The sequence below is a fragment of the Corylus avellana genome, chromosome ca8 (genome assembly GCF_901000735.1).
Source record: "Corylus avellana chromosome ca8, CavTom2PMs-1.0".
In the NCBI taxonomy this organism is placed as follows: Eukaryota; Viridiplantae; Streptophyta; class Magnoliopsida; order Fagales; family Betulaceae; genus Corylus; species Corylus avellana.
The window spans coordinates 22332592-22456572 of record NC_081548.1 but is presented as its reverse complement, the minus strand read 5'-3'; the positions used below and the strand labels follow the sequence as shown (position 1 = coordinate 22456572).

The 123981-nt window shown below is 35.5% G+C and overlaps 13 protein-coding genes across 16 annotated transcripts; 7 read left to right on the top strand and 6 right to left on the bottom strand.

Moving 5' to 3' along the window:
* Positions 1 to 2757: 2757 nt before the first annotated feature.
* Positions 2758 to 3877, bottom strand: LOC132190543 (uncharacterized protein At5g65660-like). The gene is made up of 2 exons (XM_059605567.1): positions 3610 to 3877; positions 2758 to 3464 (listed from the first exon to the last, which is right to left on the bottom strand). The coding sequence occupies exons 1-2, from the start codon at positions 3805 to 3807 to the stop codon at positions 3345 to 3347; spliced, it is 318 nt and encodes a 105-aa protein (XP_059461550.1). The 5' UTR covers positions 3808 to 3877; the 3' UTR covers positions 2758 to 3344.
* An 8918-nt stretch (positions 3878 to 12795) lies between these two features.
* LOC132190327 (transcription factor bHLH93-like) lies at positions 12796 to 14314 on the bottom strand. The gene is made up of 4 exons (XM_059605281.1): positions 13701 to 14314; positions 13420 to 13566; positions 13169 to 13336; positions 12796 to 13074 (listed from the first exon to the last, which is right to left on the bottom strand). The coding sequence occupies exons 1-4, from the start codon at positions 14268 to 14270 to the stop codon at positions 12988 to 12990; spliced, it is 972 nt and encodes a 323-aa protein (XP_059461264.1). The 5' UTR covers positions 14271 to 14314; the 3' UTR covers positions 12796 to 12987.
* Positions 14315 to 32547: 18233 nt separating this feature from the next.
* On the top strand, positions 32548 to 38233 carry LOC132189252 (phosphoglycerate mutase-like protein 1). Its single transcript, XM_059603903.1, has 10 exons — positions 32548 to 32719; positions 34089 to 34150; positions 34317 to 34424; positions 34774 to 34853; positions 35727 to 35889; positions 36107 to 36181; positions 36323 to 36411; positions 36938 to 37057; positions 37622 to 37666; positions 37750 to 38233. The coding sequence occupies exons 1-10, from the start codon at positions 32575 to 32577 to the stop codon at positions 37862 to 37864; spliced, it is 1002 nt and encodes a 333-aa protein (XP_059459886.1). The 5' UTR covers positions 32548 to 32574; the 3' UTR covers positions 37865 to 38233.
* A 1201-nt stretch (positions 38234 to 39434) lies between these two features.
* LOC132189250 (uncharacterized) lies at positions 39435 to 44324 on the bottom strand. 3 transcript variants are annotated; one of them, XM_059603901.1, is made up of 12 exons: positions 44129 to 44324; positions 43803 to 44018; positions 43606 to 43701; positions 43067 to 43164; positions 42796 to 42924; positions 41956 to 42076; positions 41742 to 41826; positions 41491 to 41600; positions 40706 to 40857; positions 40177 to 40273; positions 39675 to 39982; positions 39435 to 39544 (listed from the first exon to the last, which is right to left on the bottom strand). In XM_059603901.1, the coding sequence occupies exons 1-11, from the start codon at positions 44207 to 44209 to the stop codon at positions 39683 to 39685; spliced, it is 1485 nt and encodes a 494-aa protein (XP_059459884.1). In that variant the 5' UTR covers positions 44210 to 44324; the 3' UTR covers positions 39435 to 39544; positions 39675 to 39682. The 3 variants fall into 3 exon arrangements, with proteins under 3 accessions (XP_059459884.1, XP_059459883.1, XP_059459885.1); XM_059603900.1 differs by having other exon boundaries at positions 39435 to 39982; positions 44129 to 44321; XM_059603902.1 differs by having other exon boundaries at positions 39435 to 39982; positions 43067 to 43155; positions 44129 to 44318.
* A 1025-nt stretch (positions 44325 to 45349) lies between these two features.
* LOC132190713 (probable beta-D-xylosidase 6) lies at positions 45350 to 49277 on the bottom strand. Its single transcript, XM_059605763.1, has 6 exons — positions 48213 to 49277; positions 47888 to 48054; positions 47687 to 47784; positions 46760 to 47110; positions 46260 to 46673; positions 45350 to 46174 (listed from the first exon to the last, which is right to left on the bottom strand). The coding sequence occupies exons 1-6, from the start codon at positions 49092 to 49094 to the stop codon at positions 45576 to 45578; spliced, it is 2511 nt and encodes an 836-aa protein (XP_059461746.1). The 5' UTR covers positions 49095 to 49277; the 3' UTR covers positions 45350 to 45575.
* A 4527-nt stretch (positions 49278 to 53804) lies between these two features.
* On the top strand, positions 53805 to 55701 carry LOC132189375 (uncharacterized). Its single transcript, XM_059604099.1, has one exon. It carries the CDS (start codon positions 54080 to 54082, stop codon positions 55463 to 55465), a length of 1386 nt encoding a protein of 461 aa, XP_059460082.1. The 5' UTR covers positions 53805 to 54079; the 3' UTR covers positions 55466 to 55701.
* Positions 55702 to 56871: 1170 nt separating this feature from the next.
* Positions 56872 to 61192, bottom strand: LOC132191044 (glycine-rich domain-containing protein 1-like). Its single transcript, XM_059606066.1, has 9 exons — positions 61131 to 61192; positions 60720 to 60895; positions 59663 to 59780; positions 59320 to 59574; positions 58787 to 59227; positions 58148 to 58680; positions 57694 to 57892; positions 57401 to 57556; positions 56872 to 57312 (listed from the first exon to the last, which is right to left on the bottom strand). The coding sequence occupies exons 2-9, from the start codon at positions 60875 to 60877 to the stop codon at positions 56872 to 56874; spliced, it is 2301 nt and encodes a 766-aa protein (XP_059462049.1). The 5' UTR covers positions 60878 to 60895; positions 61131 to 61192.
* A 6253-nt stretch (positions 61193 to 67445) lies between these two features.
* Positions 67446 to 73739, top strand: LOC132189042 (CBL-interacting serine/threonine-protein kinase 8-like). The gene is made up of 14 exons (XM_059603518.1): positions 67446 to 67882; positions 68017 to 68079; positions 68180 to 68251; positions 68344 to 68451; positions 68525 to 68599; positions 68704 to 68757; positions 68860 to 68985; positions 69232 to 69321; positions 71005 to 71127; positions 71567 to 71686; positions 72394 to 72510; positions 72757 to 72813; positions 72939 to 73013; positions 73180 to 73739. The coding sequence occupies exons 1-14, from the start codon at positions 67724 to 67726 to the stop codon at positions 73279 to 73281; spliced, it is 1341 nt and encodes a 446-aa protein (XP_059459501.1). The 5' UTR covers positions 67446 to 67723; the 3' UTR covers positions 73282 to 73739.
* A 2314-nt stretch (positions 73740 to 76053) lies between these two features.
* LOC132189422 (serine hydroxymethyltransferase, mitochondrial-like) lies at positions 76054 to 83361 on the top strand. The gene is made up of 16 exons (XM_059604162.1): positions 76054 to 76192; positions 76313 to 76363; positions 76504 to 76590; positions 76770 to 76891; positions 77229 to 77305; positions 77889 to 78013; positions 79952 to 80044; positions 80544 to 80636; positions 80739 to 80936; positions 81205 to 81309; positions 81442 to 81507; positions 81628 to 81705; positions 82151 to 82262; positions 82349 to 82459; positions 82578 to 82748; positions 83157 to 83361. The coding sequence occupies exons 1-15, from the start codon at positions 76115 to 76117 to the stop codon at positions 82724 to 82726; spliced, it is 1545 nt and encodes a 514-aa protein (XP_059460145.1). The 5' UTR covers positions 76054 to 76114; the 3' UTR covers positions 82727 to 82748; positions 83157 to 83361.
* Positions 83362 to 85942: 2581 nt separating this feature from the next.
* On the top strand, positions 85943 to 89384 carry LOC132190591 (pentatricopeptide repeat-containing protein At4g21065-like). Of its 2 annotated transcripts, none has more exons than XM_059605627.1 (2): positions 85943 to 86122; positions 86614 to 89384. In XM_059605627.1, exons 1-2 carry the CDS (start codon positions 86030 to 86032, stop codon positions 88807 to 88809), a joined length of 2289 nt encoding a protein of 762 aa, XP_059461610.1. In that variant the 5' UTR covers positions 85943 to 86029; the 3' UTR covers positions 88810 to 89384. The 2 variants fall into 2 exon arrangements, with proteins under 2 accessions (XP_059461610.1, XP_059461609.1); XM_059605626.1 differs by having other exon boundaries at positions 86066 to 86122; positions 86343 to 89384.
* Positions 89385 to 91633: 2249 nt separating this feature from the next.
* LOC132189793 (oligopeptide transporter 4-like) lies at positions 91634 to 96152 on the top strand. The gene is made up of 6 exons (XM_059604585.1): positions 91634 to 92139; positions 92246 to 92343; positions 93451 to 94032; positions 94108 to 94363; positions 95062 to 95244; positions 95381 to 96152. The coding sequence occupies exons 1-6, from the start codon at positions 91639 to 91641 to the stop codon at positions 96002 to 96004; spliced, it is 2244 nt and encodes a 747-aa protein (XP_059460568.1). The 5' UTR covers positions 91634 to 91638; the 3' UTR covers positions 96005 to 96152.
* A 598-nt stretch (positions 96153 to 96750) lies between these two features.
* LOC132190224 (oligopeptide transporter 2-like) lies at positions 96751 to 101447 on the top strand. Its single transcript, XM_059605145.1, has 6 exons — positions 96751 to 97268; positions 97441 to 97538; positions 98796 to 99359; positions 99441 to 99693; positions 99814 to 99996; positions 100715 to 101447. Exons 1-6 carry the CDS (start codon positions 96768 to 96770, stop codon positions 101330 to 101332), a joined length of 2217 nt encoding a protein of 738 aa, XP_059461128.1. The 5' UTR covers positions 96751 to 96767; the 3' UTR covers positions 101333 to 101447.
* A 7188-nt stretch (positions 101448 to 108635) lies between these two features.
* LOC132190250 (pentatricopeptide repeat-containing protein At1g09900) lies at positions 108636 to 111000 on the bottom strand. The gene has a single exon (XM_059605183.1). It carries the CDS (start codon positions 110746 to 110748, stop codon positions 108895 to 108897), a length of 1854 nt encoding a protein of 617 aa, XP_059461166.1. The 5' UTR covers positions 110749 to 111000; the 3' UTR covers positions 108636 to 108894.
* Positions 111001 to 123981: the final 12981 nt, after the last annotated feature.

Here is a 123981-nt window from a genome sequence, read left to right as displayed (position 1 = left end):
ATACATGAATATGCGTATAAGTGTATGAAGTTTTGTGTTGGATATAGAATAGTAGTCACAATAATGAATTCCCTTTTGTCAAAATTTTGAATAATTGAGAAAACCTTGGAATAATATAGAAATTATAATTTTTATCCCACGAAGCTGACCGTCAATTTCAACAAATCCTTCGAATTTTTTTGTTTTTAAAATAAAAGTTGATCAAATGATTGTTTGCACAATATGAGGGTTGGATAAATGATTGTTTGCACAAATGATTGATCAAGTTGATCAATCCGTCTATTGTCACATCAACATTATGAAATAAAACTGCAGTTTTTAGTATTATTTTTAATTATATACAATGCAAGATGCAGGTTAAAAATTTCTTTGAATGCAAATAATTTTGTACAAGTACGAAATCTGCAATTTAGGGTTGGATACATAAGTGGCCATATCTTAAGGGTTCCCGTTATTAAAAAAAAAAAATGCAGGTTGAAAATGCATGCATCTTGGCCCTTGGGAATTATTTATATCCATTGTTGTTTGGAATTATTTATATATATAATGGATAAACACAAAGAAATTAAGCTGGGCTCCAATGGGTTTTAAAGCGCAGAGCGCAGATATTGCGGGATCTGCTACAGAGGTGGGTCCAATTTACGGGTAGCCCCCCGCTTGAGGCGCTAAGCTCAAGTAAGTGAAGTGTGGCCCTACAACCAACGCCAATGAAAAATTGTTTCACGATTGGGCCATCTCAAAAACCCATGTGGGCCTTCACCCATTGAAATTAAGGAATGACCTGGATCCAGCATACTTTTCCAGTGAATTCCTTTCCACCAATAACAGAAAGCCATGTCATATAAACCAAAAATATCCGACCATACAAAAGATGAAAAATCCCGCATGTCTGCCACGTGACATGCCTTCGGCTCATGGGTCACGGCCTTTGTCCTGGGCCCATCCTGGCAAGCCCACGTGTGAAATATGACTTGGGTGAAAGATACCTTCCACTGACTGCGAAAATAGATAAACACCATTAAATACCATTAAATAATAGAAGGTCACATTCTAAGGTACCAATGGCAATCGTGTAAAACATCGCTGTTTGATTTGAGAGTTTTCAGCTTATTTATTACCAAACTAAGCTTTTATCAATGTACTATCATATTCAATTATTCATGACTTTTTAGCCCATAGTTGGGTTTAATTAAGGGAAAAATCAAATTTAGTTTTCATGGTTTTTTTTTTTTTAATGCGATTTTCTAATTTCAACGATTAGGTCTTTAGGGTCTTATACGGTTTTAAATAAGTCGTTCCGTATAAATGACCATGTAAGTAGCATTAATTGTTTTTGTATGATGTAGCATATTGTTAATTGAATGAACCTATTTGAAGTCATAGAAAAATATAACGACCTAATTGCCGATACTAAAAATTCAAGGATTAAATTGAAACTACATGAAAATTAAAGGACTAAATTTGATTTTTTTCCCCCCCTTTAATTAAAATTAAAAGTATAAATTTGCAAATAGAAGAGTAGAATAAATAAGCGGATTGAAGTTGCTCTTTGTTGAATTTGAATGTTAAAACTTAGGGTAAAGTCTACTTAATCCCCTCGCTATCACCCCAATGACAATTTACCCTCCCAAAACTACCAATTACAATAATTTACCCCCCAAACTACCAAAACAATGACAACGTATCCCCAAATGCTAGCAAAATGATGAAATTACCCTTATAGAATTTTCAATAAGACAAAAATAACCTTAAAATTTTGAAAAAAAAATTAAAATTTAGTATTTTTATTTTTATTTTAGTAATGGTAATTTCGTCATTTTTTTTTAAATTTGGGGGTACATTGTCATTGTTTTGGTAGTTTGAGGGGTAAATTGTCGCAATTGATAGTTTGAAGGATAGATTGTCATTGAAGTAATAGTTTAAAGTTTAAGAAATTCGGGTTAAATAGAGTTTACCCTAAAACTTAAAAGTGAAGGATAGTGGAGAGTTGAGAGTCTTAAACCTTAAGGCTCATTGGGCCAAGAGAATATTCTACCAAATCTCTCTCTTTTTCCTTTATTCATTTATTTATTTAATTTTTTATTTTTATAAATATTTGGTGGATTAAGGATAGAAATCAATCCCAACTAAGATGTAGAATATGGTTCTAGATTCTTGGTGTATATCAGCTAACTTTCTTATGGGTCTTTGATTCTTGACCAAAATTCCTTCACTTTGTTCCAATTATGTATGGGCGGGTCTACTCTAAGCCCAAGTACTTCCTTTCGCAAAAAATTTTCTGACGTGGCCCAATCCGATTGAATTGGCTGCCCAGACCTTTCTTTCAGTAGTCCTCTACGAAAATGCACATGGGCCTTAGCCATGTAGAGCTTATAAAGCAAAATATTCAGGTTTTACTATATATATTTTTTATTTTATAAATAAATTTACGCAGTATTGACGGGACGAAACCATGCATAGATTCAAGGGGGGCATAAATGGTTTTCAAATTTTCTTTTAATTTTTTATTTATAAAATTACCTATTTTTAGGGTTAAAAACTAAATTCAGCCTCTATATTTATTTATACTTTGGCTCCCCTCTAGATGAGAAATTTTGGTTGTGTCCTTGATTGGAGATAACTCTAAAGCTATTCACATGATGAATCATCCTATATATAGATACAAGAGAAACCCGCAAACTTATCCTTCTATTATTTTCATTATACATGGTAGTTTACATAACATTTATTCAGTCACTTCGAAAATTAAAAGGACAAAATATGATAAATAAGTTTAATTAGTTAATAGCTTACCTAATTAATAAGTGTTAGGTGGACTAACAACACTTCTGACTATAAATACAAATCCCAACGGGTCGGAATTGGAGCTATTTTTCCCCCCCTTTTTTTTTCAATGCCGGGAATTGGGAATCTTTATGTGGAGTTTAGGACGAATAAAATAGAATAAACTCTAGAAAACCTATCCTTTTGAAGTTACATGATTCAAGCCAACAACAACAACAACAACTTTGCAATAAAAGAAGACAAGTGCAAGCACGCGTGTAGACGCACCAATCAACTTTCAAATGACTTTCACATCATCACTTGCCATCTTTTCTAATTTACATATACACGTAACATGTAATTAAATAGCCAATGGGTGTGAGATTGATGTCCTTTGCCTTCAAAGTATATGATTTGAATTCGGTGCACTACTTAAGGTGTTATATTGGGTGCCGTTGAATCACTTCTGAAGGTTATGATTTAAATGAACGGTCTAGATCGTTGCGCTCCATGCAATACCTATGATTTAGGTTGCGCCGGATCTATATATTGTACGTGATGAAAATTTCGGCTTGTGCACCTCAAATTTGAGCTTTTTCGTAAATCGGAGGCCGACATGGACAAGCCATTGCTATGAACTTTGGAACCTGATCCCCGGGCATCAATACTGAAAAGCTTTGGCTTTCTTCTTGCTTTGGCATCTATTTACAAAACCAATTCAAACAGATTTAGCAGATTAAACAAAATATTTGGTAAACTCTAAAAAAGAAGAAGAAAAAAACGTAATGAAATCGTCTGTCGTTTTCTATAATATTTTACATTGAAACAAACAAAGAAAAAAAGTACCTTGTGTGGCGGAAGAGGCTTGATATCTGCCTCTAAATCGGCGTCGAGGTGGCGGGAAGGATGGAGGAGGGATCGGAGCTTGTCCCAGTGGAGGCAACAAGAGAAGAAGGCGCTCATGAAGAACAACATCATCAAAAGAAGAGCTAAACCTAAAGGAAACCCTATGGAGGGCCGAGATGAGGATTCATCATCCGCCATGATTTCTTTTCTTCGATCAATCTCAAGCTAGCTCTTGTTGAGGTGGCCGGAGGGACTTTGAATATTAAAAGCAAAGGAATTGAAATGGGAGATTAGGTTTGTGGTGAGTGGGGGTGGCAATTTATTGAGATTGGAGTGAGTGGTTAATTAGGTTGGGTACAAGTGGACGTACACTTTAGGTTTTTGTACGGACGGCGGCTGTTCATGTTTAATTTTATTATTTAAAGGGTGTTTGGCACTAAACAAATATGTAAGTAAAATTTGTAATTAAAAAAAGTTTATGTTTTTAAATTGTAAGAATATGAGGTGGTGAATTTTGAAAAACTTACAATTTTAAAGATTATATTGTAATTTGAAAGGTTAAACTGTGTTTTTATCAAACATTTAACTGCGTTTTAAAATTATGTGCCACCAAGCACGTGAATATTTAGAATTTCAAGGATTTTAACATTTATTCGCACATGGGTTATTCCTAAGCATATTACATGCATCAAGTTTTGGCATCTATTTTTTTGTTTCATGTCTATTTTTCTTGGAAAACATTCTACACTTATTAGTATTCGTCAAAAATGAACATAGTGAAAAATAAGGAGATTGTTCAAGAGACAGAATCAAACTTTGTAAGTGATCACACAGTTGTTACAAAAACAAGAACAAAAAAAACCCAATTAAGAGGGAAGTGTAATTAATTTGTTTTCATGTCGTGCCAAAAAAAAAAACCCATTAAAACAAAAATCAATGCAATTCAAAATATCAAGCTATGATCATCACATTATTTCTTATCCAAAATGAGGATAAATCAAGAATCTTGAAGCAGATATGTTTGGAAATGAAGGGCAAGTGAATATGGACGAAGTGCTATGTGCGTGTACACAAAAACCAAAAATGTTTTGTCACCCAAGTTGCTGGGGGAAACAACTTTAAATTGTCCTAACTTTACTGTGCATTTCGATGCTTATTTGCCCCCACCACCCACCACCAACCCGCGAAACAAAAAATTCTTCCACCTTATGATGTTACAACACTCACAGTCGCCTTCTTCAAAGTGCTTTTTGACTTTCTGCCGTAATAATAATGATGTTAAGCACGGGTGCTTATAAAGGGTTTCAGCTTTCATGGTTCTAAACCTCTTTGTCTTTCAAACACTGAGAAAGACAGTGCACAAAGACATGGCAAATGTATTCGTTCCACAGAAGCATGCATATATACTTATCATGTACAAAAACTGTGAGCTTTAAGAGACCATTGCATAGTGTTCTAGATCCAGATCTGGTCATCTATAGATTTGGCTATTGTTTTCTAAGTACCATTAAAAAGAGAGGAGGAAAAGATATGAGGTGACGAGGTGAGCTCCCAAAGCTAGCCCACCTCAATAGGAGTATTCTGACTTGCAAACTGTCGTTTCGATAGTGTCTTATAAATGGCTTAAGTGCAATCTTAATTATGTGTATATTAATTTTTTTATACACTCTTTGCAATTTAGTTTTTAAGGGTAACTTCTATAAAAAATTTGTATCATTAAGTATCAGAGCCAAACATTAAGTTACGAGTTCGAATCATAGAAAGAGATCAGTTGGCTGTCGTAAACGTCATATTCAAAGAGTGTAGTGGTATGTTACGATCTTAAATGTCACACGTACATAACTAAAACAATTATTTATTTATTTATTTAAACAAGGTTTCCTAGTTTCACTTATAGTCGGACAATACCTCGGGCTAAACCCACCAAGGTGAGGTACCGAGTATAGAGGCCCAACCAGGATCTTCTAGACTAATCTCCGGCCAATGCCCTGCACCACTCAGAACATTGAATGTTGAGTCGCAGATCTGGGTGGCTGACCCTAAGAGCAAGTAGCACCTATCAGGTTTCGAACTTGAGACCACTGAAAAATAAACTCAGGATTCCATGATCAGGTCAACCCTCGGGGTTCAAAAACACAATCTTTATTGTGCATATAGAAATAGAAATAATGAGCGAGAGCGGTTTATTTCATAAAAAACCGCAGCTATATGTAGAGATTTGTAAGGTGGCATGTATCGGAAAACCATGGGAATGAATAGTCAATTTGGACGCAACGTTATCTTCCGTACAAGAGGGTCCTCACAAAAACATATATGATATGATCATGACATGGAAGTTTGTATATTAAGAGATAGAGATAGATGCGTAATGATGTGACATGCATGTTATCAAAGTGCATGATGATCATATATATATAAATATATCCTTGGATATTATGTCATTGCAAATATTAGGTCTTCGTCCTTTTCAATCTCTTGTAATTCCACTTACTTCACAAAGTGGACACCATCATAGTTTTGTAATTTACAACCTAATTAACACAGCCCACAATAAATAAATAAATAATCAAAAAAAATAAAAAATAAAACCACAGCCTTTAGGTGGAAATTGCCAATAGAATGTCCGGTTTGAACCTCTTTGAAGAGGTTGCTTTCTAGCTAACATAGTAATTAAAGGCAGCCCTACAATTTAGGCCACTCTCTTTTTCATTGTAATTTAACATAATATATGATTGGTGTTGACGTGATATTTCACGGTTTTTATAAAAAGAAATTGGATGGATCAACTTCAATTAATCTTCCATTAAATGGATACTTTTGGAGCGATCAAGTGGAAATTTGCTTATTAACCATAAGGATGGTGAGAGTGATATTATAATGGCTTCACGTTTAGAAATAAATAAATTAATAATAATAAGGGGTAACTTTACTTTAGACCTTTGAATTACGAAACAATTTGAAAAGCTCCCAAACTTCAAAACATCTCAATTTGGACTCCTAAACTTTCAATTGCAATCAATTTGAACCCTTCTATCAAATTTTAAACATTAAGAATGAGATAATAACGTTTATACCCCTGAGTTTTTTATAGAATTCCAAATTTACCCTTAATTCCAAATTAAAAAAATAAAGTAAAAAAAAAAATCTGGGATATTTTGGTTTTTTTAGAGGTAAATCATGGAAGTTAACGACTAGATCTGGCAGAAGGGTTCAAATTGACTGTAATTGAAAGTTCAGGGGTCCAAATTGAGAGGTTTTGAAGTTTGAAAGGAACTTCTCAAATCGCGTAATAATTTAGGGGATTAAAGTGAAGTTACCCATAATAATAATAAACCTCTCTTGCCCCGTACATGCATGTGCTTGCAACTTCTTGATTTGTATTATATTACAGACAATCTTAACTTCCAAACCTAATTTAACTTTTACAACTTCGTTTATATATATATAAACAAAAATATGGTAATGAAAGAAGAAAGTAATAAAGAAAGGGGCTTAATTAAGCTGATTATTCCATAAAAACAACACACTTCAAATTAATCCCATAATTTTTATTTTTTTATTTTTTTTGAATAAGTAGCAGTCGCTTTATATTTAATCCCATACAATTTTAGAGGTTTGGAGATGATCTTAAGCTGATTAATTATCTCATTATATATTAATTTCAAAAAACTTGTTAATAGTCTCGTTGATGCCACCTAAGTCGTGAACTTAGTCAAGATTCATAATGAGGCTACTGGCCATGGCTATGGCGTCCACTTACTTTATATTATATATATATATATATATATATATATATATATATATATATATATATATTTGGTTTGAAGATGAGAATGAATATAAGCAGTAAAAACACTTGTATTATACTTGTTGTTATAGTATTAATTAAGTAATTAAATTTATCATTTTTTATCAATTTAAGTTTTTGAGATAAATGATAATTAATCATTTAACATATATACCCTAAAATTCAAATCTTGAGTTGTCTGATTTAACGTGTAATGTTAAATTATTAATTAAATAATTAAATTTATCGTTTTATATATAAACTTAAACTATATATTGGAATAAGTGATTATTTAATCTTCAATCGTGAAAAACATATTAAACTTGGAATTAACGTGACTAATCATGGAGATATTTTTTTGTTCCTTGTCGGGGGTGCATGGGTGGGGTTTGATTGTTTTCTACACTAATTAGGTACCGACATTTCTCATTTGTGGGTAAAACGTTTAAACACAAATATCAATTAATTTTTAATTTTTTTTTTAAAAAAATATTTAATTAGGATTAAACTTGGATTTACATAATTTATAATTACATTCGAAGACAAGAACGAAATTTGGTCTGAGGTCACCTCGGAGAAACCCTAGATTAAATATAACACTGGGCTAAGCATATATAGGGCCGTACAATTTACCAGGCCATAGGCTTACTCTAGCAAGCCCACGTTCTTCTTAGCGATTTCTAATTCCAAACAAGGTTTTGGAGGCCGTTTGTTCACATGCGAGGCCCAGTACCAATGCATTTGAATAGCCTACTCTTTTATTATTATTATTATTATTATTATTATTATTATTATTATTATTTCCCTCTTGTCTTTCTTTCTTTCATTAATTTATTTTAAATTAGATTAGAGAATTTTTTTTTTCTAATTCAGCCTATAAAACTACTTTGGGTCTCTTAACATATGAGAATCACATAATTTTTGAATTAACATATGAAAAGCATATGATTTTTTTAATATAACTATTAAAAAAGAGAGCCCCTATAGTCCGGTCCGTTTGCAAACCCCCTCATTTTACAGCACCCAATCCCCATATGATACCTCAACAATTTAAGAAAATTGCAAAGAACCAAAGTGAGAAAAAAAAAAAAAAAAACAAATGAAAGTGAAAGACAATACCAAAAATACCCCTGGCCGCTAGACCCACGAGACCCACGGCGTGGTCTTGCGAGACCCACGTCGTGGGTCAGGCAAGACCCACGGCTTGGGTCTGGCGTGCCCCGCCTGACTAGCCTCAAAACCCAATTCTAATGCTTCAAAACTCAATTATAATGCCTCAAATTTCGTTTCTAATGCCTTGAAACTCGTTTTTGGATTCAAAACTAAAACCTAAAGGTAGAAAGTTAACCCTTTATGAATTTTATCACCATAAAGCCCAAAAAAATGTAGCTCCGGCACCGGAGAAGCTGACCCACGGGTTTGGCCGTGACCCTCCATCCAACAACAAAAATGAGTTCAAATATAGTGTGTAGGGGTGTATGATATTTTTGTAGATTTTTTTGTTTTTGTTTTTGCTTATGTGTTGCTTTGTGATTGGATGATGTAAAAGTTGCCTTTCAAGGCTCATCCGGACTAAAGTTAAACTCATTAAAAAAACATGTGTTTTTCATGTGCTCAAAGAACACATAACAGTTTTATAAACTAGGCTCACTTGCATTTTATACTTGCATTTTATAGTGAAACCGTGCTAGATGTCAGTAAAAACACTAGTATCAAAAACATGCATAATTGGATTCATAGTAGAAGCCCGAGCATTATTTGATTAAAGATCTTGGTTTCTCAGAAGTTACTAGAAGAAACCATAATCTAAACAACTCTTAATCAAAATTATCCTAATTACAGTTTCCTCTTTAAATTGTTCCCAATAGTTTGAACTTTGAAGGTATAATTTCGTGACAAATAATCAAAAGATATAAAGCAAACCCTACCTATAACCTTCTACAGTCTAGTGGTACTTTTTCTTTTATTCAAAGTAAACAATTTGGAAAACTAAAAAGCTAACGAGGTGAAAGAGACCATCAAATCAACCCGTACGAATATACAAAGTGGAGAAATAGCTTTTAGAATGAAACAATATGTTTCTTCTTTTTGTTAAAAGAGAATATTGGATAAAAAGGACTGAGAAAAAAAGTTTAGTGTATGAGGAGGTGGCACTCATCAGTGAGCCAATTTCAATGTAAAATCCTGTGTCATTTTCAAAAAGGATACTTTATGTGCTTTTATTTTTGCTCAATTACTCACCTTAACTTAGTTTTAATTCCAACTAAATTGGGATAATTGATTCTCTTCTATGGGTCTTTGCCAACTCTAGGCCACAAATTTCCTTTTCCTTTAGCATATAAAAACTAAAGCAATGGCTCCATTTGTATGCTATAAGCATATTAGGGTTAGGGTGTGTTTGGCCCCATAATTTCATAGGTGAAACCCACATTTTTAAACAAAATCACAAAAGGTGTTCCATTTGGGAATGTATTTGAAAAAAAAAAAAATTAGGGTTTGAAAACGTGAAAAAAAAAAACTCGCAACAGGTAAAAGAGTGCATTTTTAAAAAGACATGATTTTAAAGGCTGAAACATGGATTTACCAAACGCTTAATTATGTTTTTAAAATTAGGTTCAATTAACTATATTTTAAATGATGGGCCGAGGATAGGATTTGTTTGATAAAACTTTTTTCTTCTCCTTTTTGTTTTTTCTTTTCAAAACAAAACATATTAACCAACAGCCTAAAATACAAAAGGAGAAATGTTGTTTAAAATATTTTTTAAACAAAAACCAAATTAAAAACACATTCCAAAATACATTAACAAACATACCATATATATGAGAAATGTTTGGTTTTCATCTTTTACTCATCTCTTATCAATTTTCATATAAGAGATGAGTAAATTCACCGTTAAATTTGTGAGATCACATGTGAATTTCACGTATTTAATAATATATTTGCACAAAAAATACACAAAAGATGAATGAATAACACTTTTCCAAAAAATATGTCAATATCGTGGAGTATAGTAGAGCGTTATATGTTAAATGGAAACACCCTAGCATTTTCCTGGATCCTTTTTGGAAATGTCTCAGCTTCTTCCTTCTGTTGGGAGCTTTGTGTGGCAATGGATGTTCATAATTGGAGCTTTTTGAAAAAGTGAGGCCAAGTTTTGGTCATATCAAAAGATTCCGAATAAATAGGCAGCTATATATATAGGCAAAGTGCATTGAGGATAGTGTAATGCGAATGGCACCTCCCCTAAAGAACAAAAATGATAGTGATTTAACAACCTAATCTGAAGAAAAAGGCAAAAGCATATTATATCCTCATAATCCCAATATAGCTTTTGGTTTTTATGTATTCCACCACCATATATACAGAATTTGGTCTGCTGGTTGAACAATCCAGGAGAAAATGCTATCTCAACTATGCCAAGAGCAAATTGGTCTGCATGAATGTTGTATTTTCCCAAGAAATTGTGAAATTGGCAACACTTTTTAGAAAATGCTCTCTGCTTTTGGATGATACGATGTAAAGGTGAAAATAACATTGACTATTTGTGTGTTGAGTTTTTGTTAATGTGGTCACAAAAAGACATTGTCAAAGGTCATATTATTTATTTATTTTTTTCTTTTAGATTAATTGTTTGTTAATGTTTTTGTTTTGAAAATTAATTAAAAAGAAAATAGTTTAAGGTACAATGGGAAATTACCTAGTAAGGAAATATTAAAACACTTTCTTTCTTTTTATTTTTTAGAAGTTAATTAGCTTGTGATCAAAGGCTGCCAAAGCACTTAGTGACAAGCCCACAAGGGATGTAGAGGAACAAAGTGATAAATCACGGGTTATATCATAGCTTAAGTTCATAAAAAAAAAAACGTGTGAATTTGATAGGATAATTAATATTTTAACATTGATCTCAAACTTTTTTTCAACGAGTGAGACTCAATACATGCAATATTTGAGACTTAACAAGTAAAATATTTAATTAAAATGAGAGATAAATTATAAAGTCGGGGTTCAAATTAACTCAAAACCTCACTTGTTGATCATCACATGATAATCAACACTTATTTTAAAAAATTAAGCTTATAAAAAATGATAAATTTAATTATTTAATTAATATTTTAATAAAAACCGTAAAGAGGTACACTATTCTTTGCCATTACTACACGCTTGGCATATGATATTTAAAAATATAGAGAAAAGAACAACATTCAGTTCAAAACTAGAAGAAAATACTTGGAGGAAAAAAAAAATTATCAAAATATCAAAATACCCTTAAAACTTGAAAACAAAACAAAATACTTGGAGACAATATTTTTTATTTCTTTTTTGTGAAGAAAAAAAAAAAAAAAAAAAAAACCCTCAAGACTTAATTCCATGAGCTCATTAATTATCCATGAGCTCATTAATTAACACCTGTGTCGGCATAGCAAGACCCGTGTCAGCAAAGCTTGAAATCTATAGGAAAATGCCATCAGAAACTACTAGGGTTTTTATTGCAGGTGATATTGTGAAGCTGATGCCTGATGGAAGGTGATTCTTTGACCTTTTTCTTTTACCTTACTCATCTTACTGATACTGTTGCATGTTATCTGCAGAATTCAGCACTACCAAGCAAACCTTTATCTTTTACCCTACAAGTTAAACATGTACGTCTGAGTTTGTGGCTAGCTAAAAATCAGGCCACTTTATGGTCCAAATTAGTAGGCTGCCTTTTACACTGAATGCTCCTGAAGCTTCTCTTGATTGACAAACCTTGAAATTCTGTGCCATTCAATGAGCATGTGCTTTCCAGTTCAAATTGTGAAGTTGAAAGTGGTAACTATAATCATTTTTACTTTTAACTCTATGAAAGAGTCCTGTCTTAGCAGGAGGTTCACCCCAGCAGGGAGCTCGTTTGGATAAAAGAATCTTGCTTGGACGAGGAGCTCCTTAGAAAATTTTCTTGTCTTATTTTTGTCATTTTTCGGGGCAGAAGATTGTAGAGAGTCCTAATCTAAAGGTAACCATGATTGAGTCCCCAGCCGCCCCCATCAACACAAAACAAAAATCCATCCAACAACTTGCTGTGCACATTTCTGCTCCGGCCACCTGTTATTATTTTGATTGAAGACTTGGGCAATAATGATCTTTTCTCTTTTGACATTTTTTGTCACACTATAATTACTAGGAAATTCAACAACCACCATATGGAAGTGGAAGTTTGTTTGTGGTAAAGGTTAAACATTAGTCACTATTGGGATATGTTTTTTTTATAATTAAAGAGCTAAGTTGGGCATATGGGGACACTGTCCCAGAGAATTCAAAAAACATTCCCACGGCATTAGGGCAATTGAATGTAGCAGCAAACTTCCTTTTTCTTTGGGAAAAAAAAGAAGCAATTTTGCATTAATAGACATCTTCAATTGAAGCAAAAATTACATGGCTGATAGCTAGCTCTCAAGCTAGGAACAGAAATCACTTATTCAAAGGTGGAAAAAACAAAAAAAAACAAAAAAAAAAAACCTCAACCTCTCACTTGGCAAACCTCATTGAAAATACAGAGATTTGGAAACTCTAAAATCTTTTTCCTCTTTCTTTCTTTCTTTCTTTTATCCTCAAAGGCATCTTCCTCCATATCCTGCATTTCTGAACAATGCTTGCTTTACATCTTCAGAACTTAGTAGTATTCTCTGCTCCATCTCCTATTGCCATGACAAGAAGGAAAACAACCAGACATTACTTCACATGCTTTAAAAAAAAAAAAAAAACAGATGGGTTATATTAAGTATTAAGTACCTCTGAGCAAGAAGCTTGCATTGCAAAGTCATTGAAACAGCTGATGACACATTGTTCAATCTCTAGGCCTAATGCTTCTAAGGTATTCACAGTCGATAGCAGCAACCCTGGCTTCCCTGCACAGCAAATCTCAATCCTGGTATCCACATTCCTCCTCTCCACATCAAACTGCAAGAATTTACCCCATTCAGGATTAATTAAATCTGGTGATCATGATTCAAGTTATTGAGTAGTGCTTCTAGAGAAGTTACCTTCGGTGAATTTCTAACCAAGGCTTCATTGGGTTTCACCTTCTTGAAAATGTCTGAATTCACCTCAATGTCTTGCAAATTCTTGATTTTCTCTAGGAGTTCTTTCATGTAATCTATGGTGTCTCCAAGTATAGACGTCCTGTCCATCTGTTAATCAAATCCGCACCCCAAACAAAAAAAGAAAATTAATCTCCCATAAATATAAACATGAACCCCTGCAGGCTGCATGCTTAGAATGTGGTAAAATCCAAATAATTACAACATGGGTTTCACTGCTTTACCTTGCTTATCTTAGGAACAATGGATCTCAGCATTGAAAGCCGATCATTTAACCTTTTTCTTCGCCTTCTCTCAGCCATTAGATTCTTCGAAGGCTGGCCCTGCAGCTTTTTAGCTCGATTACTACTCTTTCCTTCAAGGCAAGCCCCCGTGTTGAAAGCTGGGGCCTCTGGCGACTGTATTGGCTCCACTTTGCAAGAAGCTTGCACCTCCAAATCGTGAATTTCATCCCCAAGAATACCCAGTTCCTCTTCCATCATGGCAAAGGGATAGTCTTCTTGAACAGGAAACGGCGGCGTATCAAATGTGTTGAGCGGTGAATCAGTAAGCTGTGGAGCTGAGAATTCATTGGCAAATGGGAAATAGAGCTCATTGAAATTAGTTTGTTCAAGGGGCGGGGAGAATCCTTCGCAGGAAGAGTATGGAAAGACAAGTGCTGGGTTTTGATGAAAGCAATCAAAAGTCCAGCCATTAGAGAAGAGCTCATTCATTTCTGTTGGGATATTTGTTTCCAAAGTGTCTCCTCTTAGAGCTAGCAATTCCTCTAAGAAAGCCTGTTCATTTAGCTCCATCTCTCTCTCTCTCTCTCTCTCAATCTCCCTCTCTCTTGGGAATGTTAATGCCTTGATAATATGAAGTTGCACCAAGTTGAAGCATATATATATATAAAGGAAACACAAAAGAAAAAGGACCATTATATTATGTGTTAAGTTGTAGCCATTATCACCTACCTAATGAAATGGAATCAGCTTTTGCCATCAATGATGTTAGCTTAGCCTATAATAGTAAATTTAGTCCAATATAATTTGGTGAATTTCATGTCATGGTTTGAGTCTATTAAACCATATACGCTGGAAATAATTAATTTAATCATTTAATTAAAAGAACGCTAAAAAATACAATTTTATCTCACAGTTAATGGATGAGGTTGACATATTAGCTTTAATCGATTCTCGGAATTATTTTTTTTAACTAGTATTAATTTAAGAGTTGTAGGATAAATAAATAAAAAGGTTTCTAACATTACTCTTTAATTAATATTTTAACACTTCTTTTCAATAAGTGAGATCAAGTACATATAATATTTAATTGAAGAGTACTAATTTTTATATATATATATATATATATATATATATATATATATATATATATTATATTTTTTATTTCACAACTATTCCAATATAGTGATATGGCAATCACAATCAACCTTTAAATTATTATTTTTTTAAAACAAAAATTGATCAAATAATTGATTGGGACTATTACGGTAGCAAATGAGAAAGACAAATAACGGAGATAATGTTCGAACAAACCTTTATTATGATATGACGTTAAATTATTACTTATGTTAAAAATTTAAGTTTATAAAAAATAATTATTGAATTGATGTTCTAAAAGGAAAACGAGAATCATGCATATATTACCTATACATTCTGATTACAATAATTAATCATGGTGAGGCTGGATTAATCAAGTTATAAGTTGACCCTGCCCATCATTTACGTCCGTAGGAGATTGAGTGTTATTATAATATGGTAATTTTTAGGCTAGGTTTTGGCTCCACCCTTCATGGGAATGCCTAGCGCCTAGGGTTATGCTTTCCTTTAAATAAAATTAAATAAATAAAAAGCTGCTCTTTTTATTTATTTTTTTTTTCTCTCTTTAGGGGCAGGGTGAGGGAGCTGGGAGGGGGGGTTGGGGGTGGGGGCGAGGTGGTGATTTCATGTCTTTTTCACCGAAATCGCAGCAATCGAAGAAACTAAATATAAAAATGTCATATTCAGAAAAATTTGACCCCAGAGTCTGTCTGAACCGAAAAGGATACACTTAGCATTATAGACCCTGTCAGGTTCTTTGTATGCTTCACCTCTCTAATATTTATTGGCCATCAACAGAGAAAAACAAAAAAAAAAACAAAAAAACAAATTACAAGATAAATAAAATAAAATAAAAACCCCTCCTCCTTCCCCTCTCTCTCTCTCTCTCTCTCTCTCTCCTTCTGTGTGTGTATGAGAGTGAGAAAGGTTGCTGAAGTTGGGTCCCATATCTTAAAGCCTCCAAATTTAGATTAGCTCACAAATTCAAATGAGTTGGTGGCCTTTTTTTTTTGGTTCCTTTCACGATTTACTCATTATTAACTCCTGCTCTTTTGTTTTTGGTGCTATACAAAAGATAAATTGGCACACATATATATACAAAGAGAGATACTAGCAATTTTTATTTATTAATTTTGTTTTGAACTCGAGTTTGAGCTTAATACCGAGCTAAATAATCTGTTTAAAATCGACCGGTTCATTATTTTTGGAACGAACTTGAGCTTGTTTAGTAGTTGCTCAATAAGAGTTTTTGTTTTTTTTTTCGTAAATTTATACGGATAATTAGTTAATTAGATAAATTAATTTGAATCTTAAACAATCAAATCTCGAGTCTATATATGCAGAGGCGGACCTACATAGGTCCTTGGGAAGACAAATGTCCCCCCAAAATTTTAAAATTACCCTTAAAATTTAAAATTTTACTCCTAAAATTTATGGGTTTTCATGAAATGTGCCCCCAAAAACTAAATTTTTACATTTTGTCCCCTCACTCATAATTGTCTAGTTTCACCCCTGTATATATGTATTTTATAGTGCGTGTATAAATTTATTATACAAATTCATATAATCTTGTACGAATTTGATTCGTTTAATAAACGAACTTCAATTGTTGTTCAAACTAGATTTATTTAATAAACGAGCCAAACCCAAATCAAATTTATAAAAATCAAGCTCGAATCATTTTCAAACAGCTTTATTCTTTTACGGCATACGGATAAAGGGAGAATCAAGGATGGCATGTTTTTCACTTTCCCCTCCCCTGTCATTTATAAGATCAAAAGCACAGGAAATATGTTTTTTTTTTTTTTTTTTTCTTGTGTGATAGGTATAAGCTCGAATCAAATAAAGGTATGATATGAATGTCGCGACATGGAGCCCCATCCAAAAATAGGTACAGCTTTGACTCCTCAGCCTTATAATGTATGTCTAATAATTGTGTCATCATACGTTTAGCCGTACCCATTAGTCTATGTCATGACCTGCAGAAATCACAGTACTATATATATATACTAATACCATATACATATATTCTTTTTTTAAAAAAAATAGGAGAGAGACAATAAAAATATCAAGTTGTTTTAGATACCTAATTCAAAAATTATAACACATTTAAGAGAGATAATGTTAATTAATACGAATTTTATTATTTAATTAATATTATAACACTTTGTTTTTTTCAATTAGAGTATGAACTCAATAAACCTCACAAATTATCTAAAAAACTTGAAACTGAAGAGTGATTTTAATTAATTAATTAATATACTTAAACAGATAAAAAAAAAAAAAAAAATTATAATATAAAAAATCTGAAATGGTACTTGTGCTTTGTGTCATTGAATTAACCACAACCCAGCCCTGTCATTGTCCACCGTTGATTATGATAAAAAGAGGTGACGTACAGATGCCACTGTCCAATGCCCCCCTCTTTTTGCCTCCTGAATCTTTCAATAAACTATATATTATTCACGCTGAATGGAAGGAATAACTTGAAAGCTATTTTAGCTGGTTTTTTATTTATTTATTTATTTATTTTAAGTTAAACAATGAACATTATTACGTTTCTTTCATTATATATATATATTGTTTTCTCTTTTTAATTAAGACAAAAATTAAAAAATTAAAAAAATAACAAATAGGAGCTGAAATCACCCCCCAAGCTCCAATTAGTCTTAATTTATATAAATTCTTTCAAAATTTAACTTTTTATCCCCTCAATTTTTATTATTATTATTTTTTTAATTCTTTCAATTGTATCCCTCCGCAAACCTAAAATTTTAGGGTAAAGTCCATTTAACCCTCTTAAACTATCATTTTAATGACAATCTACCCCCCAAATTATCAATTAGGACAATTTATCCCACAAAACTATCAAAACAATGACAATGTACTTCCACAATACTAGCAAAATGATGAAATTACCCCTATAAAATTTTTAATAAGACAAAAATACCCTTAAAATTTGAAAAAATAAATAAATTTTAGTATTTTTGTTTTTATTTTACTAAGGGTAATTTTGTCATTTTAAAAAATTGGGGGTATATTGTCATTGTTTTGATAGTTTAGAGGGTAAATTGTCATTGGAATGGTAGTTTGAGGGAGTTAAACGAAGTTTACCCAAAATTTTAGTTGTGCCTTGGTTAACAAACAACTCAAAAAATAAAATACTCATAATCAAAACTACATTTACTTTTATATCACATTAAAATACATTTAAAAAAAGAAAAAGAAAAAGGAACAAACTGAGCATCGATCGGAAGAACAAATTAATATGTATGTGTGAAAAGACCAGTCTACCAATGAAGGACAAATTCATGTATATAAATTGGGAAGCAAAAGCAAAATAGTATGTAGAGCATTATATATGGCTGTGTAGCCAAATGACGATCGAATCAGAGCCACATACTAGGAGTTAATAAGAAAAGGCAATTAATTAATATAGCAAAAGAAAATTCCTTACACGTGGGTTTGAATCTGCTTACCTAGTATATCAATGTCAAGGGCACACATCATGAAAGAATATCTATGGTGTTGTCTGAAGGAACCTTTATCCTTTAACAATATTGAGCAGCTAGCTAACTGGAGTTGCCTGCGTAACTAAGGTTAAATATGTTATAAGAATTAAAAGGTCTATTTTAAAATAAAATAAGAGAGATATTGAAAGGGGAATACACTTTTAGAAGACCACTTTATATATATATATATATATATATATATATATATATATATATATATATATATATAGCCAGAGTTTCTGTGATGGAGCTATAATTCTAATATTGGATCAGCACTTGTAAAAAAAAGAAGTAAAAATTAGATTTTTACTTTCTTTTATAGTTGAATCTCGAGGTGATTTTTCTTTTGAGTAAATTTTTAACATCGTCAACAAAAATAATATTGTCTATTATTTCCTTAACTTGTTTTTAAATTTTTGTTAATTGGATATTGTTTGGTTTGTATTTCCCTTAATTTTAATTGGCAACGTTTGTTTTGAAACACCTATTCACCCTACCTAGCTAGGAAGTCGACTTTTCAAAAAACCACTTTAAAAAACAGGAACATAACTAGGTCAACAGATGATCAGTTTTGAAAAACATTGCAATGCTTGAAGCAAATTATTACCATTCAAAAAGAAAGTGTGAAATGAAATGAAAGGGAGAGATGTTGGCATTGTGCAGGGACTAGTATGGTGCTTTGGTGTTTTTGAAGGATAAGGGGTGTGACTCCAATGGCTGTCCTCCATATTTTCTCAGCAGCCACGGGCGAAGTCTATGGACGCAATGATTTAGCGTGGGAGTTGATGATTATCTTTATATCATTTAAATATAAAAGCTACTTTTGTAATATATGTATATATATATATTAGTTAAACTGCATGTGACTTTAACATTTATCTTTTATTAATTAAATATTATATGCGTTAGTCTTGCTTATTAAGGGAAGGAAGAGCTGCTCACAAGTGAAAGAGAATGTTATAATATCAAATAAATAATTTTTTTATCAAACTTAAGCTTTTAAAATAAATTATGATTTAACATGAATCATCTTCTATGGTTATTGCAAGTTTTATAATTACTAGTGTGATAGATGAATCTACATGCTTATAGAAAATAATGCATTTAATCATCTAATAAATACTTTAACACTCTCGTAAACTGTGAAGTCAATGTTCGAATTTAAAATCTCAATTTCAATATATAACATGTTAAATCACAACTTATTCCAAAATTTAAGTTAATAAAAAATAATGACTTTAATTATTTAATAAATATATCTAACAAAATCCTAATTTGGTAGCTATTGGGTGTGTTTGCCAATGTTCCAGGGCCTCCCCCAATCCAAAAAAAAATATATATTTTCACTTCAAAATTAATCTCAATATCTCTACTTTTTATACCACATCAATCATTTTTATTATTATTATTTAAATAAAAAAATCATTACAAAACAAATTTTTTACATTTTTTCATATAAAATATATTTTTTCACTTTTCTCCACAAAACATTTTCACTAAAACAAATCAAACACTTATTCCTAAAAAAAGGCTACAGTACCGGCCCTTGAACAGTACCGTTCCAGGGCCATTGTTTTCTCAAAAAAAAAAAAAAAAAAAGATAAAAAATTTTGATAAGCCAATTAAGTTAATATGGATTTCTTCAAGCGCAGAAATACATGGAAGCTTTTAAGGACAATGATATATAAACAAATTAAACAATGCTTGGAACTTGGAAATATTTAACGGTTAACACACACACTATATTTCTTTTTTTTTTTTTCTTCTTCTCTATTTTGCTTTATTTACTACACCTAACAAAAAGGAATATAATAATATAATTTTAAAGATTAGAGTAAATTAAATAATTTTAAGGGGTAATTACCTTTTGCCCCATGAACTACAGCGCTTTTGCAGTTTCCCCCATAAACTACTAACTATGACACCTGACTCAATTCAATTACCATCTTATGACAATGACACTTATAAACCAATACATGAAAAAGTGATGGCAAAAGTGAAAGAAAAAAATTAAAAATGACACATGACTTGCACATGACCTTTGATTATTAGTTTTAACACCATTGACTGACGAAATTGGACTTTTTGTCATAAGATGGTAGTTTGATGGGGTCAGTGTCATAGTTGGTAGTTCATGAAAAAAAGTAACAAGGCGCTGTAGTTTATAAGAACAAAAAGTAATTACCCTTAATTTTAATAATTTCTTTCAACTTAATTTATAAAACTAAATGTGTTTTTTTGAGTATGTAAGGAGCACATACTTCTTATATATTAATTAAAAAATTGTGAATTTTTTAGATATTAAAAACACATGATAATTTTATAATCTAAAGAGGAAAATATGTCGTCCAAATCTGAATTTGAGAACAAACAACTTGGTTTGGATCTCTTTGGCGAAATGTAAGCGAGCTTAGGCAGCTGATCGATGCACGTGAATATCTGAAGCAACTTGAGACCAGAAGGCAAAATTCTCACTGTAGACGACGTGGCGTTGTGTGCAGCTTCCCTTTGTGTCAGTGCATACGGAATATCAGAATCTCCTCATAAGTCGGGACGGCCAATTGTTGCGCGACGCGTGTCAGTTGGTTCGTGGACATTGGACAAAGTCTCATAAGACTTCCGAAACCGACCCGAAAACCAACACAGTACCAGCCAACTATATTGTGTCTTCCATATTCCATAATCATTATTTTATATAGAGGAATGATAGAGACCCAACTTTTTTGCCCAACAAAAGTTCAACTTTTACCTTATTTATTTTTTAAAAATAAAATAAAATAAAAAATGAAAAAAATGTTTGAAGCAACCCTATCTATTTTTTGTCTTTCTTTTATTTGGTATTTTTAAAAAAATGAAAATTGGTATTTTTTTCATAATAATGTCATTTTTTTCAAGAAAATGTCATTATTATGAAGAAAAATACTATTTTTCATTTTAAAAAAAATACTAAATAAAAGAAAGGCAAAAAATAGATAAGAACTCTTTAGAAAAAAAATAAAGGGTAAAAGTTGGACTTTTGTTGGGCAAAAAAGTTGGGCCTTTAGCATTTCTCTTTTATATAATGTGCGCTTTCCATCCATTAGGTCGAAATAGTCCTTTCCTCTTCTTTTTTTGGATCATTAGAGTTCAATCTCGACTTTTCTACAATCTTATGTCTTGATTAACTATAATTGTAATTTTCTTTTCTTTTTTTGTTTTGTTAATATTATTAGTTGGCCAACTAGATTTCTTTTGCTTCATGAATCATGATTGTGATAAGTAGCGGTGGATTTTGGTTGATAGAGAATAAAATTAATAGAAGATCAAGTTTAAAAAAAAATTAAAGAATATAATTGATGAAACAAATAAAAAAATCAACATTATCGTATTTTATAATTTTTAAATAGTTTCATCTTTTATGTTCTTTTCCATTTATGTTTTGCAGATAGAACAATGTATGGCCATTTCAATTTTCTTGCATATTTAAAATTCAGTCTTACTCATCGATCTCATAAAATTTATAAATGGGCTATAATATTGGAATTCTCTTGTATAATTTTTCTATTTTCAAAACAAATTTGGAAAGTAAAATACAAATAAAAATATCTCTCTCTCTCTCTCTCTCTCTCTCTATATATATATATATATTTTGGGTAAAGTTCATTTAACCTCCTCAAATTACTACCCCAATGACAATCTACCCCACAAACTATCAATTGCGATACTTTACCCCCCTAAATTACCAAAACAATGAAAATGCACCCCCCCCAATTTTTTGAAAAATGACAAAATTACCCTCACTAAAATTAAATAAATAAATAAATAAAAATACTAAATTTAAATTTTTATTCAAATTTTTAAGGGTATTTAAAAATTTTATAAGAGTAATTTTATCATTTTGCTAGCATTAGGGAGTACATTATTATTGTTTTGGTAGTTTGGAGGGTAAATTATCATAATTGATAGTTTGTGAGGTAAATTGTCATTAGGGTGGTAGTTTAAGGGGGTTAAGTAGACTTTACATTTTTTTTTATTTTTTATTTTTTTATTTTTTTTTTAACTCACATTCATTGAACAATGTAATCAATAGGACAGTGAATATAACATGTGATCTTTTTCTAAATGGGCCATATGGGAACAGAACATACTTTTCAACATATTTATTGTCCTTGTGCATTATTTTAGAAATCCAAATCCATCCCTTTATAGAATCCCATTTATTTTTCAGTGCTTTTGAAAGTACGATTACATCTTAAATTAGGAGGGGTCACTTATTTATAGGATTCCAATTATTTACAAAATCTCATTTAGATTTCTAATGTTTTTAGGCGAGTCAAGGGATGGAGTCATTTGCCCCCCTTCACTTTCCATTAATATTGCATCTGCCTAGCTACGGTGGTAAGTTTAGGAATCAATTTTCATAAAAATAATGGAAAATGGGAATTATAAGAAAGGAAGAATTAGGAAATCACTTGCTTTATACTTGCGCGTATGTAGGAAATTAATTGGCATTCTCTTCCATCTCTTTTGTAGGGTAAATTTTAGATGAATGTGTTAGACCATTAATTATTTTCAAAGCTGCTTAATTAGTCGTTCATGTATTTTTAGCTAGAATTTAGATAATTCACTTCTTCTTTTTTACTGTTAATATTAATGTTAATGAAAAGAGATGTTTGACAAGTTCATAAAAAATAAATTAAAAAATTAAAAATTAAGGATGTACATGCTAGAGCACCATTTTAGTTAAACATCATTAGGTTAGACCGAATATGAATATTCAAAAGATTCTTTTTGATTGTTCTTCAATTATGGAATTCTAGAGTTGTAAGTACACTGATAAAACCAAAATCACCCAAATTATTAGTGTCCCACGACTTGAGAGTTTTGCATAATTAGGTTGTCTTTTCTTTGAATCAGACAACAAATGGTAGCTAGACGCGCGGTGGAAGAAAAGAAAACCCTAGCTAGTTGATCATACCACAAATATTTTAGCTACAGTCCAATTTCTTTTCATAATAAATAAATCCACAAGTTGAGCATCAAAATGTAGTAGTACTACTTCCCCCCCCATTAATCAAAAGCATTGTCAGCAACTTTTGTGGCAATTGCTTCGTTAATTCTAAATTATAATTATTGAATCATATATCACCTACATATAACCCTCATTTCATATATATATATATATACAGCACGCGCTAACGTGTGGATGAGATGGTCAAATTAATAAATACAGGCAAGCATTTCCCCTATGATGAATGATTAGCATCAAAAGAGAGAAACCCTCAAAGACAAACGACGTGACAGGCAGGGCCACGAGAATCACAGTCAAGGTGGTGTGAGAAAACCGCGGTGCCTTCTCCCTACCATCCCGACAAACAGCGGTTTCTCAAAGGCGGTTTCCTCCCCTTTCTCTCTCGAACACACATGATCATACAGCTTGGCAGTTGGCCGCCCACAATATCAGCTAGCTAGGGTTATAATCTCCAAAACCACCCATTTTTTTCTCTCTCTCTCTTGAAATTTTGTCTGCTAATGCCTTGTTTGCTAGCACCCACCCCCAACAGTACTGCAACAGTGCTCAAAAACAGCCTTTTTCCTTCTGTTGGATGCGTAGGTCGGTTGACATTTCTCCTTTATGAGACAGCGGCCGGGCGCTCATGTCGTGCGTACGTGGATATGTATTTTATCATTTTTTTTTTTTTTTGTTATAAAAATACATGTATGTCGTGTTACAAATATCGACCCACGTGAGAGATCGACGGCGACTGCTACCGTTTTCTTCTGCTTCTTCTTCGTAATCGTGCGTAAATTATATTAATGCAGGCGATGGTAGCTTCAAAAATAGGTCATATATCCACGTACGTGTCTTTTTGGATGGTTTTTTGGATGGAGGAAAGAAAAGGGGGGGCTGGCTGGGCTGGCTCCTCACGAGTCATTTTCCGAGATGGGTACCCCCACACTCTCATCAAAAGACGTGAAAAATATCCAACATACCAGCACTAATAATAGAAGGTTCGTAAATATAATAATGCAAAATAATAACATTGATGCTGCAAGTATCACTGGCTATATCTTCTTCTACCCAGCTAGCCCACAGTTTTTTTTTTTTTTTTTTTTTTTTAGCCTCGAGAAAAGGTTTAATTACCAATGAGGTTAATTCGCTCTGTAAGTATCAGACACCGGAGGCTAATGTCAATCAATTCGGATCCACTTATGCTGTAAAGGTTTTATTGGCCGGTTCGATTTTTTTTTTTTTTTTAAAAAAAAGTTAGTAAATAATTTTATTGTAAAATTTATAGTAATCTTTAACATTACTCAAATTATAATTAAAGATTTTGGCTTTGTTTGATTATGCTTTTTGAGAAAGTTTTTTACTTTTCAGCAAAAATACGACTAATTAAAAACACTAACAAATAACTACAAACACAACAAATTTTAAATTATTTTTACTTTTATGTTACAACCAAACTTTTTTTCAACCAAAAAAAAAAGATAAAAGCAAATAAAACCCTCTAAAAAGTTTTATAAGATGAAGCCTTAATGTACACGTCTTCCTTAACCTTGATATGCTCCCACTCTGATAAAAATAAAATAAAATAAAATAATAGATCAGCTCTTGTTAAAAGAGCTGATCAATTCAAAATGTCATGTATGTTAAAAAAGTAATGTTAGAAGCCATACTTTTTATTTTACTTAATATTTTACCTGTTAATATGTTTGTGCCAATCAACTCTTAAATAAGCTATTGTTAAAAAGAAAAACAAATTTAAAAGTTCGTTGAACCGTGCACGTCAACAAAGTGATAAAAAAATATGATTTATATCATTATTCATTATTCATATGTTAAAATGGGCTATTTTTACAAGTCCTTTCAAGTGAATTGTACTTGTTTGTCATGTAGGTTAAAAATTTGTATTTAACTTAATAATTCAGCGGGCAGCATAGATACATCCATGATGACGGAATGGACACAGTGGGCACATTAACGTTAAAAATTCTGCCAATTACATGGATGCTCGGTAAGACAAATTAATCAAATCCCACTTGTGATAGCAAGTGCAAACATGAACATATATATATATATGATGTGCAAATATATATATTGTCATTGGGCAAGAAGCCTTAATTTAAAGAACCATACATTTTTTTGTATTTTTTATATGTGCCTTGCTGTTTTTTATGTCTCACAGTCTCTCGCAGTGACTCTTTTATCGATTGTACATATATGTATCTCTCAATTTTTTCAACTCTTATTGTAGCTGGCCTGAAACTAATAAGATTTTTTCAGTGCCTCTTATTACACCGGCCCACAACTTTCACCATAAACCACTACGACAAGGCAATCAAAATTGTTAGACAACATTTTCGTTTGCATCTTTCATTTAAAGGACCCTCGCTGAAGTGCGCGTGGAATGAATTACTACAATGAATAGTATTATAGTACTTTTTAGGTCATTACATGAAGCTTTTCATTAATTTACTGCACATTGACACATCCTGCTATATTCACTCCATTAATATCTTTTCAAAGTTTCCATTTTTCTCATGATGAGATAATGAAATTTCGATCACATAAACAAGATTTAGTCAACTTTAATGAAAATTTTTTCTTTCCTCGTACAACTTAGGGAAGAAAATGAACCGACCTAAAAAGAGTGTTTGATGAAAACCATCAAACAATAAGCACGGGTGAGAGTTGATCTTAAGTTGGGTGGACGCTGGCTTCTAACACTGTTCGACTCCCATACCCTAATCTGAATCAATACATATCTTGTAAAGAAGAGTTAAACTTTTGGAGATATACAGTCAATGTCAGTTCTTGGACCATAATTAAAACCAAGTGACAATTAATTCTTTTAATTTTCTCTAATATCAGAGCCCTCGAGAATTGTGACCTACCCGCAGACCCATGTTAAAATGAATCCACCCTAGTCGACTTCAAGCCAATCTCTTTAGGGTCTAGTTCTTGCTCTTGAAAGGAGTCAAATTCATTTATCTTTATGTGTTAGAAAACTTAAAATACATATATTTAGTGTACAGTGCATGGTTTGGTGCAGCGGTTTAGTGAAACACGTATTAATTTTCACCAAAATAGTAAGTTAAATCTTGTTTTCAACTGTCGTTATTGATGTTAAAAATAGGGACCAAAATTGAGTGTAATTAATTGTTCGTATCACATGTAATAAAGTGGGAACCACATCTGCTCAAGTAGGTGATGGAACTTATCTTTCGTTTCACATTTGCTACTAATATTGCATATAAGATTTCAACTGTTATTAGTGTTAAAAATAGGGATCAGGATCGAGTACAATTAACTGCTCGTATTGCATGTAATAAAGTGGGCACCACACCTGTTCGAGTAGGTGACGGGACGTATCTTTCGTTTCACATTAGCTACTACTCATATTGCAAAGGATTTCAACTGTTATTGGTGTTAAAAAATAGGGACCAAGATCAAGTGCAATTATATTGTATGTAATAAAGTGGACACCGTATACTGTTCGAGTAAGTGACGGGACTTATATATCATTCGTTTCACATTAGCTACTAATATTGCATATAGGATTTCAACTGTTATTGGTGTTAAAAATAGGGACCGAGATCCATTGCAATTAATTGCTCGTATTGTATATAATAAAGTGGGTACTACACCCGTTCAAGTAGATGACAGAATTCATCTATCGTTTCACCTTAACTACTCATATTGCATGCATGTAGCGTCAACAGCTCATTGTACCGGATCAAAACCTTACAACCAGAATATATATTAAGCCATTTTTTTCTCAGCAAACTTTCACTATTACTTGATGACAAAAGTGTAAAACAACTCCAGATTATTTAAAGGGGTTAACACCGGATGGTTGGTTGCGATCATTCCCTCGTATTGCCAGCTATCTCCACCACATGTGTCGCATGATTATTGACCTCCAATCCATAATTAAAGAGCCCTAATATATATTGTTGAACTTAATCGATTCACTTTGCTTAATTAACTAGCATTACAGCGTTGCTCTGTGCCCTATTGTTCATTATTATAAGCTCCCGTATCTGGGGAGCATTTGTGTTATGATTCTTACGCAACAAACAAGGCCTCATAATCTTTCGGGCAACAATAAATACAAATTATGTTCCAATCATCTAGTACTAGTCCTCACAAAACATAATAGAAAAACAATATAAATTATGTTAATAATATTCATGTAGCCTAAGATTCTCCAAAAGATCGTTCATATGATCTTTCATAAGTTCATTTGCCATCTATATATCCATTATCTCTTCCATGAAAAAACTATTCCAATTGTAGCGGCTGTTTGTTGGGTAGTCAAACTACAACCAAATCTAACATTTGTCTTCTTATAGAGTGAGAATGCAGCTAACTTTGTCCTTTTATCAAATCAATTTCGAACTTTAGGGTTTCTAAAAAGCAGACATACAGTTCCCGTGCAATAAAGCAGTCTCGTGCGAGAGTCAGTTCGAATCCTAACTGAAGATGCTCTCACAGCCGTATTGAACGGGATTTAAATTCCTAAAAGACATGCCTCTGTACAGTGCTTCTTATAAAGGTAAGTGTCCATACCTAGTCAAATAGACTACCGACTTTCTTGGAGAAAAGATACAACTGTCCTAAAATCAGCCATTAAATGCCAAAGTTGGTAGTTATTTGCTAATTAACACTAGTTTGCAAAACCCAATTAGCATTTTGAAATCATATTTTTCTTAGGATCTATATCATTAGGAAATAACAAGTGGGGGATATGAGTTTGAATAGACTGACCCACCAACAAAATAAGTTTGGAAATCTGGCATATCCAGTGATTCATCTTTTTCTTATTCACATAATAATTATTTGTATTAGTTTCTCATAATCAAAGCATCTTCTATAATATCAAACTAATTAAGTTTCCAGTCAAATTGGGGTGGGGGCCTTTGAGAAAAACAAAACGCAAAAGATCGTTTTAGATTATGGGTTGATTAAAGATCCAAAATGCCTGCTAAGCAAGCAAGCAAGCATTAATAGATGCATGATAGACGTATGATAGTTGTTACCCAACTTGTTCAATTTTGTCAAACCAAACTTTTTGGACGAAAACTTGCTAAGATATCACCAGATTTTTTTTTTGTGGTTAAGATATACTGATTAGCTAGCTGTCTGGAAATTTCAGAAGATGTTAACTTATTAGTTGGGGTGCCTCCAATTATCCACAACTTGCTCACTCGATAAGTAATGGCGACATAAACAATACGTACCCGTCTAGTCGTCTACAGAAAATAACATATTTGTACAGCATTTCAAACTAAAAGATTTGATGAAAGAAAATATATATATACACATAATATTCCTTGATGACTTTATCAACAAAGGAGACCCAATTCTAGATATTCTTAATTAACTTCAATCCTTGGGAATATTTTTAATAAGGAATATTAACTAATAATACCACAGAGGAAATGGTCTAGTTTTAGTAGAATTTGAACATTTTTGGGTTTTTTTTTTTTTTTTTTTTTTGTAGTTTTTAGTTTTTCATATGATCAACAATATTTCCTTCTTTGCCAGGCCATTGGATTCTCCAGCTACTTTCTTTTTGTCCTTTTTCCATTGGGTGTTTTGTATAATCCCAGAGCAAGTGACGAACGTAAAGGGCCGTTAAGGTTTTGATGCTCAATTGGGCTAAGTGCAGGCTGGTCAACGACAATAGGACTAACGATATAGTGACGGTCCCGTTCGGCCTGTTAAGTTTTAGTATAGACTCAATATTTTGGGCTTCAGAATTTGGCATCGTGCCAGCTCAGCCCATTTGACAGTTCCATTCTTGATTCATGAAACCAGAGAGTGCTCTTTGATGGGCCTAACAAAAAAAAATCCAACAAATCAAAACAAAATTCTCCTTCAACTTTTACGTGTTATCATCTTGAAGTTTAAAAACTTTCAATTAAGAGTATCAAACTTTCAATTTCTTTCAATTATTTCCTCCCGTTAGAATTTTTAGTTAAATATTGTCAAAATTCTCAAAATACCATTTTTTTAATTATATATAAAAAAAAAATATATATTTTGTGGAATCCACGTGTGGGTCTCACGGATTTAACAGTAAATTTTTTTAAAAATGGACAAAAAAATTGTAAAAAAATAACACTAAACACACCACTTTGATCCAATAGTTATTGGAGCTCATGATCTCTCACCATGTAGTTTTTTGTGTTATGACTTTGTTAGAGCACCAGCAGCAACTTTTCAAACACTTTTCCTCAATTTAGGAAATAAAATTACTTTTTGATTCCCTATAAAAAAACACTTCACAATAGATTATCTTATTTTTCCTTATATTAATTAAATACTATTTCTTTTTATCATTACAACCAATGAGAGGAGAAAGGAGAGAGAATGAGATGCTTTATAATTTAATTTGGAGCTTCTGATGTGGGTATTTTTTTGAAATTTTTCCTAAACATAAGAAAGAAAATGTGCTATAGAGAGTCTATTGTTAGTACTCTTAAGCCAACCTTTAAATAATTACCTGATATGTGTAAACAATAAGACTGCTGCTCCAAAAATTAATAACATTAAATTCACCCAACGAGAAAAAATATACATATATTATTGGAGGATTGCCAGGCATTTATTAACATACCATGTGCATAGCATTCAGTGTTGTATTTTATATTTGATACACTATGAGAACCAATTTGAGCTAGTAAATTATGGGTTGCTCAGGAAAAAAAAAAAAGCTACTAAATTATAGGCACACGTAACATTCAAATAATTCTTTAATTGTAGTAAAAATGGGCATGCAATCGAATCAATTGCCACCACCCTTTATTTATTGATTCAATGATTCATGCAAACGTTCATGTTCATCTATATATATATATATATAAACTCGACCTTTTCATAGTTTATCTCACGACAATTACTACATACTAATTTAACTATTACCAAGAAGAACATTAGCCATTAGGTTAACTATGGAATCCGGGAAAACCCCCACGAATGCCCCTCCAGGTGAGTAGTCCCAAAATTATCTCATGATTTGTACAGTTTTTGCTTGATAATCTAATTTTTAGTCGCTTGATCTCCATCGTTATGGAATTTGTTTAACATAATTCCTATGACTTTCTTTAGGGTTTTTTTTTTTTTTTGGTTCAATTAAAAAAAAAAAGAGGTAATGTGTTTATCATATGACAATATATAAGCTCGTGGTAATATTGGCTTTTTTTGATTAATAGGGAAAGAGCTTCCGATTGATTACTCCGGCCTTTTAGTAGACAGCAGTGCACTACAAAAGCCATCACCAAAAGAAAAGAAACCAAGTTTGTTGGAGAAAATGTAAATTTCTTTCTCTACTTATTCTTGCATAGGTCGGATTTGGGAAATATGTTTAATAGTTTAAAGTCATTTTTTTTAAAAAAAAATTAATTAATTAATTATTTTTATTAGTGTTAAAAAGAAAAGTTAAATACTCAGCCGACCTTTGCACAATAATAATAATAATTAATAAGTCATTATTGTTTTGCAGGTGTGGTTCGTGTGGATTGTGCACAAAGTCCTCAACCTCCAAGCAGGAAAATAAGTAAATATAGCTCTTGGGTTGTGAATCCGCAAGATGTATTGGCTTTTATAGAAGAAAAAGTCATAAAACAATCAACTATGATATTTTATAAGAGACAAATATGAATAAAAAAGCCTTGCTTAGAAAAAAAAAAAAAAAAAAAAAAAAAAAACAGGAAACCCAATGTGGATTATAAGAAATGCTAGAGTAGAGTGGAGTAGAGTGTAGACCATCATGGGTCTGAGAGTGTGGGATTTTTTGGACTCTGGGTTGACTTGTGAGGCAAGACTAGGGGGACTTGGACTTTAGCTTGTTTGAGGGAGGGGGAGATGTGTTATTCTAGTGTTCTCTTAGTGTTAATTTTTAAGATAATCATGCTTAAGATTAAATATAGATTTAATAATATATATTATCACACCATTTATTATCAAATTTTTGACAATAAAAATCCCTGCCCTTAGACAAACACACACAACCATTGTGTAGTGATCTCCGAAATCTTAAGGATTCAAGTTTCTTAAATAATTACTTACAAAAAAAAAAAAAGTTGCTTAAATAATTCAGTTGACAAGTACAATAATGACGTACAGTAATTATGTAATAGAAAGTCCACGAGATCTTATGTAATTTTTTCAACGTTGGCGATTTAATTCTAAATTTTTCATGAAAAAAGAAAAATAATAAATTAAATTTAGACCGCTAGACAACTATTATTACAACATTTAAGCCAAACCCGTCTTTAACTAACTTAATGATGCTTGTCTAGCTATCATAAATACCACGTTTTCTTTTGGTAACCACAATTTGCACTAACAAATTAACAATACATATCTCTTGCACCTATATGGAATCACAATCGACAACCAAGATAACCAAACAAGTTTGTCTCCCCATTCATTTCTTTTAAAGGTAACAAAAATTTCAACTACAAAAATTGTGATTTGGAAAAAAATAGAGATTCGGCAGCATTCTTATCGGGTCTAAATTTTTTTTTTTTTTTTTAAATAATTCAATTTTTTGAGTGTAAATAATAGGAGGTATTAGGGAGCCAAACAAATCAACCTAATTTTTTTTCAAACTGATGTGACAGTCTGATAGACCGTGAATGATAGACAATGGAGAGAGAATTGCATTTTTTTTATTTTTAATTTAAAAACTCTTACCACATCAGTTTGAAAATTTTTCTGAATTCATTTATTTGGCTCCCTAACACTTTCTCATAAACAATTATTTGGATTCAGAGTTTACTTTCAAGAGTAAGTATACAAAATAGTCCCGCTTAGAAGATTATGTCATAAAAAAAAGAAAAAAGAAAAAGAAAAAAAGATATTTGATATAAATATCTAATGAGATTTTAATTTCAAATATCTTACGTTTCCAACTAAAAACTAGACAAACTAGGCAAGTTGAGTAAGACCAAGTTGTCCGAAGGCCAAAACGTTAAAGAAAAAAAAAAAAAAAAGACTAAAAAGGGTTTCAAGTTTGATTTGGCAGTTGGCCTATCTAAACATCCAACGGCCATCAAAATTGGAGACAAAAAAAGCCGGTGCCACGTGTTCACCCAAAAAAGTTTATCGAAGAAGTCGGTAAAAGAGTTTACGGAACCTTCACGCTTTGAAGGAAAGAACTCTTGGGGCTGCGCACTTGTCCATACGTGGGATTGTATTTATTTCCCTGACGGAGCAGACGAATCAGCGAAGAAGTCGACCAGAGGGTGCAATTATAATTTTATAAATAGCCATGCCCACCACCATTATTTATACTTATACTTATACCCCTACTCTTCTATTAAACTCCTCCTTTGTCCCCGCTCCTATTTCAAGCCTTAAACCACCTGCACAACCACAGCCTCCGCGACGTCGTTTACTTTCTCGAACTCGTTCAGGTACGGCCCGCCAATCTATATTCCATCCCCCACTCTCTCTCTCTGTGGATTAGCCAGGCTATTCTGAGATATTTTACGATTGATTGTTTTTTGGTTTTGGTGATTGGAATGTTTGGTTTTGTATGCGTGACGAATGACGATGCTTGTGCGAAGATCTGCGTATGTTTGGCAAATGTTTTCGTCTCATAATGCTTTGATTTGGTTCTGTTGTTTGGATTTGGATTTTGATTCGGTGATTTTGGATTTCATTTCGTCGTTTCGAGGTTCTAGGTGACCATAATTGATAATAATCTCTGTTTTACTCGATTCGATTGGTGTCTGCAAATGTTTTCTGCATTTTCTTGGTATAATTGTTGTTATTACGATCAATGATCATCATTATTGTTCTTCTTCTTTTACTTTATCGTTTCTAGTACCACGCGGTCAAAATGCGAACCTAGTTTTTGGAATTATAGCGGTATATGCTTTTATAATTTATATGATTGCAGTGTCGTTGGTTTAACGACTTGTAGCGTAACACTTGTATCACCGATTCACAGTATCACAGTGCGCCTCATTGGTGCCGTCTCCTGTGTTTGTTCTAAATGCCCAAATGGCATCATAGCGCACATGCCAGTGGCCAATTATGGATCACATTTGTTCCTTTTATCACGTACGGAAGCATTGAGTGTTTGTTAAACAACACCCCCACACCACGGCACTGTTAACTTGTAGAAATTAAAAAAAAAAAATAATAATGATTGATATGGGAAAATGAAAAAGTGGTATTAGAAAATTGAAAATTTTGTTTTGTAGTGATTTTTTTATTTGAATAGTAATAAAAAGTAAATAATAAGCTATAAAAGTGAATGATTAGATATAAAAGTACTAATGTTTTTTTTTTTTTTTAAAATGAAGTGAATAATGTGGTGAAATGTGGGAGAATGTGAGGGGGTTTAACAAACAAGGGGTAGTCTTTGTTACTTTTGCTATTGCTTTTGGGTCTTTATCTTTAGGTGAAATATTATGAACACAACTGAGCGCTTGCCCATAATGGGTCCCGACCTATTGCAATAGGTGTGAGCATGTGGCAGGCTCCAATTGCTCGGATAGGTGCCAGGGTAGCCCGGGCACAGGACCCACCTGCCCGGGCTACCCAAACACTTGCCCACGTAAATGGGGCCCGTCCCAACTCTCACGTGGGACTACCCCATTGTACTGATCCATGGCAATTTCGGGTTAGCTTTTGGACAAACATTATTTATATGTTCTCTAAAGCACAAATCTGGAGTTAGGATCATCACTTGATGCCCCACATTTTATTGATACTTTACGTGCATGGAATGGAATGATCTTCTTTAATGCTGGTTATCTTCTTTTATGACCACAGAAATGGATGCCACTGGAGGTCAAAGTCTCTACCCGTTGCACCGTTCTAAAACTCTTCACCTGGTTTGTGAAAATCTTGTCCTTCTTATATTATTGGTGCTACTATTATTGTAGAAAGTTTAGGATTTGTATAATTGACGCTGATACACATTCTTTTTGAAGATTATTTCTTGGGTTTTTTATTTGTACTTTAAAAAAGCATTTCAGTCTTACCAATCTATGGGTACAGGTAAGGCATGCCCAGGGGATTCACAACGTGGAAGGGGAAAAGGACCACAGTGCATACTTATCTTATGATCTTTTTGATGCACACCTTACCCCTCTTGGCTGGAAGCAGGTAATAGCTGGTTAATTATGTTCTAAATTCTAATTGTTAGTTCATCATAACTATGCTCTTGTTAAGTGTTATTTTATGAAAATATTTTTATACCATTGATTTCCTGGTAGAAAATCTTGTTGTTTGTGAGTTAACTTTTAATCCTTAGAAAAATTTGAATGGTCAAATAGAACTTTGTAACAATCACTCTAAACTGAGTAAGACTTGACAGAATCAAAATTTGGAAGAGACTTTTGGTTGTACATAGGTTTCTAGATTTTCTTGTCCATCCTGCTATTTGCTTCTATCAAATTTCATATTCTTTGATATAAAAGTAATGTCGTGGAATGATTTTGTGGTGCCATAACAGGTTGATAATCTTCGCACGCATGTTCAATCAAGTGGACTTTCCAAAAGAATTGATTTAGTCGTTGTGTCCCCTTTGTTAAGGTAAACTTAGTGCAATTTTGTTGCCTCTGTATATAGAAATTTTCAGTCATCTCCTTGTGCTTAATGCTGTGTAAGTGGTGCAGACCATCTTTTCAACGATTCTTTCCATAAGCTCATCACTGGATTCTGACCTAAATATAAGCATTGTTATTAAGCATATTTGTTGATGAGAGCTATTTCACCTGTCATTATTAGGTCTACTTCATTCTTTCTTCCGTAGGTCAGACTCTCAACACACATTTCCAAGCCTAAACCCATTCCCCCAGGATAAAATATAACATGACATTTCTGTGCATCTCTTTTGATATATTTCCAGCCCTATGGCTAACCGAATTTCTGTGCCACATATAGCAGCCACACAACACACACACACACACACACACACACACACATATATATATATAGAGAGAGAGAGAGGCCAATGTTCGATCAGTGGCTCAGTGGTGCACTGGCGGTGGAGATGTGGGCTGGGCTTCTGACTTGAGTTGCTGAGTTCTTTTTTCAATTTAAGCTTTCATCATATCCCTTCTTGTGTCTCAACTGCATCCAAACTGTATCGATTTGTATCCCTCCTTAACAAAATTCAAAGATATTTATTTTCTAGTTTTGGACACATATTCAGCCATGTCCAAGTTGTATCCTTGTCCAATATGTGTCGAACCTTTGATATTTCAAGGGTTTTGAAGTATTTGTGCTTCATAGCTTTTTAAATTAAGTAAATAAAAGAAAAAATAATTCTTTGAATCTATATTTCCATACGTCCTTTGTTTTAGAAGAATTTACATCCCACTCATTGAACAAATTGGAGTCTACATGTTTAAATTGTCAGAATTCTTGAGCTATAAGTAATGACCAGCAATGGCTGCATTACAGGACCATGCAAACAGCAGTTGGAGTCTTTGGTGGTGAAGCATATACAGATGGGGTAAACGTGCCTCCTCTAATGGTTGCAAATACGGGGAACAGTGACCATCCAGCAATTTCAAGTCTAAATTGCCCACCATTTTTAACAGTAGAGCTTTGCCGAGAACATTTGGTATGTCATGGTACATCTAATAGATATTGCAGGGCTTTTTTTCTGCATTTATGTATGAAAAGTTATTGCATTCACATCATATTTCTCAATACTTAAGTCAATTATTGATAAATAAATGAGTGAATTGTAGCAAATGAAGGGCCCTTCCTACTTCCTCCTTTTAATCAATTACTAGGTGTCATATGAATTTATGTTAGCGTTAATTTTCTTACTACAGGGCGTTCATCCATGTGATAAGAGACGGAGCATTAGGGAATATCGCCCTCTTTTTCCTGCAATTGATTTTTCACTGGCAAGTAATTTATCATAGTTGGTGCTTTATAATGTGAACAAGTGGCTTTGGCCGTCAATTTTCCTGTGACTATTGATTTGTTTTCCTAATCTTCATGTCAATTTAGGTTTGGAATTTATTCTTGTTTTAATTCTTTTTCAGATAGAAAGTGATGATGACATTTTGTGGAAGCCTGACATTAGAGAGAAGAATGAAGAAGTTGCTGCCAGGGGAATGAAGTTTTTGAATTGGTGATTGTCTATTTTAGCTTTTTTTCCCTTTCCCAGAAACTTAATATTCTGTAAGAAACATAACAATCAACAAAGGAATGAGATTTTGTATGGCCAACAGAAGAATTCAAGTCGTCAAATTTGGAATTGCTTATCTTTGAAAAACTAAGGGGCACTTGTTTCATCTTAGGCATCTGACAATTTACTTTATTGTAGAGTTTGCAATTGGTTAGCATGGGTTTTCAAACACCATTCCTTCATCTTAAAGAGTTGTTGGCATGCTTTATCTTTCGCCACTAAAGTTGTTTATAAACATTTTGATCTTTCAGTAGTACTAATATGTCAATTTTTAAATTAGGTTTTCATTCCATGTGAGTATTTGGTTGAGTCTTACATGCATCCGAGAAGACCTCCTTTTGGACAAAGGGAAAAAAATGAAAAAGAAATAGTGATATTGTTTGTTATTATAGAAAAGAAATATATTAGTGTTTTCATATGTATGGAGAAAATAATTTCTTTTCTGTTTCCCATTTCTCAATTGGTCCAGGCTGTGGACACGTGAAGAGAAGGAGATTGCAATCGTCACCCACAGTGGATTCTTGTTTCATACCCTAAGTGCTTTTGGAAATGAATGTCATCCGTCTGTGAAGAGTGAAATATGCGCAAAGTAAGTATTATATTCGTTTATATGCTTCACTTGTTAATAAACACATAATTGGGTTCTCAGATTTTAAACTAAAAGTTCTATGCGTATATATTCAATGATCTTTACCAAAATGCATTTTGAGTAGGTTTTGGATTTTTTTTTTTTTTTTTTAACTTTTTTTGCATTAGATATGCTTTCTTTTTTGAACTTTTTCTTGATAATATCTTATTAGTTAAAAAAAAAAAAATGTTTCTGAAACTGCTAGGTCATCTCTTGAGAATTAGAAACTTTCTACTTATGTTGTATACTTATTTTAATTACTTGTGCCAATTTTCAATTCTGATGAGGCATCCTCATGGCAGGCACCTATGTCTGCTTCAGTAGTATGGATTTCGTATCCTGAGACCATACAAAGTTATTTTCTAGAAATATAGGGTTTAAGTGGAGCAATCAAATTGTGTGTGTTGATTGTACTCGATGTATGAGTCTCTCACGGGGGTTTGCCGCAGATATATAGATATATTGTTTTTGCCTTAGATCTTCATCCAATGCGACTAAACACAAAAAAAATACATCTACATGCAGTTTTGCAAATTGTGAGCTTCGGTCAGTGGTCATCGTTGATAGGAGGTGAGCATTGCCATTTGCAAAACCTTAGATCCCATATTCTAGCTTAATGCAGAACATTCATTTTCTGGCTCTTCTTTCTGCAGCCTGAAGTCATCAGCTTCCTCAACAACCAACTATCCTGGAAAAATCCCTCATGGACTCGATCTTCCCAGTGATGTAGCAACTGAGAAGCATCCAGAGAAAGGAGTGCCAAACTAAGTGTAAGCCTATAACGAAGGTCAAGGTGGAATAACCTTAAGATACACATCAGACGAATCTTCACAAGCGTTCACTGTGGTAATTCCCAAGCTATTATATCTTACCATAGAAAATAAGGTGTCCATTTATGTAAGGTTGGTAGATCTGTAAGGCAATTTCAAGATTCCTTATTCATGGAGAGAGTAGGTAGATCTAAAGCCTATAACAGAGTTGTAGGTGCCAATTCTTTTTCAGATGGAAGTTTTGGACACGTTTGGTTAATTCAACTAAGTTTGGCTTTCTATGGTGGCCATGGAAGATGTTTTTGTTTTTTGTACGTTTGCTTAATTCAACATACAGTATTAGTAAGGTTTCTGTTTTAATCACTCACTCACTCTCTCTCTCTCTCTCTCTCTCTAATGATTTGCTCAAGATTTCGTTGGCGCTAAAGCCTAATTTTTTTGAGTTGCGGCCATAGGTAGTAGAAAACTTGCTAGTTAACAAACGCTCAAACCGCCTAGTACAGAACAAATTGCTGAAAACTGGAAAGCAATGTTACTGCTCCTATACCTTTGTTGAAGACACCATGCCAGCACATACAAGCTCCATGCGAGTTTCACTGAGGTCATAGATTATGATTTCCTCTATTGGTAGGGGTTAAGTTGCATAAAGCAAAAGCTATCGTTAATTAAAAGGGTTTGTTCATGAATTTATGATACATTTGAATCACTAAAAACTCCCCCCCAAAAAAAAAAAAAATAAATAGCATGCATATCAAAACTAAAAATTGAAAAATAAAAATAACACAGAGTTATGCTTCGATAATCAATTCTATTGCAATTTACAAGAGGAAGCAAAAGCGGTCGTGGATCCTATAATCCTTACGATGTTGTCGCTCAAGACTCAATTGGTTTGAACCCTTTAGATTTGCCGGGTGCCTTGACTGACCAGTGGACACTTAGAGCATGTTTGAAATTGCGTTTAAGAAATAAAATTTTTATGTCAAATAGAACTTTTGGCAAAAGCTTTATTTTTAAGCTTTTATCAAAAGTGTTTTTTTTTTTACCATTTTTAAACTTTTTAGATCCTTAAAAGCACTTTTAATTTTTTTACCAAACGAGTACTTTTTCTTCAAATGAATTTTTTGAGTGTCAAAAGCACTTTTAAGCCTATTAAATGCAATCCCAACAAGTCCTTAATAAGATTGGCTGCAATCCCTGTCCGGAATGTAACCTGTGCGATTGCAGGGGATCCTGTCCAAGTCCAAGCAAGTATTTGGGCAACTCAAAACTTGCTTGGAATATGAGTGAGCCAGCCCCATCGAGGGCTTTCTCAACTGCCTACCCGATTGCAAGGGGCTGGCAGCGGGATCCCATGTTAGGGAATTTGCCGGCTTTCCTTTCTTTTCTTTTTCTTTTTTGAGCAAAATGTCGGCTTTCCTACATGACTATGATTTTGGTCTTGGAATGACAAATTGATCTTCGGTCTTCAGAACAAATATGACCACATGCTTGTAAGAAATGTGTAATGATAGAGTACGTGCAAATATGGAACATATAACGTGTATATACATTGTCTGGAGATTGGCTCATAATGAATTTCTTCTTTTCCAATTTTTCTGATGTTCAGATATATTCAAATTTACCATGAAATAGCTTTCAAAGTAGGGACTGTTTTGGAGATGAAGCTTTGCCGTCTTGGCTAGAAGGCATAAACCAGAAATGAACGTTTTCAAAATAAAATTCAACTCAACACTTTTCCCACACAGTACAAAGAATGATTTGTATGCCTACAAAAATTAACCCACATGATATTGTAAGTGAGGGTTTACCTGATGAACTACGACCTTGATCCCCTAACAACATAGAGCACAAACCCCACTAAGATGGATAGGAGAAGGAAGAGAACAGCACTCATGACGTTGAAATTATCTGACTTTGTAGATTTTTTTCTAATTTCCTCTCTCGTGTCACTTCCACTTTTCTCTACGGAAGAGATAGATGCTGAATCGAAGGGGATTGACACATCCCAGAAGGACTTAGTGACCATAGATGGAGCTTCATTTTCTGGTTCCAAGATTGTTGAGGTATCACTTGGAGCTTCCATGGACATCAGCTCAACACAATGATCTTTTAGAACCTAGGTGAGCATATAAAGCAGAAGTAAGAATAACTAAGATAGTGCTAATCCTCTGCTGAGCCAACAAACCGGTCCATTTTGCAAGAACATGTTATTTTTGAGATCATTGTTTAAGAGAGTTTTTTCTTTTTCAAATTTTCCTTGCAACAAACCATTCACCTAGATATTTTATTCATCAAGTTAGATGTACGTACCTCAAGAGTCTCAGATGACTGTAAGTGGTCGCATATGTATGTGCCTGCCAACCAAGGAACAAATACTCTTCGAGGAAATGAAAGACAGCATTCTTTTCTGTTCTCAAATGAATAACAGATGTAGTCAGTGCTCAGATCATGCTCTGGCAAACAAAAATAAGTATCAACGAAGAGTGGTGCCCTAAATACGATGATTCAACTCTTGACAAATTGCTACACAAAAGATAGATTAACCCCCTACAAGCAAGTGATTATGTAGGAAAGGAAGGAGTTGCAATGAAAAACTAAAGGCATCCTCCATAGATCCTTCAAAATGCTACATACCTAATGGAGAGGGAGAATGGGGGGGAGAGCCTATGTATTTTCAGGTAATACGCATGATTGATATCGATGCCATTGATCAACATGCCTCACAAAATTGATTGATGGAAATGACAGTCATACACCAATTGCTATACCGGCAATGAACATTAATTTCCTGTCAATCCTATAAACAAAACAAATTTGTATCAATATAAAGTTAACACACCTTAATAAGTGCAGGATGAGTTGCGAAACAGGTTTCTCGGTCAATATCCCATCATCTGCTTCCTGACTAACATCATCTCTTGGCCCCACATCTTCATATGCCTCATCACAGATGATATCTAATCTACTTCGCAAACTCATGATGATATCCCCCTACACACAAAAGGAAGCAAGGATTGCATGGCACAATTAGCAACAACCATAAGCTATTTATAAGAGTAAGACTCTCGAGAACTATTTATTTTCCAGTAGGAAAAATCAAAACAAAACTTCAAGCATTCCATTTCAGGGGGGCCATAAGAATGAAGCTGATGAGAAAAACAATCCGAGTCGTACATTGAGAAGCTAGCAGTAACTACCTGAGATGGGAAAGACGGGACTAAAAAATATGCAGAAGTTTTATGTGATACTTATCCACTTCTTGTTAGTGATGAGCCACCTTTTTTCTTTATTTTTTTGATAAATGCAGCCACCATATGCAAGCATTCCACTTCAAAAGTAGATATAAGATGAATATCATTAGTTAGGCAATTGTGGTGCAGCACATCAAAAGACTTTAGAGATGCCTAAAATCTAGGGTATACAAAAAAGCCACTTGCTTAGTGCCTGACACCATTCATCGTATTCATCCGGTTTTTAAGTATGTCTGCAGTCAATACAACAAACCAGCATGAAATCCAATCCACTAATGATAATTCATGGCATTTCCAAACGAATGTGAAATTTACATTACCCTTCAACTAAGGCAAGAACCAATGATAGCGCCTGTAACTGATTATTGAATACCTTTATATCAGAGACAGCTTGTGAAATTGGTTCTCTTGGATTCAAGTATGCAAAAGAACACACAGATCCATTGAAGGCAAGAACACCAAGAACATCTTTTTGGCTGCATGCTTTAGAACACATAAACAAATAATTAGACATACAAAGTAAAATGTAAAACAATGGAAACATCACGAAGAATGACATGGTCAAAAATTGGAGAGAGAGAGAGAGAAGGAAAGAAAAGGGGAAAAAAGGAATTGCCAGCACACCTTCTGCACATGTATCTTTCATGAATGGTAGAAGCAGTTCAACTTCATGCACCCTGTCCAATGTGCATGGTTCATCATTAAGAACCTAGAAATGTATGGAAGATCCAAAAACTCATAAAAAAAAAAAACTGATTAAAGGGATCCACTAACAAAGTAACTTCATTTAAAAAGAAAAAAGAAAAGGCAAATTATAGAAAAAGAAAGATTGTCTTACCAAATTACCATCAATCAGTGCCTTTGTATCTTTTAGCTCTTTAGCATGATGAGAAATTCCTTGACGAAGAACATCACTTAATGTTCTCACTTTTGATGCACTTTCATGACATATGGGCCATCTGTGAAAAGACAGCTTCAACCATGAGATATAAGTATATAACTCGGGAAAACATTTAGGTCCTACAGTGTCACATCAAGAAATTTTAGAATGACAAGCACCAAAAATACTGTTGAAATTTTACAAATAGAATATGAGGTGACAGTTCAATAGCCTGATATTCTAGTCCCAAAGGTGCACAGAGATGCTTGCATCTAATGCAGCCAGCATAGCTTTACATGCAGAAAGAACCTGATCTGACTTCAAAATTGACCTCAGACATAACTTAATTGCAGCTAACTTCATTGACAAGTTTTTGAAGGTTTGTGGAGTAGATGATAAAATGTGCAAAGATGGATTCTAGTCGCACCTTGGTTAGATACTGATAAAAATTTTGGGGGCATTAATCAGTTCATGCTTGACTTCAATATATTGATGATTTTTTTCCTCATAATTCTCTTTACAGAGATACATTATGCCTAATGTTTGGATACATTAGTGTCTTTACACCAGATCATGTCTGGGAAATTTTAACAAAGAGGATCTCCATCAAACACTGCCTCCAAAAATAAACTCAAGAGGCAGAAGAATTTTTATCCAACATTACGCAATGGGATATAATTATGTATACAGAAAGCATCAATTATCATAAGTAATGAAAGACATTATTGAAAATCAAATAAGAAAAATCATTAACCAATAGTTATGATATGGAAGATTGATGGCCGATGCAATTGTTACCTAAGATTAAAATTGTAGGTGCACTTGAAGGTCTGAAGAGAAGTTAAAACCCTTCCCATTTTGAAATCACAGGGTCGCAGGCAGCTTGATGTAATATTTGATGTCCATGTGCAGTTTCGGCATGTCCACCTTCACAAATCAACTCTTTCGTAATCATGACAACAACCTCGTAAATTAATTAACATGGTACAATTGGGAAGAGAGGATATATTATGTTTTTCTTTCTTTTTATAAGTGGGAAAGAATATAGCATGCTAGATAAGATTTAAACCTCAATGGACTGTAACAAATGTGAATGAGTAGTCTTTCCTCCCGATCAATCTCCGACAGAGGCGTTGCTTCTGTAACTGCCTTTACAGTCTGCAAGAGCTATTTTCATTAATTGTTATTTATCTAAGAAGCATCAATACCGACATGGGACACAAACTGACAACAGTATCTTAGGAAAAAATTAAGAAACAAAATTTAACATGTAAATTTAATTGTTTAGTCCTAAGTGCCAGATGGAGTGCTACTTCAGCTTCTACGGGAGTTGAACTTGTAGGAAGAGAAATGTTAGGGGTACCAAATCTTTTACCAAGAGAATCTTACTAGCTCATTCATTGGTACCCGTTACATTTCTTTTACTTAATTGTTTTGTTTCTCTCCGACGAATGAGTTACCCATCAATTTAATAAGCCTCTCTTTGTAAAAAATTTGGTACCCCTAGAATTTCTCTTGTAGTAAAAGCTTAGGTAAAGTGCCTTGCCATGTCCCAAAAGTATCCAATTTTTAAGCTAAATCAAGTTGAATGAGAAAGACAAAAATTACCTGACAAAGCACTATGGTTGAATTTTTGAAAGCAATATCGCTAACCCATATATAGATGCCAACCACTTTTATGCCGCCCACCAGCATTCTAGCCACCTGAGAAACCGATATAAGAGCTGTAAGCAAAGCTCACAAAAATCGTTAAGAAAAAAACAACTGATTAAAACATTCAGAACAATGCGGTTCCAATGATAAACCTGCCGAGCGTGTTCGGCGATCCAGTCGTGATCGATGTGCAAAGAGGAGGAATCGGCGGCCTGGGATTTGGATTTGGGCCCCTTTTTCTTGTCATCCTTGACGGTCTCGACAAGGGAACACGCGGGCTCTCCGGCGTCGTTTGGTGGGGTCGGGATCAAATCGTAAACGAACCCCCGGTCTAAAGGCGAGCTCAGCTTGCCTATTACGAGACCCACCTGCGATAAACAAAACCCTAATTCAGATTCATCTAATTGAAACGATTACATACATTCAAATATTCAGGAATATATATATCTAGAGAGAGATAGAGAGAGAGAAAGAGTGCCTGAACGGGGAGTCCGGATTGGCTGAGGCGATCCTCGATCGATTTGAGTCGGGTTTCTTCTCCAACTACCGCTTTCACCATTTTAGTGACAGACTGAATGTTCTATGTAGAATTTTTCCCCCTTCTCCTTCCTTGTTTTTCTTTCACGTTAGTTCAGCCTTCAAATCCCAATTTTTAATTTTTAATTTTTGTTTTTGAAGACTCTAAATTTGACTTACATAAAAATTAAAAATAAAAACTTCGGAGTTTGGACTAGTTTCCATTTTACTTTACAATCGATGTGAAAGTGAAATGACTTTAGTTGTCTTAAAAAAAAAAAAAAAAAAATTACTTTAGTTGTCTTAAAAAAAAATACTTTTGTTTTTTCTTTTAAGTAATTTTTTTTTTTTAAAAAAAATATTACACTTTCATAATATAATAAATAGATTACAACATAATACCAAACCAAGAGTTGAGCGCCTCAACAACAAACTCAAACATAAAAGACAGTGCTAATGAAAAAAATGAAACTGAAACAACTGAATAGGCAATTGACGCATAAATGGTTCTAATTAACCATAAACTATTTGGACCTTTATAACTTGAGCAAAAGCCAAAAAATCGGCCACATAAAGTGATTATAACACCCAAACAGATGACAGGCAAAAGCATGATCCTCAAAAGAGCCATACATCTGCCCCAAACCTTTGCTGGAATAAGAGAACAATCACTGGGGAGGGGGGGAGTGATTGAGGGAGTAACATCAAAAATAGAAAATGATTTATCATCAACAAACAACAGAAATACAACCAAAATACAAAAACAGAAATAGAATACAAAAGTAATCCAAGTCCAAAAACCAGCAGCACACAAGGCGGAGGTGGAGGTCCTTGCGGAGTCGCATGTGGGACACTCGTCGGCGCAGGAACCAAGGAAGGTGTCGGGGAACATCAGAAAGTGTCGGAGACAGTGTGACTATTCCATATCTTTAAATAGTTGATATGAAATGCCAATATCAGATATAACATAAACTTATGATTATATTTTCAAATAAAAAGTTCAACAAAAATCGAAGTAACTCCATGTGGTCGTGCCCACGCAGGCACCCATTTTCATCTTAAAGACATAATTTTAATTTCACATTATCTCTGTTATTAATTTGACAGAAAAAATGGGCAATAATCTCATATTAGAAATTATGTATATTTCGAGTATTTAAATAAATAACAAATTGAAAGCTGGAATGCTAAAATTAATTAAAATAAAACATGAAGAGTGTTCATTACAACATCTCACTATATCAACAGTGACTTAATAATTGTCGACTCCTAAAACAAAGCATAGGGATCACATATTCACATCCCAAGCACAGCAAGCAAGTGAGCTCAACTTGTACTGATCATAAGCCGTGTGAAGCTTCAGCCCCATCAGGTGGTGACCAGTTCAAGAAAATCCCCCAAGTTCCATGTTACAATTCAATGGATATAGAATGCTCCAAACCTTCCAACATAAGAAGATGGTTTCCCAAGGGTAATATCTTCACGCCATCACCATTCACAATGCTGAAATGCTTGCATGGGTCAACCCCAATGCTTACTTGAATTGCAGTCAAAGATTTTGTATGTACACGGGTGAATTCAATCAAACTTTTCCTCGGGGCTCCTCTGAATGAATTGGATGCTCGACCAAATAACATTATCACATGGCTCCCATCCATAGCCCCAAGGTTGAACACTGAGATCTGTGCTTCAAATTTTAAGTGATTGCAGGATGTTATGTCATCAACATGGATATAATCAAACCCATCTGAAGTCTGGTGAGTCATTTTTTCACTTGGACCATCCTTGCTAGTAGCAGTTGATAAAACTATTTTGTCCGGCATTGACATAAATTTGTAACTGTAATTGGAGTAACTCAACCCATATCCAAATTCATATACCACCTCTCCGGTATAGAACCGGTAAGTTCGTCCGGGATAGCCACGTGAAGGGTCGGGCCGCAAGCTCATGTCATTCATCGGCACACTGGTAAATGATTCAGGATACCAAGTGATTGGCAGGCATCCACCTGTTTCTCTCAAACACTGTCCAATAAATCTCTTTATGACAAAATATTGAATATTCAAGATTAAGACTTCATTTGAGCTACAAACCTGGATTAAACTCTCCAAAGATAATTTCTGCAACTGCTTGCCCACCAACCTCACCTGGGTATCCTATCCAGATAATGCTTCCGATTTGAGGGTTTACTTTGGCAAAGGATACATCAATTGGTCCACCGCCAAGTAGGATCAAGACAATAGGCTTTTCACTTGCAGAAGAAACTGCAGCGATGAGTTCCATCTGTCTACCAGGCAAGAGAAGGCTCACCCTGTCAAGTCCTTCATCTTCTTGGGACAGATCAAGTCCAGCAACTACAACTACTGCATCAGCTTCTCTCGAAATTCGAACAGCTTCTGCAAACCCATCACTGGAATTGCATTGTGTGTCACCACAACCACTAGCATAGATAGTTTTGATGTAAGGTTGCAGTCCCTCAAAAAGGCTTCTTGGATTGCATGGAACACCTATGCATTTAAGAAAGCCAGTAAAAAATAACTTCAAACATGTAAGCCATAGAATATAACGGACAAGAAATCTTTTTCAGAGAAACCTGTATAGTCACCACCCAGTCGGCTGGAATCATTTGCTGAAGGGCCAATAATGGCCAAGGAGGTGATATCCATTCGATTTAATGGCAAAAAATTCTTCTCATTCTTTAAAAGCACAATTCCCTGCCTCGCAGCATCTAAGGCCAATTCTCTGTGCTTCAGAGTACATACATCTTCCCTTCCCAAACTTCCAAAGTTTCCCTTAACAGGGTCTCCATTGAAAAGGCCAAGAAGAAGTTGAACAGAAAACAAATTTGATAGAGCTCGGTTTATGTCCTCCTCCTGAATTTTCCCTTGAGCAAGTGCCAATTGGGTATACCGCAACAAATATGTGCCACAATTTATATCCATTCCTGGTTCCAGTCGAGCCTTTCTCAGAAACATTACAAGGAGTACCACTTAGTTTTATAAAGTTGGTGAAGCTCATTTACAAGATGTTGGTTCAAAGACTGAAGTATCACAGGAACAAAATGCATTAATTTCAAAGGCTAAAATACAAAAGCTAAATCTTCGTGATGGAGGCTCACATGAGGTGCTTGCCTCTAACATCAAGGCTAGCCTTAAACCCTCATTTAGTATTATATCTTACATAGACAAACCAAATATCTTCAAATCCTTCGCAACCATATGGTTAGGTCTAACTTCTTTTTGATCCTCTTTTCTTTTCTCAGCCACTTAAAAAGAGAGATATATCAAGTGCAAAATGGTTTGAATATTGTAGACAAACCTAAAATATTTAAACTGTTGGCGGCTATTCATTTTTATCAACATCAGTACTTGAAAATAAAGATATTTGCAGTAGTAAATCATGTTTATGCCAGTTAAATTTGGCAATGACAAAGCTTCAAGCGCAAGCATCAAATTTCTAATACATACAGGTTGCACATTTGTTTTTCCCATAATCTAATTACACCAAGCAACAAACTGACCTGCTTTAATAACATCAGCAACCGCATCTTCAGGAGCCTCTGCATATTTATGATCTTCAAACATTACAGCAACAGCATCACAGTCCGATGTGATGTATCTGCATTTTCCATTAAAAAAAAAAAGGTTTGTAACACAACACTCGGAACATACTTCATTCAGATGGATACATTGCAACCCAAGCTTGCGATTTCAGTACATACCCTTTGAAGCCCCATTCCCTCCGAACTTTCTGTAGGAGATCGTGATGTGCACATGAAGGCACTCCATTGATCCGATTATACGAACACATCAAACAGGTAGCTCTGCCTTCTTCAACGCAGCTCTGAAATGGAGGCTGGTATGTATCCTCCATATCTTGCTTAGAGACCTGGTAAAATAGCAACAGCCACCACAGGACAAAGAAAAGGAAACCAAATTATCTGCTTCATTTCATTAACACGAAAAGGCTTTCAGAGCATTTCTTTATTCAATGTCAAGAAAAATGTGTGCACGCTGTCAGATGAGGCAGTACATCATCATCCTTACCATTGCATTGAAACTAAAACTCCCGAAATTCCCCCAATTCTCCAAATCATAAGCAGTATAATGCTTGCAACAAGCAGATACCATGAACCCACCATCCCCATCACCCAGCTCCTCCCCCTGCAACCCCTTTACATATTCAACAGCATAAGCACTCGCCACCATTGGATCCTCGCCCGGCGTCTCTTGCCCTCTCCCCCATCTGGGGTCCCTGAAAATATTAATGTTGGGTCCCCAAAAAGTCAACCCAGCCTGACCCTCATTGTACATGGCCCTCCCCTCAACCCCAATAGCCCGCCCAACCAAAAACCACGAACTTCTATTAAAAGAAGCCGCGGTAAGCAAAACCTGAGGGAATGCAGTCGCAGCTCTAACTGGGTCACTGAAAGTGACACCAGGGCCGTTTGAAGCTATGCCGTGGAGGGACTCGGACCACCACTCATAAGCAGCCAGGCCGAGCCTGGGTATGGCAGAGGCGTTATTGGATAGGAGAAGGATCTTTTCTTGGAGGGTCAACGAGGAGATGAGGGACTGGGCTCTGGTTTTGATGGGGAGGGATGTGTTGCAGAAGGCATAAGAGTGATGTGGTGGGGCGCAGGAGAACTTGTGAGTTGAGGGGTGTGGTGGGCTTGTTGTGAAGGTGATTGGGAAGAGAGAGATTGGGTAGAAGATGGTGAGGAGCGTGAGGAGGACGAGTGTCGCAGCGATTGCATTCCATTTCCACTGCCATCTTTGGTGCATTTTGCAGCTACTGAAACGCAAGATTTCCGATTGTATTGAAACCCTTTGACTTCGTGGGAGATTGGAAACCTGTTGCCTGTTGGTCCGAGGTTTGAACTCTGTTGTCTGAGGATTACTACAGTTTGTGCAGTGCAGTTTGTTCATTTTTCGTTTTCCGTTGTTGGGGTCCAACAAAGGCCAAAGGGTGAGCCGCGCCAAGATATAAAAATGCAATTGGTACTGGGTGGACTTTTCGAGACCAGATCCTCTCCAGTTTATCTCCTCTGCGGTGTTTTTTTCTTTTTTACCTGAACGGAACTCGAACTTGTTTCTCCACTGAGTCGACTCACCCTTTGGCAATGACGACTATGGGTGATTTTATAGGCAAATGGGTCGTGGCCGTGGGTGACAGGGTGTGAGAGAGATGGTGTTAATTTGAGTGATTGGGGAAAGAGGGTTGGTTTTGGAGGTTTGACCCGTTTGAGGGTTTTGATGGGCTACAATTTTTGATTACATGTACTAGGCCCAAATGGATCAAACAAGATCCCAAAACTCAAAAGAGTCAAATAGAGCATGTGGTGATGTGGTCATGCCAAGCTTGAAATCACACAACATGAGCATTTCTAATCCAAAGAATTTAACTTTGGTCAGGAGGCTCCTTAAAACCCACATTTTACAGCAGCTGACGCCTAAGCTAAACCACAACAATTGCATTTTTCTTAAACTACAACCAACATCACCGGTTGAAGAAAAGAGAGAGAAGAGAAGAGACCCAGTGGGTCTGGCCATGACCCATGGTTGGCCAAACTAGCCACTCTGGTGCTATGAGTTACCGTCTTCGGCGTCGATCCGACCTTTAGGGTGATAAAATTTCTTAAAGGGTTAACCTTACACCTCTAAATTTTAGATTTGAATCTAAAAACGAGTTTTGATGCATTATAAACGATTTTTTAGGCATTATAAACGAATTTTGAGGCATTAGAAACGAATTTTTGGCATAAACAATGGGTTTTAAGGTGGATCAGGGTCATGACCTGCGAGTTTTGTCATGGGTCACGGTCGGCCAACGATAGCCACGCGAGACCCACGATGGGGTCTGGTCTTGGCGAGTTGGGGGCGTGAGTCTGGTCTTGGCAGGTTGGGGTGTGGTCTGGGTGGCTTTGATTTGGTGTGCTTGTTCTCATTTATATTTTTTGCATTTTTCTTAAAGTGATGATGTGTTGATTGGTGAGTGGGTGCTCTAAAAGAGGTGGTTTGCAGATGGTCCGAACCATAGGGGCTCTCGGAGCCAAATAGTATTTTCATCTAAAATGACTAATCAGATTTGTAAAAAACTCTCCACATTTGATTACAAAAAAAAAAAGCTACATATAACAGCACTTTTCAATTGAGCCATTTTATTTTTTCTTGTTTCTCTAACTTGTTTTCTCTTTTTTTCTAAAATTTTTCCCACTTTTCAAGGGATCATTATAAAAATATTCTTTCACAGTTTTTAATAAAAGATATTTAAATAATATAGATAAAAATATAGTTAATCGGATGTATGAGGCATTTAAAAGTTTATTAGTTAAACTAAATAATGTGAATTTTAAAGAGATATTTTGCATAAAAATTTAGCTCCTTCATTGAAAATGCTCTAGAAGGGTCATAGAACAAGGGTGAGCAAAAACTCGCCAACCCGATTTTTGACCCGGCACCAACTCACTTTTGACTTGAGCGAACCGGCTTTGGACAAAAACATATTAGAATTTGGAGGTCTTTTTCCTATTTTAGGCAAAATCCGAGTCGAATGTTGGGAACCCAAGTGGATTTTTGATAATATCCGACTTGACCCGACTCTTTTTTGTATTTAAAAGAGCAAAAAAAATTACAAGGGCTTGTCGATTTTTCTTATCTTCAAATTCTCTCTCTTTAGTCAAGCACCATTGATTCATCTGTGGCTCTCTTCCTTTTGCCGTTTTGCTTTCCGTCTCTGCCTCCACTCTCCAGGTCTATTCCAATTGACTTGGACTCCAACTTTTCAAAAACGGAGGTGGCTCATGGGAGGTAATTTCGATTGTTCCAACTCCGACGAATGTGAAAGACAGAATAGGCCTTTCCGACTCCATGAGAGTCAATGCCCACCACCCCTAATGATTTGATGGTCGGCTCATTAGTTCCAACAAAATTCAAACCACTCAATAGTCACTCATATGCACAAGCACAACTCTCATTTATATTATTAACAATTAATTTTAATTCAAAATTATCTCTATACAAAATATTAAGAAATGAAGTGATTACATTAATCTTTCTTTTATAAAAAAATAATAATAATAAAATAGGATAAACTTCACTTTGGCCCCCATGAACTTTCACTCGATTTTACAAACTCCTCATGAACTTTCAAATTTCTCATTTTGGACCTATGAACTTTCAATTACTTTCAATGTGGACCCCTCCGTCAAATTTTAAACGTTATATGACGTTTATACTCATAACTTTTGTATAAATTTTAACTTTTAAAACTTATTTTATTTTAAAAAAAATAAAAATTAAGGATATTTTGATCTTTATTTTGAACGGCTAAAATTTAAAAATTCAAAAGTTTAAAATAAAAAATTTAAAAGTTCAGAGAGATTGTAAAATTAAATAAAAGTTAGAAAGCTAAATGAAGTTTTTCAAAAAAATAAAAATAAAAATAAAAAAGTAACTCGCACTGTTTTCACGGCTGATTCTGCTCCATCATTGTCTGCAAATGGTAAACAATTTAATATGATTGATTTGCCATGTGATTAAACCTGAGCAAATTATTAAGAAATGCTGTCATTTATTACAATAATACAGCGCGCAAATATAAAAATGTTGCCTTCGAAGGAAGTTGTCATAATTAGCGTATGATTAAACTTCAGCATGTTCTTGGGAAATTCTTTCTTTTATTAGAAATATTCAGCCCACAAATCTCTACTTTTTGGCCTTTTACGTGACCCAAGTTGTCCTTCATAATTAAGAATATGGCGAAGACAATACCAATTTCCAAAGCACATGCAGCTGCCTTTAGTAACATGTTATATTAAACTTTTAACAAAAAAAATAAAATAATAATAATTATATTGGAGAAATATTTTTATCGCATCAAAAAGTCAAAAGTTAAAAATACCATTTAAATATAATTAATTTAATATTATCTATTTTAAATGAACTTGAGAGATTATCATTTTCCTAAGATCAGAACACCCCCCTAATATCAATTAAATGAAAAAATAAATTGTCACATTTATAAGCGTCTATTTCTTGCAACTTTTACATTTTCAAATGCTTCCTCGTTAAGAAAGAAATAAAGAACTTTTCAATGTTATTAATAGAAAATTAACACACCTAACTTTGAATACTTCACATGAGAAATGTAAGAGAAACCTTTTTATGAGGATGTGACCGTTTTTAATAGAAATTTCGCATATCATGTAAAGATATCAAGTATAATAGAGTTAAAAATATCGTATTTTTAATTAAAATTAATACTGTGGACTTTTTCTTAAAAAAAAAAAAAAAAATACTATGGACTTTTGTTTGGTTCGTGAAATGTCTAATCAATTGGAAAATGAATAATTACTACTATAAATAGAAGAGTATGGAATAGAATAGTTATTCCTATTCTCTAATTTGGTAACAACACACATGCAAAAATTGGAATTGAATCAAAATTACGAAGAAAAAAAAACTCTATTTTTTTTTTCAAACTCATATTAAAAAAATAAAAATAAAAAATAAAAAACTGAAATAAAATGGGTGGCCAACCACCCCAATGACCACCCACTTTATTTTTCATATTTTTCATATTTTTATTTTGTTTTAAGTTTTATATGTATATATATAGGTATTTTTGAAAAATGTATTACATTTCTTAAGGATTAGTTAAACCACACATTTTTTAGTGGCTTAACTAATCTTGTGTGTATGAGATTAGTAGTCCAATGGGGATAAACTATTTTCAGGAATAGTGTGTAATCAAATAAAGAAATAGCTATACCTAGGATTAGCTAATCTATTTCAAGTGTCTATTCTGCAAACCAAACGTGGTCTTATTCTAACCAAACACCTAATACTCATCACCCATCACCCACCATCTACCACCGAACCCCCCCCTTCACCTATGAGCCCTCGACACCAGAGTCTTCAAAATCAACAAAGGCGATAGCTCTGCGCAGTTTTCGTTATGGGTATTGTATCTATGAGGTATTATGTCAAGAGAATGAAAATTATTTGGTACGAATGATTAATATTATTTTTTAGTGTTTCAACCTTACGTGTCTACTTCTTATTTGAGAGTGCAAAACACTTGGTTTACCGACTTTACACCGTAACCTGAAGTCATTATTGGATTCTAATTGGACCATTAAATTGAAGCTTGGATATGTTACCAAAAATAACGGCCTTGTTTGTTAAACAACATAAGTTTTCATGGAGTTCATAATATAAAATAAATAAATAAATAAATAATGATTGATATAGAAAAATAAAAAAGTGGTATTAAAAAGTGAAAAAAATTTTTGTTTTGTAGTTATTTTTTTTATTGGAATAATAGTAAAAAATAAATAATGTGATATAAAAAATAAATAATGCGATATAAAAAGTGAAAATATTTTGATATTAATTTTTTAAAAAAATAATGTGATAAATAGTATTTGATGGAATAGTGGCGTTTGGCACAACCAACATTTCTCATGATAAAAATTACACTACATGACAATACAGGGTCAACAATATAGTAAAGTCATTAGGAAAAATGACGATTTTCTCCTTGTTTTCTCAATTGGATTTGGACCAAAGCCATTTAACTGTCACATTACATTATCCTTCCACTTTCCAAGTCACATAAATATATATAAAAAAAAAATTAAAAAAAAGCGCACTCCGATACTCCAACCCTTCCTTTCACGCCTCCGCACGGTTTATTTTACTTCTAAATAAATCAAACAAAACCAAAAAGGTAGGTCCCCCACCCAACCCCGACAGTTCCACAAAAGGACCTTCGTCCGCACAACGCCGTTTTCTGCCCAGTTGCATACTGTGTACCCCAAATGGCTTCTGAACCCAAATCCCCTCAAACCCTAACCCTAATTTCCCTCTAAAACCCCGGATCGTTTGCTACCGAAATTCAATCCAATCCAATGGAAAACTACGCCTACTCGTCCTATCCGGATTCCGGAGACTCCTCCCCTCTCTCTCGAGAAATCGAGTGCGAAAACCCGTCGTGGGACGAGCCGCCGCAACAGGCTTCTTCTTTAAACTACAAAGTGAAATTCATGTGCAGTTACGGCGGGAAAATCCAGCCCCGGCCGCACGATAACCAGCTCGCTTACGTTGGCGGCGAGACCAAGATTCTATCCGTCGATCGCACCGTCAAATTCTCCGCCATCAAGACCAAGCTCTCGTCTCTAATACCTGATGTCGATGCTGTTTGCTTCAAGTACCAGCTTCCCGGTGAAGATCTCGATGCTTTGATCTCCGTCACCAACGATGAGGATCTCGAGCACATGATGTCGGAGTACGACCGCTTGTACCGCGCCTCTGCTAAGCCCGCCAGGCTCAGGTTGTTTCTCTTTCCTTTGTTAAACTCTCCTGATACTGCTCCGGCGCCGGCGAGCTTCGGCTCTTCGCAGCAGCAGCAGCAGCAGAAATCGGAGCGCCAGTGGTTCGTCGACGCTTTGAATTCCGTGCAGATCGACGGTTCCTCGCCGCCGGCTAATCCGGATTTTCTCTTTGGATTGGACAAGGGGTTCCCCACGACCAAGTTGCCGGACTCGGCTCCCCCGCCAACAGTTTCGGACGCTGCGACGAAGGACGTATCGTTCGGCTCCGATTGCGGATCGGAGGATCGGCACCTGGTCGGTGAACCGGTTATCTCTCCGACGGAGATCCAGAGGCAGATCCATGAACTGCAGAGACTGCATCTTGCTGCTAACCAGGAGCACACCGTGTTCCATAGAAAAAGCGACGAGGGAAACCATAGGGCCTACGCTGCCGGAGACTACTACTTACAGAAAGTTCCAGAGAAAATCACGCCGGCGCCGGTCCCCGCGACACAGATACCGGTGCCGGTACCAGTGAATATGCCGGCGAATTACTTTCCGGAGAGGCACATGACCACCGGAGGAGGCTATCACGTTACCGGAACAGACCATCACCAGCCGGTGTATCTGATTCCCACACCAACTGGAGTCTATCAAGCCGTACGACCGATGGCCGGGCCAGCCGGGCCAGTCGGTCAGGCATACTACGGGGTTCAGAGGATGGTACCGGATGGGTACCGGGAACAGCCGGTATACAATGCGGTGCCTCAGCAGCAACAGCCAAAGGTGGTTGGGGGAGCTTATAGTACCGAGGGGAATATTCAGGTGGTGCAGCAGGCAACCGAGCCCGGGTACACCCAGGTCTATTACACGACGCAGGGAGGGGTTATGTCGGGCTATCAGACGGTGGCGGTTGATGCTAGACAAGGTGGCGGCGGTTTGAATCAGGAGGGTAAGGCTCTTGCCAAGGCCTCTCCTGTGTGAAGTGTGTTTTGGTTAATAATTTTTACTTTTTATTATTATTATTATTATTATTGTTGTGGTTATTGTTGTTATTATTATATTTCATAAGTGGAGATTGATTAAATAAAAGGAATGAAGGATTTATATAAGTTTTGGTGAATTTTTTTGCTTTCTTTGTGGGGACCAACTTTTTGGCGGTGTGGGTTTTGTGTGGTTTAAGAGTGTAAATTTTGTGATGCTTTTTACAATATTATTTTAGTGTAATTTTGTATGAGTATTGCAAGGACTAAGGCAATAAATTAACCACATTCTTATCTCAATATAAGACAGAGTTTCTTCCAAATTAGGTTGGAAGAACTTCCTTTAATCTCGTCTATAAAAATGACACGTGTCCATTTTTTTTCACATGTTCAAAAGACACTTTCCTCCAATTCAGTTTGAAAAAAAATTGTCTCCCTTAATTTATGAGTTTCAACTTTCAACTAACTCTTTTAATTATTTTTTATTTCTTACAATAATTAATTTAAGGGTTGGTCGGAAATGGTAAGAATAATGTGAGATGAAAAGGTAGTTTTTAATCTTACTCAAGACTCGTGTAAGCCCAGCGGTTAAGCTGCGTTGACGTTTTTTTTTATAAAAAAAAAAATAATAATAATTGGCATGTTTTTCACGTTAAGGAGAAAATTAAAGTAAACTATTTATAAAAGTTAATTGGGCTCATTGTCTGTGGGAAGCTTCGTTTTAAATGGATTGTAGTAAGCCAGTAAGGTACCCTCTGGTTCTGGCAAGTGGCAAGCATAGACAGTGCCAAGCATAGAGAGTGCCGCCTTTGTAGCCTTTGCCGTTGGGCCCGTTGGAGTTAACCTCAACAGATTCTTCCTGTTAATCAATAATCTCCTATTAACGAGGAATATCACCTGTTGACGAGGAAGAGTTCGTGATTTAAAATCAGGTTTTAAAAACGTGCTATTTCAAATACTAAAAATGTAATTTTACTAAATGTTTAACCATATTTTTAAAAATTACATTTTTATTAACCATATTTTGAAATTGTAACGACTCCATGACTTTTTTTTTTTTTTTTTTTGACATGTCCACATAAGAGAAAAAAGATGATTTGAACTAGAGACCTTCATTTTATGAGGCATAGTTTTCAGCCGATTGAGCTACCCCTTTGGAGACGCCTCTTAACATAGCTATTCAGTAGATAAAGTTACGATGTAGATTTGTATACACATGATGTATTCACTTCAACTTTTGGTAATTGAAATGTTTCATTATACACTATATATAAGCTGCTATTTAGGTAGAATAGGTTGAATTCAGACCGTAATGTGGAATAATCGTATGCAGCAAAGTGCCTTATTTCTGCTGATTGGTGCGCATCCTTGTGGGGCTGCAGCCCGAATGCACCCGGATTCATTTCTTCATTTATAGCCCCCACCACCTCCGCAACTTCCTCCACAACCGCCGCCGCCACTTCCACAACTTCCTCCACAACCGCCCCCACAGCCACCACCACAACCACCACTCTTCACAATATCTTGGCCACCTCCACAACCTCCTCCACAACTGCCCCCACAGCCGCCACCACCTCCACAACTTCCTCCACAACCGCCCCCACAGCCACTACCACAACCACCACTCTTCACAATATCTTGGCCACATCCACCATTACACCTGCCAAATGCTGTGCCTGCTTCCACCAGAGCTTCACACTCTTTGCTATCTTCCGTAAAAGCACTATCCATTTCCTTTTCACCCTCTCCGTTGTCAGTGATGAAACCACTATAGCCCTCCTTCCTCAAAATATCAAAGATGATCATAGCTGATAGGATTCCGGGCATTACTAGCCATTCTTCCTTGATCTGTCCATCAAATATTAGAATCTAGGCATCAAAATCACCGTTATTATTCTTCTAAGCTTTGTGTTTAACAAAACAAAAACAAAAAAACCTTTAGGAAACCAGATTTTAAGTTGAGCAAAGCCACGGCTTTTCCATAAGGATTTTCTGCAGAGAATTCAACAGCAGTCATGAAGTTGTGTTCATGACTTGGCTTCTCACAGCAGTTGGTTTCGTACTCCAGCTTTCTACCAGGAAAAATGATCACCTGCAGAAGAAGATACAGAAGAGTGGTAAGCTGCAAGCTGATCAATATCAGTGCTAATGAGATTGAATAATGTCTTCCCCTTTCTAATTTGACATTTCAACCATCTAAATCAAGCTAGGAGTTGCATGGATACTCACCTTCTTGATGCCTGTGAGCTCAAAAACATGGCCATCTTCACTGAGTTCCTTCTGAAGCTGAAGTGACCAGTTAGAGTTCATTAAGGACCACCCTTTTCCACCAAACTCTGCAAGCACTTGATTTTCACCAGATTTAACTATGCCAATCACTTCTTTCTTGGAAAGACCATTGCTTCTTGCTTCTTTCATTGTTGATTCCCTGTCATGCGCAACAAATGAGCAGAGAATTAGTGCTGTAATATTTGGTTCTTTTGTCCTTAATTAGAAAAGAAGAGCATGCAGAAATATTTGGTTTCCATAATTCCATCCCCAGGCACCCAATGATGGCTAGCCGGATTCATCTTCTGTGCATGCATGAGCACAACTCAAGGCAGCAGAGATAGCATGAGTGGATGATCATAGGTGTCAGCTGATGTCTTACAATTAAGTGCTTACTGCAAATTAAAAAATTCACCTCATGAGGAAGCTGATGACCTCATTGCCAGCCTCATCCAGAACACATGTCCAGCTATTAGCATGGTGAGACCTTCCAGGGAGTGGAATGAAACATGAACTTTTTGAGACTGGACACATCTGGACCATTTGCACCACATAGGGGGCTGGAATGGGAGCAGTCAAGGAGAGAGCAATGCGTAAACGGGTTGGCTTGGAACCCGCGACTCCAGAAGTTGGCATCAGCTCAAACCAGTTGTCTACAGACAGTTTAGGATTCAGAAGGCTCTTGAGAGAGATTGAAGTACTCCCCAATACTTTGACTTGCCTTGCAATTGGCAGGTTGGAAGATAAACATGTCATAAGGTCAAAGACAAGCTCTCCAGTAGGTTCACATTGGAAGACAGCAACCTGTCTCTCCCCTGACTCAGAGGATATGCTCATTCGTTTCCCGGTGTTGAGGATTAGATCTGGCTGTTTCTTACCAAAAGAGATTATGAGGTTGCTCTTGTTCCCCACTGGTAAGTCTTTTACCCCCACAATCTCCAGCATAATCTAAAGGAAAAAAAAAAAAAAAAAAAACTCATTCATATAAGCTTAAACTTTTAAAATAAGTGATGATTTAACAGATAAAACGGCAGAATGAGATATTGGAGGCCACCTCCACTAGAGATTTCTTGTGAAATCGGATCATATTCTGATACTCATTGGATGGAGCTACTTTCATGCTCACAGTATTCAGTTGGTGCAGATTGGTAGTGAGAGGAGATGGTGCATCCCCTCTATACAATGCTCCAGCCCTCCAGTACCTTGAACCAAATGCCTTTTCCCACTTCTTGGTGGTTTCAGAAAACCCAACATCCAGCTTTTTGCCCTTGGTTCTGTCAGAATCTGTGTCATCATGCTCTAATACCTTGCCCATTATTGCCACCAGATCTTTACAGTAAGAGGCAGGATGCAGTTGGTGTGAGTGCCAGATGAGATCAATGTCGTAAGTTGGGACACAGAAGTAATTGATTCTCTTGATCAAATGCAGAAACCCTTTATATCTGGCCACTGCTCCTTCAAGAAAGTGATCATCACTCATGTTGGGCCTGGATACCTGCAAAATATATCGGCAACAAAATATATGATGGCGCCCACCTTTCACTGATCAATTACAGAATAAGAATGCTAGAAAATTTTCTTCATTACCTGGTAGAAGAAAGAAGTTTGCCTTCTGACAGCTGAATCTAAATCATACTTGGTGCTTTCTGAATCTCCCAAAATAGTTGCACCAAAATTATCTGTCAACTTGGTCCTCCAATTGGGTTCATATGGTTCACTTGGATACATCCTGTTCCAAATTTCTTCAGTTTGCTTTTTGCAAACTCCCTGAATAGAGGATGCAACATTCCAGTTGTCAAGAAGTCTCCCATAAAGTTCCTGGCAATCATTCTTGTAGCGCACCTGAGAAACCAATAAACATGGCTACTTAATCCAAACATACACTAAAATGTAGATAGTTTCAAAACATGTTGTGGGTTCTGATCCAGACCGGATTGAGCCGATGACAATGCCATATCCATTCACAGTCAAGAGGCACAACCAGAGGACCTTCTGTAACATGAAACTTGCTATGTTGGGCTAGTAAGGGCAGCCAGCAACATTTGTACCTAAAATTGATCATAAAAAATTTTAAAAAAAAAAAGAAAAAAAAAATGCTTAACATAGTTTGATGACCTATGCATACCTGCAGCTTCATTATTACATTTATCAGTACAGCCATGGGGATTTGAATTGATAAACCAGAAATTCTCAAGGATATAACAACCACTAATAAGTATTAGCATCCTAACATTCCACGAGTAAAGTGAATATTTTTTTTTCCCCTCTTCAAAATCATTGTGAAAACGATCTCCGCTGTTTATCAATGTTGTTCTTTCATGTGTGACTTGGGTTTTCATCCCCAACCGAAGTTTTTTTTTTTTTTGGTGTGTTTTTTTCTGAGCAAAAAAGACGAAAGGGTGGAATGCCTACTTGGGCATAACCATAGTAGTCTCTTCTACTCTCATTAATTCGGGACAAACCCTCTTGACCTTAAAAACTGTTAAAATATAAATTAAATTATTAAAAAAAAAATCAATCAACTTAATCTTTTAAGATAAATAATGATTTAACATATTATCAAAGCAAATGTTCTGAGTAGAGAGTAAATCATTTTAAAATAAGTGGTGATTTAACAAAAAACCCCTTAAATGAGGCCCCTAATGTTACAGAACTTACTAGTTCATATCTAATGTTGTTTTCATTCTTACCTCAATAACTCTCGGTTTCAACCCCTCTTAATTCTCAATTAAACCACCAGTAAAGAAAATATGCTGAATTTTAGTTGAAGCAAGAAAATTTGACATTTAAATTTAATTATTCAATGACGGACACGTAAGTAACACGTAACTGTAGCTTAAAATCTGGGGTACCTCTACAACACTACACTAGACTAATAAAATCACGGTCGTTTTCAACCCACCTAAAAAGCTAGGGTTGGCAGCATTTTCATAGGGACCAAACAAATACTGACAGGTTGACACCAAAACATGTTTAGAGTTGTGTACCTCAAAATGGCTCGGTCTAAAACAGAGCCATCATAGAGGCACCGGTTCCTGTCAACCTCTGCAAGAAACCGTAGCTGGTGTTTGGCCGCGCCCACAAGCTCCTCGCTTATCACAATCTCCTGTGCTTCCGCCCACTCCAACTCTTGCTCCTTCTCCATTATTCCTCTCTTCACAAACTTCCCCACCAAACAAACAACAAATATTTCTTTCCAATTAGAGTTTAAAACATCTATGTAATTCACAAATATATATAATTAAATATATTATCATAAAATAGAGAATATTATGTTGAAAATTAAACCTGAGGAAATTTTTTCTGAAGCAAATGTAAGTGTCATTGTCTAAGAGGCCGGTTGATATTTATAGTTCAAACATATATGGAGACTAAAGCAAAAAGATTCCGTAAATTACCAATCTACTCTAAATTCGGTGTGACAAGATTGCTTGCGCCTGGAAAACTGGGGTACCTTTCGTCTCGATGTGTATTGACTGGTTCATACAACTTGCTAACACGACTTCTTTTGTTAGGGAGAGTGATATTTTGGAAAGACTTTCAATAATAAGACAGTAATTATAGCCTGGACGTTGTTGTCTCCGTGCCCGCGATGCTCAACCATCAGAGAGATTGACACCTTGAAAAGTCTCCGAGTGAAATTATAATATAGCATGCTGGATGTCGCTCGATTTATTTGCCCAAAAACTTAAATCTATAGATTTGGATCAAATTATATATGTTATACGAGTAATGTTATATAACACATTTTTATCTTATTATCCTTGATGGTGTAAAAGGTGATTGGGTGTCTATCATTTGGCAAGCTCAGCCGCTAGTTGGAGTAATCGTTTGTTTTAGTAGCATATATACTCTATCACTGAGAGAAAAAAAAAATACTAGAAAATCTAAACTACTGAAAGCATGTAAAATCATGACATATCATATCTAATATTCGGTGTATAAGAAGTACCGAATTTTATTCCTCTGTGCATTATATTTCTAACAGCTAACGTAATTGATCATTAGCAGTGTCACATCTAACAGAGTGAGATAAATATATGTTAAAAGTGTAATTTCTAACATTTTTTATATTAAATTAATGAGTATTGCTAAATACCACATCATCAAGAATAGTGATTTAATTTACTGGCCTCAAGAGTCAAGACAATCTCCCTAGGCTTCGAATTATAAGTTTTTTTTCTTCCTTCTTTTTTGTTTAAAGCAATGCATTAATTGTACGTAAAGTTTGTCACGCCTAGCATCACTGTTTGTTCCTTTAGCTGTTTGTTTAGTGGGAAAATTATGAAATCATCCAACCACACATGCAACCTTGGTGTCCTTCATGAATTGTGTGTGAGTGAAAAAACACGTCATGCACGTTTGCAGCTCAGCAAAATTGATAGCAAAAGGGTACGTTACACGAACCAGTTTAAACGAGTAATCTTTCTGTGCAATCTAAACCACACATTTTTGTCCAAGTATGGATGGCACACAACTTGCATAGAGGGTTTTAGGCAACGTTGTAATGATATATATATATATATATATATATATATTGCGTAATGATATGGTTAGATTTTGAAAGTAGAGTAGACAGCCATTAATGGCGTGAAGGGCAAGAGCCACCTCTCATTGCAAGACCATATCTTAATTATTTGATGAAGTTATTTTCAAATCATCTATCTATCGGTATGTCCCCCCACCCACCGACCCGGCCACCCCGCAAAAAAATAAAAATTATAGAACAACTATAATTTTTTGGATTAATTAAGATCCATAAATTGGGTAAATTGGTTTATTGTATAGGTACAAATTTACCTCTAATAATTATAAACTAATGTGGGCAATACACAACTTGTTAAATCAATATTCCTTGTACACGATAATCCTCGTACCTATCAACTATATATATATATATTATATTGCTCACTTATAATCACATAATGTTTTATACCTTAGGTTTACTATTGATATAAGAGCATTTTGAGCAATCTCACTAAATTTTACTCACCAAAACAATCAAAATTACATTTTTTTCTATTTTAACTACCAACTATTTTAAAGTATCACAACAGTCTCACTACTTTAACTATCAACTTTCACTATTCTATTTAAATATTCATTTTCAAATACTTCTTTATATATATAACTTTTTTAAAGAATAGGGAAAGAGAAAAATTTTATATTATTTTTTATTTATGAGTGAATAGTACTCACTATCTTTAGTGAGTACAGATCACTCGTCATTTTATTTTAGTTAAAATAGTGAGTTTGAAAAGTGAAAATTTAAACCACTTTTACTAAATTATCTCACAAAAAATAATTAAAAAGTGGTTTTGGAGAGGATGTAAATAGTGCGCTAATGAACCAATCACCATTCAATCCACAAATCCTCACATGGCAACCAAAGCAACATCTCCATTCTCTACAAGGCGAGTGTGTAACCTCCAAGACCACATTCATATGGAACCCAACCAACGACGGATCCGGATTTCTTGAAATTTTAGGGAAATTCAAAATTCTGAAATTATGCAATCTTGGTTATTCAATTTCATCAAAGAGTCTACAACAAGCCACGTGTCCCATAAAATAATAAAATAATAAAATATTATTTACATTTTAAAAATAAAATGTAAAATAAAATATGTGATGGCTAGTCACCCCATTTTTTCAATACGGGGTGCCGGCCACCCCAGTTGAGCCATGGGGTGATTCGGCCACCCCAAAAATAATTTTTTGTTTTTGATTTGGCCCTTGAGGAGGCCAAACCACCCCCAAGGGCGGCCACCCCCATGGCTCAACTGGGGTGGCCAGCCACCTCATATTTTTTTTTGATTATTTTATTTTATTTTACATTTTATTTTAAAATGTAAATAATATTTTATTGTTTAGTGGGACATGTGACTTGTTGTATACTCTTTTTGATGAAATTGGATGACGAAAATTGCATAATTTCAAAATCTTAAATTCCCCTAAAATTTCAAGGGATCCAGATCCATTAGATGCATCCTCAACAAGGCAAAGAAAATCAAGCATTTACAGCGAATCTTAGCCTGTCTCGTTTGAACGGACTGCAAACAGAGCCCTTTTCCAAATTTCTTTTCCTCACGCCTAGTTTTTCCACCCTCCGATTGGCATTTCCCTCTATCCTCCCCTTTAGTTTTTTTTTTTTTTTTGTCATTTAGGCTTTGGATGTCAGATCTATTGTTCTTCCTCCAGCTCCACCCTTACCGGTCCCCGCACCACTTATTGTTGATTTCTATTCCCGCTCCTGCACCCAACACGCCGTTATGGCGAGCGTGAGCTACAACCGCCGGCGTCTCTTTTGATCTCAATTAATAGATCCTACGCTTCTCTATCCCTTTGTCTCTCTTTTTGTGGAGACTTTTTGTATTTCACATCTCGAATTGATCTCCATTACAACTTATTATATGTTCTCTTAGTCTCACTAGCCTTTCAGAAATTGGTCTACAACTAAGAAATTCAAGAGTGCCAAGGGTTGCACTCACAACAATCCACCACGTTCCCTTTTGCTTCAACTATCTCAAGGGTTCCTCATGCATGGAGCTGTTAGTTTATGTTGATCTCGTTTATAAAAATTAAAAATACAAAAATACCGCTGTTGTATTTTCTTCCAAACTAAAATAAATTAAACAATGATTGAGGGATTCATGAGACGAAAGGATGCTTTCTAGTTTAGAATGAACCGGAGAATATCTACTATTCCGTCTTTTATATCAAAATGATAAAAGTGTCATTTTACATATTACTACTCTCTAGTTCAAATGAATATATAGGAGAGAACCCAACGGGTGATGCTAAAGTGAACGTTGGCGTGCATGAGCTAAAGGGAACGCTGGCGTACCATGCACGCCAGCCCAAATTTTTTTTTTTTCTTTTATAATTAAAAATATTTTTTTAAAAAAATTTTGCTGGCATGCACGTTCCTGTATCATGACCTGAACCCAAATCAACTAAGCGGACTATCAACATCTTATATATGCAATTAACTTTTTCTCTTCCATTGTTTTTTTTTTTTTACAGAGTTTTTCCTCTTTCTTTTGACCACTGATGGTCTCGTTTGTTTTACTCAGCGGAGGTCATGCGACAAACCCTTTTGGGTTTTGTTCCATTTATGGACCTTCGCCTTTTATTAGGCCTCTTTGGAGAAATAATCGAGTTCATTTAATATCCAGTTAGTTATAGTAGATGAGTAATTTTATATTTTTACTTTTTGAGGGACAAAAATATAGTCTTCTACAATAACTAATTGAATATTCTCCAGTTCAAATGAAATAGATAGAATCCTAATTCCTCTTTTGGCGTGTAAGTTTGTTTGATAGATCAGGTCATTTATTTGACTAATTCCTATTTTGGCGTTTAACTCCCTGTCATCTTTATGATTTATTTTCTTCTAATTTTTCTTTCCATTTTTCTCAACATTGAATAGAAAAGAAAAAAAAAATAAAATTTATTTCTCTCTTCCATAATTACTTTACATGTGATGTGATGGTGCTTATCATAATTATCCAAACAAAAATATTATAATACTCCCACTACGCTCTATCTTTTCTGGGTGGGGGCAGCCCAGCAAGTGGCTTAGAAAGGAAGGTGCCTATGATTGCAAAATTACCCACGTCTCTTCTCTTTTCTTCTCATCAACCAATTAATTAATTAATTAATTAATTATATGGAGTTGAATTTCCCCATATTTGGTACAATTAATTATGAAGCAGGTGCTTTAGCACTACTATTAAATAATGGAATCATGTACTCATCTTGTGATTTGATTTGATATTTCTTCTTTTTCAATGGATACAATTTGTCCGATTCCGATTCTCGGCGGCTATTGTTAGTAATTTTTATATAAAATTTATTTAAATAAATAAATTTTGAATTACTTAATCATTTATTTGAGCATATTATTTACCTAAATTACTACTAAATTCAACAAACAAATTTGCTATAAATCATTATTATCGCAAATTTATCTGGATAATACATTACACATTCAAACTTGACACTTCCTGATATTGAGTAACATTTGTTGGTACAGTTAGCTTATAACACCCTATTCTTGCTTTGGAAATATCCAAACCATTGTTAACATGTTTTTTAAAAGGCTTTTATATATATATATATATATAACATAAAGTTAAAATAATTATAAATATTTTATGAGTATTTTAAAAATACATTCAAGGCTCTCCTCCATCCATACCCTATCTTGTATATTAAGAAGAGATTGCTTCGCCAATAAATGAGTAGCCAAGTTAGCTTCTCTCTTCACGTGACTCGCCACCCAACTGCTCTTTGTGTATAAGACACTAAGTATATCCTCAACAACCTGTCTGTAAGAGCTCAAATCTTTGTTCATATTTTGTAGTGCTTGAATTACATGAAGAGAATCACCTTCCAAAATAATGTCTGGCAGCCAATTAACACTAGAGTTTTGTCATATGATTTAGTTATTATAGTTTTTATTATAATTTTTCACAAATTTATGTGACAATTTACAGTTTATAAAAATTAAATAATACGCATGAGATTGGTCTGGTTTAAAGATCTGAATGTGGTGTAAAACTCCATTTTAACTTCTTTATAGTTTAAACCTTTTTCATATCAATTTTACAATGTGTGAGGAATCATTCCCGAAAATAATGTGAAAAAAATAAAATATTAAAGTCAAAGGTGAACCCAAAATTTCGAGATTACATAATTCCCTCTTACCTTAACCCCACCAACAAATAAATAATAATAATAATAATAAAAAAGTCCCTTGTTGGTCCTTACAATAGTCACAAAAATCAAAGGCCGGACAGCCGGAGGATCATTGTCGTTGTCTGTCCCAAGGACAAAATCTGTTTTTTTTTTTTTTAATTAAAAAAACACTGATTCAAAAGATAATAATAAATTATAAATGAATTTTACTTCTTTTATGATAATTTTAAAATAAATGAATGTACTACATCATCTATAATTAACGTAAAAGCAAAAGGATATGTAATAAATAATATGTTTTCTAAAGTTATTATATTCTAGACATTTTATTCTAAAGAAGGTTAAAAAATTTTTATTTTGAATCAAATTTATTTAACTTAAAAAAAAAAAAAAACCCTTAGAAAAATAAGGGGTGTTGGACTGAGATAGTGGCCGAGGTATTGGTGGGGTGGCCACCACTTAAAGCCCACCTTCGGGTGCCTACCTGTGGCGGTATTCGAAACCACCACCAATCCATCTACTCTCACTCTTTTAGTTTTGGATAAGATAATTTAAATTTCAAATGAAACGGAAAGAAATATACAAATATGAGGGGCAAAATTATCCCAAAAAACTTTTTCTTTAATTTTAATTATGTGGCATGCATGTGCCAAATAGCACAACATAATGTCGTATTAATGGGTGTGATATGATAAATTACGCACGATATAGACGGGTCGTTAATTATTTGGACGGCGGATTGATAAAGAGATTGATTTGAAACACGCTAAAATTTAAATGTTGAAATAATATAAATTTAGAAATATGAAACTAGATTGAATTCGCCAAAAAAGATTTAGGACTAATATTGATTTTTTTTTTTCCCCCCGATATTTGTCGTATGTTATTTGCTTAAAAAAGAAAAGGAAAAAGAAAGAAAAAGACTAATTAGCCCATCTGTCAACAACTACTTTCATTAGCTCGTCACACCAAACCTAATCCCTCCAAAATATAAACCAAACGGGATTCCCCATAAAAATTCAAAAGATTTCTTCATTGCTCTCGTTTTCTTTCTGAAAATCGAGTCGCCTGGAATGCCAAATTTTCCACGATTTGCTTTTCCTTTTGCTTTCTGACCTAACGATTAAGCTTAATAAATATTTAGGAAAGTGAAAAGAAAAAAGGATGCCTATTACTAAAGCTTCGTTTATTCTTCTTTGCTGAAATATCTTTCTCTTCTGCTGCGAATGCTGAGATTGAGCTGCGGGAAAAGATAATTTGAGAGAGAGGGAGAGGGAGAGGGAGAGAGATGGTGGTGAGGAAAGTAGGGAAGTACGAGATCGGGAGGACGATTGGCGAGGGAACATTTGCGAAGGTTAAGTTCGCTCAGAACACGGAGACCGGTGAGAGCGTCGCCATGAAAGTCCTCGATCGCAATACTATTATCAAGCACAAGATGGTCGACCAGGTTATGAGATCGATCGGACGGTCCCGATACCTCTTTTGATTTGATTGCTTTTTTGCCATGTGTGCTGCTCTGAGCATAACGATATAAACATTAGATAATCTTGATCATGGTGTTTGATTGTTATTATCTTGCAGATTAAGAGGGAGATAACGATAATGAAGCTTGTCAGGCATCCTTATGTTGTTCGTCTTCACGAGGCATGCTAATTGTTTGCTGAATTCTATAATTTGGACATTGATTTTACAGTTATTTTAACGCTTCGTGCATACTCTCACCCACAATGGTTGTTTTCTCTAGGTTCTAGCGAGCCGTACGAAGATTTATATAATATTGGAGTTCATCACAGGTGGTGAATTGTTCGATAAAATAGTGAGTGGTCTAATTTTAGATCCAGCATCAAATTTGTTATTGGGGGTTGTTTTCTTATTTCGCTTTTGAGCTAAGTTCCATGATTTATGCAGGTTCGTCACGGACGACTTAGTGAAGCCGAAGCTCGAAGATACTTCCAGCAGCTTATTGATGGCGTGGGTTATTGCCACAGCAAGGGAGTCTACCATAGGGACTTGAAGGTTCTCCGGAGCGCGGCTGTTCAATTTTAGTTTAGAAAGATTCTTATAATAACCGTTTCCTTTTATTTTGCAGCCTGAAAATCTTCTATTGGATTCCCTAGAAAATCTAAAGATTTCAGATTTTGGTCTGAGTGCATTGCCTGAACCAGTGAGATTCTTGTTGGAGTTGTCATTGTCTTAATTTTTTTACATGATTATAATCTGTGTGAGATGATATCAAATGGGTTTTTACTTGGTAATGTTTGCACCTAGGGAGTTAGCCTTCTTCGGACAACATGTGGGACTCCCAACTATGTCGCACCTGAGGTAATTATAAGGGTGACTAGCTTTTAAGTTGGGTTTGGCATTAGCTGATATATATTTCTTAATGCATGCGTATCTATCGACTATTTTCATTTTTGGCTTTAGGTTCTCAATCACAAGGGTTATGATGGTGCTGTGGCAGATGTTTGGTCCTGTGGAGTCATCCTTCATGTTTTGATGGCTGGATATCTCCCATTTGATGAGCTTGATCTCACCACGCTATATAGTAAGGCACGGGCTATTATCATGAGTACTATTTTTGATGATTATCACGCAGATAAGTAGCTTTGCATGTTGCAATCAGCAAATTTTTTTTCATGATGGGTGTAAAAGTCTTCAACCAATATTTTGCTTTAATGGTGCAAACTCTGAAAATTAGTAAAATTAGCCACATTTCTAATAACCGAAAGCACCTGTGCTTTGCATCAAAGATGTTAAAGTTTCATAGGTATCATTGTTTTTAATTGTTTTCTGCAGATTGAGAAAGCAGAGTTTTCATGTCCATCCTGGTTTCCAGTTGGAGCAAAATCCTTGATTCATAGAATTTTAGATCCAAATCCTCAAACTGTAAGTATTGGTTCTATGACAAGACATTTCTTTTTATATTTATAATTTATGCATTCTCTTGGCTGCGTCTGATAATGAGGGTTTGTGACAAGGGCTCAAACTCAATGGTTTGGAATCAAGTTGATGAAATGACGATATGAAAAGCTTGAAATGCGATAATACATGTACCACTTCCACTTTCCCTGTTACTGTCCTCCTGACAGTCTGTTTCTAGAGCATCAGTACTTTTGGTAATTAGACATCTGACTTGGTCTATGTGGTGTGGTTGGCCCAAACTCTAAGCCTGCACCGAGAAAAGTTTATTCTTGACTTCATCATCACCTTTTCCATTCTATTATTTTCTTACATATCTTCTTTTCATTTTTTTTTTTTAATGAAATAATGTTCTCGTGTCAAAGGGGATGGATTACTATTCAATCAAGTGTGGATAAAAATGCATAAACAGATAAACTGGCTGTTGCAGTCATATTTTCTTGCTAGGCTAAGAGTTTTTTGTTGTATGGGTCTCACACAAGCAAACAATGTCTTGAAATATTTCCATGTGAAAGTATATTCAAGTAAGCTAAGTATGTGCCTGGACCATAAAAGTCGATATTTTTACTTTTGGTTATCTAGTTACTTAAATTATCCTGGTAAGTATTGGCATCCTTTTTATGGACTTCAAATTGTTATTTATTTGTGAGCCACAAATTGAAACAAAGCAAGTTTAGTCTGATGAGATCTCTTACTAGAAATAGAAAACTAAATGACCTCTTAGAAAATATTTATCTACTTCATTTTCCTTAATGGAAAATGGAAAGCTTGAACCTTTTTTCTAAGTCATATTAGTTGACATATTGGGTCAAATGTAGCTAATAATGGAAAATTATTGCATATTTAGGGTGCCTCCCCAGAAGGTTAAGTCCTACACTGGGTGAGTGGATTGTGATGGTGTTATATAAGTATCAAGTCCCACATTGGTTTCTTACTAGGTGAGATTGGGTGTTGTAAGTGATTTTAAGGGTCTCCAATTATAACTTGACTAGTTATTTTCAAGTCATAGTGCAGATGTGGCTAGCACATTCTCTAGGCCATGGCAATTAAGAAATAAGAAATACTTTTTATATCTCAGCATGTAGTAATCCAATTTTCCTATTTCCTTGACATCACTGATTTGAACTGATTGGTTTGTTTGAAAATCAGCTGTGTCCTACCATTTCTCGTAGACAATCAATGGAAGCACAATAAAAGCATACCCTTTTTAATGGCTTAGGAAGGCTAATGATTGAGGCTAATAATTCTGATATTGCTGCAGTTTGATTGAACATCGGTTATGTTCTCCTCTTCTAAGGGATATTTTATGATGATATTAGACAACCCATTGAGCCATAATAATATCACCCGCACCCCCTTTTAAGGGCTTAAGGGACCCTTTTGTTTGATGCTCATAGCACTTATTGTACCATTTTAGGCCACCTGAAAGATGTATTTCCTATTGGCATTGCCTTATAACACTAGGTAATTAATGCTGAGCACAATGTTAGGTTTGTTTTTATTTGAAGTTAGTGCATTAGTTCCTTCACTGTTAAGTTCCTTCTATCGAATGTTTGTACTACTAGTAAAAGTGGCTCAGTGCAATTGAGGCTTTGATCTGCTTACTTTGGCTCTGGTTGTTTCTGACTAGTTCCTCTCTGTCCCGTGCAGCGTATTACTATTGAAGAGATCAGAAATGATGAATGGTTTAAAAAGGGTTATGTTCCTGTCAAACTTCTTGAATATGAAGATGTAAACCTTGATGATCTAGATGCCGTTTTTGATGATTGCGAGGTTGGTAAGGCTTTGAATTGCTACGTTTCCCCCCCCCCCATATGATGTCTTCTTTGATTGAGAATTTAACGTGCATTTGGTTTTATTGTCGCCATAAAGGTTTGACTATTTGGTTTATGTTGTAATTGGAAATGTTTATTGCCTGCAATCACCAAATTCTCCTAGTATAGGTGTTGCTCCTACACTTAAACCACAAATGGGAGGATAGGGCAATCCTTCTTGATCTCTACCATCCTCCCATTATTGACTAATGTAATTATATTGTTCTTGACGGCACTCTCCTCTCCTACCCATTCATATAGATAGTATACCCATTCAAGATACTGATATACACTGAATACATGTAATTGTCTGACTCAGGTGTCTTTGCTTATTTGCATTGGTTTGGTAATAATGTGCTTTGTTCTTTTAATTCTCTTGAAATCATGGTTTACTGTAGGAACAAAGGGCTGACGAGCGATGTGGGAATGAGGACACGGGTCCTTTGATTCTTAATGCGTTTGACTTGATAATTCTATCTCAAGGATTAAACCTTGCATCGCTTTTTGATCGTGGCCAGGTATGGGTTATTAGTTTTTTTATTTTTAATATTCATTAATTTCATTTAGCTCATAGCTACTTGAGCAATACCATCACTAGTGTGAAAATATTAAAATATCATATAGATCAATGTCTTACATATTGAGCTGTGATTTGAGGACACACAATTGTCATGTTCTGATACGAACATGGACATGAGCTGTTGGACAGGCAACTTCTTGAAACCTAGACTATGGGACATGGATATTTATGTGTATTTGAGGATTCCAGTTGAACAGATGTATTGATCAATGTAAAGTGCTTCTTGGCATGTCAAAGAAACATATAAGTGAGGCACGATAATTTGTACTCGGTAATAGCTACTTTAACAAAAGGCACACAGTCTTTTACTCCTAAGCTTTTCTTAGGTAACTAAAGGTGGACATTACTATGAGTTCCAAAACAGGTGTCAAACATGTGCTCTCTCTATATAATGTTGCCAATCATCCTTAGGAGGAAGTGCCACACATATCACAGAGATAAGAAACCCCGTGCAAAATTGGACTTGCTAATATTTTCTGTACTTTTCAGCTCTTAGTACTTCAACTTCAACGCACCTTACATGAGTTACATCAGTAATATAATAAAACCTCAATATCCTGCAATAAGTGTATGTTTTCATTATATACTTTAATATATGTTTCCTAGTTCCATCAAGATGTTCAAATTTCTTGTCCTCACTGACAGGACTCTTTGAAGCATCAGACACGCTTTCTTTCACAGAAGCCAGCAAAGGTCGTTTTATCTAGTATGGAAGTTGTTGCACAATCATTGGGTTTTAAGACTCATATACGCAACTTTAAGGTTAAACCTCTCTGCTTTTGCTATTATAATACTCTAGCTTTTTCAGCTTTTCTATTTTGTTTACTCTTTCTTTTCTTTTTTTCTTGGCAGTTATTATTATTAATTTTTTTAATTGATTCATTCTACCAATGAGTTTGTCCTATGGCCCCCTTTTTTCTGCTCTATAGATATATAGTTTATTATGGGGAAGTAGTCCTGCCTATAGTACTTTCAAGCTCATGTATACAACATTGTGTTAAATTTCAGATGAGAGTGGAAGGTCTTTCAGCAAGTAAGGACAGTCTTTTTTCTGTTATTCTGGAAGTAAGCTTTCTGACCTGACTTCCAGATTTTTACCTGCTTCTTAATTTTTTCATCTGCTCCCTTTTTTTTTTTTTTTTTTTTTTTAATATTAATATTAATTTCAATTTTAATTGTTTTGGCTGAAGATTTTTGAAGTTGCTCCGACATTTTTAATGGTAGACATTCAGAAAGCAGCTGGAGATGCTGCTGAATATCTCAAGGTCAGTTATATGTAATTTTGTCATTGCAGTCATATTTATTCAAGTATTGTCCTAGTAGTTTACTCGTTAGATTGTGTCACAGATCCGTCTCCCAGTCTGCCCCCATGGCCCCCCTCCCCCGGTTTCTTGGTTTTGAATCCTGATAAGAAAGTTCCAATTTTTGCAGTTTTACAAGACTTTTTGTAGCAATCTTGACGATATCATCTGGAAACCACCTAGTGACTCAACCAAATCAAGGATCACCAAGGCAAAGAGTAAAAAGCGTTGATTTTGTTTCCTGTAACATAATCTAGTTGGTTACACATCCCAATCTAGGGTTGACCCATAAGTTGATTTTGTTACCTGTAACATCATCTACTTCGTTACACATTCTTCTCTAGGGTTGACCCATATAGGCGCTCGATGTTACAACTTGAGGTTAGGACTACAGCTTCCCTAAAGTGCAATCCTCAATCCCTTTGTAAACCAAACCCTCAACCCCCCTCCCCGTCTTTCTTTTTTTTCTCTCCCTTTCGAAAAGGAAGAAGAAGCAGAATTAGTGTTGTACATCCCTATTTATTCCCTGCCAGTCTAGTGCTAGGTTTAAGTCGATGGAGTACAACTTTGTTGATGAATTTTAGCGAATGTAATGTTATTGTTCTTTAATTGCCAAACATAGTGCTAAGTTCAGAACTTATATTTTGTTATTTTTTGGGGCTTGTATTATAGTGAGATCTGTTTCAGTTTTGTGATGACTCTCTCTCTCTCTCTCTCTCTCTCTCTCTCCATTTACTGTTACTTTCTGGGTGCATCGTTTGAAGTTAGGTAAGCTCTGCTGGTGACCTTGCTTATTAGGCTGGAATATGACATTTTCCATTTCAAGTTTTGGTGACCATCCATATTAACACGGGATATGACAGTATATACACACTCTGTAAATTTGAATATGGACAATGAAATGGATCCTCTAGCTTACTTGAATCAGAGAGGATCTTGGGTTGGGGGTATTTTTTTAATTTATTAAAATTTAAGTTATTATTTTAATGTAATGTGGCACTAATAGACTGCAAATTTTGCTGAAAATTCACTAAAGGACTCATTTCAAATTCTTGGTAAACTTATGTAGTGAAATTTGAAAAAAAAAAAAAAAAAATCTGAGGGAGAAATTTAAAAAGGCGCTTTGATTTGTAAATTTATCTTAGATAAAACGTAGAAGTTGTTAGCTTAGAAAAGAGGACATTGTGTGCTACAAGGATTACCTAGAATTCTCGGTCTTGAAATGAGATAGGGGTGCGATGCCTACTTGAAATGTACCTCAAGCCTTGCATCTTACCCTTTTATTTCCTGTCCAATTTTTTTAGACTGAGAGAGGAGGTGTGAAGCCTACTTGCGTGGACTCTCTGTACCCCGCCCTCATTCCGTTCCGCCCTCTCATTTCTAACCTGAATTTCTTAAAATTTGGATAAAGAATTATAGGGAGCGCCCAAAATTGATTGATGGGCTTGGACTCAACAAATAGTGGTCGAACATAAATGATAGCACAATTTCTTCATAATTACAAAGTCATATAATGCCATTGCTACTCGCCCTTTTCCATCATGCTAGCCCCTATAAATAAATAGGAAAAGGTTTATATATCTTTTAAACTATTAAGCTAATTGTTAATGTTCCTCTTAAAGCCCGTAAAAAGACCATAACATTTTTTTAATAAAACAAAATTACCCTTGCAATTTTTTTTTTCTTAAAAAAAAAGAAGCTAAAAACTAGAAAGAAAAAAAATGGTGGCTCGGTAACCCCTCGACCAAATTAGCAAAATAGACCATAACAAAAAACAATATCCAACCTTTTTCCCATCAATTACTTAGAAAAAAAAAAAAAAAAAGTAGCATGCAACCTGAGGGGTGTAAACGAGTCGAGCTTGAGCGAGTTTTCCTTATTCAGGCTTAGCTCGTTTAAATTTTACTTGCTCGAGCCTAGCTCAAGGGCGAGCCAAAAAAATTAAGCTCGAACTCATAATAAGTCTAGTTGAGCTAGCTCGCGACTTGGCTCTTATATTTAATGTTTTATATATATATAAATTTCAAGTACTCTTAAATGGCTTAAGAAGCCAGTTTGCATAAGCATTTGCTTAGCCTAACTAATCGAATATGGAGTTTGAGTCAATACAGCAAGACACTTGGTTTCAAAGAGAGAGGATATGCATCTTTTTATAGATAAGTAAATTTGGGGATTGGTGTTTTCTTAGCAATGTGAGACAAGTTAAGATGTATTCAGACTGCATTAGGACAACGCCCCCTACAAATTTTTTTTTCCAACGTCTCTCTCTCAATCTCCCTCATAAGTCATAGCGCATCTTCCACCTGAACTCTCATTTCCCACTCTCTTACTCTCGCTCACCAAACAGGTAGTAATAGTGTTCGAGTCTATTTGATTCTTCAATAGTTTTTACCTTTCGCAATCTTCTTCAATAACTTCTATTTGATTCTTCTTCCTTTCGTTTGAGTCTGCTCTAATTGAATCGGAGTCTTTTTAATGATTGCTCTCTATCTCTCTCTTTGATCATGAAAGATCTAGAATTTTTCATTTTCTAACGCTTAAATATAAATGCAATTTTAAGATTTTAATAATTATGAGATTTATAATTAATTATGTGTTACTTAGTTTATATATATATATATATATATATATAAACATGAGCTTATACAAGCTTGCTCACGAGCCTAATTGAGTCGAGTCGAACTTGTTTCGTTTAATATTCAAGCCATGATTTATGTTCATAAAGTGTTTCATTTAATAATCGAGTCGAGTACGAGTCGATTCGAACTCGCGAGCGAGCGGCTTGCTCACTTAACACCCCATGCTATTAGAAAAAATAAAAAATAAAATAAAGATGAAAGCGGATGAAAGTTTGATGAAAATTGAACATTTAAAATTATTGGTTTCATTTTTTTTTTTTTTGGTTGGTTGCTTGAAAATTACATCGTGACATACTGACATAATCAATTAGACCGTTTGATGGGGATTACGCGGACTTAAATCAACCTCTCCACCAACCCACCCACTGCCAAAACCGAAACAAAACATCAGAACTCAAAAACAAACACTCTCTCGCACGAGCAGTTATGGCAATGGCAGCAATGGCTCTCCGCAGAGTCTCCTCCTCCGTCAAGAACCCTATTCGACCACTCGTGAATCACATGGTACTTTTCTCGGTTTAGAAATTATTCTCCGCGATAACCGTTTTCATTTTCTCTATCTTTATCTTCATCTTCATCTTTACCCGCCATATCCTTAATGTTGATACTGACTTTGGATCGCAGTCCTCTTTGCCCAACGAGGCAGTTCGGGAGCAGGAAAAAGCTCGCGCTACCGTAAGCCCTTTCTTTCTTAACAAAACGCATTTTAGATCTCTGATTTTTTAAGGAAGTTTATTCAACAGCTTTAGCTGATCTGGTTCTGTTTAGTTTTCATTATATGAAATGAATTCGTGCTAAGAAGTTTTTTATTGCAGTGGGTTAAGCAGTTGAATGCTCCGCTGGAGGCCATGGACCCGGAAATTGCCGACATAATCGAGCTCGAGAAAGCTCGGCAATGGAAGGTGCATACGTACATACATCATATCGAGCTTCTCTTTTTTCTTCAAGTTCATTTTGAGCGATAAGATTAGTTTAGATTTTAATCTTTAGAATGGATGTGATATAATTATTGTTTAATCTGAGTTTTGATTTGAAATTTTAGTTTGTGGTGATTGGGACAATCTCATTTTTGTATATGTAGGGGCTTGAACTTATACCTTCCGAGAATTTCACGTCGTTGTCAGTGATGCAAGCTGTTGGCTCTGTCATGACCAACAAATACAGTGAAGGGTATCCTGGAGCTAGATACTACGGAGGAAATGAGTACGTTTCTGTGTGTGTGTATATATATATATATATATATATATATATATATATTTCTTGGTTAGTGATTTTATTAACAACCGGCACTGTCTGATGCAATGGGGAAGTTTTTGATTTTAATGAGATAAATGAAATGACGGCTTCCTTATTCAGTGTGTGCCTTAGAGTACAAGTTGCCAGTTTGTAAATAATTACTCTTTGCTTATTTGGTGTTTTGTGTTTTACGTTTCTTTTTTGGCTTGTATTTTTTAGTTTTGTTGATTTATTGGTTTTTGCTTCTACTTTAAATTTCACAATCTATATATGTTATATATACTTTGAATGTTTATCCATTCAGGTACATCGACATGGCTGAGTCCTTGTGCCAAAAGCGCGCATTAGAAGCTTTTAATTTGGATCCCGCAAAATGGGGAGGTATCGAACTAAACATATGATTTGTATCCATGGTTAGACAAACATCAGTAATGTAAATTTAAATATACATTTGTTTCAAAAATATCAGTTCGATGAGGGTCCTCTCCCAATTGTTTGCCTAAATTTATATTTCACAGTTTTGAAGAAATAATTCCAGAGAGCCTTACTGATACAATAATCAGATCTTACTGATATAAGACAGCCTTTGAATTTGGAGTTTAGTGGTTCCCTGTGCTCTATAAAGATGGGCTAAAAGGCTCTAGATTTTGGGGTTTGTTGATTGGAAGGCTAATTTAAGCCAAGATATGGGTTTTCTTTTTGTGTTTGAAGTCATTTTACCAGCATACAATTATCGTAACCTTTTTGGTCTTCCCCCCATTTTCTGAGATAATATTTATATTTGTATGGGCAGTTAATGTGCATTTATGTTGTCAGGAACTTGTTATATTCGTTGGCTTTATCCCTTGCATTTGTTGAATCATGCTTATTTCTCTTTTATTCACATTTTCATTTTTGCCACACAATGGGGACTGTATCGTGAATACTTGCTTAATAGAAGTCACTGCGTACTTTATTTTTGCAGTCAATGTGCAATCGCTATCTGGATCCCCTTCTAATTTTCAAGTTTATACTGCATTGTTGAAACCCCATGAGCGAATCATGGCTCTTGATCTACCTCACGGTGGTCATCTTTCACATGGATATCAGGTGCCTATGCCTTTGGTTTGCCTGGTGAATTTGGTTGTATTTTTCTGCTTTTGGTGATTACAAATGAATACCTCTCTCTAGTTCTCAGTTGTGGTTGGTGCCTTTGTTTTCCTTTTTGGCCTGGGAAGCAAAATTCAGAGCAACAGCCTTTGTCAATAAAATTTATATTGTATGATCGTATATCTATGTCGAGCATGTATTAACTACCTATGTACATAACTATTGTATATCATCTGATAATCTTTTCAGATGTAAAGTGGGTTTTTAGACTAATTAGTAAATGTTTTTACTATATTAAAGATAATATGCGATGTGTATAGACATAGAAACTTACTCAATACAGGGGGGTAAGTTTCCCAATCTTCTGCTTAATGATATTTAAAATTCTTCCATGTTTTATACATTAAGTTAGCCATCTTTACCCCTTAATGTCAGCTCTAATGTCTTGGTCTGTGGAAACAATATGGATTATTTTGAGAACATAAACATTTATAGTTATGAATATATGTGACTGAAAATTGAGTCAGAAGTAAATCATTATTTCCCTGTCTAAGTGTTCTTTGTTAGGTTCAACCTTCACTGAGCCAGATAAATGGTTAGCAGGAAAGATGGGAAGGAAAATTTTGTAAGTGATTTTATGGTTGAGAAGCTTTGTGATGAAACACACAAGTAAGACATTTGTGATGAAGCATACATGTGGTGAAGCACACATGTATTATGCAAGCACTTGGCAGTTTGTGGATTTATAAGCCAATTAAAGATCTCTCTCTTTCCAAAATCAACATAAATTCTCCAAATACACAATATATTATTGCATGCATTGGAAAGGGCATTACTGTTACGTATAATTAGTTTCCATATCTTGAACATTTAAAATTGGACTATCAGAAAACCAGCATTTTAAGGGCCATAGTGTTTTCTGATTGCTATAAATAGACTGAACACATTTTTTGAACACCTTATGTGCAGATGATCAGGAATGTTTTTTATGCATATCTATTTTTTTTATAAGTAATCACATATTCATTAGAAAGTGCAAAAACGCAACCCAAGTACACATGAAGAATGCAAGCTAAAAAGACATGAAAGCTCAAAATATTAAAGTCAAAGGTGGCAGCCCAATGAAAAATAGTCTTAAGAAAGCCTTCAATTTCACCCATGCCCTCTCATGGTCCTCAAAGTTCCAATTGTTTCTTTCTCTCCAAAAACACCACATAAGGTAGGACAAAATCATCTTTTAAATTACATCAAGTTGAAATCTACCGCCCATCGCTCTGTAGCAAGCGAAGAGATCTACCATCCAACTAGGCATAACCCAAGCCAGCCCTACACCGCTAAAGATAGAATTCCAAAGAGCATTGGCAATCTCACAATGGAGTAAAGATGATCCTCTAACTCTTCATTCTTCTTGTACATGTAGCACCACTCAACTACAATGATATATTGTTTCCTTAGATTGTCGGCAATGATCTTCCCTAATGCAATTGACCAAGCAAAACACACCACTCTCAAGGGAACCTTATTCTGCCAAATTCTACTTCAATGGAAAGTAGTACTATCATGAGAAACAAGAATATTGTAGTATGATCTAACTTCAAACGATTGTCTCTTAGAAGGAACCCAACAAAGCTTATCATCACCACCCCGTCTCACTTTGAAGGAATTATGCATATTTATGTGGAAAAGATTTTCCTTTTTTTTTCTTTCTTTTTTTTTTCTTCTCTCTTTCTTTATATGCAAAATTACTATGGGTACTGAAAGTGTTCCAGAAACTGTGCAACTATAACCAACATCTTAGAAATTGAATTTCTTGTGGTCCGAAGGGCTTTAGTATCTGGAAGTGAAATCTAATTACTGTAGTTATACTTTTAAAGGAATGCTGTTTGTTCATATACTATATGATACACAAGTCTTCATCAATTTTTGGCCATTGTGCAGACTGATACTAAGAAGATATCTGCCGTGTCTATATTCTTTGAGACAATGCCGTACAGATTGAATGAGAGCACTGGTTATATTGACTATGATCAGGTACCTTATCATATGCCTTTCTGCAGAAATTCTCGTACTAATCAATAGAAAATACTCTCTGGAATGCTACTATCATGCATGTTCATATTTTTTTGTAGAAATTCTCATACTAATCATATGTTTTTTTGTCAGATATGGCATGTTAGGCCACAATACCAGTATTGTTTATGTTCATGCTCAGAAATAGGATATATGGAGTGAAATGAATTTTTTTTACTTTCCGCAGATAATATTGGCGAAAGCATTGAAATTATATAACTGAAGTAATATGGAATTGCAACTAAATTATGAAATTTTGGTTTTGTTGGTTCTTCATACTATAAAAGTTGAGTTGCAGTAGGCTTTGGTAGAGGGCTAATTTTTTAGCTCTTCAGATATTTTTGACTTTTGTTTGGGATTGTTCACGGAAACTGCACTTCCTTTATTTTTTATTTTTTATTTTTTAAATAAATAAAAAATCTGATGAAGGTTTGAACTATGTGAATGAAAATATCTGCAGCTGGAGAAAAGCGCCGCTCTTTTCAGGCCAAAACTAATAGTTGCTGGTGCGAGTGCTTATGCACGCCTTTATGACTATTCACGCATCCGTAAGGTAAACTTTGGCTTGACCTTCACGATTGCGATGATCATGGCCATGCATTAGTGAAATTCTAATTGATTAGACTACTAAATTTACTTCTGCTGGTTTTGACAGGTCTGTGATAAGCAGAGAGCAGTTTTGCTGGCTGATATGGCACATATCAGTGGATTAGTTGCAGCTGGCGTTATTCCATCTCCTTTTGAATATGCAGATATTGTGACAACCACAACACACAAGTCCCTTCGTGGCCCACGTGGGGCTATGATCTTCTTTAGGAAGGGGGTGAAAGAGATTAACAAACAAGGGCAAGAAGTGAGTCATCCTAATATATATATATATATATATATATATATATATATATATATATATTTGAAAGTCAAATGATAAGAAAATGAATGTGGAAGGGAAAATGTATCACTCGGCTTCCAGTTAGAGTCGATTCATGCATTTTCCATCCTGTTTTGCTACTTGTGTGCTAGTTTTTCTTTAGTCACTCATGGTTTCGTTTGGTACCAATGTTATAAGCTCTGAAGTGAAGTACCTAGAATGAACTGCTCAAATGTTGTGTTTTATCCAACAGGTGTTGTATGATTATGAAGACAAAATCAATCAGGCTGTCTTTCCGGGACTTCAAGGTGGTCCACACAATCATACCATAGCTGGTTTAGCAGTTGCACTGAAGCAGGTTGTTTTATTTGAGTTTGTCCAAAAGAAACCGCAATTAGTATTTTAGAAAAATGCCAAATAGGGCCTTTTCTTTTAGGAAAAATAGCCAAGCTCATGTATATTTGGTTCCTGGACTATTTTGTGATCACAGGCCAGAACTCCAGAGTTCAAGGCTTATCAAGAGCAAGTTCTCAGTAATTGTTCGACATTTGCACAGGTACAATGAACGGGTACTTATCTAACATTTAGCAAGTTAGCTACATTTTTATTTTTATTTTTTTGACGTCTCATAATTTTATTCTGATAGCTTACTCTTCTACTTGCTCTGAGCATGCAGAGTTTGTTAGAGAAGGGCTATGAACTTGTATCTGGTGGAACTGAGAACCATTTAGTGTTGGTGAATTTGAGAAACAAGGTAGAAGGAAATATTCCTTCCTTTGGCAACAGTTATTTAGTAATTTTTCTTTTCCTTGCAGGAAGTTTTATTAGGACTATCCTCAGGTGTTTTTGCATGTTGGATAAACTCTTCAAGAACAAATTTCCTATGATTTATTGAAGGGAACTTTTACTGAGAAAAAGTGACCAATGGAATTTTCTTGTTTTGCTGCATAAACCCCCTGTTCAGTAGTGAATTGTGGTACAAATAGAACTAAATGGAGCAGGAAACTCTTTGACCCTGATCCTCAGTAGTTAATATTTGGATTTAATGAATTAATCCTGTTACTTTAGAGAAATTCATTTTGGAAAATCATAAAACTTCGATGTATGATGGATGGATGCTTTTTATATTAGCTGGGCTACAAACAGTTTATATATGAGAAAGGGAATTAGTAATTTCTTTTGTAAATTTTATTTGATAGGCAATCGATGGGTCAAGAGTTGAAAAGGTTTTGGAATTAGTTCATATTGCTGCCAATAAAAATACTGTTCCTGGGGATGTGTCTGCCATGGTTCCTGGCGGCATTCGTATGGGTACAGCCTTCCTCTGATCATCTTATACCTGCTGATTATTGGCCATGTACTTTATTTTGATGAAGGCCTGTTCTCTGGTGCTTCAGGAACCCCAGCTCTCACATCTAGAGGCTTTATCGAGGAGGATTTTGCTAAAGTAGCTGACTTCTTTGATGCAGCCGTGAAGTTGGCCTTGAAGATCAAGGGTGATGCCAAAGGTTTACTCTTTAATCACCTCTAGACATTCGTTGTTTCCTTCTAATGTTCTAATGTTTAGTGATGAATATTGGCCGCCAACATTATGCTCACGTGTGTGTTCTGATACCATAAATCCAGGACCAAAGTTGAAGGATTTCGTGGCAACTATGAAATCTGATGTGCACATTCAATCCGAGATCGCGAAGCTCCGGCATGAGGTTGAGGAGTATGCTAAACAATTTCCAACTGTTGGCTTTGAGAAAGAAACAATGAGATACAAGGACTGAAGAAGGTTGTTTTTGGTGCAAGGTTTGTCAACCCATTTCAAAAGCAAAGTAATTTGATTGTAGCACTTGTGTCATATGTCAGATCTTATTGGATTGTTTTGTTCCATGTCAGAAAAAGTACTTGTTTTCTAATTTCATGCGTTTGTATTTATTTTTTGCTATTTTCATTATTCTTTTTTGATAGTATGCCTGTTCTTTATTAGCTTGCAATTAGAGGCCTAGGGGTTGGATGCCTATGATTTATTCTTAGGCTATTTAAAAAAACCACTGAAAATTTAGAACATGTCCTTTGCTTAACCAATGGTATGTAACACTAACTTGATGAGACACACTTATGTAGTAATTTAGATTTTCTTTTTAGAAATGGCATGAAACATTAGGGTTTTTTTTTTTTTTTTTTTTCGTTCACACTTGAGACTTATTTCTGCAGATGCATTCCTTACTGGGCGGACCATCCATGTCCGCGTCAATAAGCTTTCAATATCTGAGGAAGCGGAGGGATAAAAGCATAGGAGCATGTTGAGCTTCCATTTATATAATCAAGATTATGTTTGTTTTATTGTTCCCCACAAATGTAAATTTAAATTCTGTTAACTGATGCTTTGCAAAATATAAACATTGATTATTGAGATTCTTTTACACAGCATAATCGATTTGTTGGGGGTTGGGTTTGGTAAAGCCGTACAATTTTTTTTTTTTTTTTTTTTTTTTTTTTAAAAAAAGGGGACAAGTGGAACAAAAGTAAAAGGTTGCTCGTCATGGGATGGATAAGATTTTCCAGCAATGGTTCATATCCTGCCCATTCATTTGTAATGAATGGCAAGGATAATGCCATGTCATCCAATTTTATTTTATTTTAAAAAGTGAGAAAAAAAGGATTCATGAATTGTATGGGGAGTCGGCCACCCCGATCAAATGTTATGAAGTGGCCCTAAAGCCTATTTGGGAGTGGTTGGCCACTGCCATTGCAGCCAATGAGGGTGGCGTACCACCCTAAAAAAATGTTTTGGATGTGGCTTGTCACCCTATCGATTATTTGGGGTAGCCAAGTAGCAGTCCCAAATAGTTCATGGGGGTTCTCAAAGTTGCTCAAACAAATAGGACACAAGCTCTGGTCGAACGGAATAGCAACACCAACACAACACCATCGTTGTGGGTGATGTTTAACACGGGAGGATCATCAACGACTGGAGGTTGAGGCTACACTTTCACTCCCTGTACTTCATTATCAGTGCCCCCTAGAATAACTAGGAACATGATCAAAAATGAGACCACGATGGCCACGGTGCGATCTCCATGGGAGTTGTGACAGGAGCACGTGTGATGAAAAATTCTCATATTCTTGTAACAACCAATGCAACTGTTGTCACAGTGCCTCTCTAAAAATCACGGAAAAACTCGCTTTCATAATTGATATGATGCGGTTTTCATAATTGATATGATGTAGTTCAAATGGTTATCACTATACTCATTAATATCTGCAACTCTAATCATTTCCCCTTCTAATTTTTTATGTTGCTGGGCATTCTTTCTCCAACCCAAGGAAAGAAGAAAAGAGTGAATTAACTTTTTTTTGAAAGAGAAAATGATTAACTAACAATAATTATTGATTAACAAAGTGGATTTATAATTTAATAGGGCTCAAACTTTCACTTCTTCACTTGGTTTCAAATCAGACCCTTTTTCAGGTGAAATAAATTCTAAATAATGCACCTAAAAGAAGTTACGAATACCCTTTTTGGGGTCAATGATTTGCATGGCTGGTCCATAGTTGATCTTTTCGTAACTTCTTGCCAAATCAACTTAAGAAACACATATGATTAATTTTAAGAAAGAATGTATACCTTTTCAGAGAAGAATGATTCATTTTGGGTTTTCTTTATCGAGAATCTGATAGAGGGAAGAAAGAGTTGTTGTTACTTAGATCGAGTGAAGAAAGAATTTCTTATATATATAGAGCAAAATAAATCAATTTGTTACACCTATTTTATCACACATACTTCATACTGTTTTTTTTTTTTTTTGAGAAATTACTTCATATTGGTTAATGTGGCATAGGTGGCATGAATTGAATGATCACTTAAAAAACAGGGTTAATAACTTTTTTAGTACCTAAGTTTTCACTTTTTTATTTTTTTTCTCATGAGTTTTAAAACATGACAAATCTAGTACCCAACCTATGGGGAAAAGACAAAATCAATACCTCCGTTAGTTCCGTCAGTCCTAATTAACGGGTTTAGTAGGAAAATCAACAAGGAAAGCTTAGAACTAGTTTCTGAAATTACCCGAAAGAACTTGGACATGTAATAGTGTCTGAAATAAAAATAAATTCTTGTCAACTCGGCAACACATTCTTTCCCTTGTTTTCTCGGCAACCAAACAGTGGCAACTCGTGTTTTTTTTTTTTTTAAAAAAAAAAAATTTAAATTTTTAATTATTTTTACTTTTTAGGGTTCCAAGCTTTCCTTGTTGATTTTCCTACTAAACTCGTTAATTAGGACTGACGGAACTAATAGAGGTATTGATTTTGTCTTTTTCCCATAGGTTAGGTACTAGATTTGTCATGTTTTAAAACTCAGGGAAAAAAAATAAAAAGGTGAAAACTCAGGTACCAAAAAAGTTATTAACCGTAAAAAACATTTTACCTTAATTCAACTCATGCCAATTGCCAAGTGTAAATGTGATAAAATGGGTGAGTAGTATTACTATATATAGCATTGTCCTTAATTAGCATGATGCACAACATACATATCAACGAAGACGGTCAAGTTCATAAAAGCATAAAATAAGGTAAAAAAAACGAAACACAAAAAAAAAAAAAAAAAAAACAAGAGAGAGAAATAAGGATAAAGTGTTCCTTGAAACTAGAGAAAAATTAATTAATTTAATTTATAAAATTGATATATTTTTTAAAAATATGCCAATATCACATGTATTTTTTTATAAAATTAACAACGTAATTCTCACGTGAATTTTAAAAATACATCTAAAAATCACATATAGTAAATTCAATAAAACTGAACTAAAGAAAATTCCTATAGTTCAGTTTGAAAAAATATATATATATTTGTTTGAGAAATAGAGAAGAGATAAATGCATCTTAAATTTATATATTTAATTACTATTTCCAGCGGGCAGCGGGCAGCGGGTGGTGGCTAGGTGTTGGCCTAAGTTTACAAAGGCGTCCCTTCCCTTCCCTCCACAATTTTACCCGGACAAATAGATAGGAGAGGATAAGTAAACTGCTGGCTGCTCTATAGGAATTTCCTTAATCCGACATACACGCTATCCCAAAAATCCTCGATGGCTTCTTTGCCTTCAGTTGCTGTCACTCGCACTCTCAAGCTCGACCCAGAATTCAGGAAACACCCAACCGGTTCTCCTGCCGCGGAAAAGGTACTTCTTCTTCTTCTTCTTCTTTAAATATGTAGTAAGTTCCGAGTTCATTCCACTGTGTTTTTTGAAAGTAATTGACGAAATATATGGAGGTTTAGCTTTGGAGAAACTTGCATATGTTGGCTGTACATGATTTGTTGTTAGAAACCTCATAAGACTCGTATATATGCAGACATATACTTGGTTTTAATTCCATGGTTTTGCTGTTTGCATTTTGTAGTGACGAATAACATGTTCAAATTAGAGACACTAAAATTTTTTTTAATCTTTGGAGAAGCTTGATTTTAAGAGCTGAATCAGCACAATCTGCAATTTAGTAAGCAAAAAAAAAGAAAAAGAACTTTGATAATGCTGACTGATACATGATGCTTAAGCTTGCTGTATATTCTTTAAAGTACTTTGAAGTTCAACACTTTCATGAGCTTGTTTTTGCCTACATAATGTGTACTATCAAGCATGGAGTGATCATAAAGCTGCATATTGTATCTCAGAGTCAAAGCATCTCATATCAGAAGAATCAGACGCTCCCCCATTTGGATGGAAGTTCAGAACTTAGGTCTCTGGACTTCCGAGAGGCACTTTCGATGATAAAAGAGGGGCCGGAAAAGGTCCAATCATCTTGTTATGTCCCCCTTTTGCAAGAGTGCATGGAGAGAAATTCGGTTTTGGATGCACAAATCGTTCATGGTCACATCATGAAGACAGGAACACAACGAGATTTGTTCACCATGACGTTCCTTATTAATGTTTATGCAAAATGTGGAGCCATGGAAAATGCACTTAAAGTCTTTGACAATATGACTAGAAGAAATGTTGTGTCGTGGACGACCCTGATGACGGGCTATGTTCACAATTTGCAGCCAGCACTTGCCATCCAGGTTTTCCAAGAAATGTTGGAGACTGGGGCTTATCCTACGAATTATACTCTAGGAACTGCTTTAAATGCTTGTTCTTTGTTGCAATCTGTTAAGTTGGGGAGGCAATTTCATGCCTATATTATCAAATACCAGATTGACTTTGACACAAGTGTCGGCAATGCCCTTTGTAGCTTATACTCCAAACTTGGCAACTTGGAATCTGCTATTAAATCCTTTGAGGGGATTAGGGAAAAGAATGTGATCTCATGGACTGCAGCGATTTCCACTTCTGGTGATAATGGTGAAGCTGCAAGGGGTTTAAGGTTTTTTTCTGAGATGCTTGCTAATGACATCAAACCCAATGAATTCACCTTGACTAGTGTCTTGAGCTTGTGTTGTACAACACTGTCTTTGGGTGTTGGGTCTCAAATTCACTCGATGAGCATTAAACTTGGCTATGAATCATATATACCCATTACAAATTCTATCATGTATTTGTACCTTAAATGTGGATGGGTTAGTGAGGCTCATAAATTGTTTGATGGAATGGAAACTGTTAGCTTGGTTACATGGAACGCAATGATTGCGGGCCACGCCCAGATGATGGAACTTGTGGGCGATGATCTTTCAGCATGCAAAAGTGGATATGAGGCACTCAGCATTTTCGTTAAATTGAACCGGTCAGGCATGAAGCCTGATCTATTCACCTTCTCAAGTATCTTAACTGTATGTAGTAGATTGGTGGCTCTAGAACAGGGGGAACAAATTCATGCTCAGACCATTAAAACCGGGTTTTTGGTGGATGTGGTAGTGGGAACTGCACTAATTAATATGTATAATAAATGTGGAAGCATTGAGAAAGCAAGTAAAGCTTTTGTGGAGATGGATACAAGGACTATGATATCATGGACTTCTATGATTACAGGTTTTTCTCAGCATGGCTGGTCTCAGCAAGCGTTGCAGCTCTTTGAGGATATGAGACTAGCTGGAGTTAGACCAAACCAGATTACTTTTGTGGGTGTTCTATCAGCTTGTAGCCAAGCTGGAATGGTCAATGAAGCACTCAGTTATTTCGAGCTGATGCAAAAAGAATATAAGATTAAGCCTGTTATGGACCATTTTGCATGCCTGATTGATATGTTTGTGAGGTTGGGTCGGCTAAATGAAGCTTTTGATTTTATCAAGAAAATGGATTTGGAACCCAATGAGTTTATATGGTCTCTCTTGATTGCGGGGTGTAGAAGTCATGGGAATTCAGAATTGGCATTTTATGCGGCTGACCAATTACTCAAGCTCAAACCAAAACATACAGAGACTTATGTCTTGCTGTTGAATATGTACCTCTCTGCAGGACGATGGCAGGATGTTTCTAGGTTGAGAAAAGTGATGAGAGATGAGAAACTTGGAAAATTACAGGATTGGAGCTGGATTAGCATCAAAGACAAGGTTTATTCATTCAAACCGAACGACAAGTCGAATTTTCATAGCGCAGATATTTATGAATCATTGGAGAATTTGCTTGACCGAGCAAAGAGTCTTGGATACGAGTCTCTAGAAACTTTGGAGATAACTGATGAGGATGAAGAAAAGACACCCTCTTCTACTGCTTATCACAGTGAAAAGTTGGCTATTGCATTTGGGCTGTTGAACACGCCAAATGCTGCGCCAATAAGGGTTATCAAGAGTGTCTTTATGTGCAGGGATTGCCATCATTTTGTTAAGCTCGTTTCATTGCTGACTGCTAGGGAAATCATCATTCGAGATAGCAAGCGGCTTCATAAATTTGTCAATGGACGCTGTTCATGTGGAGACTATGGTGGTCTTATTTGATATCATTGTCTGGGTGGCCGGGCCGGATAAATTCCAAAAATTTCATGTCAAATCTTTGTTCATCCTCACGTTTTCAATAAAGTTGAGGGAGATTGATAGATAGGAAGAGGGCTACCATGATGTTATAGTCAAGTTTGTGTTCATATACTTGACTTGAATGACTTGATTCAAGGCTTTGGCTCGTGTCCCGTGCCTAGCTCTCTGCATGCAGAAGTTCGCCGTGGCGTGTCACGCGTCTTCAAATACTGATATGCACTCCGTTGCATCTTGTGCCGAACCGGACTCAAGCCGTGCCCCTGATCCAAGCTATATGATGCTAATCCTTAGTTGATTATTGGACCCGTAGCTTTCAGGTACATAGCTTTTGCCGCTAGAGTGGCAGAGAAAAAAAATTTATATTAGAATGGTGAAATGTATGGTTTTATATACTTTTGTCCTTTCGCATATTTTTTTTTTTGGTCAAGTATGGCCTTAATCCAATTTAGGCATCATAATAGAATCTACTGATTCTTTATTTGTATCACATTTTACATGCTGACATGTTATCATTCTAGTTAAGAAAAAATAAAATAAAATAAAAAAATAAAAATTGGCGGGTTTGCTAGAATTTTTGCTTAATGGATAATGTCTAGCAATTTCAGCATTTGATTAGTCCTTCGATATTGCTTAATTAGGAAAAAAAAGAAAAAGAAAAAAAGCATGCTTCATTATTCTAGGGCTCTGAATTTGGAATGTGAGCCTTTAGTAGACTCATCTGTCCAAACTAGTGAATGGGTAGTTTAAAACTTGTTTGGACAGGTGGGTCCTATATATCTCTCACATTTGCTATTCAGATAGCTCAACTAGAATTGTAAGCAATTGGAACAACAAAATTGTTGGGATCTTTATTGCTAGAATCTAAACAACAAAATTGCTAGAATTGCTAGCAATGCACTTCTCTCTCTAACCTCTTGGAGAGAGAAGTTCTTCCTTAGGCCGAACTATTTATTTGGTCTATTTCCAATTTTTTTTTAAATTTTTTTTTTTTTTTGGGCATTGCACTGTTTTGGGTTCTATGATGGGATCCCCTTCCTCTACCTTGTATACTTAAAGATTGTGATTCATTGCAATTAGTTGCTCAAATTACTAACAATTTAAACAACAATTATAAAAGAGGTTATATGAACTCTCTTACAATTCTTGTAAGCAATTTTGGCAACTAATTACTACGGATACGTAATTATTCCTTATGTATGAATCTATGATTAATGCAATCTTGTTGGAGAGAGAAAAAGAGAGATGGTTTCACCAATTCAGATCGAAAAATTTGGTCAGACGATTATTGCTCAAGCTCTAGGAATATAGTGAGGGAACTTGATGACGTAGAAGAATATGTTGAGAATGGATGTCTATGTTTCTTCGTGCGGGGTACGCAACATACACATGAGCTATTGAGATTTGATTGATTCATGGGATGTTTCTAGAAATTATATATATATATATATATATATATATATGATGTCATATTATTTAAATTTGAAAAAAAATTGTACCAATATTAATATTATGTATGTTTACTTTAGATATACAAACTTTAAATTTGAACCATAAAATAAAATAAATAACATCATCTCATTTAGGATGGCTTATCTAATCACGTTACGTTGTCCCCATGAAAGGACAAAATTGAAGTCTTGGTATGTTATTGCAAACGATTGAGACGTATTGTGGCTACATGCACCATTGGCTTTAATGTGTGGAATTTAGAGTGACAACACTTGTATATACTTTTTTCTTTTTTCCAATGCAAGTCACCATCACTCACGTAAAGTAGGAAGTAGCAAGCCTTTAATTACTTCTTTATGCCAGCTGGTTACATTTGGAAAATTCTGGAATCTAGAATCTTTTGAAATTTAAATTCTCTCTAGTTCAAATGGATCCAAACAGATGCAATTAATTTTATTTGAAAGGTCATTTGAACTGAAAAAACTATTTATTTGAGCAATCTGAATTTTTTTTTTTTTTTTAAAAAAAAAACGTAAATTTATAGTACTGTAGGCACTGATTTTTCACCATGCTAATCAATTAAATTTAAAACTTTAGGTTAAATACTTTACAATAAATATAAACTTGTGTGCCGGGATATTTCAATTTTAAAAATATTGGCATGTCACGTCAAACCAATTAGTGATTGTTTACGTGTTTTATGTACTATATTAATATTTTTTAAAAAAATAATTAATTAATTGGGTTATAACCCAGACAAAGCAAGAGCTTAGGTTCTAATAATAGAAGCATGTCCATTTCCCTGGTTAAAAAATTGATGACAATGAGAGGGTTAGCTAACAAAGAGGAGATTCTCTCCAATTGAGGAGGAATTAGAAATTCTCCAATTGTTAATCGTGACCTTTTATTTTAAATTTAATGGTGTATAAAATGCCAACTGCTTTTATATCACCGAGGCATCAAATGCTGACTTTTTTTTTTTGAGGTGTAAATGATTTTATAGACCATTGACTTTAAAAAAAAAGGCTACGATTAACAATTGAAAAATATCCAATTTCTTCCCTATCGGAGGATCCAGAACAGGAGATGACCAAATTGTTTAAATACCTGCAGGCTTCCCCCACTTCCTAACCTTGTTGTCATCGCCCTTAATTAGCCTGCTGCACACTTAATAGTCATATTCTGACACTAAATACACAGCTTTGCACTAATTAATCCCCCATCGGAACTCACACAATAAACAAACAAATTTCTCTCTGTGTATATATATATATATATATATATATATATATATATATATAGTGGTCTTATTTATCTCTCACGCGTACTGAGAGAAAGCACAAAATGGAAGCATTAGAAACAGAGGCGGCACAAAGCAAGGAAGTACTGAAGGAAGAGGAGGAGTCACCAATAGAGCAAGTCCGGCTGACGGTACCGACCACAGACGACACGTCACTGCCGGTATGGACATTCCGCATGTGGTTCCTGGGGGTGCTGTCCTGCGCCCTCCTCTCCTTCCTCAACCAATTCTTCTCATACAGAAGACAGCCACTCGTCATCACACAGATCACCGTCCAGGTGGCGACCCTCCCAATCGGACGCCTCATGGCCTCTATTCTCCCCACAACCAAGTTTCGGATCCCGGGGTTCGGGTCACGCCACTTCTCTCTCAACCCGGGCCCATTCAACATGAAGGAGCATGTGCTCATCTCCATATTTGCTAATGCCGGAAGCGCTTTCGGAAATGGCCCGGCTTACGCCGTCTATATAGTTGACATTATAAAGGTTTTTTATCACCGGAGAATCTCTTACTACACTGCTTGGCTTCTTATCAGCACTACCCAGGTAAGGTTCTTCATTTTTTCTCACTTTTGCTACGTTTCAAATTAACGGAGTTGGTCTCCGGCGCCGGCGGTTCTTGATAACATGCGCTTATCGTGGTGGTGTGTAGGTGTTGGGATACGGCTGGGCTGGGCTGCTGAGAAAGTATGTGGTGGAGCCGGCTCATATGTGGTGGCCTAGCACTCTTGTTCAAATCTCTCTCTTCCGGTATGCTTTTTATATGATTATGGACACACGTGCGGAATTTTGCACCATTAATATGTTTGATAAAGATATTTGGTTGTGCCATCTGCCACGCCAAGTCTTATTGTCTCGGCCAATTTTCTTGGTCTTCGTATCAAAAAATTATAGACCCGTGTTATTTGATCTATTATTTCTTTATTTTTTTGAACTATTTTAATAGTTTAAGAGCTTTTGTTTAGGTTGTCCGGCCCTTATATATTATGTTCGATAAAGAGCGGATTTTTCATTATTCCTAAATTTTGTTTCAAACATTTTTTTTATATGAATTTGATTAAGCGATGAAACTTAATGTAAGATCATTATGGCCTCTCTCTTCACATCTCTCTTTTATTATTCTAAGATTTTATTTTAAAATGTTTCCTTATATATTTTTTTATTAAGTGACAAAATTTAATGTAGGATAATTATAGTTTACCATGTTTCTCTCTCTCCACGTCTCTCTTGAAGGAGGAAGAGATAAGGAGTTGTGATAGGTTTATTTCATTAAGTGCGTCTTTTTATTTAAGGAGTCATGATAGGTTTATTTTTAACCTAAACAAGCTATAATAAAAAATACGATGGAGATGCTGCACTTAAGTTTTGGAATTAAATTTTCCCTTTCGTTTATTTGAATAGGAAAAAAAAAATTAAATTATAATGAAGAATCATGTGCATAGCACTAGTTATGAGCTAGTTCTCATGATTGTGAATTTCACGTTTTCATATGGGGAACTTGATTGCAATTAATTGTCTGAATTACATGTAATACATGCAATCACAAAAAGAGAGATGCAAAGCCAACCTACCTCAATTGATTGCACCCGATCTCAATCCCTAAGCTAGTATACAGCTAGCCATGGCCCAAATGCTAATGGATTTAGATCATTTCTCCAATAATTTAGAAAGCAATTGTGAGAGAGTTTACATGAGACTCACCTACCCAAATAAGTATTGGACTGCCTAGCCACTTACCTATATATGCATACGACTCTCATATATATGAGAGCTCTCTTATAATTATTGCTTAAATTGCTGAAAATCTAATTTTATTATTATTATTATAAACTAATTTTATATTGACTGACATTGTAGGGCATTGCATGAAAAAGAAGAAGAAGAGGAAGGAAAGAAACGCCGAATGACACGAGTGAAATTCTTTGTAATCGCCTTAGTTTGTAGTTTTTGCTGGGAATTTTTTCCCGGGTACCTATTTCAAACCCTACAAAGCATCTCGTGGGTCTGCTGGGCCTTTCCCAATTCAGTGACAGCCCACCAAATCGGGTCGGGTTTTAAGGGGCTTGGGATTGGGGCCTTGACCTTGGATTGGACAACAGTGGCCTCGTTCCTATTCAGCCCTCTAATATGCCCCTTCTTTGCAATTGCTAATGTCTTCGTAGGGTATACATTGATAGTCTACGTTGTAGTTCCCATTTCCTACTGGGGGTTGAACATTTACAGTGCTAAAACATTTCCCATTTATTCCGCCGACTTGTTTACCGCTCAAGGCAAGGAATACAATATTTCATTGATCGTCAATGACAACTTTGAGTTAGATCGTGCACAGTATAAGCAGCAAGGGAATGTCCATTTGAGCATTTTCTTTGCTCTTGCCTACGGCTTTGGCTTTGCGACCATTGCAGCCACACTTTCTCACGTGGCTTTGTTCAATGGAAGGTAATTAATGTTTTCTTCATTTTGTTATTAAATTTAATTGTTTAAGATAAATAATGATTTAGCATAATGGTACAGGGAGATTTATGATCGATATCGAGCATCTTCAAAAGGAAAGGAGGATATTCATACAAGACTAATGAAGAAGAACTACAAGGACATACCTTCATGGTGGTTTTATTTGCTTCTAATTGTGACTATCGCTGTCTCCCTTGCACTCTGTATCTTCCTGAAAAAGGAGGTCCAGATGCCATGGTGGGGCCTTCTTTTCGCAGCTGCTCTTGCCTTCGCCTTCACCCTTCCCATCAGCATCATAACTGCTACCACCAATCAGGTAATCTTCAAGCTTTTCGTAATCTATATATATATATATATATATATATATATATATCCTCACCAAGAATAAAATAAATATTGTTTTTGCTTAATAAGAGAACAGATTTTGACATTTAAGTATGTATTTTTTTTCACTTAATTTGTGCACGTACATGACAACTTACAAAAATAATATTGTATTAATTGGTTGCATGAGATAAAGTAATATTATTTTATTAATCGGCTCCTAAGTGAAAATCATAGCTAAGTCAGAGGGTTTGGGTGGCGTATGCAACCACTCTGACCAAGTTATAGCGATTGTGCGACCACCACAATAGGTTAGGGATGGCCGCACAACCACCTTTATCTCAAGTGAAACTGGCTACACGGCCATCAAAATAAGTTAGCTATGGGTGACCATGCAATCACCTTTGTCCTAGTATGAGGTAACAGCGTAATCATACATCTCTTCCACTAAAGAATGTGACTACACGACTACTTTTTTTTTCTAATTTTTTTTTAAAAAAGAAAAAAAAAAGAAAAAGAAATTAACGTTATGTTATTTATGTTTTTTAAAAATAAGTGACTGTAGCTAGCCTAAAGAAATTTTTTATCAATTAATCCAAAAATCACTTCTCAGCTTTATATTATATAAAAATACTTTGTTCAAAAAAAAAAAAAAAGAAATCATCGTCCACTAATAACACTTGTGTGCAGACGCCAGGACTCAATGTGATCACGGAGTACATAATGGGAATAATATTGCCAGGTAGACCAATAGCCAATGTGTGCTTCAAGACATATGGGTATATGAGCATGAGCCAGGCTATCTCATTTCTTGGTGATTTCAAATTGGGCCACTACATGAAGATCCCTCCAAGATCAATGTTCCTTGTACAGGTATCTTCACTATTCTCTACACTCGAACAATTCACCCATAATATTTTTTTTTCTGATTTCTCATTATATATATAGTAACAATTGTAGTAAATCAACCAATTATGTGATATTACATAATATTTCATTTGCATTCTAGTTCCTTGGAACAATCATCGCAGGAACAATCAATCTCAGCGTGGCATGGTGGCTTTTGACCACTGTCGAAAACATATGCCAACCAAACATCTCTGAAAACAGTCCATGGACATGTCCCCACTCCCGTGTCTTCTTCGATGCGTCTGTTATCTGGGGTTTGGTTGGACCCAAGCGCATATTTGGCTCTCAAGGAGACTACTCGGCCCTCAACTGGTTTTTTCTTGGGGGATTATTGGGGCCATGTGCTGTATGGCTCCTCCACAAGGCATTCCCAAAACAATCTTGGATTCCCCTCATCAACCTACCGGTGCTTCTGGGAGCGACAGGCTATATGCCGCCGGCAACAACGTTGAACTATACTTCCTGGATTTTGGTCGGAACATTCTTCAACTTTTTCATCTTCAGGTATCGGAAGAAATGGTGGCAGAGGTATAATTATATCCTGTCTGCAGCTTTGGATGCCGGAGTGGCGTTCATGGCTGTTCTGATTTACTTCTCATTTGGCATGGAGAACAGAAACTTGCACTGGTGGGGCTCCAACCCTAACATTGATATTGAGCACTGTGAACTTGCATCTTGCCCCACTGCCAAGGGTATATCGGTCGACGGCTGCCCAATATTCTAAGTCTCATATTTAATATATGTAAGTCTATAAGAAACAGAAGGTGCTTGTATTAATGTAAAGGATTGAGGATCTTTATAGTAGGTCTCTATAAAAATCTACTTCTGTTTGGTATACATTTTGCTTAATTTCATGAATCATGCTTGTTTTATGTGTGGGATATTTGGTCCATTGGACAAAGCTAGTTCATCTATTCCATTTTTTTTTTTTTTTTCTAAGGTGTCAATTTTAAAATTATCTATATGCAAGACCATTTCGGCAACTTCAATTCGAGGGAACATAGGGGGGGGGGGGAGAAAGCCGCAAAAGTAGGGGGGGCGGAAAGCCGCAAAAGTTCCCTCTTGCCGCCTAAAATTTAAGTAGCTTATATATAGTTTGTCATTTTAGCATAAAATTGTCCGTCCTAAAAAAAAATTAATAATAAAGTGCTCCTAAAATAAATATTATAGGTGACGCTAACCAGTCTTAAACAACTTTTCAGAGAGTCAAAAAATAATTATAGCGTCGTGTACCCTGAAAAAGCACTAGTCAATATGATGACAATTCATTCAAAATTTAACAATAATTTTTACTGCCAAAAAAAAAAAAAATGAATCTAAAAACATAAGAGTGAAAGATTAATTACTGAGGTGACACGTAAAACCCACAAACGTAACGGCTTTGAGTAACAGATTTCCCACTAATTACTCTGAGACCCATTTTCTCTCCTCGAACCGTCCCACTCTTCACTTATCAACTCAAACAGAAAAAACCACTTTCACTAGCCATGGCCGGCGCCGCCCTCGAAACCGAGCGCACCGCCGCCACAAGCAGCGACGACGAGTCTCCAGTCGAGGAGGTCCGTCTCACGGTGTCCAACGAAGACGACCCAAGCCTCCCGGTGTGGACCTTCCGGACTTGGTTCCTGGGCCTAGTCTCGTGCGTGCTGCTCTCCTTCCTCAACACCTTCTTCCAGTACCGGACCGAGCCGCTCGTCATCTCCATGATCTCGGTCCAGGTCGGGACCCTCCCCATCGGACGGTTCATGGCCAGGGCGCTTCCCACGACGACGTTTCGGATCCCCGGGTTCGGGGACAGACAGTACTTCTCGTTGAACCCGGGACCCTTCAACATGAAGGAGCACGTGCTCATCTCCATCTTCGCCAATGCAGGCGCGGGGTTTGGGAGCGGAGCCGCATATGCGATCAGCATCGTGGACATTATCAGGGCCTTTTATCATCGAAAAATCTCCTTCTTCGCTAGTTGGATCCTTGTCATCACGACACAGGTGAGGTATGATTATGATTATCAATAAATTTTTAAAAAATAATTTTACGTACATTGTTAATTTTTTTTTTTTGTTTATAAATTTTTAAAAAATTATATTATCAAATTCACTATATATTTACTTTATCAACTTAATCTTTAATTTGCATTTGGTGGATTAATTGGACGTGCAGGTATTGGGATATGGGTGGGCTGGGATACTGAGAAAGTACGTGGTGGATCCTGCACACATGTGGTGGCCGAGTAGTCTGGTTCAGGTCTCGTTGTTCAGGTAATTTTGATCAGGAAAAACGGTGTCGTTGAATTAAAAAGATGATTTTTAACCGATTGAGGCACTCCATAGTTTTGATCACTGTGAAATTAATTAATGTCAATTTTTTAACCCTACTTTTTCCACTCTCAAGAGCCAAATTTGCATGTGAAATAGTTTATATATATAGGGACGTCATTTAGTAATAAATTTGTGGCGTAACGCTAGCTTTCGACTATTCTAAATTAAGTCAGTTAGTAATAAATTTGTAGTTATTACAAATTTTCCAGTTATTACGTACACTTCCATGCACCAAGCATACACAGTAATTAAGACATTAAATTATCTAATCCCAACTAATTAACCATTTCATTCATCTCAACTAAATGGAGAAGATATGATCTACTTTATAGTTTAGATTTTATTTTTATTGTATTTAATGGTGTACCGTGTACATAATGTCAGAGAAAGGTAAAAATAGACCTTGTGTGATTTGGATAGAAATTTGCTACAAACCCATCTAATAAAGTGACACGTGTCCCATAACTATTAAAAAAACATATAAGAAGTACATGTTATTAAAAAAAATGTGTGATTCTTCACATGTAAAGGGACACATGTCACTTTATTAGATGAGTTTGTATATATATAAATTAGCTAAAAACTAGTTTGTAACAAATTTTTGTCCATGTACTCGGGATTACTCAAGGTACTATAGCATCATGATTATTGCTTAAATAATAGTTAAGTCATTAAATTTGTCATTTGTCTTCAGTAATAATTAGACTGCACAATAATAACTGTACTCTATCTCTCATTTAGGCTTCGTTTGTTTTGATGTAAATTTTTTTTTTGTCGGAAATATATTCAACGAAATCACTTTTCAAAAATAAAGATTTTCCTGAATACATTTTTTGGCATTTAGCTCATACGAAAATGAGAAACGGCGAAAAATGGCCAGCAATTTCAGCTGTGGTTCTGCAACTTGAAAAAGAGAAGCTCAAACTCGAAAAATGATTTACGGTTTTAAAAAGGATAACCATTTTACAAAAATTAAAGAAAGTTTTCTAGTACTTAAACTGAAAAAGTTTTTATTAGACTATATATTATCTTTCTTCGCACCAAATCTTGCATAAATTATTTTACACTAAAGCAAACAGAGTCTTATAATTTGCTTTTGAGATAATTGGTTATTTTGGCACTGCCTTCATGCATTTTAACAAAGAAGACAAAGATGAAGACTGATCATCAACCGCCCTGTTTGGCTGTTTCTTACAGGGCTCTGCATGACAAAGACAACCGCCGCATGTCACGGGGGAAGTTCTTCCTGATTGCACTGATATGCAGCTTCTCCTGGTACATAATCCCGGGCTACCTTTTTCCCACCTTGTCAACCATTTCATGGGTCTGCTGGGCCTTCCCAAAGTCCGTGACAGCCCAGCAGATTGGGTCGGGCATGAGTGGGCTCGGTCTTGGGTCCTTTTCCCTCGACTGGTCCGTCATCGCCTCATACCTTGGCAGCCCTCTTATCAGCCCCTTCTTTGCCGTTGTCAATGTTGCTGCGGGCTATTTCCTAATCTTGTATGTGCTCGTTCCAATATCCTACTGGGGAGTAAATCTGTACGATGCCAAAAATTTCCCAATCTTCTCCTCACATTTATTCAATGCCCAAGGACATAAATACAACGTATCAACCATCGTGGACGACAAGTTCCAGCTGGACATTCCAGCATATGAAAGGCAGGGACACATTCACCTGAGTGTATTTTTTGCTCTCACATATGGCATTGGCTTTGCCGCCATCATATCTACCCTCACTCATGTGGCACTGTTTAACGGGAGGTAACTAATTAATTATAGTGGTTTAATATGGTATAAGAACAAAAGTTTCGATGACTTTCGTTTGGCTGTTTGTTTTATCAGGGACATATATATGCAATTCCGAGCTTCATATAGTGGGAAGGAAGATATTCACACAAGATTAATGAGGAAATACAAGGACATACCCAACTGGTGGTTCTATGTGATGCTTGCGGTGTCGTTGATTCTCTCTCTAGCATTATGCATTTTCATGAACGATCAGATCCAAATGCCATGGTGGGGGCTCATCTTTGCGGCAGGACTTGCATTAACTTTCACTCTTCCAGTCAGCATCATAACAGCCACAACAAATCAGGTAGCCTTTCTTCTGGATGATTGCAAGCCGATAGAGCAGAAGTTGCAGTTTTTTTTTTTTTTTTCCTATCAGTTATGTAATTTTGATTCATAACTAGATTGATTGCTCTTCAAATGGCAGTCACCAGGGCTAAACATCATCACAGAATACATCATGGGTGTCATGTTGCCAGGTAGGCCAATAGCCAATGTCTGCTTCAAGACCTATGGGTACATAAGCATGGCGCAGGCAGTTTCCTTTCTAAGTGATTTCAAGTTAGGCCATTACATGAAGATTCCACCAAGATCAATGTTCATTGCTCAGGTAAATCCTCTGACCGGAACACGCATTTTACTTGGAAGAAAATAGTTAAAAGAGCAATACAAAACGTGCTCCATTGGAAGACATCTTTATTCACATAAATGGGCATATATATGCACTATCCAATGAGCAATTGTTTGGATGAAGTACTTTTCTGAGTCCTGTTTAAAAAAATTGGGCTTGTGTCTTACATCCGCCAATGAGCGGAAAATGAATGAGTTCTTAAGCACTACGGGGTCCTTTTTCAGTTAGCAATTGTTTGGATAGGGTATCTTTGTGGGTCTCGCCTAAAAACCATTCTCTCCTATTTAGCTTTGATAGTGTAATTTCTCCCCTTCCCTATTTCTTTATGTTGTGCATGCACTTATGAGGTTTGTGTCCTGCATTGAAAAAATATAAAAAAAATGAGTAGTTAATATACTTAAGTGGACTTAAGCTCATTAGCTTAGGCTTTTAGACTAGAAGTAATATCCTATTATGTATATAAATTTACTCTTGTTTGACTTCTTTAGTGTTTCTCTCCCCTAACACCTTGATATGGCTTGTCCCACTTCCGCGAAAGAGGGGGAGATAAATAAATGAGTTTTTAAGCACTATAGGGTCTTCTTCTAGTCAGCAATTTTCTAAAATAGTAACTGTCCGGAAACTCAATTGAATTTAAAACATTATCTAACGCCTTAATTGCTATATAATGTCCTTTTAATTTGCTGTTCCACAAAAGTGCATAGGAACCATAATAGCTGGAACAATCAATCTTGGAGTGGCATGGTGGCTGCTGAACACCGTTGAGAACATCTGCCAGGATGAATTACTACCTCCCAACAGTCCCTGGAAATGTCCCGGCGACCGTGTCTTCTTCGATGCATCCGTCATCTGGGGTTTGGTCGGACCAAAACGAATTTTTGGCTCCCTCGGCAGCTATTCAGCGCTCAATTGGTTCTTCCTTGTAGGCGCCGTGGGACCTCTCTGTGTATGGCTGCTGCAGAAAGCTTTCCCCAACCAGAAATGGATCTCACTGATTAACCTTCCAGTGCTTCTCGGAGCTACAGCAGCAATGCCGCCAGCTACAAGTGTGAACTTCAACTGCTGGATTGTGGTTGGAACTATATTCAACTACTTCATTTTCAAATACAGAAAGAGGTGGTGGCAACGGTACAATTATGTTCTCTCAGCAGCCTTGGATGCTGGGTTGGCTTTCATGGGGGTGCTTCTGTATTTCTCGCTTACCATGGCCGACATCAGCATTTCCTGGTGGGGTGTTGATAGTGGTGAGCGCTGTGAACTGGCCACGTGTCCTACTGCCAAAGGAATACTTGCTGATGGCTGTCCTGGGTCTTAGTACTTCTCCTTCTACAAGGTAAAAGGGTCTTCGTAAATATTAAGGTTTCCTTAGTTGGTTAAGAGCCAAATTGATTAAGGTGAAGGCAGCAAGAAGAAAATGGCAGCATGCGATAACGCGCAACAGCTTTCTAAAGCTCAATTCATTGCTTGCTTATGGTTGTGACAAATTGAAGATTATAAACCAATTATTGATTTTTTTCTTTAATTTTTTTTTTTTTTTTTTTTTTTTTTTTAAAGGTTGTTCAATCTTTCTGTCCATGTTTCAAATGCCAGATTAGCTCACTCAAGATTAAGTCAAAGTTGTAAGATCAGAGAGCTCTTAAGACAATGAGTTTATGAGTTGGGATTTGGGATTACACCATCATACTATTTGGGGAACTTGAATTTGGCCTGTTTGAGGCTTTATAAGGTTAGTTGCTTTATTCTCTTTCATTTTTATTTTTTTTTCTTCTATTCAAAGTGAGGGAAGGGAAAAAGTCAGTTACTTTATTCTCATTTTCTTCAGATATTATCAGAGCTTCGATTGGCCTCCCTTCAATTGCTAATTGCATGCATATATATATATATATACATATACACGAAGAAACTAATAGTATAAAATAAAATAAAAGTCCCAAGTAAGAAATCTTCTCTTTGGGCATTTAATGAAGTGGTCATTCAACTCCCAATAGGCCATTTCAAATGAATTGTTAGGGTAGGTAACATGTACAATGTTAAATATTGTGAAATTTAATATGGACCATGAAACGATTCATCTCTCATATCCTGTTTGAGTGGAAGATGCTGACAGGATATTCTATCATCTCAGGTTAATAGACAACATAAAAGCTAATCAACAATAATCTCACGAATTGCGCAGGTACAAAACTAGTCAAAAGTAGTATATTGGTAAAACGTCGCTTCAGACCAGATGGCTCACATCAAGCTCTAGTATTACCATTACCAGCAAGCACAGGAACAAAATGAACATAAACAAACTGCTCACCTTTATGCCACAAAGATCCCAAAGAAAATTGATCTCACAACCCGGATTTTGTGAGGACGATTGGCACAAACCCAAAAAATATAAAGGATCTCAGTGCCAAATTCTTATTTCATATCAAAGAAAAATCTATGAATTGTACATGATGATATTAAAAATGACACCACTAAATAACACAAACATGCATGTCTGCATTGCCTTTTTTCATTCTCTGTACAGAAAGATAGTTATAAAAGTTCCAAAATCCCCCTATATATATATATATATATATATATATTTATATATCAACGAAAATTGTTACTTATCTCCCTGGGATTTTGAAGAAGGTGCAGCATATCTAGCGGAAAACCCACGTTGGGAGAGTTCCTCATCATCACCATCCCAGCCTTCATCAAAATTCTGAGCATAACTTAAAGGGTCATACCTATATCCGCCACCAACTTTACCCACACCTCTTCTTTGTTGAGTCCATGGAAGCTTCAACTTGAGACATCCCCAGCATGAATGCAACCCTTCTTTAACCGTGCTTCTTGGACACTTATTTTTCTCCATCACTTGGATAATAGCTTTTCTAAAAGAAACTTTCAAGCTTGGAAATGAATTATCGTTCAAGAGGGGGACGTGGGGCTTTTTCCCTGTCTCTCCCTTTTCTTTTGTTAAGGATTTATAGTGTGTGGCAGAGGGATGAGATCAAATGGAATAATGTCTTTCCTTTTTAAAGAAAAGGAGGACAGTGAATCACAAAAAAGAAGATTAATTAATGGACTGTATATAAGCGAGTGAAGGCAAGGCAATGATTTATCGTTTTTCGTTGATTTTTGTTTGACAGGAGAATCTCCGCGCGCATGAGTATGGCTACCTCTGCACCAATTGGACAGCAGTCTACATCTACCAGAACAAACCAACTGGGCACAGGACAAATGTGTAGCTATTGCGCGCCCATTGTTATCCAAATTAATGGATGAAAATATGTTTACCTAATTAATTCTAGAGAACACGATTTAAAATCTAATTCCAAATTGTACGTTGTTACTGCAGTTTTGGAGTAATCACATTTATTTTACACTTGCTGCATGACTGAAAAGTTGATAGGAAAAAATGGGTTAATCATTTAAAACTGTGGGGTGAATTTAAGAGTTCTTTCCAATTAGTTTGCTCGGTTTGGTCATGAAAAATGTGTATTTGTTTGATGGTGTTGGCTGGTGGCCGAAGAATTGGAAGTTTATAGGGAGAATATCCGTCGCGTGCATCATCATCCTCTTGAGTTTACACATGGTTTGAATTGTTGAGTGAAGCTGTGGTTGAGAACGCGCATAGACCCAAACGACTCACGATGGCTCATCCTTTGGCGATGACCAGGGAGCTCTTACTGTCGCCTCTTCCTTGCGCTCTCGGGTAGAAACTTTTGAGCAGCATGAGAAATTGTAGGTAGGTATGAGAGGGAACCCCTGCTTGTTTGTTTGTTATAGACTTATAGTCAAAGTTAAAACCAAACAAAACGAATTATTACAAATTATTGGATTTGGACAAAGAAGAGGGGCAGGAGAAATTGTAGGTGGGTCCGAGAAACTTGCTCGGGTGAGTGAGCCTCCTAATCGGATAGGAGGTCACCTCTTAGGCTCTCACAACTCCATGCGTAAAAAGAAATGAACAAAAATAATAATAGGTATCTTTAATTGTAAAGGATCTCAGCCCATGCTCAAAGAGATAGGAATAAAAGTAATAACAGGTATTCTTAATTATAAGAGATCTTGGTCCATGATCAAAGAGAAAGGAACAAAAGTAATAACAGGTATTTCCAATTGTAAAGGATCTCGGTCCCAAATGATAACGACCAGCCATATGACACCCAACCCCCTTGAATGATTCGAGGAAGAACGGCTCAATGCATTCAAAAAACAATGGATAACTTTTTATTCTCTTTTTTGATAAGATTATACAAGTTGATGTAGGTAACAAGAAAACCTAATCCCAGACACCCTTTTGCGACAGAGATCAACCACATAATATGCACAGCTGTAAATCATTCTACCTGGAGGAGCAGGGTAAAGTAGGCAACAATGTAAAGCTTAAACATTCAGAGTGAAATCAACACGACAGCATGCACTTTAATTCTCCCTCAATAAACAATGCCGACCTGCAATAATTTACCTACTTTGTGATCTATAACAAAGAACTCGACAATAAAGCACACCAAGAACCTACCAAAAAACAAGCATGCCGAGAAACCATGCTGCTACCGAGTTTAAACTCTAAAGCAGCAGTAGTTTTGTCGGAATTAGCATACTATCACGCCATAAACAAAACAAAACACAAAGAAACAAACATGAACACAGCATAATGTATGTGCTTTTGCAATATTTACATTAAAAAAAGGGAGATACGGTGAATATATAAAACCCCCATGTCAAAAGGAGCCAATCGGGTGTACTGCTGACAGGAACACAACTCGTGTTAATGTAACTGAATGAGCTGATCTTAAACAAATGGAGTCAGGCTTAACATTAGCAGTTCATTGGAAGAGAGTGGTGGCCGACCATTTACAGTTTTGATAAAGACTAATAACCCATGTTGCTAATGTAACTTATATTTCAACATAGAACTTCATTAGTACCGGGTAATGGGACGTGTGGAGTTGGGCAAAGTTGCTTTTGTAGCTAATTTCACACAACTCTACTGTAAATCATTTTGTGAATATTACCTTGTTTTGAAAGCTTAACCACATGTCATTAAGCTATACCAAACTTCAATAAACAGTAATAATAACGACCCCAGGAAAGTGTCAATCACATTTACGCTATCACTCTAAAAGGATAAGTCAACTTGCAATTGGAACTCCTTAGAACTAGGGCCGGCAATTTTGACACGACCCGCGAACCCGACACGAACACGACATGAAAAAACAGGTATTGGGTTTGGGCTAATCGGGTTCGGGTATACCCGATTAAGACCCGAAAATTTCGTATCTGGCGGGTCGACCCGTTAGACACGATTACTGTGCAGGTCTGGCGGGTCGACCCGTCAGACCCGCACAGTATCCAAGTCTGGCGGGTTGGCAGGTCGACCCGCCAGACCCGGAATTTTTTTTTTTTTTTTTTTCTTTTTTCTGCCTTGCGGACTCCTCACGTTTACTAACTTACAGACTCTAAGACTTTTTTTTTTTTTTTTTTTAAAAAAAAAAAAAAAGTACAAACTTTAAGACTTACTTTACCATTTTCAGCCTTTGGGGACAAGGAAGCCTGCTTCAAGAAATAAGTTAATACATAATTACCAACAAAAGAGAAAGCCAACAAGAAAACTGTGATTTTCATTGTTTAAATTAATTTTTTAACACTTTTGTTACATGTGGGACTAAATAATAAGTAGACTATTTTAATAAATGAACTTGTTTTAACTTTTAACTTTTAAGTTTAGGTGAAATTATGAGTTTAGTAATTTCTTTTGGAGTACAATTTGTCAATTACAGTCACTTTCCAATATATATATATATATATATATATTTTCTTATCCTTTATTAAAGTCTTTAATCTCTTGGAATTCAATTTTTTTGCATTGACTATATTGATGTATTATTGTATTAGTATTATTATTACAATTTTGAATTTTGAATTTTTTTTTGAATTTTTTTTTATTTTATAGTTTAGGGTAATAGGGTCGTGTCGGGTCGTATCTACCCTATTAGACCCGGTTATTTTAAACGAATAAAACGGGTCGTGTCGGGTTACCCGGCTATTTTCGTGTCATAATCGTATCAAACTTGATTACCCGTTTAGCTAAACGGGTCGTGTCTGGATATAAGCTAATCGAGTGAGTAACGGGTACCCACGGGTCGTAATCGGGTCGTGTCAGGTACCCATTTTGCCACCCCTACTTAGAACCACTTATAAAACTAATCTCACTTAGTAAGGAACCAATGTAAAACTTAGCACCCATGAACTTCTTTACAATCCACTCATTCTATGTGAGCAATTCATCTTTCTAAAAGGGAATTTACTTTCTGGGGTATCGCAACCTCCCCCGCTCAAATCTCTAACATCCTCTTCAAGGCCCACGCCATGTAGTGCTTTAGTACCACGTGATGTTATTAGGTTGATATAAAACCATCAATAACGACTTAGGAAAAGTGCTAGCCATATTTGCACTATCACTCTAAAACGATTAATGAAGTTGCAATTTGAGCTCTCTGGAATTACTTATAAGGCTCAAGAACTAACTATCTGTAGTCACAATCTTCTCCACTCAAATCCCAAAAAAATCACTAGTCACATATGCTCTATCATTCCAAAAAAGACTTGTCAAGTTGCAAATTGGGCTTCATATAATCACTTATAAAGCCAAATTTCACCTAGTCAGAAACCAATGTGGGATTGATACCAATGACACCTTTATATTCCACACACTCAATGTGAGCAATCTATCTTTTGAATGTGGGACTAGCTTTCTGGAGTGTCATAATCTCCTCCACTCAAATCTCTGACGTCCTTGTCAATGCCATGTCATATAGTGCTCCAGCACCACATGGTTGCTCTTATACCATTTATAGCGATCTAATGAAAAAGCTGACCACATATGCGCTATGACTCCAAAACTAGTCAAATTACAATTAGAGTTCCTTAAAATCACTTATAAAGCCTATGTACTAACTTTATGTGGTGTTACTACCTCCCCCACTCAAATCTCATGGAAAACGCTAGCCACATTTGTGTTCATTTTGGAATGACTAATCAAGTTGCGATTAGAGCTCCCTATAATCACTTAAGTTCAATCTCACCTACTAAGGAACAAATGTGAGACTTAGCACTCATAAGCACCTTTATAATCCACCCAATCACTATAAGCAATCTATTAGCACCCATAAGCACTTTTATAATCCACCCAATCACTATGAGCAATTTATCTTCCCAATGTAGGACTAACTTTCTAAGGTGTCATAATCTCCCACACTCAAATCTTTGACGTCCTCATGATGGCCCACATCATGTAGTGCTTCAGAACCACATAGTGTTATTAGGTTGCTCTTATACCATTTATAACAACCCAGAAAAAGTGCTAGCCATATCTACATCATCACTAAAAGAAGACTAGTCAAGTTGTAATTGGAGCTCTATAGAATCACTTATAAAGTTCAATTTCACATAGTAAATAACTAATGTGGGACTTATCACCTATGAACTTCTTTATAATCCACTCATTCTATGTGGGCAATTCATCTTCCCAATGTGTGACTAACTTTCCGAATGTCACAAGCTCTCCCACTCAAATCTTTGACGTCCTCATCAGAGCCCACGTCATGAAATGCTTCAGTACCACATGGTCTTACTAGATTGTCCTAATATCATTTATAATGACATAGATTAAGTGCTAATCACATATGCACTCTCACTCCAGTATGACTAATCAAGTTGCAATTGAAACTCCTTAAAATCACCTAATAAAAAACTAATGTTGGACTTTGCACCCGTGAACTCCTTTATAATCTACCCACTCTAGATAGCCAATTCATCAATCCAATATAAAACTAACTTTCTCATGTGCACACTAATAAACTCTACTAAGCATGGATGCAAATTAACATCGCTAGCAAACATTGTCATCTCTAATTTGAAACTACAAAAGCTAAACATAGAGACACTTAATCAGAATTTGAGCATTACAATATTATAATATAGGATATCATCACCATGATCGTTTAACAAGGAGTGGACTCTAGGAAAAACTGATAGCTTCATATTTTTTGTTCATTTACATTCGTTAGGCAAGCGAAAGTATTCAAATCTGCATAACAAAGAATGCAAGGCCCTTAATAAGTGTGTATTTTGCTTTATAAAGCACTATGTACCCACATGGATGACTTTTACGACCAAAAGAAAAAGTGCAATAATATGCAACAAAAGCTAGGGTCCCACTTATCAGATCATTGAATATCCATTATTACAAATATTACCTGATTCAGTCTATCTTCAGGCAAAACTAATTAAACAAAGCTTTTAACAAGAGAAGGGGAACACAGCTAAGATATTCCTAATTAGATAAATCACAATACAAGGAGTGGCTACAACATAATCATCCTAATAAACATATCAAGTCATTTAAATGTCATGGGTATAACCTTCAATTCAGAGTATCTTGAGGTAAACCAATCAAAGTGCAATGAAATGGAAAATCTACAAGATTCCTCGAATAAATAAAATCGCAACACTGTTGGAACCAATGATCTATTTTAATAACAAATATTTTTAGAAATTCTTGCAGTATAAGAGATTATTAGCGCATCAGTAGCAACTAAGAGGGCGATGCAACTTTCAGAAGTATGCATAACTCAGGTGGAAAAACAGAGAACACATATATAAATGTTCATGAGAGGTAGAAAGTATAACCCATAGAGCAAATAGAGTGAAGGCAAGATCACATGACACTATCTAACAAAATTGATCTTGGATTTTGCTTCTCCCAACGAAATAAATTACAAACCAATGGACTTCAGAGTCTTAAGCAGTCATTAAGAGGGTAACAAAATCCAAGGGCATGAGTTCCCGGTGATCAGACATCCAAGAGCAAAAGATGAAATGCATTACAGACTAAATCCTGACTACCACCTGTTCTGCTGAACTTTTCTTCACAACTCCTCTGGAGCACAACTGATTCAGTAGCTCCAAAGCCTCCTTAGCCAAACCTTCATTAGCCATGCCTTCAATAAGAATGGTGTATGAAGCTTCAGTAGGTTTACATCCTCTGGACACCATATAAGCCAAGAAATCAATTGCACGACTGGTTTGCTGAGCCTTACAGAGTCCCCACATGATAGCGTTGTAGGTAATAGCGTTGGGCCTGACACCCAATCTTTCTAAGTCATTAAAAAACTTGATTGCTTCCTCAACCTTTCCTTCTCTACTAAGCCCTCCTACAAGTGAAGAGTAGGTAATTACATCAGGTTTAAGACCCTTTCCTCGCATCTCATCCAAAAGTTCTATAGCACGTTCTGTTTGCCCAACTTTTGAAAGTCCATCAATCACTGTGTTATATGTGATCAAAACAGGAGAGCAACCCTTGCTACTTAGCTGATTAAGTATCTCGACTGCAACATCAACCTTCCCATCTTTGCATAATGCTGTGAGCAAAGTGTTGTAGGTCACAATATCAGGGTAACAGCCCCTAGACACCATTACATCCAGATACTCAATTGCTCTATCCATCTTCTTTTCTTGGCAAAACCCATGAAGCAAAGGGTTATAACTCAAGGAATTAGGGGTACAACCATGATCAGGCATCTTCTCTAAAATGTCAATTGCTCGACCGAGTAAACCCTTTCGGCACAAGAAATTTATCAAAATGTTGAAAGTAACGACACTAGGAGAACACCCTTTGCGAAGCATCTCAGCTAACAGTCTTTCAGCATCCATCCACCTCCCGGTGCTACACATGCTCCGCAAGATAATATTATGGGTAATTACATTGGGCTGGCAACCGTATGATGGCATGCTATTCAAAAACTTGATTGCCTCGTCCAACCTCCCTTCCTTACAAATCCCATTGATAAGAACATTGTAAGTAACCACATCAGGTTTGCATCCTTTAATCCTCATCTCATCTAGGAGTTTCATTGCTTGCTCAACCCCACTTTCCTTACAAGTTGCTTCGATCAATATAGTATACGTAATCACATCTGGATAACACTCCCTTTGCAACTGCCAATCAAGAACCTCCATTGCTTGCTTCAGTTTCCCACTATCACACAAAGTACGCAAAATCGTATTATATGTGACAACATCTGGAGCAATGCTCATTCGGTCCAGGACCCGTAAGGCATTGTCAATCTCCCCAGACTTGCAATACCCACTAATCAAAACATTGTAAGTTATAACATCAGGAACAGCTCCAGACTCTTCCAGAATGTCCATAACCCGAGTTGCCTTCCTAGTTTTACCTGTCTTACAAAACCCACGGATCAGACTTGTGCAAGCGATAATATCCGGTATATCACCCCGATAAACCATGTCCTGGAGAAGCTTAAACCCTTCTTCTAAATCCCCATTTCTAACCAACTTTCTTAGATGATTATTACCCTCAAATTCCTCAAAACTGCGTGAAGTGGTCGATGAGGACTCTGTGCCATTCAAATGCCCAGGTGGGATTTGTTCACCATGTTGCAATCTACCATTTGAACCAAAATTCTCGACCTTGGAAACAGCAAACACACGAATCTTCCTTTGTTTCCGGGGCCCCTCAGGTTTTTTACACCGAATACCATCAGCAGAGAGGACAAAAACGCGAGCTTTGCAGCCCATATGGACTCTCACTGAACTAAAGCTGGAACCGAAACTACCCCTAACCCTACCTCCAAAACTAGTAACACTTCTAGTGCCCTCCCTATGAAAATCTGAAAATGAGCAAAACCCTTCAGGGGTTTGCTTTGTGTGCACCATGAAATCCATAGTTTTCACCTACTTGTATAGAACCAAAGACAAACAACCAAAAAGCATGCTTCAAAGAGATAAAGAAAATAAAATAGACATGAAGAACTTACTTTCCCCGGTGGAGGGTTTTGAGGATAGACAAAGTCCTATTAGGTCTTCAAATGGGCTTTGTGAGAGAGAGCGAGAGAGAGAAAGAGAGCTCTTACTGCAAGAGGGGTTATGAGGATGAGGGAGGGCAGTACCGGCGGGTTGCTTATCCGGTTTGTGTCGTTTTCTGGTTTCTGCAGGATCCGCGGGGGGTGTATAGGAGAGGGGAAAATTGGGACTTGTGAGAAGGCCGAAGCCTACTGATAATTTTTCCAAGGCCCAAATGGGGGGGAAGCCCAAGAAGGAGGCCCTTCTCTATAGATTTTTTATTTTATTGTATTTTTTTTATAGGTGGTGTGAGATGTCATTGACTTCTTTTTAAAAAAAAAAAAAAAAAAATCAGATTTCCTTGACTTGGATATTTGGTGAATGAGAAATTTAAGTCAAATAGTGGCAAATCATAATCATTAACATTGATTTATCTGTTGAGACTTATAGAAAAAGTTGTTTTAGGTCTCCAATTTTGGAAAATATGTTAAACCAGTCCTTTCCGCATGAAGTCACTAAAATGTTTAACATTTTTTATAAATAACACAAATTTTCTTTAAACTGATTTGAAAAAAATTTCTTCAACCTATTATAATAAGTGACAAGTGTCATTCAATATTGTTAGGTCATGAATCGGTCACATAAAGCCCAACAGTCCTTTAGACTCGATTGGAGGCTCAACCACTATAACCAAGCCCAGACTAAGACTTAGTTGGCCCTAACCGATTAATAGATTGGTCCACCAAGGAATACTTGGTTGCACCTCCACCCATGATCCACTCCATCAACACGGCACACGTGGATCCTCGGGAAGTGTGGGGCCTACTATGCCAGTAGGGACTTGTTGCCAAACGCCTATAAAAGGGAAGTTCCACCTCATTTATTCGGTAATCAATTCTCTCTTGCTTAAACTCTTATTAAGCTTTCATACTCTCCTACCATACTACTGACTTAGGCATCGAAGCTCTCCCTCATCGACACACCACCATCAACTCTTATCATATTCTTTGTTATTTTGTAGCCTGGTGAATCCTCGAACATCACATCCCTCTATAGGAATTGTGCCACAGTATCACTCATCGGAAAACTGTCATCAACAAATATGTTTTAGTTTCTTAAAAATTAATGTTTTGATTCTTATGTTAGTAGAATAACAATAAATGATTGAAATGATTGTTAAGAATATTAAAGAAAAACATGTGAAAAATGACACTCGGCACTTATTAGAGTATGTTGAAGAAAATGTTCTCCAAATTAATTTGGAGAAATTTATGTTCTTCTATAAATTACATGCATGTCAATTTCGTGCCAAAATATTATGAACCATTTCAATTAACACGTTATTTTATTTTGAGAAAATATTGTAAATGTCCAAATCAGTTTATTAGAAGAAGGAGAAGAAGGTAGTGTTTATTTAGAATGGCAGTAAGAGAAAAGGGACTAGTTGTTTGTTTGCCAAAAGAGATTGGTTTAGAGACGTGTGGTTGTTTAGCGGAATAGGTTTGAAGTGAGGAGGGAGGTTTGGTATCCGAAGGTCATTCCATAGAGCTTTGGCCTGGTAGCAAAGGCTCTGTTTGATGGTCTTTTGGAACTGGATGATGTTTTTCAAACGTAGGAGGCATTAGGAGGGGTGAGACATGAAGCAAAGACGTGTTGTTCAAATATTTGGCATGTAAGGCCTTGGCCCAAAGAGATATGGGGTTTGTGTGGATCTGCTAACTTAGTTTTGAAATGAGAGCTTTGTTGTTAACCCACATGAGCCTAATGCTTACTTCACCAAGAGATAGGGTTGACATATATAATGGCAAGATTTTGAGGGTGATATTTAAAAAAAAAAAAAAAAAACTCCCGCCAAAAATCTTTAAACATTTTGTTCAATAACATGCATTGATTTGGGAATGAGAAGAGAGCTTATACTATATGATGGAAGTGCAATAGACACAAACGATAAGAGTTATGCAGCCAGTTAATTTTATTTTTTTTGTTTTGACATGTCCACACAAAAAAAGATATGAAAAATTCGAATTAGCAATTTTCGTTTAATGAGGCGCAGTTCTCAACCGATTGAGATACTATTATTTGAAGACATTATGCGACATATACAAGTCTTTTGGATTTTTGGACTAAGATGTTTTGTTTTGGTTGAAGTTCGATTGTGTTTATATGGAGTGTGGGTTTGTGTTTTTGGTAAAGAAAATGGAAGATTTGTGAGCGTTGATATTTTGTTTAGACCTACTAGCATAAAGATCAAGGCATTTTTGAATCGAGGATGCTTATGATAATGTGGGGTGCTCAAAAACTAAACAAATCATTTCCAAAGAAAGGGTGGGTAATGCCTTAAGAGTTCTTGTAAACTTTTTCCTGTAGTCTGTAGAAAAAGTGCTGACAGGGCTCCAGCCCCAAAGATAAAAAGAAAGGCGGGTACGAGCTAAAGCGTTTTGCTTTCAATTGGCCGCTTTGGAAAATATCTTGGTTACAGGTGTGAGGTGTCCTTGCGAAGAACAAAATATCTTCGTCCTTTATATTATTTTAATGTAAGAATTATTAGACGTACAGAAATCGGGTGCATCAGGAACCAAGTCCAAATGTGCGACACGCTTCTGTTAACCGGTCTGTAGGACAGCTTACCTTTGTACTTTTTCCAATGTATTAATTTCTTTATATTATTCTTTGGCCCGGTACTTTCTTTCAGTGATGCCTCTGGATGCGAATAGAAAAAAGAGCCCAACAACAAAAACGTCATCGACTACGTGTCAACTTTGCATTTGTTATTTGAGCCACCTTAAAAAACCTATTTTTTTGGGTGGCTATGGGGGATCTTACGTGGTCACTAACGAGGTCGACACGCACCCCAGCAGATTTTACCAGATTTTTCTCGCGTATCGTTGTTCGTTCGCCAACCGCGTCAGCCACACTATTTCGAGTCGGCGCAGGTATAGCCGCGGCGCATGAAAGAGTTGCTTGGCATATCTCTTCTTCTTCTTTTTTTTTTTGAAAAAAAATACATCATATTTTTTAAAAAAAATTTAAGAGTGGTAGACTTCCCCATAGCAAACTCAAATGAACACAAAAAAAAAAAAAAAAAGTGTTGAAAATGATTCCAAATGAAACATAAATGACTTGATCGTCTATATCTTAAGCAAAATCTAAGAAATGGATAGCATAAAGTGTTATAGACACCAAAAATAGAGGACAGGCAGAGATATGACCCTTGCAAGATCCTTAAACCCTATCCAAATTTTCAATGAAGAAAACGCAGAGAGAAGCATTACATAAATTTTCAATGAATAGAACACAGAGAAGAGCATAACCCTTAAAAACCCTTCAACCCTATTCGAACCTCTATTAGGTAACAACAACAACCATGGGGATATAGTTGAGAAGGGAGAGGCATTGCCGAAATCGGAACATAGTCTATCGTTAAGGAGTTACAAACACCGGAAGCAAAAAAATTCACAAATACATAAACCCACATTAAGCACAGATACTTAAACCCACAAATAGCAAAACAAGCACATAAAAGACAAAAATAATAAGAATAATACAAAAAGAAACCCTAACAAAAGTAAAACCGAACGGAGGGTGATAGTGATGATGGAGCAGCAGTGACAACGTGTAATCCACACATCATTGTATGGGGGCCTATTGAAGTTGTTGGAGGAAGACAGCGATGAGCGGAGCATATAGTGGAAGGCAATGGCAAAGCATGTTAGAGGGCCTAGCTAGCGGGAAGAACATATATGGTGAGTAAATAGTGCTCCCAAAATTTGTTGAGCATTGTTCAAGCTTCTCAAATTCTTCACCAAATTGGGGAGTCAAATGGAGAGCCAAAATGAAATATTTAAACATTTTAGCTCATCAAACTAGAGATTTCATAAAAATAAAGAGTCAGATGAAAATGCATTTGTTGAGGAATGATCCCACAATGACTGTGGACAAAATCTTAGGCATATTTATAAGGAATGTGCAACCCTCTCTTATTAAATCAGTTTTATGAGATGAGTTAGGCCCACAAATTTCTTCATGGTATCAGAGCATACCACACGATAAATTAGGCCCACACTACTTATCCCGTGATAAGGACTAGGAAAAATACTGGCCTGCACTTGAGGGAAGGTGTTGAAGAATAATCCTACATTGCCTGTGGACAAAATCTTAGGCATGTTTATAATGAATTGACAACCCTCTCTTATTGAACCGGTTTTATGGGATGAGTTAGATTTACGAATTTTTTCAGAGGAAGCAAATATATGAGAAGCTCAAGCAACCCTTATTGGAATGAAGTCAACAACTGTTTGAGAGCTTGGTTCAATCCACATAGAAGAGGATTATTTAGCGGTCGTTTTCTCCATCAATAACCCTTCTCTTATCTCATATTGACATATTGCCCCAATTATTTTGAATATCTACGAGCAACTCAATCACTTCTCAAGTTTTACTTTCTCTAAAATGAGCAAATGTGCAATTAATAGAGCACACAATGTAGTAAAATGGGCTGCTTTTCACAAATTATTTAGAAGTTTTCTTATTTCTTCCTGTATCCTTTATTCGCATCTCATTTTAGTAACAAAGATCCCTTCCTATAGCCCATTTTCATTTGTATTGAGCAGAAAAAATATATTTATAAAAACAAGAGATTAAAAATTCAACTTCATATTCCAAAAAAGGTACGTATAGTTATAAAGAAGTGAAAATTGCTATGTAATTAATGACCAATATATAATTTTTTAAACAATTTATTAAGTTACGAAAAAAGAAAAAGAAAATAACTACTCGCCAAAGAGAAACAAATCTCTTCATCATACTAAAAAAACAAGAGGTTAAATTCCTTAAAATACAAAAAGAAAAAAATGATTAAGCCGACTCAAAACCAATATGTCAGCAATCATCTGCTTAAGACTTATGAAGCCGACTAAAAACCAAATCAATAAATTATTAACAACCTGTTTGCTACGATGAAGCAGCAGCTGTCCCTACTCCCCAAACATAAAAAAACACAAGGAGAATTAGAACCACCTTAAATTAAAAAAAGAAAAAAAAGAAGGAATCAAAGTAAAAAAGAAAAAAGAAAAAAAAGAGAAGAAAAGAGGAAAAAAGTGTTCAGATATAGTGGGGGCATCCCCAGCTATTTAATCTCCTTTCGCTCATAAAAATGAAAAAGTGTTCGATGTAATCGCTTTCATTTCCCACTCTCATATATTCACGTCTCTTTCTCAGCTCGCTCTCAGCTACAATTTCACCGCCTTTCCTCACCAAGTGGATCCACTGTTCCCTTTCGGCGTTTCGTTTCTTCTTCCTCTCCTCAGCTACTCTCATATATTTCGGCCTGAGAGATGGCGATTTTCTTGACCTAGGGTTTGCATCGCTGCTCTTTCCAGCGTATGTTTTCGCTTAATGAGGCTTCGCTCGTCGTACTTTTGTTTCTGGAAGGTTTTACCAGATCTCAATTTTGCTAAAACTTTTCTCGTTTCTACATTTCAGCGTATTTTCTCGGGAGCATGATGACCTTGAGACGGTTTCCTTTTAGGATCCGTTTGGCTGCCGAGAAACCACGGGATACTAACGGCAAATAAAACCCTACGAATCTTATCACAGGCACGCTGGTAGCCCTATTTTCTTTCTATATTCTTTACATTTATAGCGGCCAAACGGAGCACCGAAACATGTTCCAGTACCGCTCTGCAAAACTCAATGACAAATTTTCCTTGAGAGTATTACGTTTATTTATTTCCTTTTTGAGTATTTTCAGATATTAATTGGCAGATCACAAGCAGATTTCGTTTCGAAGCAGATCGCTCTTCAGCCGTCAAGTGAGAATTTACGACTGTTTCTCTCTTTATCTTTGACATCTTCTTGGTTTTGTGTATGGTGGATGGTATAGTTAGCTTTTAACTTGCCTGAATACTGATCATTCCTTTTATGGTTTGAACTTAAATTTAAACTTTACCTTAATTGATGCATTCACCTATATTATTTTTTCCCGGAGATGTGAACTTCTATGTCACGGGGTATACGTTTTGGTTCTTTTCCATTGCGATATTTTATGGCTGTGAATCATCATAATTGGGACTATCGAGTTCCGTACAGATATTTCGTGGTTCTTTCACTTAATTTTATAAAGGAAGACTCCATAAAATACTGAGAATGCCGTACTTCCTTTTACCTCCAGATGTTTTATTTGAATACATAAAAGATACTTGATTTGATTAGTTGCATTTACATTTACTTGATTATGAGTTAACAGACAATTGCACAGCCGTGGGACAATTTTCCGTGGTAGTAATTGATAATTTATACTCCTGTGTAATATGCCTTTTCCGCTATTCCATGGTTGTAGTACAACGCTCCCAGCATTTTTTTATTTATTTTTATCTTGTCTCTTTGTTTTAATTTATGCGAGGTAGGGGTGTGGGGGAGGTAGGCATCGTTAGTTTACTAATTTGATTTGTTTTGTGATGATAGATGTAGTCTATATCTATTTTTATGTGGATTTTTACTTTGGTAGAATATATAAATACAAAGAAGATTAAAAGATAACATCATCAGAAAATATTAAAAGTAGATCATATCTTTTATTTTGGGTATGAGATCTAATCAATTATGTTATTTGTTCAAAAGTATTAAAGATCAGATAATATTTTTATTTAGGTATGTGACCAAATCAAATAATTTTTTTTTGTTTGAAAACTAAAAATATTCAAATCATTACTCTACAATCAACCAAATTAGTCGTTTATTTTTTTAAATTGGCATTCCCATTAGGTTTAAGGTTCAATCCCCTTAAGTGAAAACAATTCCTTGGGGCCAGCCTGTGTGGGGGGGGGTGCACTTTGGATGGGTTTGAGGATTGCCTGACAAGGGTGGGTGCACAAAGTTGCCCTGTGCCTTGGAGGGGTTCCTCTTCATAATAAAAATTGGGATTGCTGAATGTAGAGAACCAAAATACGAACATAACATGATTGAGGTCAATTTTCTTGAAATTAGTTTCCAAGGGGGTTGGGGAATCCAATAACTACATGTGTTTTATAGTTTCAACAATTTAAAGTGGCATTGTTGTTGGTGTTATGGTGGTTATTGACATTTCTGTATAAATGGAACAGGTTGTAATGAACAACAAGTAATCACTCACTCTCTCTTCTTTTCTCTCTCTATTTGATGCCTTGGATTGCGAAGGTATTGTGTGAGCATGTGCGAAGTCCTATATTGGTTGTTTACTAGGTGGAATTGGGTTATATATGTGATTTTAGAGAGATCCGGTAGTGACATGTCCTTTTGGGCTATAATGGTTAGCATTTCTCTGGGTTGTGACAAAAATAGTATCAATGTTAAGTTAGTAATTCCATTTAGGTCTTGACATGGACGTCAACGATTTTATTGGTGTGATTGCAATACACCAGATTGTGGATGTATTGTGTTGAGTCTTTATATTGGATAGACGAATTGTTAAGGTGTTGCATGACAACACGCTAAGTTCCAAATTGGTTTGGGTACCAAGTGGGACTAAGTAATGCCAAAGCTTATGTATTGACTAGTTATTTTGGATATAGCTCATAAGTGATTACTACATTGTAGGGTTGTGACAAAATGATATCAGAGTGAGGTTAGTAATGCCACTTGACTTTGTTCCACTGTCGGTCAACACAGGTCCCAACTAGGACATTAAGAATTTGAGTGGGAAGATTATAATATCCTAGATTGTGAAGTTATTCAATTAAGTCTCACATTGGTTGAGTAGGAATTGTAGAAGTGTTGCAGAAGTGTATGTTGAGTCTCACATTAGTCGTATACTCGGTTAAGTAAAACTAGGCCTAGTTACTGACCATTTCGAAGTGGTAATCTATGCTTTTCAAATTTCAGCCAGTGGGGTTAGAAACGAAAAAACTTGTTACTAACCCCGAGCCAAATTTCGTGTTTACCACGCGGTGTCATAATTCTCAAGTTGGTCGGAATTGGGTTTACCGTTGGAATTTGCATGTGACACAGCAAGAACATCTCTTGTTCTCCTTAATCGCCCTCAATGCCTCCACCCACGCCACTGTGTCCTCCCTACTCTTTGCCCTCATATGCACTCTCTTCTTCCTTCCCTAGTACATCGAGAACCTCTTTTTTTTGAATGAATGAGAATCTATTATAAACCAAACAAATAAAGTATGTACAAACTCGAAACTAGAACACTGAATCAACAAGGCTAAGAAACAAGCTTCAAAGCTAAACCAACTCACTCTCAAATGCACTAAATAGACTCCTTTGGTTGACGGGTTCACATTTGACTGAGATTTTTGATGGGTTTATGAAGGCGGAATTGTGTGACGTGGTTTGCGTGAGAGGCGACAGATGGAGTCTTTGTCGATGACCGTGGATCCTCGATGCATATTGTAAGCGGTAGATTGATGCAACGAGGTAGCAACAAAGAGATTGGCGCTAAGGGATTGCCAGATTGGCAATTGACAACAAGGGATGATAGTATGGAGCGGCAACAACAAAGAGAGAAGTGTAGGTTATGGTTTTACCTAGCCCCGGATTCGGGATTCTGCACAAAGGGAAAGGCTTCGAGAAGGTTAGGGTTTTCAACAATTCAAATATATATCACATTTTCCTCTTTATTTATTTATTTTATTATATTATTGAGTTGGGTTAAAATTTGGGGTTGTTCAAAAATGATTACCTAATTCAGCTAATCCAAGCAAAATTTAAAAAATGTATACCAAACCTGAGCCAAGTCCAATCATGAATCACCCTAGACTTGGGTCGGGTCAGGTCGGCTCAAGTTTGAGCAGGTTTTGTTTAGCCCTAAGTGAAACTGGGTTACATAAGTGACACTAGTGAACTCCAATAGTAATTGATCCTTTTTTCTTTTTTTTTCACTGGGTTACATAAGTGACACTAGTGAACTCCAATAGTGATTGATCCTTTTTTTCTTTTTTTTTTTTCTACATTCCTATATATATTTAAAAGATGGGTCCATTAGGGGTGCCCGTGACCTCTCCCGATAGCATGGGTGGTGATTGCGGCCACGCCTGATAGCACCAGGGGTGGCTACATAGGGGTGGCTGTAGCCACCCCTGATGCTCATTAGGAGTGGTCTTGTCCACCCCCTCTAGCACCGAGGGTGGTCACACTACCCTCAATGTTTTGCCATGGTGGTCGGCCACCAAACTTTACTTGTGTTCAACCAAGCTCTTTTTTAGGGTAGGGTTGGGGGAGTTTTCTAGATTTGAGGTGGGTAACAATTCTAAAATAAGATTTTGGTATGATGTGTGATGTGGGGATCAAATCTTAAGGGTAGCATTTGTGAAGTTATTTAATATTGCTCGCTTTATAGCTTTCCGTGCGAGATCATTTGCAGCTTTCCAATGACTCACATCAATGAAATGTTAATTTTATCAGAGCAACGCATGATTGGGAGGTGGATTTATTTATTTATTTCGCTCCTCAGTCTCTTGTATTTCATCAAATTGAGACAGGGTGGTGAAGAAAGTTTTGTTGGGCCCCTTTCATGAGATGGTTGTTTGAAGTTAGATTGTTCTATAATGCTTTACCCATGACTATACTCCTTTCCCCTGGAAGAGTATTAGGCGGAATAAGGGTCTCTTGAGAGTGACTTTCTTTGCTTGGGATGATCGCTTTAGGAAGATCCTCACTATAGATAACTTGAGGAAGAAGCGTATTATGGTGGTAGACTGGTGTTTCCTGTGAAAGAAGAGTGGGAAAATTGTTGATCATCTTTTGCTCCATTGCAAGATAGCCAGTGTCTTATGGAACTCTATTTACGGTCCTTTTTAGGACAGAGTGGGTAATGCCTTGACAAGTGGTGGATTCTCTTTATTTGTAGGAGAGTAGTTTGGTAGCATCAAAGTGTAGCAATGTGGAAGATGATTCCATCTTGCTTCATATTTCTAGTTTTATGGATTTTCTTGATTTTTTTATTTTTCTTGTTAGGTGTACTATTGTATACTTAGGTTCTACCATTTTTGGCATTTTCAATGAAATTTATATCATTTTTTTTTTTTTTTTTTTAAGTTGAGGTAGATGTTGATTATTAATTTTAAAATAATAAACAATAAAAATTAGAGTAGCTGCATGACCACCTTTGTTAGCCTCCCCAATGGGATAGAGGTGGCCGTGCAGCTACCCTAACAGAGCAAAGGTAGTCTCGTGGCCACCACTTTGTGTATATATATATATTATATTTTTTTTAATAAATAAGAGGTTAGGCTTAAGCATTTTGAAAACTACTTTTCGTTCTTTGATATAACAGAAGGTTGAGAAGTGTTTATTGGTAGGGTCTACATTTAAAAGGTAATTTTTGTGGAGTCCACAAAAAAATAAAAGAAAAATGTTTGGTAAAGTGTTCTGAGTTCTCAAAGAGAAAAAAAAAAAATTGACCTCATCTTTTGGTTATGATCTATTCAGGTCTTTGTACCCCATTGGCTTTATTTACCTCACATCCCTTTCTATATCTATACTATAGTGAGAGGGGGAGGGGGGGCACTAGATACTGGTAATATAAGACATCTCCTTGTAACGTTTGATGTTTTCTACTTTTTAAAGCTCTTTTTAGTAGTGTATGGAGTATGGTTACACACTGTTTGCCACCTTGGTGCTAGGATTTGCCCACAATTTGGTGGTAGTTGCTTTTGCCCACATGGAGCAACCATCTCCACGATTTTTGTCATTTTTTGTTTTGTTTTAGAAGAGTAAACTACTGTGAGCTATATGTAATATTGTGCATACTTGAAATAATATTATGTGCAATAAAAAGAAGGAAATAAACTTTTATTTGACTGCTGTTACAATAAAATTGCTGTGTTAGAGATGTTTTGTTTGGTAAACTTTGTTTGTAGTTGTGTTTGGTTTTAAATTTGACTTGCATCCTCATTGTTCGAAAAGTATTTGAATTGAATCCTACACCAGGTATTAATATGACAATAAAGCAGAAAAATATATAAATGCCTACTCACAATTAGACATAATGCTTGAATCCTACATTGGTATGGAACAAAACAGGTGAGGAGGAGCTGTATTAAGCCTATATATCTCTTACATCAGTTTTATGTGCTCACATATGAATAAAATAGAACCATTTACGAGCTTACTTTTTCAGCCTAAGCTTGCTGAGCTGTTCAAGATTGGGTTGTTTATGGAACAAGTTTGAAAATCGGACTTGAGTTTGTTCATTAACCTTCATAAATGAATACAAACGAGCTTTCTTCGAGCTGAGGTTTGAGCTATTCATAAATGGGGTGACTCGTGTAGAGTCCTACATGTAAGTTTTAAGTAAATATTTGGTGTGTTTTTGAGTATAGAATGCATTGCTATCATTCACTATTCCAATTTATTGCTGATGATTTACAATGGTATTAGACAAGAGTAATGCCTATTCTCACTTCTCCACACATTTTTTCACTCATATGTGGCTTTTAAGATCACCATTGAATATGAGATAGATCTTTATTGAATTTTAGTGTAAGAATTATTAGATGTACAAAGATAGGTACATTAAGGACTACAGTCCAAATGGTCGGCACGTTTCTATTTAGCCAGTCGACACCTTACTTTGTACTTTTTACAATGTTTTAGTTTCTTTATATTATTCTTTAGCTCAAAACTTTTTCTCTCCGTGACACCTCTGGATGCGAATAGGAAAAAGAGCCTACAACTAATAAACGTTTGGTTCAAACATGGATTACGTGTCAAGGTTGCATTTGTTAATTGAGCAACCTTTGTAAAACCTAATTTTTATGTGGTTTTGGGTGATTTTACGTGGTCACTATTAAGGGGGACATGCACCCTGGTAGAATTGCCTTCGTTTTTCTCACTATGGTAGTTCGTTTGCCAACTACGTCAGCCACACAATTTCAAGTCGGCGTAGAAAAACTGCGGCTCAAGAAAGAGCTGCTTGGCCCATTGGACGTAAATTTGCTAAATCTATTGATTAAGATGCGTAAGAGCTTGTTTGGGATTGTATTTGAAAAATAGAGTTTTGAAGTCAAAAAAAGTTTTTAGGTAAAAGCTTTATTTTTAATGTTTTGTCACAAGTGTGTTTTGGTTATTTTTAAAAGTAAAAAAATAGTACTTTTGAAATTTTTTACCAAACATGGCAGCTTTTGTTTGGTGTAGCTTTTTAGGCACTAAAAATGCTTTTTAAGTCCTCTAATACAATTCCAAATAGGCCTTAAAAGGAATAGTCATCTTCACCAAAAATTTGTGCCTTTTATTAATTTAATCCTAAGTTTGTTACTCTTTTAAGTGTAGATCGCTTTAATAGTATGCTTGTGTGAATGTAACAAAATTAGGTATATATTTTTTCAACTTAACAAAAAATATTCAACTGACATCTAATTTGAATAATTTTATGTTAATTATAGAAGAGAAAATATATTAACAAAAATTAATTTGTGATTTAAGGTTGTATAAGAGTGCTAATGTATTGTGATTTTGTACATAAAAAAATTGCAATTTGAAAACATAAAAGAAAAAAGCGTTTTCAAATTGCAAGTAAATGGGCGCTTTTTTAAAATCACATTTTTTTGAAGGCTAAACTGTAATTTTATCAAATGTTAAATTGCGTTTTTTTAAGATTGTTTGTACAAATTGTACATTTTAAAACTGTAATTTTTAAATTGTATTTTTTGAAATTGCAAACTCAGATGGGTCATAATTCACTGAATTAGTGCAATCTCAATTTTGTTTTTAATTGTAGTATGTGTTTTATATAACAAAATGCTAATACATTTTAGTCTTTTTAAGAGAACATGAATGTATTAATTTTAAAAATAAAAATAAGAGATTAAAAATAAACTTTATATTCCATAAAAGTATGTTGTTATAAAGAAGTGAAGTTTATTATATATTTTGTAATATTATAAACACTTGAGTTATGGAAAAAAATATATGAAAACAACTACTCTTCATCAGATTATGTGGAGTTGGGTAAAGTGCCATGTAATGTTACTCTTTTTTGTTCAATTACTTGAATTCCATAAAATAGAAAAGGAAAACAATTATTATTATTATTATTTTATAGATAAGAAAACAAAAATTCAATTTGGCAACAATCATCGCTCAAGGCTTATGAAGCCGACTCAAAACCAAATCAATTAAACTATTAAATAA

Excerpts from the sequence above, each read along its gene's own strand:
- LOC132190224 (XM_059605145.1), top strand. The coding sequence starts at position 96,768 with ATGGCCGGCGCCGCCCTCGAAACCGAGCGCACCGCCGCCACAAGCAGC. Across the intron at positions 97,269-97,440 it reads TCCTTGTCATCACGACACAG|GTATTGGGATATGGGTGGGC; the intron begins GTGAGGTATGAT and ends TTGGACGTGCAG. Across the intron at positions 97,539-98,795 it reads GTTCAGGTCTCGTTGTTCAG|GGCTCTGCATGACAAAGACA; the intron begins GTAATTTTGATC and ends TGTTTCTTACAG.
- LOC132189375 (XM_059604099.1), top strand. The coding sequence starts at position 54,080 with ATGGAAAACTACGCCTACTCGTCCTATCCGGATTCCGGAGACTCCTCC.
- LOC132189252 (XM_059603903.1), top strand. The coding sequence starts at position 32,575 with ATGCCCACCACCATTATTTATACTTATACTTATACCCCTACTCTTCTA. Across the intron at positions 36,182-36,322 it reads CTGCAATTGATTTTTCACTG|ATAGAAAGTGATGATGACAT; the intron begins GCAAGTAATTTA and ends ATTCTTTTTCAG. Across the intron at positions 37,058-37,621 it reads AAGAGTGAAATATGCGCAAA|TTTTGCAAATTGTGAGCTTC; the intron begins GTAAGTATTATA and ends ATCTACATGCAG.
- LOC132189250 (XM_059603901.1), bottom strand. The coding sequence starts at position 44,209 with ATGGTGAAAGCGGTAGTTGGAGAAGAAACCCGACTCAAATCGATCGAG. Across the intron at positions 41,827-41,955 it reads CACTGATTGATGGTAATTTG|GTTCTTAATGATGAACCATG; the intron begins GTAAGACAATCT and ends ATACATTTCTAG. Across the intron at positions 40,858-41,490 it reads AAGCTGTCTCTGATATAAAG|GGGGATATCATCATGAGTTT; the intron begins GTATTCAATAAT and ends TTTTGTGTGTAG.
- LOC132189042 (XM_059603518.1), top strand. The coding sequence starts at position 67,724 with ATGGTGGTGAGGAAAGTAGGGAAGTACGAGATCGGGAGGACGATTGGC. Across the intron at positions 68,600-68,703 it reads TGAGTGCATTGCCTGAACCA|GGAGTTAGCCTTCTTCGGAC; the intron begins GTGAGATTCTTG and ends GTTTGCACCTAG. Across the intron at positions 68,986-69,231 it reads TCACCACGCTATATAGTAAG|ATTGAGAAAGCAGAGTTTTC; the intron begins GCACGGGCTATT and ends TGTTTTCTGCAG.
- LOC132190543 (XM_059605567.1), bottom strand. The coding sequence starts at position 3,807 with ATGGCGGATGATGAATCCTCATCTCGGCCCTCCATAGGGTTTCCTTTA. Across the intron at positions 3,465-3,609 it reads AGCCTCTTCCGCCACACAAG|ATGCCAAAGCAAGAAGAAAG; the intron begins GTACTTTTTTTC and ends TTTTGTAAATAG.
- LOC132190713 (XM_059605763.1), bottom strand. The coding sequence starts at position 49,094 with ATGAACAAACTGCACTGCACAAACTGTAGTAATCCTCAGACAACAGAG. Across the intron at positions 47,111-47,686 it reads TGCTGATGTTATTAAAGCAG|GAATGGATATAAATTGTGGC; the intron begins GTCAGTTTGTTG and ends GACTGGAACCAG. Across the intron at positions 46,175-46,259 it reads CTTTGGAGAGTTTAATCCAG|GTGGATGCCTGCCAATCACT; the intron begins GTTTGTAGCTCA and ends TGAGAGAAACAG.
- LOC132190591 (XM_059605626.1), top strand. The coding sequence starts at position 86,485 with ATGATGCTTAAGCTTGCTGTATATTCTTTAAAGTACTTTGAAGTTCAA.
- LOC132191044 (XM_059606066.1), bottom strand. The coding sequence starts at position 60,877 with ATGGAGAAGGAGCAAGAGTTGGAGTGGGCGGAAGCACAGGAGATTGTG. Across the intron at positions 58,681-58,786 it reads ACAAGAAATCTCTAGTGGAG|ATTATGCTGGAGATTGTGGG; the intron begins GTGGCCTCCAAT and ends TTTTTCCTTTAG. Across the intron at positions 57,313-57,400 it reads TAAAATCTGGTTTCCTAAAG|ATCAAGGAAGAATGGCTAGT; the intron begins GTTTTTTTGTTT and ends TTTGATGGACAG.
- LOC132189793 (XM_059604585.1), top strand. The coding sequence starts at position 91,639 with ATGGAAGCATTAGAAACAGAGGCGGCACAAAGCAAGGAAGTACTGAAG. Across the intron at positions 92,140-92,245 it reads TTCTTATCAGCACTACCCAG|GTGTTGGGATACGGCTGGGC; the intron begins GTAAGGTTCTTC and ends GGTGGTGTGTAG. Across the intron at positions 95,245-95,380 it reads GATCAATGTTCCTTGTACAG|TTCCTTGGAACAATCATCGC; the intron begins GTATCTTCACTA and ends TTTGCATTCTAG.
- LOC132190327 (XM_059605281.1), bottom strand. The coding sequence starts at position 14,270 with ATGGAGCTAAATGAACAGGCTTTCTTAGAGGAATTGCTAGCTCTAAGA. Across the intron at positions 13,567-13,700 it reads TTGTTCCTAAGATAAGCAAG|ATGGACAGGACGTCTATACT; the intron begins GTAAAGCAGTGA and ends TTTGATTAACAG. Across the intron at positions 13,337-13,419 it reads TGGTTAGAAATTCACCGAAG|TTTGATGTGGAGAGGAGGAA; the intron begins GTAACTTCTCTA and ends AAATTCTTGCAG.
- LOC132189422 (XM_059604162.1), top strand. The coding sequence starts at position 76,115 with ATGGCAATGGCAGCAATGGCTCTCCGCAGAGTCTCCTCCTCCGTCAAG. Across the intron at positions 80,045-80,543 it reads GTTATATTGACTATGATCAG|CTGGAGAAAAGCGCCGCTCT; the intron begins GTACCTTATCAT and ends AAATATCTGCAG. Across the intron at positions 82,263-82,348 it reads TCCTGGCGGCATTCGTATGG|GAACCCCAGCTCTCACATCT; the intron begins GTACAGCCTTCC and ends CTGGTGCTTCAG.
- LOC132190250 (XM_059605183.1), bottom strand. The coding sequence starts at position 110,748 with ATGGATTTCATGGTGCACACAAAGCAAACCCCTGAAGGGTTTTGCTCA.